The sequence below is a fragment of the Siniperca chuatsi genome, linkage group LG13, assembly GCF_020085105.1.
Source record: "Siniperca chuatsi isolate FFG_IHB_CAS linkage group LG13, ASM2008510v1, whole genome shotgun sequence".
NCBI lineage: Eukaryota > Metazoa > Chordata > Actinopteri > Centrarchiformes > Sinipercidae > Siniperca > Siniperca chuatsi.
The window spans coordinates 2,211,251-2,352,506 of record NC_058054.1 but is presented as its reverse complement, the minus strand read 5'-3'; the positions used below and the strand labels follow the sequence as shown (position 1 = coordinate 2,352,506).

Here is a 141,256-nt window from a genome sequence, read left to right as displayed (position 1 = left end):
GTCCACCTGAAGTCTAATATTGATCTCCTTTTAGCTCTGGTTGTTTCTTCACCAACTCTTGAGTAAAAATGCGTCTCTCTTTAGCTGCTAGCTGTTCCACTTTCTTCACCAGCTACAGTCTCTTAACTTTGTCTGTTGGAAACGTCTCCCACAGTTTTATACAGTGGAGTTGGATGGACTCAACCAAACAGTCTGGATGCTATAAGAGGTCAGAGGTCACGTAGAGCTGCGGAGGTGGCGTTCATTCTCGGTGGGTTCTGAACTACGAGAGAGACTTAAATATTAATTAAATGGAGCCTTAAAGCTCACATCTGCGTGAGCGTCTGTTTGCAGCCCAAAATTTATGACGATAATTATTTAAATCTATGAATGTGTATACAAGGACAAAACAGGCTGCAGTGTCTGAATGTGAGTCTTAGGTAATAGTATTGAGGCTGGAAGCTAATAACTAATAGTGTACAACATTTAATACTGTAGCTAAATCTCATCTCAAGATTATTTCTTTTAGCTAACATTTGCTACGCTAACATGCAAAACCACCGATATGGTCCTTCAGTAGAATAAGGGATGAATCCTTGCAAAGTCAGTTGTAAGAACCATTTTTGTGTTGTTTTTTTTTTTTCCATTAACGCAGGTAATTTCTGACTCTTAACTGCAATTTTAGATCTGAAGTAACTTGAGACAACAACACTAGTCATCTGTTCATTTTCTACAATCGGAGAACAAGTGGATTGTGTGATGCCGGAGAACTATATTTGAATTATATTTGAATATTGTGAAGATCTGACAAAATTGCAAGCTCTCATAAATAATATGGGAATGAGTTTCCTGCTGGGCGCGGCTCCGGAGGAAATGATCAGACTGATGTGACTTGTCGGTCGTGTCGCTCACTGTAAAACTGCCGCTAATGTGTTCAGATTTACTGTAGCAACATTTATGTAGAAGACTAAATTTTAATTTCCTAATTAAAGGAGATGTGATGCTCTGTGCGACCATGCAGTTTCAACTCTGTGACATTAAAAGCTGATTGATTTATTCGTGCTTTAGCTCTTTCTTGGTGTAATGCAGTTTCTCAGGCTCGAGGTCCCGGCTCCATGTTTGGGTCACTTGATGTTCATGGGACATTTTTTACAACTGATTTACTGATATTTCTGTTATATTAAAAATATAGATTTATAAAGCATAACTCGAATGTTATTCTATATTCTTTTTGTCAACAAACCCCATGTGCAAACCCAAACGTGTTAGTCCGTCTCACAATACTGTCCGACTTCCTGTCTGGCTCTCAGCGCCAAGCCCATTGGCTCCTACTGAAGACGCACGTCTTTAAAAACACCTTACAAATATGTAGTTTCATTTAAAATAAAAAAAGGTTCCTCAAACAGCTGCTCGCTGTAGTTTTTATCCAACAAATAGGAGGAAACAGTGCATTTGTTGGGGACTATTTCCAGCGGCGGATGAATCCACATGTGGTGCTGTAGTGAGTGTTTGGGGCAGCAGGACGGTGTGTGTGGGGCTGAGTCAGAATAAACTACAGTGTGTGTGTTCATGGTGAGGAAGGAACATGTCGCCCAGTGCAACAGAGTGGCTCATTATAATCATAAAAGGATTATAATCATTATAATTATCATAAAAGGAGTTCTGGGGTCCCAGAATACGCTGATCTGATATAGTATGAATTATGCAAAAAAAAAAGAAAGAAAACTGCTGAAGAAACAGTCGAACACGAGCCTCGGGAGAAAGTTAACTTTTAATTTCAGACAAAAACCACAAAGCACAGATCACAGCAAACTGAGGCACAGACAGATGTGACACACAGCGACGTGATCACCGAAAACATCTCAGAGAGGCTGAAGATGATGTTTTATCCGAGTTATGCCGCGTTTCTTCAGACTCTGATCACTGTCTGTGTCGTCCAATCACGTCCCGAAATCACCTGAAGGTGTCCTATAGATTGATTAGGTTTTGATTTGTTTTTTAAATCACCACAAGGAGTTTTATAAATGATTGTGTGTTGTGCAAATTCAGGCATTTTTATTGAATTTATTGAAAAGCTCCCCTTAAGCATCTTAACAAATGTGACTTCGTGTTGCCCCTTCAAGACTAAATTTTCGTCAAAATTAAGAAAATATAAATACAATAATTCCTCTTCCCTGTGCAGTCTTGCTCAGTATCTGCACTGGTATCTAAAATTCTTGAAACAAGTTAATTTTTATTAGAAACAGGTGAAATGCTCTCACTCCACTCATTTCTTCATGTTTGTTTCACGAAACAAGGATGGAGATGGAGGAATTTTGCATTTAGCTAAACCTTCATTTTCTGTCTTTTTCGTTTCTCATCCATCTTGTTTCCTTCACAGCCGCCTCCATTCGTTTCAGCCTCTTCAACTAATCAAACCCTTTGTCTCGACAAAACCTCTAACACACAGTGCTGATTGACATATTTACATTTTCTATCAAAAAATAAAATTTATTACAATCTCTGCTGCGTAATCAGCGATTTGATTGAAAGCAGGTACTTTTGCAGATTTATTTTGAGCACAAATTACTTATCTAGACTAAAGCGCTTGAGTGTATGGTGTGCCTGGCTTGCATTTAAAATCTCACAATTCTTAAAAAATTCAGTTTTACATAAGTGTTATTCATAGTTTTGGCTAGTATATCTATAACCCAGGTAACCAGCTGAGGTGGTTCAATTGTGGCTGAGTGTCTGCACAGTTGGCGGTGTTCTGGCACCGAAAAAGATTTAATGTGAGCCAGATATGGCTGTCAGACTTTGCTAGGTATTGGGTGTAAGGCCTTGGACCAATTTAGGGCCAGTGTCGGCATCATATCGGCCCACAATGCCGCTAATTCTGTAACGTTATTCATCAAGATTGACCTGCATGTTGAACTCAGAAGTAGCTCCTACAGTGAAAAACTCCAAAGTCTTCCAAATGTCATCATCACCCAATTTCAAATCATTCTTATAGTAAGATTCAGCTTTCACTGTTTTAAGTATTTCCTTGGCCTATTTTGACTTTAAAGCTGTTTCTAGCAGAGCTAACCTAAAGATTTATTAGCCAAAACTACACTGATCCAGGATGTGAAAATCTTCTTTCCATCCACACAGGACGAGACGTTTCTTTTTTCGTTACTTTACAAGTATGTCCAGTGAGAAGGCTGTAGATAGTCTGAATCTGCTGTAAAGTTTGTCAAACTCTACTCCAGATACTGTCGCTTTTGTCTGAAATAAAATGTCGGAGGACTTGGTGATCGAAGCAGCCGCTTTGGTTGCAGTTTAAAATAATAAAAAATGTTCTCAAGCATCAAACTTCATCCATCATCAAAATTTGATACGGTGAAATGATTAAGGCTCTAAAACTAAGCTGCAGCAAGCTGATCTCAAGGATTAAAAATACTTTTACTCTGAGGATGCAAAGTGCTTTTAAAACATTTACCATTAGAGCAGATTTGAACCTCTACAGTCAACCGAAAAACATCTGCAGCCAGCTCGGCGATCTAGCCATTTATTATGTGTGTCAAGCGCATGATCAAATGCATTTGTCAAGCTGGCACGTGTAAGACTACATGCATTTTCATATTTCAGTGAGTGTTGAATCATAAGAGTGAATTTATCTCCACATTTAAAGGGAGGGTATTTTCCTGCTTAATTTCTTCAAATATCTTCTAGTTTCTCCAAGTTGTTTGGTTTCTAGGACTCCCAATACAACAAAACAATTAAACGTAAAAATAAAAATATAAATTCATTCTGACCTGATGGTGGCGGTAGATGAAAAGTCAGAGGATCACCAAAGTTATTACAATTCATCCCGAGGGGAACGTGAACGTCTGAACCAAATTTCATGGCAATCCATAACAATTGTCAATCTCAAGTCATTGGGATTCAGTCGGTCACTAGCATGGCTACTAAAACAGGACTTGATATGGAGGAAATTCTTTTGTTTTTATTAATTGATTTAAAAATATGTTGCAGTGTAATAACAGCACTTATTGGCTGTTAGTTCTGCTGGCCCCGCCCCTTACCTCCTACGATACTCAACTACCAGAGACCATGTCTAGAATGACACAGATTCAGTCCTCGAATGGAAGTGCCACAGTAACTTCTCTGACAGAAAATGTAAAAAATGGACAATTCTGCTTTTCTAGAATACCCCTCCTTTAAAACTTGCAGTTATAAATACACTGAGTGTTTGATTGGGTGTGTGTGGATGCTTTGTCTATAACTTGTGTGACTGACTGATGGACTGGAGCCTATTATTGCTGAGGTGTGGGGGTGGTGGGGCCTGGAGGACCATCCCAGCTGAAGCCTCTCTGAGAAAATTGCACTGGGGACAAGTGATGTCGGCCCACAGGCATTTCGCAGGAGTCGGGGTGCAGCAGATACCCGGAGAATGTGCTGCTGCTCTCAGAGTCGGTGTACATGCCGTTGGTGAATGCGCTCTTCACCTGCATCCACACCCGGTCTCCTAAGTTGAGGTGGAGGACAATAGTTTGACTGGTGGTGGCCTGGTTGGTTGCTTCTGTCATTCTGACTACAGGGTAGAAGTTAAGGAACAGGCCGACCTTAAGAGGTTTTTCGGCGACCGCTAGGTGGAAGCTGAAGACGTAGGTACCGTTGATGGGGGCCGTGTACATGCCCATGATTGGGTTGAAGTGCCCCTGCTGGTTGGTAAGGACGTGTGGGAAAGGAATAGGGAAGTCTTGAACAGGAAACGACTGGTTGATACATGCAGAGAATGCCGATTGGATGGCTGGGGAGCAGGGACCGGGCGGCCCCATGAGACCCATGCTACCCTCGTGGCCTTTTAGCCCTATGGGGCCCTGTACCCCCTGGGCACCAGTGTCACCTTTGTCCCCCTTAGTCCCCTTTTCTCCTGGTCTCCCATCATGGCCGTTTGCCCCATCTGTGCAGTTGCACATCCCCTTCTCACCAAGATCACCCTTCTGGCCGTTCATCCCGGGATTGCCGGGTCTACCCATGTCACCCTTATCACCCATAGAACCTTTGGGTCCCATAGGTCCCTGGACCCCAGGCAGACCCCGGGCTCCGGCTGGTCCAGGGGTGCCTTGTAGACCCGGTGGACCCTGGACACTGTCGCAAGAGGCAGGGCATATGCCAGTTTCTCCCTGGGGGCCCTGTGCACCTGCAGGGCCTACCAATCCGCGGTCCCCTTTTTCTCCTGGTAACACAAATCAAGAATATTTGCATTACATTTTGACATAAAGTCAAGTACGAAACCACTTAACATCTTAACCTCTACATTTTCTTTTGAATTGCCCCATTTGCAAATATTACAAAATTAGGGTTGTGTTGCTTTCTGTCTTTGCAAGGATCCCCACATTGTTCTTCATTTTCTGTGTGGAGGTTTATGGAGGCTGCAGTTCAGGAGGCATCTGCCTGTCTCTACCCAGAATATCTTTTGGTCCTCTCAAGAAAAACAACAGCAGCAGTCATTTCTGCAAATACCCGAAAACAGAATATGTTTACATTCAAGTGACAAAGCCCTCTAGTGGACGTAGGAATTATGACTCTGGTCTGTTGGGAGTAAAGGAGGATATAATGTGACGTAGTTACAGAACCACAATGTTCGCAGAGACAGGAGGCCTGAGTGGATGGATGGGTCAACAAAATGTTAGACATTGAAATGAGAGATCACAGTTCACTTCCTGTTTCCTACCAACAGTCAGCGTTGATTTCTTTTAACCATGATCATCCCTTAACATTAAGATAGTAGCTCTCTTACTATCTTATTATTAATTCATAATCTTTCCACAATGTCATTTTTGTGCCTATGCCCAACCAATCCTTAGTCATTGCGATGTCAGATCATGAAAATATTAATGATGGTGGTGTCATGGCATCCAAGTAACTAATGGCCCTTTACATAGCGTGATCTTTTATATATAGAATGATCTCAGCAGACCTTTGAAGCCTTGCTCGCCCTTCATCCCGGTGAAACCGGAAACACCAGGCTGCCCTTTATCTCCCAGGTCTCCCTTCTGACCTGTAACAACAAAGACAGAAATTATTACCAAAAAAAAAAGAAAAGTAAGACAAGGTGACCTCTATTAAGACACGCAATTAATGTTTTATTGAGTGAAAAGCAATGATTTCTAGGTCAAGTCTGTTGGCCTGTTTTGAAGATCAATTTGAAGACGGATCCATTGTCAGCAAAATGAGAGACGAATTGGAAAAAAATTAGACTTGGTTGGTGTCCGAAGATAGATTTTCAACTGTAGTCCCTGGGCAGGTTGATTTTGAAAAATGTATAAATGCAAAACAAAGATAAGATCGAACCCCCTTCTACTCCCCCATGGAACCTGGACAGCTACACTGAGGTGAATGGGCTGAAAGCAATCACATATAACGCAAAACTTTTCCCCACGATTATTTAATTTTTCTTACTTACTCATCAGAAAAATTTGAAAGATGCTATAATCTATAATAATATAATTCTGCACAAAGTGGTTTTTAAAGAGCAGTTCAACACAGTTTTTCTGTCTTATCCATTTTGGAGTTGTTGGAAGGTAGATTTATTCTTTTCTTTCTTTTTTGCTGGACCTAGGCTAGCAGTTTCCCCCTGCTTCCAGTCTTTGTGCTAAGCTAGGCTAAACAAGCCCTGGACCTTTCTCTGTGCTGGACGCACAGAGATGAAACTGATATCCATCTTCTCATCTATCATTGTCATGTTGTTACTTATTGGACATTAAGTGACGTGTCCTTGTTATTTTGTCCACCCTCATCACTAGACCCTCTACAGTGACAGTGGTGAGTTCAAGCTAGTCTATAGGTGTACAGGCCAAAACTGCAACAAGACTGAGTTTTGTTTTATATTTGTTGTCATTACCAGTGCAGTGAAAGAGTTGTTGATGTGTTACTCACCCTTTATCCCCTGAGAGCCTGTGAATCCTGGACGACCTTTGAACCCCATCATTCCTCTTGTCCCAGGACTCCCAGGTGCACCTGATCAAATATTAGGTCAGTTTTTACAAAAACGTCTGGCAACACCATAATTTTTTGTTCTGTAATTTTAGAAAATAAAGGTTATATTGATGACATTTTTATGTAGACGAATATTTTTCATATACAGTATATATACATCCACAGAGCTTTTAGAAAAGTGCAGAATAAAAGTATCACTTTTCCTAAAACAATTCTGATTGTAAATTACCAAAATTGATGTTTCGTTTATCTCTGTGTGAGATGTCTGACGTTTGGCTCCTGCTTCTTACAGGAGCCAATAGTATAACGACGTTGGTAACATGTGGTATAGCTTGTGTGGAAAAACTGACACTGACGTTAGCACATGTTAGCGATCTTAGCTTAATCGTCCAAACAACAATAACCCATAAAATTACAGTTCTGCATGACAGTTAGATCGTCAAAATTAGAAAAATAACAGCTTCAGTCCCCGAGGAGCTACGTTAGCAGTAGTGACGGTTGCGTCCAGTTACCTAACGTTATAGTTCCCTCAAACATTGTAACGTTATGACGAAGATGCGTATCAGAGGGGATTTAGAAGTGGGCCAGGGTCCGACATTACCGATGGCCTCGGGGCCAGTACAAGTTTATGCAGGGCAACTTGATTGACCAGTCACTGGTCCGCTTATGAAAAGACGGCAGTTCTTCTTTAAGAACGGAGTGGACGTGGGATCCCAATATATTATCATTGTGTCATGTCGAAGGTAAAGTTCAGAACTACTGTAAATCTGCTCATTATAGTGTTTAGAGTATATTATAGTGTCATCTCATATAGCAGTCTAACGTTAGCCCTATTATCAGACACTTTGCTGAGGTACTTGTGGCTAGCTCGCCATGTAGCCAGCTGCGTTTTATTGCTTATATTACAGTCCTCACTTTCCTGCAGAAACCAGTGGTTCTCAAACGTTTTTTTGTCATGACCTCCTTTAATTCCCCCCATGTTAACTGATTAAATTTTTATCAAACATTAACATTATTGGACTATCTAGTTACCTTGAAACAAGTTTAATAATCTATGGCAAACTGTGCCTGACAAGATTTATCTTTGATAATAAACATAAGATTTAATCTTTCTGTAAAAAGTGCAGTTTTTGTCGTGTATTATCAAGAATGAGTATTAAATGGCAGAAGTGGCTGCTTCACTTCAGAAGCTTCGGGGCTAGTTACTACGCACCTCGGACATGACAAACACAAGCTGTTACCTGGCACTGATCGCAACAGTTTAATATCTCGATGTAAGAGGAGTCAGACAAACATAGAAACCCACAGCTGCTGTCAGCTTTCAAATGCACCAAAACTCAAACAGGTCATTTAAAGTGATCTACATACCTGGAGGGCCCCTGTCTCCACGGTCTCCTTTGGGCCCCTTGGTGCCCTTACAGTGCGAGCAGAGGCAGAAAAAAGGAATCTGGTCGATAGGCGGCGGAACCGGTGCGTTCAACAGCATGTCACAGATCACTGTATCAGGCAGGGGGGGCATTGCCGGGTCGGTGGCCCCGAGCATCCGGCGATTGTCAGAGAAGTCAGTTATGTTGCCAATGGGTGGCCACTGTCCTGTTGGGGGCATCTGCAGGGGGCCGCTGCGGGAAATGGGTAACCAGGGGGGGCTGTTCTCCGATGACTCGGACGACGTTGACGAATTTGACGACTTAGACGACTCCCCCTCATTTGAGTCGGGCCAGTGGTAGGTGTTGGGGTCCATGGTGGAGCCGTCCTCTTCGCTGGACTCCGTGGAGTTGTTGTTTGGTAGCAGCATGGCTGAGCAGATGGAGGAGAGCACGAGAACGCCCAGCAGCCTTGACAACATCTGGAGGAAGAGGAGGATGAGCCCAGAGGAAGGGGCTAAGATAATTACACTGCATCTTTACACATCATTTGGTCGAGTGTTTGTCCGTATTTCCTGAAAATGTTTTTTTTTTTTTTAAACTTCCAGTTGAGTGAAATCACTTCGGCCTGTTTCCAATATAAATTATTTCAGGAAGTTTTTTTTTGTTTTTTCCACTGCCAAATCTTTCTGACTTGTTACAGCATACTGGCACTCATCTCTGGAAATGTTTTTTAATCAAATTAATTTGGATTGGAAACGGGTAAATTGATCTCACCTGACCAGCTGATGTGTGGTTCTAAGTGTAAATGAACGAGCATTAGAGGCTCATCTGGATACGAGACACTTGAAGTGCAAAGTGTAACTGGGGCCTAAAGTGCAATTCTGACTTTCATCTTCATACAGATGTAATCGTGAACTTCTGTCAATGCTGCACCTTTATCCTATTTGGGGATAAAACACAGTGGCGACAGTTCACCCAAAGGCTCCGCCCACTGCCACGGCTAACCTTCATGCCTCTACACCCTGAGCTCCAAAACCTTCAGCCCGAAGAAAAACCGAACCCCAGCCTCCCATCTAGGCTCCCTTTATGATCTTTGTGTGCTGAGTGTAACGCAGGAGTCGGATTTGGCTTTTAAAGGTAGATAAAAACTCTGTAGCCACAAATGTACTTGTTGGGGCTGAAGGGACAGCCAACACATCATCCACTAATGTAATACATATCTAAAATATCAATTCATTTTCCAGGTTGTTCTTCATCTGATTACTAAACTCAATACTAAGGCAAAAAATGTTAAAACTGAAATACTTGAATATTTTAAAGAGCTGTGGATTGACATTATGGTCGGAAAAGAAGAACTTTGTGTCTAAATTATACGAAGGATTTTCAAAACGTTTGAAAATATTTTGTTGAATTTGTTTTCTGCTCTTTCACTGATTTTGCTTTTGCAGAAAGTGCTCAAACACCCAGTTGAACCTGGCTTTAAAAAACTAGACTAGATCCTATTCTAGCCAACGGGAACTGCTCCCAGACTTGGAAAATAAAATCCGCTGAGGCGTTTTGGGAAAGACTCACCGCGCCGTCTGAGTCGAGCAGCATCGTCTGGAGATTTGTGGAAGATGAGCAGGATCGAGGAGGCTTTGATCCATTTATAAACCTCGCCCGAAACAAAACTTTCAGGCTCCCTCTCACCTGCTGCGTCCACAGACAAAGGCTGAGGACTGGGGGGAGGAGGGGGAGGCCCGTCTTCATTGTTCTGCCGAAGAAGAACTGGGCCTTCTGCCTGCGACGTGACCTCCTTCACCATGAAACAGCAAAAATATATTCAGAGCAGAAAGAAGAGACGTCTCTGTTTATCTCTCCATCGTTCTCCACCCTCCTTTCTCTCTCCCTTTCATAACTCTTCTTTGTGCGTCGTCCCTCTGCAATGTCTGGAGTACTCTGTCTGGTACAATTAATCGTTTGATTTGACCAGATTGGATTGAAAAGTCCAAGATACAATTTTCCTTTTCCAACAGATTTCCAGTTTTGTTTCCCTGCAGAGTTTTGTTCTTATCGTGGAGGAAAAGCCTCTGAAACAACATTTAAACCATCTGAGACAATAAAACCTAAACCAAACTCCACTTTAAAGGATTATGCAGGTGATATTCCCTGTTTTTTCTCATTATCAACAAATCCCATATGAAAACCCAAAACCAACAACATGTCGGTCCGTCTCTCAGTACTGTCTGACTTCCTGTCTGCGGCTCTCAGCTGCGAGCCCATTGGTTCCCACTGAAGATGTAAATCTTTAAAAACAGATATATAGTTTCCTGTTTAAAAAGGCTCAGTAGTTTCCTCAAACTGCTGCTCGCTGTAGTTTTTATCAGACAAACAGGAGGAAATAGAGCATTTGTTGGGGACTATTTCCAGCGGCGGATGAATCCACATGCGGTGCTGTAGTGAGTGTTTGGGGCAGCAGGACGGTGTGTGTGTGGGACTGAGTCAGAATAAACTACAGTGTGTGTGTTCATGGTGATGAAGGAACATGTCACCCAGTGCAGCAGAGCGGCTCGCTGATGAGTTTATACAGTTTCTGGACGACGATGGAGGAAGAAGATCCATCAGGCTGTGATTCACACACACACACCTGTTAGCAGATACGTTCACTGTTAGTTTGAGTCTGAACATGAGATTTATTGAGAAGAAGAAAAATATAGAATATCACCAGATCTATACTTTAACCAGATTAATTACATTCTGTCAGTGTTCAGCAGCTCTGAATCAACAGATGTGTTCAATGAGACTTCAGCCTCTAAGTGAAAATGAATTTCAGTCCAGTTTAGAGATTTTGGTTCTTTCCTTGAATATTTCCTTTTTATTTATCTATGTATCAGATGGATGAGTTTCTTTGGAGAGTCACACGTTAGATTCAGCATGACATAAATATGGCTGTTGATGGGTAGAAGTCTTCAGACATTAACCTACTTCCTCATTATTTTTCTTCTTTCCAATGTTCCTTGATCTTCTTTGTTTAATTTCAGTGCATTACATTTAATTTAAATCCATCCACTGATCCATTGCAGGAGGACACACGTGACTGGGGAGGAAAGCACACGTATAAAATTAAGTGAATCTGATTCATGAAGGAACAATAAACAAGCAGGAGAGCTCTAATGCTAGCAAGGTGATAAAGATTCAGGTTAGCAAGATCTATTCAGAAAACAACAACATGTAATAAGATGGGCAGATGTTTGCTTCCGGGTAGGGGACAACAACTGGCTTAGACTTCCCTCCTCACCTTTGTTGTATGTTTATTTCCTTTCTCTTGTCATTCCTTAAATCAGCCATGCTAATAATTAGTTAGTAGGGAGGGTTTTTTTGTTTCTTTTATAATCCTTGCCAAGTGAACCAGAAAGCAGTCAAATATCGACCCAGATATCAGTTTGGGATGAGTGATCTGATTTTTCTGATTCTGATTTTCAAATCAAGGGTGTTTTGTGTTGTGCACATAATAAAGCCCTCAGAGGCAAAGTTGTGGCTTTAGGCTTTATGACTAAAAACGACTTGACTTCACACTGCAAAGAATTGCCATCCTCACAAGTTATTTTGTTGTTGTTGTTGATTCCTAAGCAGTGGTGTGAAAATAACTGCTCGCTTCGAAGCAACAACATTAATTTCATTAAATCACATGTGAAACAGGACACTGCGTCTTGTGTGTGTGTGTGTGTGTGTGTGTGTAACCTGTCAGTTAATTATTCTGTCCCAAAGTGCAACACAGAACTCACAACTGTTTTTGCAAAATGACTTTTACAATAACATTTACTGCTGTAACGCTGGTAGCACTCACATAATCTCTCTAAACAGAAATCTGCATATGAATGCAAGAATCTGTAGGCAGGGGACAAGATTTCGGTATCAGAAGCATTCTGGTTTCCGTTTGTAGTCCGAGTTGTATTGACCAATCACGTTTGAGCGGGCTTCGGTTGCAGGTAACCAGTCCGTGTGGAGAGCGAAAGAGGCGGGACACATTGGCCGAAATGCAAACTTGGAACCCATTGGCTATCGTCTGATGACGATTTAGCTTGTTATCAATCTCTGAACCCTAGAGATTAGCTTTTTTATCTATTTATCGGCATTCAAATCGTCGTCAGAAGATTGATGGGTTCTGAGATTGGCACTCACATTTCGAGAAAAATGAAAACAATCTGCCGTCAGACAATCCTAAAACAGCTTTATAATCAGTTTTCTTCTACAAACAGAAATATTGAAGGCATGCGGGCGTCTCCGCCACACCTGTAAAACTACGCTGGCAGAAGAAGCGAAACAATCAGCCAGTGCGATTCGATGATTCCACCAGTTTCAGACAAGTCAACATGATCCAAGACTTTTCTATGAACACGTGTATTTTTTCTTGATAATTGTTCCGTGACCCGCCTTGTTCTGTCTCGTTGGTGACACTCGCCTCCAAAAAATACATAAAAATTGGTTTGTGATGGAAACAAGCTGAAATAACAGAAAGCAAAATATGTATGAGTCCATAATGGACAAAAGGACTTGGTCTCTTGGCAGAATGGGTTTTTTTCATCCTCTAAACAAACAGCGGGCACAAGAAGCAGCAGTCTAACACTAAACACCCACTCTTCACAATGAGAAGCCTACTTTTATTTTATTTTTTCAGCACATTTAACAACAGAGGACAAAGACTTCATTCTGCAACAACACCTTAGGGATCATCTGGATACCTGATAACAAACATGAGAAAAAAAAACGAATGGACACAGCTCAACGCTTGCTGTTTAAAACTGGACTTGTGTAAGACATAACCTGTGACAAGTGTAAAATGATACTCGTCACCCTAATCTCCCGTCAAACAAGTTTACATTTTTGGCACTTGATAAATATCTGTTCTGATATTTCTGTACTTCTGTAAATTCCCTGAATGAATGCAGTTTTATTGCTGAAGTGCAGGATTTGGGTACTTTGTTCCCTCTCTTCAGCTCCATTTCACAATCTCCCTTTCCCTCCTTCCTCCTTTCTTCTCTGCTTCTGTCTTTTATTTGGCACTTTTGGCGTCTGTGCGATAAGAAGCTCAGACTGTAAACAGATCTCCTTCAAAAGACTTGCTGCTGCTGTAGCTGTGACTGACGCTGCACCAAAGAAACTATTTTCAACAGTTCAACTACTGAGAAACTTAAAGTGGACTAAAGACAAGTTTATCAGTTCACTTCTAATTTGGAGAAGTCACTATGTCAGGACATTGTTCCCCCTAAAACCAGCTTCTCCAATGCGAGGGTTTTCTGTGTTTTATATCAACTGAATATCTTCAGGTTCTGGACTGCTGGTTGGACAAAACAAACAATTTTTCACAGTTTTGGGACATTTTATAGACTAAATGATTAATAATTTTATCGAGAAAATAATCCTACTGGAAACAATCATTAGTTGCAGCCCTAAAGCGGAGCTATCTTCATGCTCTTGAAAGTAAAATGCGCACACAAATGCTACTCGAACACTTTAAAGGTGGAGTCAGCGATTCTAATTTCAAAACACGTCTTTTTGTCAGATTCAGGGAATATCTCCTCGCGGCCCGCTAGCTGTCCGTTCAGTGTGTGCGCTGGTGTTCGTACACAGCCCTGGCTCTGTGAACGGGAAACACACAAAGTGGCCACACAACACTACTCCAGCCATGATTTGTGTGTCAGGTGACGTTAAACGACTTGCCCACGGACATTCAGCGGACTTTCTAGTTTGCCAAGATCTGCTGCTGTTGTGATGTTAGCTGTAGCAGCAGGAGAGTTGAGCATTGCTGTCTAAGCTAACCCACAACATATTTAACATCAGTTACGTTACTTGCTGTGTCGTCGTTTGCTGTGTGTCGTGGTATTTGTCATAGTATTGGATTTCTCCAGAATCGCGTTCCCCACCTTTTAATTGTTGGGTCCGTAAGGATTTTTGGACCTAAAACTGAAAAGATTGAGAAACTGTGTTGTTTTAAGGTCAGACAGTGTTTTGTTAGTTTCTAATCAAGTCATTTTTTTTGCTTGATGAAAGTACATTTTATCTGGATCAGAATATTTTGCTTGACTGTAAAGGGAGATTTTTTGCAGTTCAGGTTGTAAAAGAAACTGGAGTTTATCATAAACACGAATTATTGGCTATCGGCGCCTTCAACCCGAAACATCGACCGTACAACAACACCTGTATCTGTCAAACTGCACTGTGCAGACAAAGAGCCAAAAACATGAATCCCGTCTTTAAAACAGTTTGTGGGAAGTGAAGGGAACAAACAGGAAGCTGGTCCGAACACAAAGCTGCATGCTCCCTCGGCCCCTTTTCAAAACGCTGTTAGTCACCCCATCGCCGAGTCGCCCGTGGAACCAGAGCCGGCTCCTTTTCGTCCCCAGGCCAGCTTTTATTCTGAAAAATAAAAACATCCGAGGACACAAAGGTAAACCGAGCCAAGGGAACAAGGCTGAGGCACAAAAGAAGAAAAGGAGATGAATAGTTAACCTTAATAAGTGTCCTGGTTTCCACAGCCGGCAGGGCTCAGCGACACCCCCGAGGCCGGTCTGGGTTTCACACCTGTACCTGCTCACAGTAAACAACAAGACCTGCGTCCCTGTTTGAAGGGTTTTACTGCGTATTGAGGGGCAGTGACAGGCAACCTGAGGTCAGCTGAGGCTCCGCCGGACTGAAATACATCTGTGTTACCTGAGGGAGAGAGGTCACGTTTTTAGAGGGTCATGTGACCACTGTGACGCATATGATATACATATAATCATTGACATTGATTGTGTTCACGGCTGAACATTAAGAGGTAAACTGTAAAAAAAAAAAAATAATAATAATATTTTCATGGTTCTGCCCGGTTCCTTGTATCCATGACCGAGTAACCAATTTGTCAGCCCAGTATTTTAGGAATTACATCGATATCGGACGATTTCACACCTCCTTATTTATGCCCAGAGCCAATGTTCAGTGCCAACGCAATGCAGACGACATAGTGCGTTCTTTACGTTGCAGGGCGGAGAGGTCGGGGTGGTGGATTAACACGTAGCACATCGGACTTTCATGTAGGAGACCAGAGTTTGCGTACAGATTTTGGAGAAAGCTAGAATTTTAAAACCGGATTTGTAAAAGAATCATCCTGTTGACAGGTTGAATATCTCCCTCTCAGATTCTAGAGATAGAGAGATAAGTAGGTAGGTATGGAGGCACATAGATGGAAAGATAAACTGCTTGATGTCCCAGCAATCGCAAGGTATCATAAATCAATTCATCTGCTGTGAAAGGTCGCCGACAAAGCCAGAGTTCGGTCAGGAGGGACTCCTCTTACTCTGTCAGCTCGCTGAGAGCTTGTCCTTGGTCCACTTCAACCAATCAGATTTCGCCACGACCTTTTTGTTATCCAGTCATCTTGTTGCTGTCAGAATTTAAAACTGGGCTTCAGTGTCTGCCTGATACAGCCCCACCGCCTCCAGTGTTTATCAGAGCCAGCCCTACAGTGTGTCACAGGTTTGAATCCATCCAATGAGCTCCTCGGGAATCCTGCTGCAGGTCTCCATCGGGAGATATATTTATGTTATTTCATTGCATTACTACCCCCAAGAAATCGGATCTTAAAATCACCACAGACTCTTCATTTCTCTTTAGCTTTTACTAGATTTTATTTGCACCATATAAAAATGTGGCAGTTAGTCTCTCTTGATTGGAATCAAGGTGATTTCTGAACTGATTTCTCTGTAAAATCCAGAGAAACCGTACTTGTTTTTTGGTTTTTCCCTTCTGATTTGTGTCTGAATCTGTCGTGACTGAATCAGATCAAACAGGAAAAATCGACTGGTTCATTCCCTTCAGGTAAAGCATCACTGATTGTATGTGCGTTCTTGTATTAATCACATTGTGGGGACATAAATGTGTTGACACAGCCACATTATGGGGACTTGCCTCCCCGTTTGGGGACATAAAGCTGGTCCCCACAAGGCAAACCATTATATTTTAGGGTTAAGGTTAGGGTTGGGGTAGCGGGTGGAGTTGGGCATGTATGGTTATGGTTAGATTAAGTCTCCAGGGAATAAATGTTGTCAATGTAACATCCTCCTAAGTGACAAAAACAGGTTTTTATGGGCTGGTGAGGAAGTGTTATTTTCCTCTTTGTCTGATATCTTTCTGATCTCAGAAGTTTTACAAGTTATTTGATGCTTCTCTCTTTATACTTTGTCTGTGTGTGTGTGTGTGTGTGTGATATGTAATTCAAATTGAAAAACAAGATGTTTCATGGTCCCAGACGCCTCTTTATGTCTTTATTATCAGCTTTTTTTTCTAACACTGTCAACTTTTTGTTACAGGTGTGTTTTCACACTTTCTCTACTGACTGGTTGTCGGTTGTTGCCTCTGATTGAATCTGCTGTCTGTCGTCACCTGCAGCTCGGACACTTTGAACATGTAGATCACGTGTTCCTTCAGCTCTGGATTGCCTTTAAAACAAACTTTAACCAGTTTATATGAATGCTTTTCATATGTAACTAATGTGCAACAGTTACATTCAGTTCAGTGTAGTGGAGGTTTGTCTTCACATCTCTTTTCATTCTGGTGGTCAGTGTTTTCATTGAAGAAGTATTCAGATCCTTAACTCAAGTAAAAGTACTGATACCACACTGTGAAAATACTCCACCACAAGTAAAAGTTCTGAATTCAAAACCTTACCTGAGTGTTTAAGAAAAACTTGTACTGAAGAGATGATCCTCAGCTGAGTAAAAGAACTACTCAAATGACATAAACACACAGCCTTAACGCCTCCCTTGTAGAAACCATTTGTCAGACCCAAGTACCGTAAACTCTATTGCACCCATAAACCCTTTAGTCACCCCAAAATAAGTAAAAGTATGTAAGTATTATCAAGCAAATTTTACCTAAAGTAAAAGTCGTCCCTGTGCAGTTAAACGCTCCTGTCAGTGTTTTATTATATCTGATGTTTCTGGATTCATATTCCTGCTGCATTCATGTGTCTCTTTGAAATGTGTCTTTACTGATGTCGCTCGAAGCTGCCAAAGGCTCAGTGAAGTTTTTACACGTCTTCCTGCGGTGAACATCACAGCAGCTTAACAGCTGAAATGTGAAAACTGACGCACAACACAAGAGGGCGCCTTCATCCTGCTAACCAGAGATGTAGAGGAGGTTAAAGCTCCTCAACTCACTTTGCCTACAGTTTTAGTTCAGAGCGTGTTTTTAGGCTGATAAAACCCTTTACAGTAAAAGTGCACTGTGTCATGCATCGTGGTAAATGGTGTCAAACCACTGAAAGTGCAGATACAACCTGTTTGTTTTCTTAAAATATAGTCAGTTCTGTCTGTGAAGTTAAGGTGGCCATCAGTCACAGTTCCAAGAGATTTCAAACTACTGACAGTTTCTACAGGGGATCCAGTGAAGGTCAAAGGTTGAAATGTATCAGGAGTGTCTTGTGTGTTGCTGGATAAGAAAAGTTCTTTGGTTTCACCTACATTTACTAAACACACTCTCCTCACACCACTGCTGCAGGAAAACTGCATGATTAAAATATGCGCCATCTTTTGCAGAGTCCCCCTCACACAGAAGGCCAACCAGTGCCATATCGTCAGCACACTGTAGGAAGTTAAAGTGTGAGTCTTGGATTTTAAACTCATTGGTTTACACAGAAAATAACAACGGTGATAAAATGGCAATTCATATGAATCAACAAATGAACTTCAGATCTGGTTCAGTCGTGTCCTTCTGGATTCACAGCTGCAACAAATAACTTGTTCGATGATATTTGTTTAAACCCATCTGAAGCTTGAAATGCTGGTTTGGCTCCGGATGATCTTCTGAAATTCAACTGTTTTGTCACAAATGCTTCAAAGCTGATCATTAAATACGTGAGAAAATGATTATACAGCAGTTTAAGTATTTTCTGACAGTTTCCTTTGATTATTGTCAGTCAGCAGGTTTTTAAACCAGTTAAAGAAAACCGAACCGAAATTGAGGAAGAGTTGGAGAAACATGGAGCCATCACCGAAGCCTGAGGAGAAGAAGGATTTTACAGCTAAAAACTGAAATGTTTTCAAACGGGGAGCAGGTTTGAACCGAGGCTTCAGTGGAAATGAGGAAAAAAGTTCAGATTCACAGCGCTGCTCCTCTTCCTGGAATGAGTCAAAGCTTGATGACCCCTCCCTCTTCTTCCTGCTCTCAAACACAGCGAGCGCCACTCTGCACACATATTTGCTTGTTCCCTCCCCTTCAGATCTACAGTTTGAAGATGGGTGTAGCCAACATGTGGGGAAGTGCAGGAGCTGACAGACCCCATTCACTGCACAAACACATGTTGTTTAGATCAGAGCTCAAACTCCTTTCCGCTCTTAGAAAGTGAAACTCAGACAGCCGTTGCCACTGAGAGGTGAAATGGCGCAGAAAGGAGTTCAGCTAGACCGGGAAATCTTCTCTTGTTCAATCTGTCTGGATCTACTGAAGGATCCGGTGACTATTCCCTGTGGACACAGCTACTGCATGAACTGTATTAAAAGCTTCTGGGATGAAGAGGATGAGAAGAACATCCACAGCTGCCCTCAGTGCAGGCAGACCTTTATACCGAGGCCTGTCCTGCTGAAAAGCACAGTGTTAGCAGCTTTAGTGGAGGAACTGAAGAAGACCGGACTCCAAGCTGCTCCTGCTGATCACTGCTATGCTGGACCTGAAGATGTGGCCTGTGATTTCTGCACTGGGAGAAAACTGAAAGCCCTCAAGTCCTGCCTGGTCTGTCTGGTCTCTTACTGTGACAAACACCTCCAGCCTCATTACGATGTGGCTCCATTAAAGAAACACAAGCTGGTGGACCCCTCCAAGAAGCTCCAGGAGAACATCTGCTCTCGTCATGATGAGGTGATGAAGATGTTCTGCCGTACTGACCAGCAGTGTATCTGTTATCTCTGCCCTGTGGAGGAACATAAAGGCCACGACACAGTCTCAGCTGCAGCAGAAAGGACTGAGAGGCAGAGAGAGCTCGAGGTGAGGCGACAAAACATCCAGCAGAGAATCCAGGACAGACAGAAAGATGTGAAGCTGCTTCAGCAGGAGGTGGAGGCGATCAATCGCTCTGCTGATAAAGCAGTGGAGGACAGTGAGAAGATCTTCACTGAGCTGATCCGTCTCATGGAGAAAAGAAGCTCTGATGTGAAGCAGCAGGTCAGATCCCAGCAGGAAACTGAAGTGAGTCGAGTCAAAGAGTTTCAGGAGAAGCTGGAGCAGGAGATCACTGAGCTGAAGAGGAAAGACGCTGAGCTGGAGCAGCTCTCACGCACAGAGGATCACAACCAGTTTCTACACAGCTACCCCTCACTGTCACGACTCAGGGAGTCTACAGACTCATCCAGCATCGATATCCGTCCTCTGAGCTACTTTGAGGATGTGACAGCGGCTGTGTCAGAGGTCAGAGATAAACTACAGGACGTTCTGAGTGAGAAATGGACAAACATCTCACTGACGGTGACTGAAGTGGATGTTTTACTGTCACAAGCAGAGCCCAAGACCAGAGCTGGAGTCTTAAAATATTCACATGAAATCACACTGGATCCAAACACAGCAAACACACGTCTGTTATTATCTGAAGGGAACAGAAAAGCAACAGTAATGAGAGAAGTTCAGTCTTATTCTAGTCACCCAGACAGATTCACTGGATGTTGTCAGGTCCTGAGTAGAGAGAGTCTGACTGGACGTTGTTACTGGGAGGTGGAGTTGGGAGGGGGAGGAGTTTATGTAGCAGTCGCATACAAGAATATCAGCAGAGCAGGGAGGTTGAATGAATGTGTATTTGGATTCAATGACAAATCTTGGATGTTATATTGTGACAACAACAGTTATAACTTTTGGTACAACGATGTCGAAACTCCCGTCTCAGGTCCTCAGTCCTCCAGAGTAGGAGTGTACCTGGATCACAGGGCAGGTATTCTGTCCTTCTACAGCATCTCTGAAACCATGACTCTCCTCCACAGAGTCCAGACCACATTCACTCAGCCTCTCTATGCTGGACTTCGGTTTTTCTCTTCTGGAGACACTGCTGAGTTCTGTAAACTGAAATAGTCAGAAGTCATTTAAGGGACAGTGGGTTAAATTCTGTGTTTTAACTCTTAAACTTATTTTGTCTTCATGTTTGCTGCTGAGCGCTGATTGTTGTGGCATTTCTTCACTGCACAGAGATCAGCTGTCAATCAAACATTATGGGTGGTCCTGTGACACCTTCTCATTAGCGGTTCTGTAAATGTTTGAGTTTCTTTAGGTGGCGCTCCTTCCTGTCTGTTTAGCCATGGAGGCTGTCACTGCTCAGGATGACTTTGGCTGAGCTGAACTGACATTTCTCTGCATGAAGATGGAAACTTCTGTGCTCTAAATGTTGGCTGAATATTTGTATTGATGTGTTTGTCTGTTGTTGTTTCTCTTCCACTGCATGGGTCTAAAGAGAGAAAGCACCAGACCTTCCTTTATCGGAGATATTTTGTTTTCATCCATTTGTAAAGAAATCTATAATTACATTTACATTTGTTTGTTTGGCAGACCAGATGTTGTTGTTGTCCAAAGTGACATACAAATGAGGTACTATGAGGTATTATAAACCTGTAACTGATGGGATGTGTGAACGAACTGAAGGTTTACATGATGAATAAACAAACGTGAACAAAGTGTTTTCTTCTTGTCTTCATTCCAGGGTCTCATTCAAAGCTGATGGAGAAAATGTGACACTAATATGAGTCGAACTGAGGCAGTTTCCCTCCTGAAACACCACAAAGTGCAGTGTTCATGTTTAGAGCAGAAGAGCGTTTGTCAGTCGGTCTCTGTGCTTTCAGCTTTCCTCACTGAAACAGCTTCGTCACAGAGAAATTAGCAGAGTTTTCTATCACTTGTTGCTTTTTACAGCCAACATTGTGTTTGTGCACTTAGTCAGTAAAGAGGATTTATTACACAGACTTAAAAAAGTGGAAAAATAGTCTGAATTCATTTGGTGGAGTTTGGGTGTGAAGAAGTTTAGTGGCGTCCTGACACACACGAGACAACAGATGGACTTGAGGTCATTTCAGTGATTTTCATGGAGATGAAACTTCAGAATAAGGCTGTCGTGTTGGTTCAGTGTTCAGCTCTGTCGCCTCACAGCCAGACGATCCTGGGTTGGAAAGTCTGAATCCAGACTAGATTCAAACTTGTTGCGACTCATTTTGCCAATCCACAAAACAGCTGCTGTGCTCAAGAGCTTCTGCTATTGATCCTCAATCGGCAACAAAGAAATGCATCTAAAACAGTCAGGATTAGGATTCCTGACAGCTGTGATTGTTTTATTGCACCATCACAGGTAAAGTTACTCCACCTTTTCCAGCACAGAAGTATTAAGCATCAACGGCAAAGTTAGACTTCAGGTATCAAACTATTTTAAACACAGTCTCCTGTATTACTGTAAATAAATATAATAAATAAAACTTTATTTATAGAGCACTTATCAAAACAAAGTACAAAGTGCTTCACAACAAGAGAAATAAAATACCACAGTGAATAATAAAATATAAAATAAATAAAATACATGAAAACAACAAAATGAACAGACAGCTCAAGTAAGATCAGGATCTGCTTTCAGATAAAAATGTGTTTTGAGAAGAGACGTAAACGAAGACTCTAACTCAGACAGCCTAATGTCTTCGGGCAGGTTGTTTTCTAGAGCCTCGGGGCCCTGATGGCAAAAGCTCTGTCCCCCTTAGTTTCCATCCTGGACTCAGGAACAGACAGAAGACAGATCTCAAACTATGTGAAGGTTCATAAGGGATTACAAGGTCTAAAATATAATCTGGAGCCAGGCCATGAAGAGCCTTAAAAGTAATCAATAGTATCTTAAAATCAATCCTAATACAAACAGGGAGCTAATGTAAAGAGGTTAAAACAGGTGTGATGTGGTCGCACCTCTCGGTCCTGGTTTACAGCTGAGCAGCTGAGTTCTGTACAGTCTGCAGTCTTTTCAGAGTTTTTAGATTAAGACAAGTGAACAGGCTGTTACAATAATCAAGGCGTGAGGAGATAAAAGCATGTACAACAGTTTCTGCGTCCATGATTGGACAAGCTTAGTGATATGTTGCTCAAAACATAAATTGCTATCAAACAGGACACCAAGATTTCTTGCAACAGGCTTGATATGTTGTGACAGGTTACCAGTAGATGGCAGTATTTGTTTAGTGATGTTTTGGGGCCCAATAACAAGGATTTCAGTTTTATTTGAGTTGAGCTGAAGAAAATTCAAAAACATCCAGTGTTTTATGTCAGACAGGCAGTCCTGCAGAGAATTCAGCGTACTAAGGTCAGTGGGCTTGACAGGGAGGTACAACTGTGTGTCATCCGCATAACAATGAAAAGAAATACCATGTCTGCGGTTTACATCACCCAAAGGAAGCATGTATAAGGAGAACAGTATTGGTCCCAGAATTGAACCTTGAGGCACACCGTACTTGATATGGGAAAAGGATGACATGAAGTTATTAATGTTGACACAGAATTTCCTATTGGACAGATAAGATGAGAACCAGTCTAGTGCAGTGCTAGATATGCCCACCCAGTGCCTCAGTCTATCTAAAAGAATGCCATGATCAATTGTGTCAAAGGCAGCACTGAAGTCCAGCAGTACAAGAACTGAACACATGCCTGCATCTGCATTCATTAAAAGGTCATTGGTGACTTTGAGAAGGGCTGTCTCAGTGCTGTGGTGCTGACGAAAGCCAGATTGGAACTTTTCAAAGGTATTATTGTTTTCCACAGCAGCAAGAAGCTGCTTAGATACAAGTTTTTCGAGAATCTTTAAAATAAAAGGCAGTTTGGAGATTGGGCGATAGTTATCCAGGAGGGTGGGATCAAGCCCAGGTTTTTTTAGGACTGGCTGGACACAAGCTGTTTTAAAGTAAACAGGGATGCAGCCGGTAGACAGCGAGCTGTTAAAAATAATTTGTAAAAGGGGCACAATACAATCCATAACTTCCAATAGAAACCTAGTTGGGATTTTGTCCAGAGGGCTGGAGGACACTCTAATAAGAGACATGATGTCCCAGACTAAAGACTAGGTCTAAGGTGAGTTTGGCCAGACACATGTTGTTGAAAGTTGTAAGAGTTAGTAATGTTTAAAAAATCAGCAGCGAGAGCATTAGAAGAGTCATCAACGTGAATATTAAAATCACCACAAAGAACAATTCTGTCATAATTTAACACAAGACTGGATAAAAACTCTGAGCCAGCTGGTTGGGGGGGGATAAATAATGGAAAAAATGTTATAAAATTACCACAGGAATGTTAAAAGTGGCACTAGAGGGATCCGGGCTCCAGATAGCAGCACTATGACCAGTCCACAAGGGGGAGGTAGTGGCAGCAGAGGGTGCGTGGCTGTTTTTGGTGAGAAGAGGAAGAGGAAGAGGAAGAGCGAGGGGAAACAGGTGATGTAAATAGTCAACCACGTGAGTCCCATTAGCAGTCCCTGGGATAGTCGTGGCCGGGGACTGCTGCGGCGAGGGGGCGGCGTCCTCTGCCGTCTCAGGACGAATGAGACCCCCCAGAGCTTCTCCTGATCACGGCCTCTTTCAGTAACTTGCGGCGAGAGGAGGCTGGAAGAAGGAAGCGTCCCTCCAGTGGAGGAAAGTCCTCCGTATCCAGGATGTCAAACCTGTTGGCCAGCGGGAGGCCCGATGTGAAGGTGGAGGAGGCGGGCGCTTTGCACCATGTCTGTCCTTACAGGCTACGGTCCAGCGCTCCGGTTGGCGTGGAGTCGAACTCACGGGGCCTTCTCACCACCCCGCCGGCGAGTGACGGTGCATCCACCGGGGCTCGGCACGGAGTAGAAATGGCAACCGCTTTGGGCTTCGCACCCATGAGGAGCCACGGATCTTCAGGCTGTGGTGATGGAGCCGAGCCGCGGAAGACTGGGATCTTTGTCCAGTGCTGGAGTGGAGCAGTCCGGGGAGCGAGAGGGGGCGGTGGCAGTCCGGCTGCCGCAGCCAGAGGAGCTGAGGGCCGCCAGGTGTTTTACCTGGGCCGGGGCGACAGTGGAGAGCTCCAGGACCAGCTGGTCTTTTTCTCTGAGCTCGGCTTCCAGACGGGCGACACTTTTCCTCAGCTTTGAGACGGTAAGGTGACAAGATCCACACTCAGCCATCACGCTTACAGTTAGTCTATAAAAGTGCTAAAAGCTTAAAGTCCTTAGTAAAAGCCACCGGCTAGCATAGCCGCCGGGCTAAAGACAAACCTAGCTAAGCTAGCAGCAGTGGAGGTACGTCGAGTTGACAGCTAGCTTAAAATCACTTTAGATCCACACGTCCGATGACTGACTGAAAACTTTGACCAAGTTAAAACATATATAGGTAAAGAAATGGCCAGGAAACCAGTGTAGCGTAGAAAACTTGGCTTAAAAACTCGATAAAATATTAATTTCTGATGGTTTAAGACGAAGCTTCTGGCGGGCTCAGGTCTGCGGTTCCGCCTTCAGTTGTGTGTTTCAGTTTCTGCAGCTTCAGTTGCTTCAGTTACTGTTGCTTCAGTTACTGCAGCTTCAGTTGCTTCAGTTACTGCAGCTTCAGTTGCTTCAGTTACTGCAGCTTCAGTTACTGCAGCTTCAGTTACTGCAGCTTTCAGTTACTGCAGCTTTCAGTTTCTGCAGCTTCAGTTGCTTCAGTTACTGCAGCTTCAGTTGCTTCAGTTACTGCAGCTTCAGTTGCTTCAGTTACTGCAGCTTCAGTTACTGCAGCTTTCAGTTACTGCAGCTTCAGTTACTGCAGCTTCAGTTACTGCAGCTTCAGTTGCTTCAGTTTCTGCAGCTTCAGTTGCTTCAGTTACTGCAGCTTCAGTTACTGCAGCTTTCAGTTACTGCAGCTTCAGTTACTGCAGCTTCAGTTGCTTCAGTTTCTGCAGCTTCAGTTGCTTCAGTTACTGCAGCTTTCAGTTACTGCAGCTTTCAGTTACTGCAGCTTCAGTTTCTGCAGCTTCAGTTACTGCAGCTTTCAGTTTCTGCAGCTTCAGTTGCTTCAGTTACTGCAGCTTCAGTTACTGCAGCTTCAGTAGCTTCAGTTACTGCAGCTTCAGTTACTGCAGCTTCAGTTACTGCAGCTTCAGTTACTGCAGCTTTCAGTTTCTGCAGCTTCAGTAGCTTCAGTTACTGCAGCTTCAGTTACTGCAGCTTCAGTTACTGCAGCTTCAGTAGCTTCAGTTACTGCAGCTTTAATTACTGCAGCTTTCAGTTACTGCAGCTTCGGTTACTGCGGTGAGTAACAAGCGAAGCACTCCACATTCACACTCGGCACAGAGGAGCTCCATGAAAAAAAGTCCATTTCAGTTAAAAGTCTGAGCAGGTGTGAGGTGGAAGAAGTGCTTTTCACTTTAATGTCTCAGTGGTCCTTGAAGGCAGCAGTCTGACATCTGTCTGTTGATTCTGTCACAAAATAAAATGCTGTCTTATAGACAGAGGTGGACAAAGGACACAACTCCTGGTCAAATATTACTCCAGTACAAGTGAAAGTTGTTCATTAGATTCTTAAATATATTTATTCATCTGTAACCTGTGATTTGCAAAGTCATAATCCGACCCAGTAATAATGATTTTGGTGATTTTTGCAGTTGAATAGTTTTTAGATGTCTATTTTATATTTAAAAAATCTTGCTCAACTGCATATAATGACTAGCTATATTTCAACGTGTGTAAATATTTCAGCACAGTCACTAAAATGCTGTCAAAACACATTAAAGGAGAGATTTGGTACTTTTATTTGGATGTCCAGTCGGTGTTTGTGGTAAATGTCAACTGAAGCAGTAAATTCCTCAGTGAGCGCCACACTGACCGAGAAAGCGAGAAAGTTCTCCTCAGCCGAGCCGCTGGCAGTGCCTACATGTACCAGGATGCATTGCGCTCGAGCTCCTGACGCCCACACTCGCCCGGCGGGCTTCTGTAGAACAACAAAGCTAACCTTTCTTGACTTTGCAAAATGTTCTTTTTAAATTGACAAACATCATATGTGTAATTCATGGCTCAATTCAAACGGGATCAAAAAATGATCTGTCTCTCGCCGCTGACTACAGTACATATTGGTTCCGAAATAAGGTCCCATGGTGGACACCGGAAGGGGAGGGACTTCGCCTCTCTGCTGGTGAAATTTAGTTCTTGACTGACAGTGGATTGTAAGCCTCTGATTAGCAAATGACGCTGGATGCAGGAAGCTCTACGTGGCGAACTCGGCTTTCTCCGTCAATATAGTGCTCACTGATGAATTTCCTGCTTCAGTTGGCTACATTTACCATCAACACTGACGGACATGCGCATAGAAAATGCTGACTTTTCCATTGAAGACTACAAGCAGCCAATATTCAAAAACTCACTTAGTTTCAAACTACATTTATTCTAGTTTTAGAATCTTGAAGTCGTTTCAGCTGCACCACAATCATCCTCACTCAGAAATATTCCCATAATCTCCAATATGATATGATAGGAATGTTCCATCAGTGCGACCAATCACAACATGACAAATGATTGTTCATTGATCACTGTCTTGTGCAGCTTCGTACGGATTTGTTTCATTTAAACGGCGGTTACTACAGTAATGCACGGTACGTGTTTCAGTGCAGGGGAACTGTTGACAGCCTGGCAGCTTAACGTCCACCGAGTCACAGTGTTAAAAAGATTTTATTCAGAGCGGAGGACGAATCCACGATGTCCAGAGATCGCCGTCTCTGTCCTTACATCGATGGCAGATTGATCATGAAGGCGGTCATGTGTTAAAGATAGTCCTTGGGTAACGAAGACGGTGTCGTCCCTCATTCGTCCAGGAGTGTTCTATCGTAGAAAAGGTTTCAGTCGTAGTCATCTGGACACAGTTTTCAGAATCAAGACGTTTCGGCTCCCATCCGGAAGTCATTCGAAGTCATTCACATTTTCTACGCTTGTGTAACAAACTAATATCTCATTAAATACTGCCATCTACTGGCTACCTGTCACAACATATCAAGCCTGTTGCAAGAAATCTTGGTGGTTTGATAGCAATTTATGTTTTGAGCAACACATCACTGAGCTCGGCTGTTAACCAGGACCCAGAGGTTCGATCACATCACACCTGGTTCAGCCTCTTTACATCGGCTCCCTGTTGGTTTCAGGATTGATTTTAAGATCTTGATGATTACTTTTAAGGCTCTTCATGGCTCCAGACTATATGTTAGACCTTGTAATCCCTTATGAACCTTTACGTAGTCTGAGATCTTCGAGCAGGGGTCTCCTGTCTGTTCCTGAGTCCAGGATGGAAACTAAGGGGGGCAGAGCTTTTGCCATCAGGGCCCGAGGCTCTGGAACAACTTGCCCGAAGACATTAGGCTGTCTGAGTCAGAGTCTTCGTTTAAGTCTCGTCTCAAAACAAATATTTATCTGAAAGCAGATCCTGATTTTACCTGAACTGGCTGTTTATTTTATCGGTTTTTATATATTTTATCATTCACTGTGGTATTTTATCTCTGTGAAGCACTTTGTACTTTGTTTTGATAAAACTTTATTAATAGAGCACTTATTATTATTTGTTATTATCTAATTATCTAAAGACGTAAACATCTGCAATTATACATCAAGCACTAACGCCCAAGCAATCTGATTGGTGAAGTAGACATTTAGAAGGTACTCGATCAGCATGACGGCACACCTGCTCCTCACTACAACATTACTCCGCCAGCTGCTGCAGTGAGCCACAGAGCAAACGGTTTGACCGCACTGAAAGTGTTGTTTTTGAAAGGCTAAACGCCAACGAACATGGATTGAAGCAGAATATTTCATTAGATAAAAACATGTTGGGAATTTAGGAAATGATTACATCTATCTTTTTTCAATACATTTTGACTTTTGGACTCGACAACGCTCTGGAGTTACTGGAAATGTTTGGATCACGTGGAGACTGTTCGGCCTTGATGTTCTGGCATCCTCCATCGGCTGTGCCGGTGGGTCGGCGACATGGCGCTACTAGCTTAAAAACACATGTGAAGTTCGCGGACGAAGTAGTTAAACCTGTCCACCTGTTCAGCAGATATCTTAGTTGCAGCACGATTGAGCTAGCAAGGCAGTTTTGTGTTTTTTATGTGTGGTATTAAGTTTTCTCTAGAAAGCGTTAGCTCAAGCTGGCTGGCCGACTCAACAGGGACTAGAAATCTTCTCTGTTGCTAGGTCGTTGCTAAACCCTTTACAGTAAAAGTGCACTGTGTCATGCATCGTAGTTAATGGTGTCAAACCACTGAAAGTGCAGATACAACCTGTTTGTTTCCTTAAAATATAGTCAGTTCTGTCTGTGAAGTTAAGGTGGCCATCAGTCACAGTTCCAAGATATTTCAAACTACTGACAGTTTCTACAGGGGATCCAGTGAAGGTCAAAGGTTGAAATGTATCAGGAGTGTCTTGTGTGTTGCTGGATAAGAAAAGTTCTTTGGTTTCACCTACATTTACTAAACACACTCTCCTCACACCACTGCTGCAGGAAAACTACATGATTAAAATAAGCGCCATCTTTTGCAGAGTCGCCCTCACACAGAAGGCCAACCAGTGCCATATCGTCAGCACACTGTAGGAAGTTAAAGCGTGAGTCTTGGATTTTAAACTCATTGGTTTACACAGAAAATAACAAAGGTGATAAAATGGCACCTTGTGATGCAGCTGAGGTTCGAGTCCTCATCTCTGACTCCTCAGCTTTTACACACATTCTAGGATGCATCATTTCAAATAAAAAAGCTGAAATTATTGCCTTTATTATTGGCCGTTTGGCTTCTGATTCTCACTGACTGCAGCTTTTACTTCAGTTGGCCCTCCTTTATTTCCACTTCAAATCAGCCATGTTTTACAAAAGTCTTCTGGTTTCTTTAAAGTAATGATGAAAGTGAAAAGTTGGAGTGTAATCTCAGAAGTTTTACAAGTTATTTGATGCCTCTCTCTTTATACTTTGTCTGTGTGTGTGTGTGTGTGATATGTAATTCAAATTGAAAAACAAGATGTTTCAAGGTCCCAGACGCCTCTTTATGTCTTTATTATCTGCTTTTTTTTCTAACACTGTCAACTTTTTGTTACAGGTGTTTTTTCACACTTTTTCTACTGACTGGTTGTCGGTTGTTGCCTCTGATTGAATCTGCTGTCTGTCGTCATCTGCAGCTCGGACACTTTGAACATGTAGATCACGTGTTCCTTCAGCTCTGGATTGCCTTTAAAATGAACTTTAACCAGATTATATGAATGCGTTTCATATGTAACTAATGTGCAACAGTTACATTCAGTTCAGTGTAGTGGAGGTTTGTCTTCACATCTCTTTTCATTCTGGTGGTCAATGTTTTCATTGAAGAAGTATTCAGATCCTTAACTCAAGTAAAAGTACTGATAAGTACTGAGAGTTTTCTCAGCACATAAAGGAAACTCTTCATCCTTCAGCTCATCACAAACATCTGGAGATACGAGGTTTTCACTGGACAGGAAGGAGAGTTGGAGAAACATGGAGCCATCACCGAAGCCTGAGGAGAAGAAGGATTTTACAGCTAAAAACTGAAATGTTTTCAAACGGGGAACAGGTTTTAACCGAGGCTTTAGTGGAAATGAGGAAACAAAGTTCAGATTCACAGCGCTGCTCCTCTTCCTGGAATGAGTCAACGCTTGATGACCCCTCCCTCTTCTTCCTGCTCCAGAACACAGCGAGCTCCACTCTGCACACATATTCGCTTGTTCCCTCCCCTTCAGATCTACAGTTTGAAGATGGGTGTAGCCAACATGTGGTGAAGTGCAGGAGCTGACAGACCCCATTCACTGCACAAACACATGTTGTTTAGATCAGCGCTCAAACTCCTTTCAGTTCTCAGAAAGTGAAACTCAGACAGGCGTTGCCACTGAGAGGTGAAATGGCGCAGAAAGGAGTTCAGCTGGACCGGGAAATCTTCTCTTGTTCAATCTGTCTGGATCTACTGAAGGATCCGGTGACTATTCCCTGTGGACACAGCTACTGCATGAACTGTATTAAAAGCTTCTGGGATGAAGAGGATGAGAAGAACATCCACAGCTGCCCTCAGTGCAGGCAGACCTTTATACCAAGGCCTGTCCTGCTGAAAAGCACCATGTTAGCAGCTTTAGTGGAGGAACTGAAGAAGACCGGACTCCAAGCTGCTCCTGCTGATCCCTGCTATGCTGGACCTGAAGATGTGTCCTGTGATGTCTGCACTGGGAGAAAACTGAGAGCCCTCAAGTCCTGCCTGGTCTGTCTGGCCTCTTACTGTGACAACCACCTCCAGCCTCATTACGATGTGGCTCCATTAAAGAAACACAAGCTGGTAGACCCCTCCAAGAAGCTCCAGGAGAACATCTGCTCTCGTCATGATGAGGTGATGAAGATGTTCTGCCGTACTGACCAGCAGTGTATCTGTTATCTCTGCTCTGTGGAGGAACATAAAGGCCACGACACAGTCTCAGCTGCAGCAGAAAGGACTGAGAGGCAGAGAGAGCTCGAGGTGAGTCGACAAAACATCCAGCAGAGAATCCAGGACAGACAGGAAGATGTGAAGCTGCTTCAGCAGGAGGTGGAGGCGATCAATCGCTCTGCTGATAAAGCAGTGGAGGACAGTGAGAAGATCTTCACTGAGCTGATCCGTCTCATGGAGAAAAGAAGCTCTGATGTGAAGCAGCAGGTCAGATCCCAGCAGGAAGCTGAAGTGAGTCGAGCCAAAGAGTTTCAGGAGAAGCTGGAGCAGGAGATCACTGAGCTGAAGAGGAAAGACGCTGAGCTGGAGCAGCTCTCACGCACAGAGGATCACACCCAGTTTCTACTCAGCTACCCGTCACTGTCACGACTCAGGGAGTCCACAGACTCATCCAGCATCGATATCCGTCCTCTGAGCTACTTTGAGGATGTGACAGCGGCTGTGTCAGAGGTCAGAGATAAACTACAGGACGTTCTGAGTGAGAAATGGACAAACATCTCACTGACGGTGACTGAAGTGGATGTTTTACTGCCACAAGCAGAGCCCAAGACCAGATCTGGAGTTTTTATTAAATATTCACGTGAAATCACACTGGATCCAAACACAGCTCACGCATATCTGTTATTATCTGAAGGGAACAGAAAAGCAACAGTAATGAGAGAAGATCAGTCTTATTCTAGTCACCCAGACAGATTCACTGTATGTTGTCAGGTCCTGAGTAGACAGAGTCTGACTGGACGTTGTTACTGGGAGGTGGAGTGGAGAGGGAGAGTTTCTGTAGCAGTCGCATACAAGAATATCAGCAGAGCAGGGAGGCTGAATGAATGTGGATTTGGATTCAATGACAAATCTTGGGCGTTATATTGTGACAACAACAGTTATAACTTTTGGTACAACAATGTCAAAACTCCCGTCTCAGGTCCTCGGTCCTCCAGAGTAGGAGTGTACCTGGATCACAGTGCAGGTATTCTGTCCTTCTACAGCATCTCTGAAACCATGACTCTCCTCCACAGAGTCCAGACCACATTCACTCAGCCTCTCTATGCTGGACTTCAACTTTTCTCTTCTGGAGCCACTGCTGAGTTCTGTAAACTGAAATAGTCAGAAGTCATTTAAGGGACAGTGGGTTAAATTCTGTTTTAACTCTTAAACTTATTTTGTCTTCATGTTTGCTGCTGAGCGCTGATTGTTGTGGCATTTCTTCATTGCACAGAGATCAACTGTCAATCAAACATTATGGGTGGTCCTGTGACACCTTCTCATTAGCGGTTCTGTAAATGTTTGAGTTTCTTTAGGTGGCGCTCCTTCCTGTCTGTTTAGCCATGGAGGCTGTCACTGCTCAGGATGGCTTTGGCTGAGCTGAACTGACATTTCTCTGCATGAAGATGGAAACTTCTCCGTGCTCTAAATGTTGGCTGAATATTTGTATTGATGTGTTTGTCTGTTGTTGTTTCTCTTCCACTGCATGGGTCTAAAGAGAGAAAGCACCAGACCTTCCTTTATCGGAGAAATTTTGTTTTCATCCATTTGTAAAAAAATCTATAATTACATTTACATTTGTTTGTTTGGCAGACCAGATGTTGTTGTTGTCCAAAGTGACATACAAATGAGGTACTATGAGGTATTATAAACCTGTAATGATCATAATCAATAAGCAGATAATTGATTATCTTCTTCTACACAGCTGAGATTCTGGTCAAACATAGTGATTGTGTGGATGAAGTGAATCTGTACATGAAATCACTGAACAAGAGTCAGTGAACTGACTTTACTGATGGGATGTGTGAACGAACTGAAGGTTTACATGATGAATAAACAAACGTGAACAAAGTGTTTTCTTCTTGTCTTCATTCCAGGGTCTCATTCAAAGCTGATGGAGAAAATGTGACACTAATATGAGTCGAACTGAGGCAGTTTCCCTCCTGAAACACCACAAAGTGCAGTGTTCATGTTTAGAGCAGAAGAGCGTTTGTCAGTCGGTCTCTGTGCTTTCAGCTTTCCTCACTGAAACAGCTTCGTCACAGAGAAATGAGCAGAGTTTTCTATCACTTGTTGCTTTTTACAGCCAACATTGTGTTTGTGCACTTAGTCAGTAAAGAGGATTTATTACACAGACTTAAAAAAGTGGAAAAATAGTCTGAATTCATTTGGTGGAGTTCGGGTGTGAAGAAGTTTAGTGGCGTCCTGACACACACGAGACAACAGATGGACTTGAGGTCATTTCATTGATTTTCATGGAGATGAAACTTCAGAATGAGGCTGTCGTGTTGGTTCAGTGTTCAGCTCTGTCGCCTCACAGCCGGACGATCCTGGGTTGGAAAGTCTGAATCCAGACTAGATTCAAACTTGTTGCGACTCATTTTGCCAATCCACAAAACAGCTGCTGTGCTCAAGAGCTTCTGCTATTGATCCTCAATCGGCAACAAAGAAATGCATCTAAAACAGTCAGGATTAGGATTCCTGACAGCTGTGATTGTTTTATTGCACCATCACAGGTAAAGTTACTCCACCTTTTCCAGCACAGAAGTATTAAGCATCAACGGCAAAGTTAGACTTCAGGTATCAAACTATTTTAAACACAGTCTCCTGTATTACTGTAAATAAATATAATAAATAAAACTTTATTTATAGAGCACTTATCAAAACAAAGTACAAAGTGCTTCACAACAAGAGAAATAAAATACCACAGTGAATAATAAAATATAAAATAAATAAAATACATGAAAACAACAAAATGAACAGACAGCTCAAGTAAGATCAGGATCTGCTTTCAGATAAAAATGTGTTTTGAGAAGAGACGTAAACGAAGACTCTGACTCAGACAGCCTAATGTCTTCGGGCAGGTTGTTTTCTAGAGCCTCGGGGCCCTGATGGCAAAAGCTCTGTCCCCTTAGTTTCCATCCTGGACTCAGGAACAGACAGAAGACAGATCTCAAACTATGTGAAGGTTCATAAGGGATTACAAGGTCTAAAATATAATCTGGAGCCAGGCCATGAAGAGCCTTAAAAGTAATCAATAGTATCTTAAAATCAATCCTAATACAAACAGGAGCTAATGTAAAGAGGTTAAAACAGGTGTGATGTGGTCGCACCTCTCGGTCCTGGTTTACAGCTGAGCAGCTGAGTTCTGTACAGTCTGCAGTCTTTTCAGAGTTTTTAGATGAAGACAAGTGAACAGGCTGTTACAATAATCAAGGCGTGAGGAGATAAAAGCATGTACAACAGTTTCTGCGTCCATGATTGGACAAGCTTAGTGATATGTTGCTCAAAACATAAATTGCTATCAAACAGGACACCAAGATTTCTTGCAACAGGCTTGATATGTTGTGACAGGTTACCAGTAGATGGCAGTATTTGTTTAGTGATGTTTTGGGGCCCAATAACAAGGATTTCAGTTTTATTTGAGTTGAGCTGAAGAAAATTCAAAAACATCCAGTGTTTTATGTCAGACAGGCAGTCCTGCAGAGAATTCAGCGTACTAAGGTTAGTGGGCTTGACAGGGAGGTACAACTGTGTGTCATCCGCATAACAATGAAAAGAAATACCATGTCTGCGGATGACATCACCCAAAGGAAGCATGTATAAGGAGAACAGTATTGGTCCCAGAATTGAACCTTGAGGCACACCGTACTTGATATGGGAAAAGGATGACATGAAGTTATTAATGTTGACACAGAATTTCCTATTGGACAGATAAGATGAGAACCAGTCTAGTGCAGTGCTAGATATGCCCACCCAGTGCCTCAGTCTATCTAAAAGAATGCCATGATCAATTGTGTCAAAGGCAGCACTGAAGTCCAGCAGTACAAGAACTGAACACATGCCTGCATCTGCATTCATTAAAAGGTCATTGGTGACTTTGAGAAGGGCTGTCTCAGTGCTGTGGTGCTGACGAAAGCCAGATTGGAACTTTTCAAAGGTATTATTGTTTTCCACAGCAGCAAGAAGCTGCTTAGATACAAGTTTTTCGAGAATCTTTAAAATAAAAGGCAGTTTGGAGATTGGGCGATAGTTATCCAGGAGGGTGGGATCAAGCCCAGGTTTTTTTAGGACTGGCTGGACACAAGCTGTTTTAAAGTAAACAGGGATGCAGCCGGTAGACAGCGAGCTGTTAAAAATAATTTGTAAAAGGGGCACAATACAATCCATAACTTCCAATAGAAACCTAGTTGGGATTTTGTCCAGAGGGCTGGAGGACACTCTAATAAGAGACATGATGTCCCAGACTAAAGACTAGGTCTAAGGTGAGTTTGGCCAGACACATGTTGTTGAAAGTTGCAAGAGTTAGTAATGTTTAAAAAATCAGCAGCGAGAGCATTAGAAGAGTCATCAACATGAATATTAAAATCACCACAAAGAACAATTCTGTCATAATTTAACACAAGACTGGATAAAAACTCTGAGCCAGCTGGTTTGGGGGGGGGGGGGCGATAAATAATGGAAAAAAATGTTATAAAATTACCACAGGAATGTTAAAAGTGGCACTAGAGGGATCCGGGCTCCAGATAGCAGCACTATGACCAGTCCACAAGGGGGAGGTAGTGGCAGCAGAGGGTGCGTGGCTGTTTTTGGTGAGAAGAGGAAGAGGAAGAGGAAGAGCGAGGGGAAACAGGTGATGTAAATAGTCAACCACGTGAGTCCCATTAGCAGTCCCTGGGATAGTCGTGGCCGGGGACTGCTGCGGCGAGGGGGCGGCGTCCTTTGCCGTCTCAGGACGAATGAGACCCCCCAGAGCTTCTCCTGATCACGGCCTCTTTCAGTAACTTGCGGCGAGAGGAGGCTGGAAGAAGGAAGCGTCCCTCCAGTGGAGGAAAGTCCTCCGTATCCAGGATGTCAAACCTGTTGGCCAGCGGGAGGCCCCGATGTGAAGGTGGAGGAGGCGGGCGCTTTGCACCATGTCTGTCCTTACAGGCTACGGTCCAGCGCTCCGGTTGGCGTGGAGTCGAACTCACCGGGGCCTTCTCACCACCCCCGCCGGCGAGTGACGGTGCATCCACCGGGGCTCGGCACGGAGTAGAAATGGCAACCGCTTTGGGCTTCGCACCCATGAGGAGCCACGGATCTTCAGGCTGTGGTGATGGAGCCGAGCCGCGGAAGACTGGGATCTTTGTCCAGTGCTGGAGTGGAGCAGTCCGGGGAGCGAGAGGGGGCGGTGGCAGTCCGGCTGCCGCAGCCAGAGGAGCTGAGGGCCGCCAGGTGTTTTACCTGGGCCGGGCGACAGTGGAGAGCTCCAGGACCAGCTGGTCTTTTTCTCTGAGCTCGGCTTCCAGACGGGCGACACTTTTCCTCAGCTTTGAGACGGTAAGGTGACAAGATCCACACTCAGCCATCACGCTTACAGTTAGTCTATAAAAGTGCTAAAAGCTTAAAGTCCTTAGTAAAAGCTACCGGCTAGCATAGCCGCCGGGCTAAAGACAAACCTAGCTAAGCTAGCAGCAGTGGAGGTACGTCGAGTTGACAGCTAGCTTAAAATCACTTTAGATCCACACGTCCGATGACTGACTGAAAACTTTGACCAAGTTAAAACATATATAGGTAAAGAAATGGCCAGGAAACCAGTGTAGCATAGAAAACTTGGCTTAAAAACTCGATAAAATGTTAATTTCTGATGGTTTAAGACGAAGCTTCTGGCGGGCTCAGGTCTGCGGTTCCGCCTTCAGTTGTGTGTTTCAGTTTCTGTAGCTTCAGTTACTGCAGCTTTAGTTACTGCAGCTTTCAGTTACTGCAGCTTCAGTTACTGCAGCTTTCAGTTTCTGCAGCTTCAGTTACTGCAGCTTCAGTTACTGCAGCTTTCAGTTACTGCAGCTTTCAGTTACTGCAGCTTTCAGTTACTGCAGCTTCAGTTACTGCAGCTTTAGTTACTGCAGCTTTCAGTTACTGCAGCTTCAGTTACTGCAGCTTCAGTTACTGCAGCTTTAGTTACTGCAGCTTTCAGTTACTGCAGCTTCAGTTACTGCAGCTTTCAGTTACTGCAGCTTTCAGTTACTGCAGCTTCAGTTACTGCAGCTTCAGTTACTGCAGCTTCAGTTACTGCAGCTTCAGTAGCTTCAGTTACTGCAGCTTCAGTTACTGCAGCTTCAGTAGCTTCAGTTACTGCAGCTTTCAGTTACTGCAGCTTTCAGTTACTGCAGCTTCAGTTACTGCAGCTTCAGTTACTGCAGCTTCAGTAGCTTCAGTTACTGCAGCTTTCAGTTACTGCAGCTTTCAGTTACTGCAGCTTTCAGTTACTGCAGCTTCAGTTACTGCAGCTTCAGTTACTGCAGCTTCAGTAGCTTCAGTTACTGCAGCTTCAGTTACTGCAGCTTTCAGTTACTGCAGCTTCGGTTACTGCGGTGAGTAACAAGCGAAGCACTCCACATTCACACTCGGCACAGAGGAGCTCCATGAAAAAAAGTCCATTTCAGTTAAAAGTCTGAGCAGGTGTGAGGTGGAAGAAGTGCTTTTCACTTTAATGTCTCAGTGGTCCCTGAAGGCAGCAGTCTGACATCTGTCTGTTGATTCTGTCACAAAATAAAATGCTGTCTTAAAGACAGAGGTGGACAAAGGACACAACTCCTGGTCAAATATTACTCCAGTACAAGTGAAAGTTGTTCATTCGATTCTTAAATATATTTATTCAGCTGTAACCTGACCTGTGATTTGCAAAGTCATAACCCGACCCAGTAATAATGATTTTGGTTGATTTTTGCAGTTGAAAAGTTTTTAGATGTCTATTTTACATTTAAAAAATCTTGCTCAACTGCATGTAATGACTAGCTATAGCTCGCCCGGCGGGCTTCTGTAGAACAACAAAGCTAACCTTTCTTGACTTTGCAATATGTTCTTTTTAAATTGACAAACATCATATGTGTAATTCATGGCGCAATTCAAACGGGATCAAAAAATGATCTGTCTCTCGCCGCTGACTACAGTACATATTGGTTCCGAAATAAGGTCCCATGGTGGACACCGGAAGGGGAGGGACTTCGCCTCTCTGCTGGTGAAATTTAGTTCTTGAGTGACAGTGGATTGTAAGCCTCTGATTGGCAAATGACGCTGGATGCAGGAAGCTCTACGTGGCGAACTCGGCTTTCTCCGTCAATATAGCGCTCACTGATGAATTTCCTGCTTCAGTTGACTACATTTACCATCAACACTGAGCGGACATGCGCATAGAAAATGCTGACTTTTCCATTGAAGACTACAAGCAGCCAATATTCAAAAACTCACTTAGTTTCAAACTACATTTATTCTAGTTTTAGAATCTTGAAGTCGTTTCAGCTGCACCACAATCATCCTCACTCAGAAATATTCCCATAATCTCCAATATGATATGATAGGAATGTTCCATCAGTGCGACCAATCACAACATGACAAATGATTGTTCATTGATCACTGTCTTGTGCAGCTTCGTACGGATTTGTTTCATTTAAACGGCGGTTACTACAGTAATGCACGGTACGTGTTTCAGTGCAGGGGAACTGTTGACAGCCTGGCAGCTTAACGTCCACCGAGTCACAGTGTTAAAAAGTTTTTATTCAGAGCGGAGGACGAATCCACGATGTCCAGAGATCGCCGTCTCTGTCCTTACATCGATGGCAGATTGATCATGAAGGCGGTCATGTGTTAAAGATAGTCCTTGGGTAACGAAGACGGTGTAGTCCCTCATTCGTCCAGGAGTGTTCTATCGTAGAAAAGGTTTCAGTCGTAGTCATCTGGACACAGTTTTCAGAATCAAGACGTTTCGGCTCCCATCCGGAAGTCATTCGAAGTCATTCACATTTTCTACGCTTGTGTAACGAACTAATATCTCATTAAATACTGCCATCTACTGGCTACCTGTCACAACATATCAAGCCTGTTGCAAGAAATCTTGGTGGTTTGATAGCAATTTATGTTTTGAGCAACACATCACTGAGCTCGGCTGTTAACCAGGACCCAGAGGTTCGATCACATCACACCTGGTTCAGCCTCTTTACATCGGCTCCCTGTTGGTTTCAGGATTGATTTTAAGATCTTGTTGATTACTTTTAAGGCTCTTCATGGCTCCAGACTATATGTTAGACCTTGTAATCCCTTATGAACCTTTACGTAGTCTGAGATCTTCGAGCAGGGGTCTCCTGTCTGTTCCTGAGTCCAGGATGGAAACTAAGGGGGGCAGAGCTTTTGCCATCAGGGCCCCGAGGCTCTGGAACAACTTGCCCGAAGACATTAGGCTGTCTGAGTCAGTGTCTTCGTTTAAGTCTCGTCTCAAAACAAATATTTATCTGAAAGCAGATCCTGATTTTACCTGAACTGGCTGTTTATTTTATCGGTTTTTATATATTTTATCATTCACTGTGGTATTTTATCTCTGTGAAGCACTTTGTACTTTGTTTTGATAAAACTTTATTAATAGAGCACTTATTATTATTTATTATCTAATTATCTAAAGACGTAAACATCTGCAATTATACATCAAGCACTAACGCCCAAGCAATCTGATTGGTGAAGTAGACATTTAGAAGGTACTCGATCAGCATGACGGCACACCTGCTCCTCACTACAACATTACTCCGCCAGCTGCTGCGGTGAGCCGCAGAGCAAACGGTTTGACCGCACTGAAAGTGTTGTTTTTGAAAGGCTAAACGCCAACGAACATGGATTGAAGCAGAATATTTCATTAGATAAAAACATGTTGGGAATTTAGGAAATGATTACATCTATCTTTTTTCAATACATTTTGACTTTTGGACTCGACAACGCTCTGGAGTTACTGGAAATGTTTGGATCACGTGGAGACTGTTCGGCCTTGATGTTCTGGCATCCTCCATCGGCTGTGCCGGTGGGTCGGCGACATGGCGCTACTAGCTTAAAAACACATGTGAAGTTCGCGGACGAAGTAGTTAAACCTGTCCACCTGTTCAGCAGATATCTTAGTTGCAGCACGATTGAGCTAGCAAGGCAGTTTTGTGTTTTTTATGTGTGGTATTAAGTTTTCTCTAGAAAGCGTTAGCTCAAGCTGGCTGGCCGACTCAACAGGGACTAGAAATCTTCTCTGTTGCTAGGTCGTTGCTAAACCCTTTACAGTAAAAGTGCACTGTGTCATGCATCGTGGTTAATGGTGTCAAACCACTGAAAGTGCAGATACAACCTGTTTGTTTCCTTAAAATATAGTCAGTTCTGTCTGTGAAGTTAAGGTGGCCATCAGTCACAGTTCCAAGAGATTTCAAACTACTGACAGTTTCTACAGGGGATCCAGTGAAGGTCAAAGGTTGAAATGTATCAGGAGTGTCTTGTGTGTTGCTGGATAAGAAAAGTTCTTTGGTTTCACCTACATTTACTAAACACACTCTCCTCACACCACTGCTGCAGGAAAACTACATGATTAAAATATGCGTCATCTTTTGCAGAGTCCCCCTCACACAGAAGGCCAACCAGTGCCATATCGTCAGCACACTGTAGGAAGTTAAAGCGTGAGTCTTGGATTTTAAACTCATTGGTTTACACAGAAAATAACAAAGGTGATAAAATGGCACCTTGTCATGCAGCTGAGGTTCGAGTCCTCATCTCTGACTCCTCAGCTTTTACACACATTCTAGGATAGCATCATTTCAAATAAAAAAGCTGAAATTATTGCCTTTATTAGTGGTCGTTTGGCTTCTGATTCTCACTGACTGCAGCTTTTACTTTAGTTGGCCCTCCTTTATTTCCACTTCAAATCAGCCATGTTTTACAAAAGTCTTCTGGTTTCTTTAAAGTAATGATGAAAGTGAAAAGTTGGAGTGTGATCTCAGAAGTTTTACAAGTTATTTGATGCCTCTCTTTATACTTTGTCTGTGTGTGTGTGTGTGTGTGTGTGAGATATGTAATTCAAATTGAAAAACAAGATGTTTCAAGGTCCCAGATGCCTCTTTATGTCTTTATTATCAGTTCTTTTTTTCAAACACTGTCAACTTTTTGTTACAGGTGTGTTTTCACACTTTTTCTACTGACTGGTTGTCGGTTGTTGCCTCTGATTGAATCTGCTGTCTGTCGTCACCTGCAGCTCGGACACTTTGAACATGTAGATCACGTGTTCCTTCAGCTCTGGATTGCCTTTAAAACGAACTTTAACCAGTTTATATGAATGCGTTTCATATGTAACTAATGTGCAACAGTTACATTCAGTTCAGTGTAGTGGAGGTTTGTCTTTACATCTCTTTTCATTCTGGTGGTCAATGTTTTCATTGAAGAAGTATTCAGATCCTTAACTCAAGTAAAAGTACTGATAAGTACTGAGAGTTTTCTCAGCACATAAAGGAAACTCTTCATCCTTCAGCTCATCACAAACATCTGGAGATACGAGGTTTTCACTGGACAGGAAGGAGTGTTGGAGAAACATGGAGCCATCACCGAAGCCTGAGGAGAAGAAGGATTTTACAGCTACAAACTGAAATGTTTTCAAACGGGGAGCAGGTTTTAACCGAGGCTTCAGTGGAAATGAGGAAACAAAGTTCAGATTCACAGCGCTGCTCTTCTTCCTGGAATGAGTCAACGCTTGATGACCCCTCCCTCTTCTTCCTGCTCTCAAACACAGCGAGCTCCACTCTGCACACATATTTGCTTGTTCCCTCCCCTTCAGATCTACAGTTTGAAGATGGGTGTAGCCAACATGTGGTGAAGTGCAGGAGCTGACAGACCCCATTCACTGCACAAACACATGTTGTTTAGATCAGAGCTCAAACTCCTTTCCGCTCAAAGAAAGTGAAACTCAGACAGTCGTTGCCACTGAGAGGTGAAATGGCACAGAAAGGAGTTCAGCTGGACCGGGAAACCTTCTCTTGTTCGATCTGTCTGGATCTACTGAAGGATCCGGTGACTATTCCCTGTGGACACAGCTACTGCATGAACTGTATTAAAAGCTTCTGGGATGAAGAGGATCAGAAGAAAATCCACAGCTGCCCTCAGTGCAGGCAGACCTTTATACCGAGGCCTGTCCTGCTGAAAAGCACAGTGTTAGCAGCTTTAGTGGAGGAACTGAAGAAGACCGGACTCCAAGCCGCTCCTGCTGATCACTGCTATGCTGGACCTGAAGATGTGGCCTGTGATGTCTGCACTGGGAGAAAACTGAAAGCCCTCAAGTCTTGCCTGTTCTGTCTGGCCTCTTACTGTGACAAACACCTCCAGCCTCATTATGAATCACCTGCCTTTAAGAAACACAAGCTGGTGGACCCCTCCAAGAAGCTCCAGGACAACATCTGCTCTCGTCATGATGAGGTGATGAAGATGTTCTGCCGTACTGACCAGCAGTGTATCTGTTATCTCTGCCCTGTGGATGAACATAAAGGCCACGACACAGTCTCGGCTGCAGCAGAAAGGACTGAGAGGCAGAGAGAGCTCGAGGTGAGTCGACAAAACATCCAGCAGAGAATCCAGGACAGACAGAAAGATGTGAAGCTGCTTCAGCAGGAGGTGGAGGCGATCAATCGCTCTGCTGATAAAGCAGTGGAGGACAGTGAGAAGATCTTCACTGAGCTGATCCGTCTCATGGAGAAAAGAAGCTCTGATGTGAAGCAGCAGGTCAGATCCCAGCAGGAAGCTGAAGTGAGTCGAGCCAAAGAGCTGCAGGAGAAGCTGGAGCAGGAGATCACTGAGCTGAAGAGGAAAGACGCTGAGCTGGAGCAGCTCTCACGCACAGAGGATCACACCCAGCTTCTACACAGCTACCCGTCACTGTCACGACTCAGGGAGTCTACAGACTCATCCAGCATCGATATCCGTCCTCTGAGCTACTTTGAGGATGTGACAGCGGCTGTGTCAGAGGTCAGAGATAAACTACAGGACGTTTTGAGTGAGAAATGGACAAACATCTCACTGATGGTGACTGAAGTGGATGTTTTACTGCCACAAGCAGAGCCCAAGACCAGAGCTGGAGTCTTAAAATATTCACATGAAATCACACTGGATCCAAACACAGCAAACACATATCTGTTATTATCTGAAGGGAACAGAAAAGCAACAGTAATGAGAGAAGATCAGTCTTATTCTAGTCACCCAGACAGATTCACTGTATGGTGTCAGGTCCTGAGTAGAGAGAGTCTGACTGGACGTTGTTACTGGGAGGTGGAGTGGAGAGGGGGGGGAGTTTCTGTTGCAGTTGCATACAAGAATATCAGCGGAGCAGGGAGCTTGACTGAATGTGTATTTGGTTTCAATGACAAATCTTGGGCGTTATATGGTGACAACAACAGTTATAACTTTTGGTACAACAATGTCAAAACTCCCGTCTCAGGTCCTCGGTCCTCCAGAGTAGGAGTCTACCTGGATCACAGGGCAGGTATTCTGTCCTTCTACAGCATCTCTGAAACCATCACTCTCCTCCACAGAGTCCAGACCACATTCACTCAGCCTCTCTATGCTGGACTTAGGTTTTTTGGTTCAATTTTCTCTTCAGGAGACACTGCTGAGTTCTGTAAACTCAAATAGTCAGAAGTCATTTAAGGGACAGTGGGTTAAATTCTGTGTTTTAACTCTTAAACTTATTTTGTCTTCACGTTTGTTGCTGAGCGCTGATTGTTGTGGCATTTCTTCACTGCACAGAGATCAGTTGTCAATCAAACATTATGGGTGGTCCTGTGACACCTTCTCATTAGCGGTTCTGTAAATGTTTGAGTTTCTTTAGGTAGCGCTCCTTCCTGTCTGTTTAGCCATGGAGGCTGTCGGTGCTCAGGATGACTTTGGTTGAGCTGAACTGACATTTCTCTGCATGAAGATGGAAACTTCTCCGTGCTCTAAATGTTGGCTGAATATTTGTATTGATGTGTTTGTCTGTTGTTGTTTCTCTTCCACTGCATGGGTCTAAAGAGAGAAAGCACCAGACCTTCCTTTATCAGAGATATTTTGTTTTCATCCATTTGTAAAGAAATCTATAATTACATTTACATTTGTTTGTTTGGCAGACCAGATGTTGTTGTTGTCCAAAGTGACATACAAATGAGGTACTATGAGGTATTATAAACCTGTAACTGATGGGATGTGTGAACGAACTGAAGGTTTACATGATGAATAAACAAACGTGAACAAAGTGTTTTCTTCTTGTCTTCATTCCAGGGTCTCATTCAAAGCTGATGGAGAAAATGTGACACTAATATGAGTCGAACTGAGGCAGTTTCCTCCTGAAACACCACAAAGTGCAGTGTTCATGTTTAGAGCAGAAGAGCGTTTGTCAGTCGGTCTCTGTGCTTTCAGCTTTCCTCACTGAAACAGCTTCGTCACAGAGAAATGAGCAGAGTTTTCTATCACTTGTTGCTTTTTACAGCCAACATTGTGTTTGTGCACTTAGTCAGTAAAGAGGATTTATTACACAGACTTAAAAAAGTGGAAAAATTGTCTGAATTCATTTGGTGGAGTTTGGGTGTGAAGAAGTTTAGTCACGTCCTGACACACACGAGACAACAGATGGACTTGAGGTCATTTCAGTGATTTTCATGGAGATGAAACTTCAGAATGAGGCTGTCGTGTTGGTTCAGTGTTCAGCTCTGTCGCCTCACAGCCGGACGATCCTGGGTTGGAAAGTCTGAATCCAGACTAGATTCAAACTTGTTGTGACTCATTTTGTTAATACACAAAACAGCTGCTGTGCTCAAGAGCTTCTGCTATTGATCCTCAGTCGGCAACAAAGAAATGCATCTAAAACAGTCAGGATTAGGATTCCTGACAGCTGTGATTGTTTTATTGCACCATCACAGGTAAAGTTACTCCACCTTTTCCAGCACAGAAGTATTAAGCATCAACGGCAAAGTTAGACTTCAGGTATCAAACTATTTTAAACACAGTCTCCTGTATTACTGCAGCTTCAGTTTCTATGGTGAGTAAAAAGCAAAGCACTCTGGGTCGTCGCTCCACATTTACACTCTTCACCGAGGAGCTCGCTCCATGAAAAAAGTCCATTTCAGTTAAACGTCTGAGCAGGTGTGAGGTGGAAGAAGTGCTTTTCACTTTAATGTCTCAGTGGTCCCTGAAGGCAGCAGTCTGACATCTGTCTGTTGATTCTGTCACAAAATAAAATGTTGTCTTTAAATCAGCTGTGATTATGAAACATGAGAGTGTTGCTGTAGTTTCCCAGCATGCTCTCTATTGTGTTGCTGCTTGTTTCAGTTGTGTTTGACCGATCTCTGGTCTGTGTGCTGGTCTGCAGGACTGGAGGATCCACGTGGACCAGATGCATCAACACAGAGACGGGATCAAGTCCTCGCTCAAAGAGGCCAAGGTGCGTTCACTGACCTGGTTCAATAATAACAGCAGTGATGGTGTTTAACTGCTGTGTGTGTGTGTGTGTGTGTGTGTGTGTGTGTGTGTGTGTGTCTGGCTCCACCTGCTGTTTCTTATTTTAACGACAGAGGACAGTCTACACTCAATAACTTCTGCTCACTTTTTAATATTTACCTTCACTACAATGAGCCTCTGCTGCGTGAAACCTTCGTTACAACATACAGAACTGACATGGCAACATACTGCAGTACTACTTCTTGTGAAACACCATCAGTACACTCAGCGAGTATTAATGTTTTCATTGCACACGTGCTCTACATGAACTCCCTGCATTAAGCCTGTTTTTGCGTCGTTCCGTGAGAATCGACATTTCATTGAGCTGCATTCTTTGGGCTGAAATGACAAATGAAGTTGAGCTTGAATGGAAGGTAACTGACAGTGAGGAAGAAAAACAGAGCAAGTTTATGAACATAAAATACATTTTGATGCAGATAATAATTTCTGTATTCAGAAATCATTAAAGTGACATTTGTTATTTAAATAATTACTTGGTTTGAGCAAAATGGCATCTAGATGTCGCCAGCAGAGAATTTCCTGGTGAATGTTTAATTTTAAACATATTTAATATTTTTATATGACATTTATATCAATGTGTAAAATGTTCTAAGCAGGCAGCACTTAACAGAGACACTACAAAACCAAAAACATTTGAAACTCCCACAGGGATAGAGAGTGCCACAGTGAGTGACTCAGCTTTTACAACAAGTGAAATATTTTAACTCCAGCAACAGGTGGAAAATGTGCCGCCTTTATCAGGCCCAGTCATGAAATCAGGAAATGAATATATGATTCTTTACATTTGGTTCCCAAATACCATTTACAACCTGAGAGCTGATGGGAATAATATTTGGAAAGTGGAAACTCTTTCCCATGTTACCTGAATGCAGCATCATTGTTACAGGGTGTGACATAGTGTGATATCACACGTATTGAAATGTCTCTTTACTGATGTCGCTCGAAGCTGCCAAAGGCTCAGTGAAGTATTTACACGTCTTCCTGCGGTGAACATCACAGCAGGTTAACAGCTGAAATGTGAAAACTGACGCACAACACAAGAGGGCGCCTTCATCCTGCTAACCAGGGATGTAGAGGAGGTTAAAGCTCCTCAACTCACTTTGCCTACAGTTTTAGTTCAGAGCGTGTTTTTAGGCTGATAAAACCCTTTACAGTAAAAGTGCACTGTGTCATGCATCGTGGTAAATGGTGTCAAACCACTGAAAGTGCAGATACAACCTGTTTGTTTCCTTAAAATATAGTCAGTTCTGTCTGTGAAGTTAAGGTGGCCATCAGTCACAGTTCCAAGAGATTTCAAACTACTGACAGTTTCTACAGGGGATCCAGTGAAGGTCAAAGGTTGAAATGTATCAGGAGTGTCTTGTGTGTTGCTGGATAAGAAAAGTTCTTTGGTTTCACCTACATTTACTAAACACACTCTCCTCACACCACTGGTGCAGGAAAACTACATGATTAAAATATGCACCATCTTTTGCAGAGTCCCCCTCACACAGAAGGCCAACCAGTGCCATATCGTCAGCACACTGCAGGAAGTTAAAGCGAGAGTCTTGGATTTTAAACTCATTGGTTTACACAGAAAATAACAAAGGTGATAAAATGGCACCTTGTGATGCAGCTGAGGTTCGAGTCCTCATCTCTGACTCCTCAGCTTTTACACACATTCTAGGATAGCATCATTTCAAATAAAAAAGCTGAAATTATTGCCTTTATTAGTGGTCGTTTGGCTTCTGATTCTCACTGACTGCAGCTTTTACTTTAGTTGGCCCTCCTTTATTTCCACTTCAAATCAGCCATGTTTTACAAAAGTCTTCTGGTTTCTTTAAAGTAATGATGAAAATAAAAAGTTAGAGTGTGATCTCTGTTGATTAGCTGTGAAAAGACTAAAAATATTCATCAAATGCAAACAAACAAAAGTCCATCAACTCTACAGATTCATCAGTTCATATGAATCAACAAATGAACTGCAGAAGCAGCTGATCTGGTTCAGTCGTGTCCTTCTGGATTCACAGCTGCAACAAATAACTTGTTTGATATTTGTTTAAACCCATCTGAAGCTTGAAATGCTGGTTTGGCTCCGGATGATCTTCTGAAATTCAACTGTTTTGTCACAAATGCTTCAAAGCCGATCATTAAATATGTGAGAAAATTATTATCCAGCAGTTTAAGTATTTTCTGACAGTTTCCTTTGATTATTGTCAGTCAGCTGGTTTTTAACCAGTAAAAGAAAACTGAAAAGAATTTGAGGAAGAGTTGGAGAAACATGGAGCCATCACCGAAGCCTGAGGAGAAGAAGGATTTCACAGCTAAAAACTGAAATGTTTTCAAACGGGGAGCAGGTTTTAACCGAGGCTTCAGTGGAAATGAAGAAACGAAGTTCAGATTCACAGTCCTGCAAGTCACAAAGCTTGATGACCCCTCCCTCTTCTTCCTGCTCCAGAACACAGCGAGCTCCACTCGGCACACATATTTGCTTGTTCCCTCCCCTTCAGATCTACAGTTTGAAGATGGGTGTAGCCAACATGTGGTGAAGGGCAGGAGCTGACAGACCCCATTCACTGCACAAACACATGTTGTTTAGATCAGAGCTCAAACTCCTTTCCGCTCCAAGAAAGTGAAACTCAGACCACCATTTCCACTGAGAGGTGAAATGGCGCAGAAAGGAGTTCAGCTGGACCGGGAAACCTTCTCTTGTTCGATCTGTCTGGATCTACTGAAGGATCCGGTGACTATTCCCTGTGGACACAGCTACTGCATGAACTGTATTAAAAGCTTCTGGGATGAAGAGGATCAGAAGAAAATCCACAGCTGCCCTCAGTGCAGGCAGACCTTTATACCGAGGCCTGTCCTGCTGAAAAACACCATGTTAGCAGCTTTAGTGGAGGAACTGAAGAAGACCGGACTCCAAGCTGCTCCTGCTGATCCCTGCTATGCTGGACCTGAAGATGTGTCCTGTGATGTCTGCACTGGGAGAAAACTGAGAGCCCTCAAGTCCTGCCTGGTCTGTCTGGCCTCTTACTGTGACAACCACCTCCAGCCTCATTACGATGTGGCTCCATTAAAGAAACACAAGCTGGTGGACCCCTCCAAGAAGCTCCAGGAGAACATCTGCTCTCGTCATGATGAGGCGATGAAGATGTTCTGCCGTACTGACCAGCAGTGTATCTGTTATCTCTGCCCTGTGGAGGAACATAAAGGCCACGACACAGTCTCAGCTGCAGCAGAAAGGACTGAGAGGCAGAGAGAGCTCGAGGTGAGTCGACAAAACATCCAGCAGAGAATCCAGGACAGACAGGAAGATGTGAAGCTGCTTCAGCAGGAGGTGGAGGCGATCAATCGCTCTGCTGATAAAGCAGTGGAGGACAGTGAGAAGATCTTCACTGAGCTGATCCGTCTCATGGAGAAAAGAAGCTCTGATGTGAAGCAGCAGGTCAGATCCCAGCAGGAAACTGAAGTGAGTCGAGTCAAAGAGCTTCAGGAGAAGCTGGAGCAGGAGATCACTGAGCTGAAGAGGAAAGATGCTGAGCTGGAGCAGCTCTCACGCACAGAGGATCACAACCAGTTTCTACACAGCTACCCGTTACTGTCACGACTCAGTGAGTCTACAGACTCATCCAGCATCGATATCCGTCCTCTGAGCTACTTTGAGGATGTGACAGCGGCTGTGTCAGAGGTCAGAGATAAACTACAGGACGTTCTGAGTGAGAAATGGACCAACATCTCACTGACGGTGACTAAAGTGGATGTTTTACTGCCACAAGCAGAGCCCAAGACCAGAGCTGGAGTCTTAAAACATTCACGTGAAATCACACTGGATCCAAACACAGCAAACACACTTCTGTTATTATCTGAAGGGAACAGAAAAGCATCATTAATGAGTGAACAACAGTCTTATTCTAGTCACCCAGACAGATTCACTGGATGTTTGCAGGTCCTGAGTAGAGAGAGTCTGACTGAATGTTGTTACTGGGAGGTGGAGTGGAGAGGGGGAGGAGTTTCTGTAGCAGTTGCATACAAGAATATCAGCAGAGCAGGGAGTTCGACTGAATGTGTATTTGGTTTCAATGACAAATCTTGGGCGTTATATTGTGACAACAACAGTTATAACTTTTGGTACAACAATGTCAAAACTCCCGTCTCAGGTCCTCGGTCCTCCAGAGTAGGAGTGTACCTGGATCACAGTGCAGGTATTCTGTCCTTCTACAGCATCTCTGAAACCATCACTCTCCTCCACAGAGTCCAGACCACATTCACTCAGCCTCTCTATGCTGGACTTAGGTTTTTTGGTTCAATTTTCTCTTCAGGAGACACTGCTGAGTTCTGTAAACTCAAATAGTCAGAAGTCATTTAAGGGACAGTGGGTTAAATTCTGAGTTTTAACTCTTAAACTTATTTTGTCTTCATGTTTGCTGCTGAGCGCTGATTGTTGTGGCGTTTCGTCACTGCACAGCGATCAGCTGTCAATCAAACATTATGGGTGGTCCTGTGACACCTTCTCATTAGCGGTTCTGTAAATGTTTGAGTTTCTTTAGGTGGCGCTCCTTCCTGTCTGTTTAGCCATGGAGGCTGTCACTGCTCAGGATGGCTTTGGCTGAGCTGAACTGACATTTCTCTGCATGAAGATGGAAACTTCTCTGTGCTCTAAATGTTGGCTGAATATTTGTATTGATGTGTTTGTCTGTTGTTGTTTCTCTTCCACTGCATGGGTCGAAAGAGAGAAAGCACCAGACCTTCCTTTATCAGAGATATTTTGTTTTCATCCATATGTAAAGAAATCTATAATTACATTTACTTTTGTTTGTTTGGCAGATATTCTAGAAAAGGTTTCAGTCGTAGTCATCTGGACACTGTTTTCAGAATCAAGACATTTCGGCTCCCATCCGGAAGTCATTCTCAATTGACATCCCAAATGTTGTTGATCAAAGCGACGTACAAACTATGAGGTATTATAAACCTGTAATGATCATAATCAATAAGCAGATCATTGATTATCTTCTTCTACACAGCTGATATTCTGGTCAAACAGAGTGATTGTGTGGATGAAGTGAATCTGTACATGAAATCATTGAACAAGAGTCACTGAACAGACTTTACTGATGGGATGTGTGAACGAACTGAAGGTTTACATGATGAATAAACAAACGTGAACAAAGTGTTTTCTTCTTGTCTTCATTCCAGGGTCTCATTCAAAGCTGATGGAGAAAATGTGACACTAATATGAGTCGAACTGAGGCAGTTTCCCTCCTGAAACACCACAAAGTGCAGTGTTCATGTTTAGAGCAGAAGAGCGTTTGTCAGTCGGTCTCTGTGCTTTCAGCTTTCCTCACTGAAACAGCTTCGTCACAGAGAAATGAGCAGAGTTTTCTATCACTTGTTGCTTTTTACAACCAACATTTTGTTTGCGCTCTCTTGTAAATAAACAATGTTTACATTCAGTGTTTCTCATTAAAACTCCTTTTTACAACATTTTGAAACCTGCAAGACAAGACTTTGTCGGTCTATTCCAACATGGGTGCATCCCAAGTCTCTTATTTGATTCCTCGCTTGAACTGGAAGTCTTTCTGGTCCACCATCTTGCACATCGTCCCAAAGTTCTTATCTGTATTTGTGCTCCAAGGAGCAAAGCGGGATCTCTGAGGAGCCATGAGCGAGGACACACTAGAGCAGCCTTCATGGAAGTCTTTTTTTCTGGCCCTTTTTGAATATCAGTTATTGATTGGATGCTGCAGCTGATCGGACTGATCTGATACATCACAACATCACTGGAGTTTCATACCGGAGTGAAGACAGATAACAGATTAAACTCAAGTGTATCACTCAGTGTTCAGAAGACACCATAGTCATAATCTAGGTTATTCAATAATGAATTCACAGTCAGAATATCAATAAATACAGATGCAAAATATGAATAAATAAAATAAAGCCAGTAGAAATGATTCCTGTGCCTCTGAGCAGGACACAGTATAAATACAGAATGCAGCTTGTTATTCATGTGCAGGTGTTTGGATCCACCCTTTTTTGGGAATTTTCGCCTATTTGGCATACCCAAATGGAAAAGGTGATAGAAGAACTGTAAGCCAAAATGCATGTATATGGGTTCATTTGAAAAGTAACATATTCTAGTGTCTGAAAATGTGCTTGTTTAGCTGTGGCTGAAACATGAGTTCAAACATGGCTCAAAAAAGTGTTTTTGGTCCTTGTCTATAATTGTGGTCATGTTTGAATAACTGAATAATTATGACATGCTTGATGCCAGAACTATGCAAATCACCACCTACCTTCTACATCTCGTCAACCACACCTGTGTATGAAGTCCCTGTCTTGTTATTTGCACTGCGTGAGTTGGCGGCGTAAAAACAGGGATTTTGCAGCGTGACGCGTTGAAGTAGCTCGGCTCCCATTCAACCAAACTACCCAATGCATACACCGTTGGAAAGGGAAAATTATTGGCTACAATCGTGAATGATTGGCTTGTTGATAGCCAATAACAGCTTGTTCTACCATGGCAGCAAAGATACATGACAGAAGCCCATTGGCCTTCCAAGGTGGGAGCGCTTGCTGTACTATAGGGGCTGTCCTAGGGTGAAAACTAACTAGAAAAGGGTGGGGACCATTTCAATTTGTAGGCAGCAACCTAGAAAAAATAAGCATACCCAACAACACTGTGCAGGAAGAGGGGAAAAGGTCTTTCCTGTCAGAATAAGTGCCAGTTTTTGTTTGACTAACAAAGTTAGCAGACAGTTAGCAAACTTCATAGGATAATATTCACAACTTGGATTAACTATGAAAAACCCTTTTGATTAATTTGATCGGTGGACCCTTACGTTACCATTGTGCTTTTCACGTAGAGCCGCAAGCTGCACCTCTGAATTTTCGCCACCATACTGGAAAAAGATAAGTCATTTTGTATTAACGTGGGGAAAAGTACGAGGGATCGGCATGTTGGATAATGACATTCTTCCGGTAACACCTTGACTTCTTGCTTATTCACGATATTTTGTCTGTACGCCCCCTGGCGTGTCGGAGAATATTGCAACGGACAGCGCGTTGAGCACAAACGCCTCTGTGCATGCTGGCAGCTCTGCGGAGGCCCCACGCCACCGTGTCTCGTGTGAGTAGAAACAAAGCTCAAGATGCAAGGAAAAGACGCAAGTGAGGGAAACGTGGATACCCATGGATGTAAACTCGTAAAAAGAAATGGCTCCATAGCGCTACTAGTGGTCAGAAATTCGACATGGTACCTTTTAGGTACCTGCACACCAACACATTTAGTTACAATCGCAATGTGTACTTCAAAATCATACTTGATCTCAACAAACAAGTGGATATTTTTTGGAATGTTCCAGATATGGCAGTTACCAAATTTGGCGATTATGTGACACAAATTTTAGGATGAGTGGCAAAACATAAAGAGCAACAGTGGGGAGGGTCAATGAAAACAATGGCCTTTTCTTATTGTGTTGTCCTTATGGAGGATACTCAAACTATTTTTGTCCAGTTACTTCCTGGCATCAGTCAGCTTGGCGAAGGCAGTTCGTCCAGCCGCTGTGTGCTGCTGACCGGACCGCCGGTCGGACGCAGACGCTGCAGTGGAGGTCGTGTAAGAAGGTTTGACAGAAGTCAGTAAGAACTTCTTGTGAAATGGGGCTCTGATGTGTCGCAGAGGTGAGTGGGTGGAGGTTAAACGGGGGGTTTGTGTTTGTGTGTGTGTGTGTGTTGACAGTGTTGGCAGACAGTGTCCAGCTGCAGACTGTGGACTCTCAGTAAACACTGGGAGTTAGTCATTAACACAGAAGAAACAGAGCGAACCATAGTCTCTGTCCACGGCTTCGACTCTTCACGCGTAAGTACAATAACGCTCCTCAGTCTCCGAAATCCACTTATTCTTTTGTATCTTGGTTTCGTGATGTTGTAACGGTTTTAGGACGTAGTATCTGCTTCGCTCTCGACTCTGTAGCCCCCATTGTTCTTGTCTTAGCGTCAAAGGTCGTAAGGGTTAAAACAGGGATCGTCTCCTGCTGTGTGCGTGTTTGGAGGCCTCTGTGTTTTCAGCTGAAAATGATCAATATTGAAGAAATGTTTCACTGAAGCTGCTGTTATTATTTTAAACATTTAATAAGAACAAAATTTGCACATGATGTGGTTGAGATATTTTCTTCCTGTCTCGTCTCCAGCTCATTTTTTTAACCTGCTTTAATTTGGTAAGTAACATCAACCCTCCATACAATCATTTAGATGTGGATTATGACTATAAATGTTTGTATGTTTGTATTAATGTTTCTGCTTGACTGGACACAGTGGGTAAATATAAACACTGAGGAGATGAGATGATTGGCTCATGTCTGTCTCGTCTCATTGGCTGCAGGTTTGACTGACATCATGTCCCGCCTCGTCCTCTGTGTCTCCGTCATCGTCGCTCTGTGGTCGGTGTCAGTGCTCAGTCTGTCAGGTGGGTGAGCATGGATGGATTACAGACACAACCTCTGAAGTGATTTTTAAAGTCACAGAGCTCAGTTAAAAGATGTCCTGATTGTGTGTGGGGTTTTCTTTTGCAGCAGCTCTTCATAAATCCTTCATTAAGTTTGAACGTGAAGTTCTCAGTAACATCTAGCTAGTTTCAAACTAGTGATTTACCAAATCGGGTTTCACCATTAAAATTAAGGAATGTCTTAGCTAAAACTTTAGGAATGTAAATCTGTTGGTAGGAACCATCTGTAGTGCTGTCCAATCGAGAGCAATCAACTATGTAAACAGGAAGTCACTGTATTACAGGCACAAAAGATATAAGTTTTGTAACCCTAACCCGTCTGCATACATGGAGAAATCTGTGTTTCAGAGCTATTTACTCATTTAATCAGATATTATCGGCATAACGTTCGGTAATTTGAGGTCTGTTCACATTGACGTCATTATTAAACAGCGTTTATAAAGTTTAAGACATGTCGACCGTACTCCTCTTTCACTCTAAACGGCTCAGATGTTAGCATGCTAACGTTGTCAGTTGCCATAAAGCCTTCAGTGTCTCCAGAGGGAGCTGCGTGGGGTCTGATAAACGTCCTCAGGTGATGTCACTTGAGTCAGCGTCGGTCAGGGCCGAAGACTACAAGTTTGAAAATGAAATAAATCTGTAGGTGTGGAGTTAGAAGGCAGCGAGCTCACCTGACCTCTGTAGCTGCTGCTCATCTCTGCTTGAAGCTAGTGGCTTGAGGTTATGTTAGCTGCTACTAGCATAACGCAAACAAATCTTCGACAGAACTGTCAGCGGTCGAGTTGCATTGTGGGTAATGTAGGCGGCAGTTTTTTTTAAATTTTTTTATTTTTTTTACAAGAAGTGAAGAATGTGTGGAATACAAAATACGAAATCTCTGGTTCTGCTGCATCGATTTTGATCCTTTCTTTATTGTCCATTGTGAGTCCGACAGCGTTATAGAAAACTATTTCACCACAATGTCCATTTAGTAGCTGTTCTGGAGATTTTGATCATATCACATGATCATCAGCAGATGGAGTTTGGCTAGTTGTAAATTTCTTTTTTTTCCTGAGCACTTTAAGGACTTCTCATCCATGTCACCTTAAAAGTTGAGTTTCAGTTTATTCTCCATCTTGGAAACAGCTGACAGAACAATTTCCCCACAGACTTTTAAGCCAATATGGACAAGAAGTCCTTAAAATGCTCAGAACATTTTTTTAAACTAATAAAATCTACAAATCAATGACCACTTAGCAAAATCCATACTGCATATGTGAAAAGAAGTTGTATAAAGCCCTTTGTGGCTCCAGAAGTGCAATAGAATATGTTGTAGAAGTGCAACCAGCATCTCAGGCTTTCTCTGGTGGACCGCAACAGGCTGTTATAGCCTCTCAGGCCTCTGCGTCAAAAAACTTTCACTTTAAACTAAACTCGTAGAAAAGGTTTCAGTCGTAGTCATCTGGACGCTGTTTTCAGAATCAAGACGTTTCGGCTCCCATCCGGAAGTCATTCTCAATTGTGAAAATGGTCTGAGAACTCAGAAATTTAAGCTACTCTGTAAAATTTCTGAGTGAAAACAGTGTCCAGATGACTACGACTGAAACCTTTTCTACGATGCAACACTCCTGGACGAATGAGGGACTACACCGTCTTTAAACTAAACTGTCATAGCGTAATGCATCTCTTTGTTTTTGCTTCTGTTCGTTCAGTGTTCTCGGACCCTCCGAAGGCTCACATGCTGCTCCGCTCTCGGCGGGCGAACTCCTTCCTGGAGGAGCTGAAACCTGCTTCGATGGAGCGCGAATGTGTGGAGGAAAAGTGTAGCTTTGAAGAAGCCAGAGAGATTTTCCAAACCAGAGAAGCTACAGTAAGAAGTCCTGTTTGTGTGTAAATGTTTCAAATGTTTGTTGCTTTTGTGTTTCAGCTGCTCGAGCTAAAAGTTTCTCTCATTCTCTAAAACATTTGATACAAATTATTCATATATTTTACATTATTGCTGACCGTTTTCCAAAGCATTTTAAATGTATTTCTTTGCAGGTTGGGTTTAATTAATTTTTCTCTCCTCCTAATTTCTCTCTTTGGTGATGCGTTCAAAGATGCAGCAACACAGTAGAATCGACCGCTGCACTGATAATCTGCGTTGCCAGAAAAATCAAACTGGGAAGACAAACAAGCAAACATGGATGTTGTGAAAATGTGATTTGGCAAATGATCAGCAGTGATGTGAAATATCTGCAGTTTGGTCTTTTAGTAATCCCTTAGCATCCTGGTGGCAGGAGGATTTAAGGCGCTCACCATGAATCCCAAACCTGAAAAATTACTGAACTCAACCAATCACAGCCAATTCACTTCTACTGACCAACAGACTTCTGCTATCATTCATATTGTTACTCCTGTGTTAAAGTTTGTGTTAAAAAGTCTTTGTCTGATTTGCTGCGGTTTTGAATGACGTAATCAGCTTGTGCGGCAGCTTTGCATCTGTTGGTAAAAGTCTAACATTTCACTGGCGTTGACATCTGGCTGCGGGCTTGTTGCAAACTGTTACAGCTCCTCCTCCTGCTGCAGTAGAGTAATATTTGCTAGTGTGATCTCTGATTCTCGAGGTAAAGTCTGCCAGTTTATACAGACGAGTTTCATCACTGACTTTTTGTTTTGTGTGCTTACAGCTGGAGTTCTGGACGGTGTACACAGGTAAGACGAGTTTGTACATCAGAAAGTCTGAGTTTCTACTCACCTGGTTTTGTGCCTTTTGAAGCGGAGCGTGAAAAACATGAATGGAAACAGCAGAAATTTGAAAACCTCTCAAGGCCGAAACAGATTTTTCCTAATTACGATGTTGTTGGACCTACATCTTCTTCTGGTCTTATTTCAGCAGAGTAGACCCAGCCTCGGAGCCTTGCTGTATGACCGAAATATAAATGTGTGGACACAGAAAACAATTAAAGTCGGAGGCTGGCATGAACGCCTTTTCCCCACTCAGCTCCTTGTAATTATGCTTGTATGATGTGAACACGGCAGAAACACTAAAAACTAGAATCTGAGCCTCCCAACACACGGGGCTTTAGCTGGTGTGACTGTGAGCCATCTCATTGGTGGACACAGCTGCTGTCAGCCTCCACCAATGCGATCAAACTGGTTCGTACGGCAGGTTTCTCCTGTGTGGAGTTTGTCTCCGAGCAGCACCTGCTGAGCATCGTGGGAAATGTATTCATGTTGACCTGACTGTGTTTCAGATGGGAACCAGTGTCAATCCAACATGTGTGTTCATGGAGTCTGCGAGGATATGCACCAAGCCTACGCCTGCCACTGTCACCGTGGATACGAGGGCAAATACTGCGACCAACGTGAGTCTGGACAAAAAAAATTATTTTCAACAACACTAACATATGTGATAATCTGTGTTCCTTAAACTATTTAAGGGTCAGTTTACCTATATATGTATAGGTGTGTATATGCATGCAGACTTAAAGACAAACATACAGTACGTCATCTTAAACAAATCCCTTAAATTTTTACTTTCATACTGAAAGGAAAGTTTGGGAAGACAGAAATGTAAAGTTAAAAAATTACTTTGTTTTTAAAATAACATCTACTGTATTTCACGGTGAGGAAGAAGATGATGATGATGCTACGTTTCAGCTGTTTTTCTCTTTTTCTCGGTGTGACACTTTGAGCATTTTCAGGTTTATCTGCGTCAGTGGACATAACACAGACCTGCTCAACCTCAATACTTAAGTTTTTATAGCATTGGACTTATGATAAAAGTGTTTTCTATGTAATTAAAGAAAAGTTTTCAGATGATGATGATGATGATAATATCCTTTATTTATATAACACTTTTCAAAAACAAGTTTACAAACATTTTCAGACATAAAAACTGAAACTATACTGAATAAATACAGTGCAATCAAGACGTCGAATAAAAATAAATAATATTAAAAAAAAAGGAATACAGATAAGAATAAAAACTAATTAAAAGACAGTTTATAAAAATGAGTGAGGACACTGAGGCTGCGTGTCTGGTTCATAATGGAGAGAATCATTGATGAACTCATTTCTCTTTTGGGGCACCACCAGTTACACCACAGCAACTTTGCTCCTAGTAGATCTGCAACTAATAATTATTTTCATTACAGATTAATGGTTTTGACTACAAAATGTCAGAAAATAGTTTTTAAAAAAGTCTGTTGTCCGGTGACGTCTTCAAATGTCTTGTATGACTAACAGTCCAAAACCCAAAGACATTCAGTTTACTGTAATGGTATAAGAAAAGCAGCAAATCGGCAGACATGATCAAACAATTATTAAAACAGTTTCCAATACATTTTCTGTCGATGGACTAATAGATCGATTCCGCTCTAGCTCCTACTAGAACTTTGAATGTATAAATGTAAATGTGTAACAGTTGAGGTAACCTTGTCGCCTGGCGTCGTTCAGCTCTAACTGCCACTAACTGCTCGGTGGATAACGGCGGATGTGACCACAACTGTTTGGAGAGCGAGGACGGCCTGACGAGGAGCTGCAGCTGTGTGAGCGGATACAAACTGCACGACAACTCCAGGAAATGTGAACCAAAAGGTGAGAAAATACATGACACACGCAGACGTCAGGTAAGCTGCTGGATGGAGGGATTAGTTTCTTAATCAAAACCTTGTATCTACCTGAATGATTTACTCAACTCAGCAAATCATGCTCTCAAATCTCTTAATTTATGTGCACAAGAATTACCTACTGTGGTGTGCAAAAGTGTTTGCCCTCTTCCTGAAGAAGAACCAAATGAAGACTTTGGAGTGGCCTAGTCAAAGTCCTGACCTGAATCCTACTGAGATGCTGTGGCATGACCTTAAAAAGGCAGTTCATGCTCGAAAACCCTCCAATGTGGCTGAATTACAACAATTCTGCAAAGATGAGTGGGCCAAAACTCCTCCACAGCGCTGTAAAAGACTCACTGCAAGTTATCGCAAACGCTTGGTTGCAGTTGTTGCTGCTAAGGGTGGAGCAACCAGTTATTAGGTTTAGGGGGCAATCACTTTTTTTTTTTTTTTGCATGTTTGTCACACTTAAATGTTTCAGATCATCAAACAAATTTAAATATTAGTCAAAGATAACACAAGTAAACACACAATGCAGTTTTTAAATGAAGGTTGTTATTATTAAGGGAAAACTAAATCCAAACCTGCATGGCCCTGTGTGAAATAGTGATTGCCCCCTAAACCTAATAACTGGTTGCTCCACCCTTAGCAGCAACAACTGCAATCAAGCGTTTGCGATAACTTGCAGTGAGTCTTTTACAGCGCTGTGGAGGAGTTTTGGCCCGCTCATCTTTGCAGAATTGTTGTAATTCAGCCACATTGGAGGGTTTTCGAGCATGAACTGCCCTTTTCAGGTCATGCCACAGCATCTCAATAGGATTCAGGTCAGGACTTTGACTAGGCCACTCCAAAGTCTTCATTTTAAAAACTGCATTTTGTGTTTACTTGTGTGATCTTTGACTAATATTTAAATTTGTTTGATGATCTGAAACATTTAAGTGTGACAAACATGCAAAAAAAAAAAAGAAATCACGAAGGGGGCAAACACTTTTTCACACCACTGTGTATATATATTATTATTTTTTTAAGAATCACTGGGCTCTGCATCAACACCAGAGAGCTGAATGAACCAAATACGACCTCTCTCTCTCTCTGTGTTTACCCGGCAGGTCCCTCGTCCTGCGGTCAGCTGCTGATCAGCAGGTCGTCGTACACCAAACCAAAGGACGGCCTGCTGCCCTGGATGGTGGGAGGGGAGGTGGGGAAGAAGGGGGAGAGTCCCTGGCAGGTAACTGACTGTAGCACACACTAGCACGAACAGTCAGGGATCAGTAATGTGCCGATCAGGTCAGCGAATGTGATCAATGTGTTGCTTTTCTAGATCAGTAACACACGTCGACACTGTGTGAACTTCCATAGAGAGCAATAGCTGCAGGTGTTTTCATTTGCCATCGTGTGTTGTCCTTCATACCCAAACGAAAAAAACTTGACGGTGCTGGTTTCTGCTGAAAAACAAAAGAAGAAACTGGGGAAAAACAAAAACGTTGATGTAACCTTCAACAGGTTGAAGGCAGCAAACACGACGGGTTTGATGAAACTCCTAAATTATTTCAAATCCAACGATAGCTGTATCTTTGGAAATTCCCCTTTATGGTGCTATCGAAAGGCGGTCAGCAGGTAACTGTTTTGGTTAATTCACGAGAAATTTCTGTTGTTTGTGTTTTTGTCTGCGCTGTTCTCACGAGTTAGAAGTTGGGAAAAGGTGATGTCACGTACTTCTGTGCACCAATCAGCTGTGATCCCTTGGTAGATTTACCTAAGGACCCCAGCTTTGATTTTTGATTATTTAGTCATGGATGTTATAGAGAAAGACTTGATGTTTGAAACTGGAGTGTTATTGTGTGCAGGTGTTGTTACTGAACGCCAAGGGGAGTTTTCACTGCGGAGGCGTCCTCATCGATGACAGCTGGGTCCTGACCGCCGCGCACTGCCTCGACAACAACCTGAGATTCAGAGTACGACTGGGTGAGCTTTCACTCTGCAGACGCAAAACACTGAGCCCAAGAACTCATGACACTATAATCAAAACGTTTACCACTGTTATTAAATGTTGTTAAATTAAGAATGAATGAAGTGGTGCTGAGGCCCACTGACCCATTTAAGTGACATGTACAAGTGATTTTAAGAGAATTTGTGGAATTCACCAATTTTCTCATGTTTGGAGTTAAAGTCGCGACCTGTCGTACGAGTCGTACAGATACTCTCGTTTGACTTAAAACACCTTAATAGGAATGAATCTGGAGTTTAAATGTGATACTGAAATCGGCTAAAAACAAATACACCTTTCACAAATGAAATGGTTTTCTAGGTTTAGGAACAAAAAAACATCACGGTCAGGGTTTGTTCATGAAATGTCACATATTGATAATCTGTTAAACATCAACAAAGCAAAACAGTTGTCTGTAGGCGCAGTAAGTGTTACCGAAACACTTCCTGCCTCCGCTAACCGGATATCCCGGGGGAACCCTGTGATCTGTGTCTTCAGGTGACTACGAGCGTCACAGAGCTGAAGGCACCGAGGTGACCCTGAGGGTCATTAACACCTTCAAGCACCCGGACTACAACAGGAGGACGGCGGACAACGACATCGCCATGCTGCGTCTGGAGAGCCCCGCCCCCCACACCAAGTATATCGTCCCCATCTGTCTGCCGGGACGGGAGATGGCAGAGCGGGTGCTCCACCTGAACGGCACCCTCACCGTGGTAACCGGCTGGGGCAAAGACAGCATGGACAGCACCCGGTTCAGCTCGGCACTCAACGTCATCAAAATCCCGCTGGTCGACCGCAGCATCTGCGCCCAGCAGATGTTCTACAACATCTCCAACAACGTCATCTGCGCCGGGATCCTCGGACAGAGGTTGGACGCTTGCGAGGGGGACAGCGGCGGACCGATGGTCACTCTGTACCGAGACACCTGGTTCCTGATCGGCCTGGTATCCTGGGGCGAGGGCTGCGGCAGGGAGGACAAGCTGGGCATCTACACCAAGGTGTCCAACTATAACGAGTGGATCAGCAGAGTGCGTGAAGAATGGGACACAAGTCCAAATCCCGCAACTGTCTGAACCTCCTCAGCCCCCAACAGTTGATCCAGTCTGGTCTGTTCAACCCACGTTAAGGCCTCAGTACAGTAGAGATGTAACACACTTCATAAATAAACTGATTCTGTCTCAAGACGCTTTGGTTTCCTTTTTCACCTCAGCGATGTGACTAAAAATAATGACGGCGTCAGTTAGAAACTTCGGTCCAGAGTGAAATATTTCAACTTTTCGATTGATTGGAATGAAATGAAATTTGATTCAGACATTCATGTTCCCCCGGCGGATTGACCCCAGTGACTTTTCCCCTGACACTGCCTACTACTTCCCCACAACAGCACTTTTGCAGGGGGGGGGGTGCGCGCGCGTCCGATGATTTCTGTACGTGTTGCAAGCAAAGTTCAGCCCTTCTTATACGAGAGAATCGCCTCTCAAAGCATTATGGGACAGCAGGCGATGCAGGACTTAAGAGCGCTTATTGTTATACACACACACAGGCAACAAGTGGTGTCATGCAAGGTGTTCGCGCCTTCATTTATAATTTCTCTCCTACAATGACCCTAATACGCAGCCGTACGAGTGGCTGCAAACTCGTGGAAGGCGACGCAAAATAAGGTGAAGATGCATCTGCGAGTTGAAAAGGTTTCCGCTTGACGCCGGTCTGGAGGGCGTCGGCCTTCGCTCGCCCACTTTGTACACACACAAACCTGATGACTGAATGGTGAACACATAACTTTATTTCATTTTTCAAGGATTAAAACAGACATTAGTACAGCAGCAGCGTCATGTTCACATGTGCTTGTTTTAACTCTTTTTAGCTCTTATTTTAAAATAGAGATGGAACCGAGCTGCACGCCGTTCACACAGCAGGTACGTTTCATCACCACAGACTCACTGAAACACTCATTTTGAGGTGTGACGTGGTTTACAGTGACATCAGTCTAGTTACAATTATTGCTTCTGATTCAGTTCTAAATGGCAGCACCACAGAATGAAGAAGACACACCTGAGATTCCTAAACACTCCTCAAAAGCAGCGAGTTCTTGTATCAACATCCAGTCACAATATCTGTTCCAAACCGAATCATCGTTTTTCACAGCATCAATAGAAAACACTGAATAATTAACCATCAGCAGCTTTAAAATCACAGCTGACTGTGTGAAGCGCCGTGTTTGACCACTGAACATTTCAAACTTTCACTTTGCACAATCAGGAGCTAAATATCGTCGTGATATCAGTCTCCAAAGCTGTTTGAATACATTTTATCCCGCTGCTCATTAAATTACTACACATACACTTAAGAATAATGTGTTTCTTACTATTTTAACCTGGGCTGTTTTAAGTCCAGGACAGTTTAAGACATCTGACGACTTGTTAGAGTATTAATCAAAAGTTAACTTCTAAAACTAGACACCGTACAAGCGTTAAAAAACATGAACTGGAACTCATAACTGATTAAAGCCAGATGTTTTCTGGTCTTTTAATGTGAACCGAAGGCTTAAAGGATCACAAAGGATCCCCCCCCCCCCCCCCGAGTTTCTTTGTCGAGACTTTGTTCATGGTTCAGATCGTTCCAGTTCATGCCTGCAGAGACTCGTTATGTGTTTATATGTAGTAATATACTGCATTAATTTCTATAGAAATGCTTCCAGCTAGAGGTAGAAGGTCGAACTGCAATCACAATGTTTTAAACAGAGATGCAGCACAGTGCATGCCACTGAAACACAGACTGAAGGTTTTTAGTCCAGAAAAGAACTAAATTCTGTGGCTTTACAAAGACAAGTTGATAGACATCAGAAAAGTAACTCCTACTCAGATTATTTAAGCTCTGACACTGATGAATCTCTTCTCAAACCTCGTATCTGTCCTCAGTCTTTATATTTGCAAAGATGAACAAAACACGTTCAGGCAGCAGCTTCTCATTTTACGCCGCCTGGCGCTGGTTAAACTGCAGCAGCAGCAGATTGGATCAGCTGTGGATGATATTCTTTCAGTAAAATGGAAAGTTAGTGTGCTCTCTGCAGCTGCCGTCTGTATTCAGACAAAGATTGTTTGTGAGTAAAGACACATCACTCGTGTTTCAGTTTTACAGCTGATCACCTCACGCCAGTTTAACGTTCTCGCAGCTAAATTTTGATTCAGCTTCAGTATTTGGGAGTAGCAGCAGGTGAAGTTCAGGAGGCCGCAGCTGCTTCAGGTACATTTAAAAAAAACAACAACATTTCATATCTTCTGCTGCTCAAATCGTTTTCAGGTCGTAACATTACTCAAGCTGCTGTCGCGTTTCTACAGAAGTGCACGCACCAAAGAAAAACACCTCATCTCGTAATTATGACTTCTGTACCTCAGATATCAGGTGTGTTCTGTGACCTGATTAAAAATGTTTTTTTCCCCAACTTTATTTTGACAGCTGTTACCATAGTGTTTGTTTAGGGCCCCACATTTTGATAGTTTGGATGCATTTCTGTCGTATGACTTGAATTTCCGCCCGAACAATCCCAACGGCTTCAGAGACCTGCTAATGCTAACGTATGCTAACTGCCCAGCTCATTGTATCGTCAAGTGTCCGACACAGAAACTCCGACCACGGACGCCACTGCTTCGTTACCTCACGTACTTAAAGCGCTGCATCGTCAGCTAATTAAAACCAGGTACAGCCTTGATGATCGATTACCACGTTAACCTTTTTTCATAATTATGACATCAGGACAATTGCGAGAAAACTTAATTGTGATATAGTAAAGTCATAATTATGACGTAAGGCCTCCAGTTGTTTTTCTTGAGTGAATGCGATGCACGTCTGAATGTTTCTTTGTTCTCCGCCAACAGAAGCTGATCAAACATCCGAGTTTGAGTTATTTTAGCCTTTAGTTACTCGTTAATGTTGATGAGTGAATTCAGATTCTGGATTTTAATTCAACAGATTGCAATAAATATTACGTGTGCGGAGAGTATAAGGTGTTAAATAGTTGTATTTCTGACCTACTGAGCACTTACGGAAAAAGAGAAAAAGCTCTTGTCACAGTTCTTAAGTCTACATGTTGCATTTACTGTCATGGCACCTAAACTGTAGAATAAACTACCGTTTATATTATTTTTTTCTAAATATCACATACACACACACATTTTTAAACTAACTCACTTTATACTATTTTATCTGCTTTTTATTTATGTACACTGACTTTTTTTTTGTTTAAGCACTTACAAATAAAGTTATTTATATTACTGTCTTGCACTTACTCAGCACACATTAGAGCTAACGTTATAGTCTCTATTCTCAGTTTTCTTTTTATACTGATATTTATTTGACATAATTTGGCCTTTTAATTGTACTCGTTTATGTGAAGTAGCTGCTGCAACACTGAAACTCCCCTTCAGGATCAATAAAGGATCTATTATATAATGTGTCATTTTGGACGCAATGTTAAATATTCTTATCTTCAAACTCTCCCCATTAAAATAAGAGAATTTAAGTACTCGGAGCTTCACGTCCGTTGGGGTTTTCCTGTTCACATCAACATTAGAAGCTGACAGAAAAGATAACTAAGAGAGTGTGAAGGAGGACGGAGAGGAAGTCGTTCACCTGCTGGCTGTTTTCACATCGAGACCTTCAGGTTTTTGTCTGAGGACGATCAGACAGACGTCCAGCCGTCTCTCCTCGTCTCTTCTTCAGCTCCTGTTCGTATCTCTGCAGCTGAGACAGGAAGCCGGAGTTCGGATCGATCACGTGACGAGCCGTCTTCACCTTCTGGGGAAGGAAACAGCAGCAAGTGATAAATGTTAGTCAAATCTGTAATAGACAATAAATAGTAATAAAAATGTTCATTTTCAAGGACAAAAAGATTTATGGTTTTCAAACACTGCCTGGTGAATTTTAGATGACATTGTATGTATGTACACTGCTTTTATTTACTGTTTTATTCAACAGGAACAGTGCATATTAATAAATGTTGCTGTAAAAGCTCCAGAGTTTTTCATCTGTAGTCCTGGACAGACGTTACAGACACTCTAAAAACTGAATATAAGCTTAAAATTATTGTTATCGAGATCATTTATAAAGCATGCAGAACAATAGTTAATATAAAACACTACAGGACATTATACTTCACTGTCAGGTACTAATTAAAACATGCAACACAGAGGCTCATAACTCAAGACATGCAAGGGAATGAAATATGGACTAAATAAGAAAACGTGCTACGTTATCAGACACTAACTGAAACATGCAGAAGCTCAGACGTAAACAGCACAGACAGAATATAAAACGCATGAAACACGAGCTCAGGCTGCTCATTTTAAGTGCAAGTCAACTATAAAAATATTACAACTAACAAAAGTCGAAGTTTCGTCTTTTTTTTACTGGCTGATTTGTTGCATTTGGTCATTTTGAGCATGAAGACAGTGACGCTCACCGAGCAGCTCCTCTGTCAGCGTGCTGCTCAAGGGCACCTTGGCAATAGATACCCGACTTCCACACAAGCTTCGGTTTCAGCAGACTAAAGCCTGGCTAACGCTCCACGCAGCGTCCCCGCAGCGAGGGTCAAAAACGACGTCACTGTACGGGCGAACCTGCTCGTCTACCTTTGGCGTCCTGGGTGCAAACACCTCCGCCGCCCTTTTTTAAAGAGACCACGGGGAGAGCCACGGGACTCGGAGAGATCGCCACCACGCTGGCAAAAGACGAGTCATTCTGTAAGAAAGTGTGGAAAAGAATGAGGGATCGCCATGTTGGATAATGACATTCTTCCGGTAACACTCGTTGACTTCTTGCTTCTTCGCATGATATTTCGTCTGTGCGCCCCGCCCCCGGCGTGTGGGGGAAACCATGGCGACGGACAGCGCGTTGAGCACAAACGCCTGTGTGCATGCTCGCAGCTCTGCGGAGGCCCCCACGCCACCGTGTCCCGCCTGAGTAGAAACAAAGCTTGATTGCTGAGCCGCAGCATAAACGCTGACATTTCTGACCTTTGAACAGCAGATCAGAGAACAGCGACGATCAGAGAACTGCTCTCGCTATCCTGCAGAATAAAGCTAATTCGATCAGAAACAGCAGGTTTCACGTGTAGGTTTACGCAGGTTGTTTCTTCACCTGCAGCTCCCAACATTTACGGCCCGAGTGCTGACGCGTGTTGTGATGGTTTTTCCTTCTCTGATCTTCTCTGGTTGAAAGTATCCAGTATTTCACAAGAAAAACAGCGAAAAAGGTGCAGAAAAAACCATTTGAGATGTTCTGCGTCGATCATAACAGTCCGTCTCTGGACCGATCCGGACATATTTTAAAAGGATCTGTATCGGCTAAAACGAAGCTGATCAACGTCTGATCCTGTCTTTACTGAACTCTGTTGTGGTTTCTCACCTCAGCCTGCTGCTATTGCAGCGCTGCGCTCCTTTACCACAGCTGGTCTGCAGCATTTCACTGCATATCAGAGTGTGTGAACGTGAAATATTAGTGATCGACTGTTCTGACACCCGGTTTCAAAAATACACGGATTCGCCGAACTCTGACACTAATTATCATCAGCAAAGTTCAGCGTACAACACATTCAGGAAGCGGCTTCTAATTTCCGTCACTTTCACCCGTTAAAATGAAGTTAACAGTGTGCGTTCACACTCAACCAAAGATCTTTTGTGAGGGAAGAAGCTCCACTCTGTAACACTCTTTAGATCGCGTTGAGTCAATTTCAGGAGTCACATTCTCCAGTTAAGGTTTCATTCATATCAGATCAATAATGTAAGCTGATCAGCTTACTCAATAGTTTTGAATCAGGACCTTCAGGAGTATTTGGATCAAGAATCCCATGAAAAATAATAAAGTGTGTCAGATTAAGTATCTACAGCTGTTGTTTCAACGTGTCAGATCCAGATCCATATAGAAGTATCAGATCGGACTCTGTATCAGCAGATAATCAATATACTTGGATCAGGATCGGGACGCCGCCGGAAAAGAGGATTTGAACTCCCAGGCGTCGTCATAGAGACGATAATGAGACAGTAACGGAGGAAACGCCACCTCAAACGCCCCGTGGAGCATCACCAGTTGCAGTTGGTGTGATTTGCGGCTAACGTCCGTCTCCCCCACCTGTACTGCGTCCGGCAGCGCCAGTTTGCGGTGTTTCATCAGGTAGGCGATGCAGACGGTGGCGGAGCGGCTGCGTCCGTTCTTGCAGTAGACGACGCTGCGTCCTCCGCGGTTCGCCTCCTTCTGGATGGCGTCGGCGCAGCGGTCGAAGTGGCTGTACAGGTCCTCGCCGGGGTCGTCGTAGACGGGGATCTGCAACTTCTTGACGTCGGCGGAGGGAAACGGCTGCTGCTTGGACACGTTGATGCAGAGCGTCACCGCCTCCTGCTGGATGAGCTCGTCGCTGCAGGCTGAACGGGCGTTACTGATGAACAGGGCCTTGGTGACTTTACACAGCTGCAGCATCCTGGAGAACTGACCCTCACAGGCTTCCTTATTCAGACACGGACGTTCACAGGTATCTGCCACCTGGTCAGAGAGGACACAAACAGGGATTATACATTAATCATATGTATTTCAGCACCATTTGCACTACTTCTCCTACTGTTTACAAATGTTAGTGTTGTTGTTTTTGTACTTTTTAAAAAATATCTATATGCACATAATAGCTTAATGTTTGTTGAGCTTGTTTTTAGCTGTATTTCTGTGTATGTACGTGGAGAGCAACGACAAACCGGAGTCAAATTCCTTGTATGTGTACACACACCTGGCCAATAAAGCCGATTCTGATACGCTGTTGTTCGGATGGCTCCGTAACCGTTTTATTATTGAATATAGTCTGATGTTGTTTTTATCTGTGGTTTCATTTTGTGGGTATTTATTTCCTGTGTTTTGGTCGCCAGCGTTGTACTATTACACATCACTTTAGGTAACATCTGATGGGTTTCTGCCATTATTTTTTGACGTTTCGTGGACTTAATTAAAGCGGAGGTCAGACTGACATTCGCAACGCAGTGTGACATCATCCAGCAAGTTGCTGCGGTAGCCAATCCCGTAAGCGTTCACGTTCCTGGTAGATTATTTTTGTAACATGAATGAGTTTCTTCCGTTTACCTTCCAATCGTTGTGATGAAAGACAAAATAAATACATTTCTGGAGTTGTAAAATCTTCTCTCGTAGTATTGATAAACCAAACTCATGGATCTGTTTCTCAAACTGGACTTCCTGGATCATATTTCAACTTCTCACCTGTACCTGAAGCAACTATTGCTACTTAGTAACAAAACTGACAAATCTCTTGGTCACTATTCTTTGAAAAATATATTTAATGGGTCCCAATCAAAGATACGTGTTTGTAAAAAAATAAATAAATAAATAAAAATCTATTTTTCCTCAAATCTCGAAATCAGTATTAATCTCAAAAATCCAAATGATCTGGACTCCGGCTCCAATTTGCTAGATTCATCAAAAAAAAAAAACATAATTTCGATGAATGGATACAAAAGAAGCACCAGGTCTTACTAACGAGTTGTTAGATTACTTGTTTAGGCTTCTATCCTCTCAACAAACACACAAACAGAAATAAACAAAACAACAGAATGAAAAGACATAAAGACACAAATGTACAGCGAACCCACAGAGGCGGAGGTCAGTGAACGCCTCACCCCCTCACAAGGACAGACGGACTCACATTCGGCTGTCAGCTGATCTTCAGCCCTCTTCAGACAAACTCTCTCTCTGGGTTTTTAGAGGAAAGCCTTTCCCGTTTGGTCCTGCAGACGGAGCGGTCAGTTTGATCCGGTCTGTTCAGGTCTCCTCATGACCCCCCCAACTGCTCCTTTTCCCCCCACACGCCTCTGCTGCTATATTTACTGCACAGGACTCCGACAGCTGCTCTGCTCTGGGTCCCAGTGCTGATCGGATTCACGACTGACGGACGAAACGTGGACTGGAAGTGGAAACTGGGAAGAGAAAAATCCTGATATTAAGTCCAGATTATGGCGCCGTATCTAATTACGACTCACAAAGTCAAATCTTGGACGCAGTACGATGTAATGATGGCAAGGAAAATCAGCTCTGTAATCTAACAGAGACTTAAACTTCTTAATGTTTTACCCTCAGTGTTACAGCGCCCTCCAGAGGAGGACATCAGCAAACTCACACAGTTACACACAAGTCTGGTTATATTCTCTATTTTTCTTCTTTTTAAAACAAACCTCACGTTCAAAAACACATCTGGAGAGGATCTTTAAGGGACGCTAATGTTGACTTTTAACAGCAACTCAATTCTTCTTTTTTTTTTTTTTCATTCAAGAGTTATTTTAAATACTACTACCACCCTTTAAAAAAGTAGGTTGTTTAAGTCTCGTCTTAAAACTCATTTTTATCTGAAAGCAGATCCTGATTTTACCTGAACTGGCTGTTTATTTTATTGCTTTTGTGTATTTTATTTATATTTCATCATTCACTGTGGTATTTTATTTCCCTTGTTGTGAAGCACTTTGTACTTTGTTTTGCTAAATGCTCTATAAATAAAGTTTTATTATTATTATTATTATAAATCATGATTTTATTAAGTGTAATTCCAAACTGTACGACATTTAAGGCTGCAGCTAATTATTATTTTCATTGTCGACTGTTTTCAATCACTTGTTTAGTCTATAAAATGTCAGTAAATAGTGAAAAATGCCCATCACGACCAACAGTTCCAAAATTAAAACATTTAATTATCACAACTGTTGTCGGCTAACTGTTTTTTAGCACTAATAATAATTAAAAACGAATACCTGGAAATTAATTTTGCAGCAGATGGTTGAGGTGTCTGGTCAACAGGTAGGTTAGCATCGTTAGCATCGTTAGCGGAACTAGCCGCAGCAGGTGACGTTTCTGTCAGTTGATGCCGTTTCCTCCACAGGTTGTTGTTGTTGTTGTTGTTGTTAAATACTCGCGTTCCTTCATATCATCAGTACAGTTTTACAAAGTTAAAGCGCGCAGATGTTTCATTAACTCGTTCAGCTTCTGTAAAAGGAGAAACGCGGCCACACTTCGGACTCCACAGTCGGAGGATCGTTGAAGGTCTCCCGCTAGCTCTTTTTGTCCGCCATGTTTGTTCGTGAGAAGCCCGCGTCGTGGTTCAGGTGTTCCACTGTATTCCGTGACCCGTTAGATTCTGTGACCTGATTGGCATTTCCGCCTGAACCGGAAAAGACTTAAATTACATTAAATTACAATGACCTACCGGTATTAAAAATTAATCAAAACTATGAGATTCCATAGAAATGTATTTAAATTAATCCTCTTTTCCACACCTTTACCAAAATTTCATGTGCTGTCATTTATTTATTTTTTACTTTATTATGTTTATTTCTATTTATTGCGGAAGTCCGCCATTTTGTATCTGCAACTAGGTACTCTTGATTTATTGTAACCATTTTTTTTTTTTTTTTTCCCCTACTTATGGCAGTCATTATATTCAGTTGCGTTGTAAAAATCTAACGTGGTTTTGTGATTATTTTATATAGGCTATATATAAAAACAAGCAAAAAACAAACGAAATGAAAGAAGAAAAATAAAGTTTCATCATGTACGGTAACATCTGGAAGAAACACACCTGACTGCGACTACTGAGCTGCATTTAAGAATTTTTTTTAAAAGAAAGAATTGCAATTAACTTTCAAGAAAGTTCTTTTCAATATTCAAAAATTCAACTTGCAGAGGTTTGAGTTTGACTGCGGTCGTTTAGGTAGCTACAGTTAGCATTAGCAGCACGGCACAATAATATAACTTTGACCTAGAGCCGGGCGATATCATTGAAATCATTATCACGATATTAATAAGGATACTTCACAATATTGACATACATCTTGATGAGGCAAATATATGCAAAATCACATATAAAATAATCCAATATTCAAAGCATTGAACTGTATTTCACTGTTTTAAATTACACATGAACAAATTCTTTCTGTGTCAAACAAAAACTTCTGTGATTACTTTTCTCAGTTTTTAATGACAGCTTCCTGTGAACAACAGAATTGTTTGTCATGTGATTTTTCTGAACTTCGATTAACGCTAATTTAACATTATTGCCCGGCAATACTTTGACACATACAATAGCACACAGGTGGTTTAGATTTTCTCTGCAGGTTGATTTTTGTAGAAATAAACTGAAACCAACGTCACTCAAACATTCACAAACACTGTTCAGAAAATGGACAACACTGATGTAAAGTACAAACATAAACAAACACTGTATATATATATATATATATATTTTTTCCTCTTTTATAAACAGACAAACAGAAAAATCTGTCAGTGACGACAAAATACAAAAACAAGTGAAGGAAGTGATTTTATTGTTGGGGTTGAAAATTCATCACACATGCAAACAGCGATGTCGAAGCCGTGTATCATCAATATTTTATTAGCAAACCAGAGAGAAGTTAACAAAAAAAAAAACTGAAGGAACTGAACAATCTGTGTTTCTGTAGTTTCTGTACAGGTCCAAATATACTACAATATATACTATTATACAACTGGATTACAATTCATGTCATTAGTACAGCAGTCACAAAATAAAACTTCAAGTCTGTTACAGCAATGGCGTCTGAGCAAACTTCCTTTTGATTCGTCCGAGCGACCGACCGCTTTCCTCTCTGACAGCTAATATGAGCATGCTACGCTAACATTCCCTCTTTTTCTCAAATAACGTGCCGAGTCTTACATTTGTTCACTTCAACGGCAAAATAAACCTCAGAGAGCCGAAAACAAAAAGACTCTGATTTACATTTTGAGACTGACGATTTGTTCTCGCCAAAAACCAGAAAAAAAAAAAAAAAAAAAGAGGTCAAAAGGTCAAACTAAGAGATTTTTAAGGTCAAACGTGAAGATTTAGGTTAAAATAAATGGAGGTTGAGGTAAAACCAACACAGTTAAAAGTAAAACAAAAAAGAACCTCAATGTAAAACTAATTGATTTTGTGTAAAAGGCCTGACGATCAGTTCCTTCAACACCACGTCGTCCGTCCATCAGCAACACGGAGATGCGAAAAGCGTAAACTGACTTTCAGGCTTGTCATTTTAAAGGAACAGTTCAACATTCTGGGAAATACTCTTATTTGTGATTGATACCACATGTGTGTACAGTAAACGTGAAGCTACTGCTAGCCGTTGATTAGCTTAGCATAAATTCTACAGTCCAGCACATAACCCCGTGTAAAACCACAACGTGTTGTTCTCACACTTTGGTTTTTGTACGGATTAAACAAATGAGATATAACGTGTTGATGAGTGAGCTTTGGAGCTGCTGGGAGGTGGACTTTGTTACCTTTGGACAGAGCGAGGCTAGCTGTTTCCCCCTGGTTCCAGTCTTTATGCTAAGCTAAGCTAACCTGAGAGCAGTACCGATCTGAACATCTAACTCTCAGCAAGAAGGAGAATAAGCGTGTATTTCCCAAAATGTCAAACTGTTCCTTTAAACTAGTTTTACAGTTCAGGCGTCTGACGCTGAACACTGAACCTTCTGTGGTTCAAATGAAACTCTGCTCTTAATCGAGACCTAAAAGGGATCATTGTAGTGAGAAAAGCCACAAAGGATGCTGGGAAAACAGTTGCAGAGGTCTTTAAAAGCATCGAACCACAACTTCAGACGGTACTTAAGGTATCGTGGATTCCTCGTCAATCATCCGCAGCTGATTTCTTGCTGAAGCGGCATCAAACTGATCAGCCTCTTACGTCATCTCGTTTGGACATTTGGGACTTTTGGTTTTAAAGAATCGTGGCTATAAGCTGCCGTTTCCATCAAAAACAAAATCAGCGCACAAAACACACGCACATGTGCGGAGTCCAAAACACTTTCTGTGATTAATGCCTCACAAAATGTCTATTTTATTACGTCAGAAAAAGTCAAAAAATGTCAAGCCCAAATTCCTCATAGAAAACAGACATTTTAAAGGGAGTGTTTTGGTCATTGGCAGGCATAAATCAAGCTACAATAAGTGTATTAAGGAAGACAAAGACTCTTTTATCCTTAAGAAACATTTTTCCTGCAAGAATTTTGACCTCAACGCAGGAGGAAACTGCCCCCCCCCCCCGAAGAATTAGGACACACCACGCAAATCACCGAGCACCTGAGGTATCGTACACTACATGGCCAAAAGTATGTGAAAACCCCCAAATCTCAGCCTCATGCGATTGTAACATCACGTTCATTAATGTGCTGCTGTCACTGTTGTCTGAAATATCAGCATTAAGATTTCCCGTCACTGGAACCGAGACAAAACTAGGAAAACCAGAATAAAACTAAAGGTTTTGGGACCAGGCTGGAAATACGTATTCTCGCTTTAACGTGTTATTCCTCGGACTGGAGTGTTCTGCAGATCTATAAATAAATCTAATCAAAAAAGTACTCTAAAAGTATGAGGACAGGGCTGTCCACATACTTTTGGCCGTACGGTGTAGTTTGTAGCTGCAGGATAAAAAAAAAAAAAAAAGTCTTCGAGGACATTTGTTCTGCTGTGTGTCCCTGCGTTCACACTCCCATGTAGTTCTGACAAAAAACAGCTCATTCATGTGACTCGCCTATGATGAGAGTAAATGTAAACAATAACAGCAACGAGTCTGAAATCTACTGATTATGAGAAGAGGCCACAAACTGCGGCAACGTGCTGTAAAAATGTAACCTGACTTTGAAACTGTGATTAGATGCTTCTAAAGACGTCTGCAGCTGCTCGTCAGCAGCCTCTCTGCTGTGAAACTGCACGGTTAAACAGATCAATATGACTTTCACATGTATATATTTAGGGTTTTTTTGGAAGTTCAGTGAAACATTTTTGCATAGGAGAGGAGCTGGCAGGCCTGTTAATGATATTTGGATTTCTCTTTTCCAAATATCAGATCCACATTTTAAAAACTCAAACTCAAAACTTGAACTTTTTTTATCTTTGGCCACTTTTTAAATGGGAGGTTTCAAACATGAAGCCAGTGCACCAATCAGAGTAAAGGTACGGTCACATGACACCTGCAAATATTCACTCTACGTCTCACGTTTGAGCTTGAACGACGGACAAATTTAAACGCATTTCCTGTTTCAGAGCAAACTCTTGACTGCGGTCAGCCAATAGAAACACCGACGTGTTTGGAAATATAGAAGTTATTATTCTAGTTTCGTCATCACGTTCAGGACAATCTCACACTGACTAACAGTGTGTGATCATCCCTCGGTTCAGTTTTGTTGAACCTTTGTTGGCAATGTGACCGCACCTTCAGAGCAGAGGAGGAGGAGAAGAAACCTCATGAAGCCTTAACGGGTGTTTTCACACTTAATCATTCGCTAACTTTCCACTGGCCAACTTCAACTGCTTTTTAAACTGCGGTAAAACTAGATGTCATATTAGGAAAAACAAATAGGAAAATAAAAGATGGGTTATCCTCGACTAAAGAAACTCTTAGCATTTTGATATTTGGGCTTTTAGTGAGCCAGTCGTTTGATCCACTAATGTTTTTTTTTGGTTTTTAGACGTGAAGCACCTCGTGGATCGCGGCTCGTTCTCAGACCAGTTCGACACACCTGCAACACCTTCGCACAGCTGGAGCCACTTTTGTACCTTCAGCTTTACTTGCTTAGAAACTAGATATATTTTTTTCCCAGTTTCTTATACGATGTTTCCTGAAACAATACTGGAGCTTCCTCTCCAAATTATAAAATACACTTAAAGACAAAACGCAGATTGTTTTGTTGGCATTCAACAACAGCTCCCTTATAGCTTCGAAGGTGCATCCATGGCCAAGATAATAGTTGCTTTCTTTCGTTAAAAATGATAAGCTGTTTAAATGTTACTGTCCATTTCAGTATATACTCTGTTATTTTGCAGTGTTTCAGTTTTTCAGACAAACTTGGAAGAAAGAAAACCAGGTGGAGCAGAAGCAGGAAACAGCAACACCTGCTGCACTTTTATAATTGTGCCACCTGCAGGCAGCGAGTGTTTCAACTGCAGGTTTGTTTTTTTTGTTTTTTTAAAGTTTAGGTTTTCGTTGTGTGTGTTTTTATACAACATCACTGTGTCACACTGACCTGAAACATAATTCAGCTCATGGCTTTATAAATTAACATATTTATTTCCCTCTAAACATGTATGAAGTGGGCGACACATGAAGCTTTTTCAGGCACTTGACCATCAGACAAATGTGTCTTAATAGTATTAATTATCTGTACAAGTAGTCTGCTGTCTAACTGTACCAATCGACATTCAACCTGTAAAGGATTTTACTAAGTTTACAGTTCAAATATTCAGAAAGACAGAATTAAGTCAACCTACATAGATAATTTGCCTTTTATACCAGCTAGAGCCCGATTAATACTGTCTTCTCAAGGATCAGATAATGATATATCAGCCAATATTCCTTTTTTTATACATAAAATACATAAAACTATACAATCAAATATTTTACCGATATTGATATATCTGCCACAATCTGTGGACACGTGATGTCACACTGCGGTAAACAAAACGAACATTTCAGAGGTTTAATATGTAAAAAATTAAACCGGTAACACTCTTTACCTGCAGGTGGCACAAGTGGCAAAGTGACAGCAGCTGTTGCTCTCCTCGCCTGCAGGTGGCACAGGTTGGTCTGAAGCTGGATTCAGGTGCTTCACATTGATCACACCGTGTTTTGGAAAACAAGAACGTTAAATGTCAACTATAAGTGGTGACCGTTTGGGGAGGGGGGGTGAAGCAAACGCAGATCCAGAGTTCTCCCTGCGGTCATCAGACAGACAGACGGACGGTGGAAAAGCAGATTTTGGCAACGAAGGCGTCGACGCGTACAGAGGCCGGTGCACTTTTCAGAGCGTGCACTTTGACGGAAGCATGTTTGCAGGACATTACGCTGCCGGCGACCAGCAGCTCTCCCCCCGGTGGCAGGTTAAGACTCAGAAGAATCCTCTATCTACAGGAATGCGTCTCACACATGAATCCGAGCGGTTTTTCAGCCTCGGATTTCGGTGCGTTTATAGCGAGAGGATTAGACGTCTGCAGGTGGGAATCACAGGGACAGAGATACAATCCTGTCACCACACAGGCGACTCTGCGATATATTGCAAGACAGTCGTTTACGATACATCATCAACGGGAAAGAAAAACTTATCCTAACGAGGCAAAATAATTTCTCTCGAAAGCAGGAATCAATCATTTGTTTATTATTTACTGCACTGTGAAGTTTAACAGAGTCGTGTGGACAGCTGAGATGAGAGAGTGTGTACCAAAGTGCATAGAGTTTAAACACACACACACAGCAAGAGCCTCAGTATTGCAACAGAAGTGGGATATTGTTGTGAGAGTATCGATGATGTATCGCAGAGAACGTTTCACAATATATCGCCTTTTGGATTATCATCCCACCTCAAGTCTGCAGAGAGGTGAGGACGGTCGGCTCGCTCTTTAGTCATGCAGTAAAGACAACGAAACACGATGAAGACCAAAGCTTTAGGATCCGACCTGAGGCGTTAGGACCCAAAGGTGCCGGCGAGGCAGGGCGGGGCGGGGGGCGGTGCTGGGGGTCAGGAGTGATCAGGAGTGATCCATGGGTTCGATGGCGTTGCTCTGTTCGGCATCCTGACTCTCCATCTCCTCCAGTTCCTCCGCCTTCCTGTCAGGTTTGCTGGCCGCCGTAGCGCCTGCAGCAGATGGAGGTTCGTGGTCGACTGTAGATGTCGGTTCGCCCGTCTTAGTCCCGCCTGTCCGCTCCTGGCTGGCCCCGCCCCCTGCAGCAGCAGCACTCTGCTGCTCTCTCAGGTGGCGCTCCATGGACGCCTGGATGGTGGAGACCATCTCTTGCAGCTTCTTCCGCTGCTGCTCCATCAGGCTGGGGTCCAGACCACGACCATCCTTCATGGTGACGAAGCCCGGAGCCATGCGGACCAGCTCTCTGGTGGCGTCCTCGGGGATGTCCGACAGGTCTGGGGGGCCTCGGGACACGCTGGCACTCAGGTCCACACCGCTGCTGTGTTGGCGCGTGATAGGCCGGTGTTCTGGAGGGGAGGAGCCCCCGGCGCTGCCCAGAGAGTGGCCTTTACCCTGGAAGGCGGTGACGCTCTGCAGCTGCTCCTTCTTACGGACAACGCCGCCGCTGCCCAGCCGCAGCACGCCATGGGATGGACTCCCCTCTCTGCTGCCCCTGGTGGCCGCCTCCGAGCGCAGCTGGACCAGAGCCTCCTTCACCAGCTCCTCCACATCAGGGCCGACGGGGAAGTGACCGGCAGCGTCCACGCAGAGCTCCAGACGCTCCTCTGCTGCGTTATAAACAAACGTTTTCCCCGTCAGATGAGGCAGCGTGCAGTGCTTCCCGTCCATCAGGCCTGAAAGACAGGACGATCAAAGACTCAGGATATTAAGACACAAGTTCAATTATAATTTATATCCAGCTGATCTAATATTGCAGAAATTAATCGCACAAATATAATGAGGGAGGTTAGGTGTACCAAATACAGCGATAGATACAGGGTACGCTTTAAATTTTTCTATATTGGTGCCAATACAAAACCTGAGTTTCTGAACTATTAAACTTATTTTCAATATCTTTCCTTCTTTGCACAAAAACTTAAATGTTAAAAGTGAAATGCTGTCTTAAACTAAGAGCCACAGAAGACCTTAAGTTACAGGAGTTACAGTATGAAATGAACCAAATCTTGATTAAAGTCAGTAAATATCCGATCAAGAGAAGAAGTGAACAGGACTAAGAGCCTAACGAAGTATCAACTGCCAACTTTCAGTGATGTTACGCTCAAAGCAGACTACTCGGCACATGTGTCTAAGCCTCGCTTCAACGTGCCAAAAATCACCTGACCACCACAAACCAATCAGCCGAGTGTAGATCAGATAAACACTCCAAAGTTAATATGAAGTTTCTGCAGTCTTAGTTAGTCAAGTGGAGATCTTCCAAAGTTACAGTCTCCTTTAGTTTCCCAGACAGTGTTTCCACGCTGCGCTGCAGTGCAGCGACAGTAACACAAAAAGAGGATTTTCTACTAAAAAGACTGGAAGATATCCACTTGATTTGATTAAGAAGGGATCTTTTAATGGTCTGTATGAACAGGAAGAATGATTACAGGAAGCAAAACCTGTTTCAGTGTTCATATGCGCACCTGACTATTGTTTTAAGCCAGACATGAAAAATGTGCGAACCTGTCCTTTAAAAAGTGTTTGTTCTTATCATATTACCTCTATTTATGTTCACTTATATTTTCTCTGCTTCAGCATGAGGTCTAGCAATTCATTCTTCCATAAATGCAATACCAGGAAGCACATGTCACCATTCTGAAATGTTCACATGCACTGTAGAAACCTGGCCTCTGTTCTTCAAACGCAGATCACCGAGTTATCCAGATTATATTGTTTATGATCGGACATGAGTTTGGATTTTTTGGTTCTTCGAAGCTGCTTTAAAATTAATCTGGAACTGTTGTTACAGCAGCAAGTCCTTAAACCCAAACCTGCAAAAGTGCAGCTTATCGACAGCTGGATTATGACGTTTTACGGTGAACCACAAACACGAACTCCTTTCCAGATGTTTCTCGCTTTCTGAGGTTTATAACGAAATGTGTTGACATAATTAGGATTTTAGAAGAGAACATGCTGTTGGTGTAATTATCACGATTAAATGTTCATACTTAGTAGTATGAAAAGAAGAACTTTTCCTTTAAGACACATACATACACACACACACACACACATAAAAATATATAGTTTGAGAAACTGTTAACAAAAAGACACAAACTCAACTAAAAGATTCTGACTGTTAAAAGATCAATGGAGCCAGAACATGTGGCATTTAATTTGTCATTTGAACACTAAAACTTAGTAAATGATTAACTGCAGAATGCACTTTGTTGAAAACTGTTCATGAAATTAAAGCTGCTTCTGAATAGACTTTAGTGAGATCTCCCTTCGTAGCAGGCATCACTCGAAGTCTGAGCACATTCACTGCTCACGGCTCAGGTTTAACAGTGTGGAAACACTGTAGAGCACAATGTTGAGAACAAAACCAGTAACAACGCAGGAACACATAAAATGAGATTGGCCCAATCCCAGTCTCCACCCTAAAACCTAAACCCTGAACCCTCACAGACTTAGCCGACGTCACCTGGTAAGTGCTTGAATGCGAGAGGCTGCGAGGGCCCGAAATAATGGGACAGCACGTATCACGCTATCTTGACGACGCCAAAACATGTTATGTACAGTTGTGGGTTTTTATTTTACTTTTTTCACGGCCAAGGAGACGAGAGGTCATTTCCAAATAATCAATTTACTCGTTTTTTATCAAAACAGCATCATACGCTTACATGTAAACTTCTTTCTTCTCTTTCTCCATGTTCGTTTACCTTTTTTCAAACGCCTCAGGGCTTCTCCTGGTAGCCCTGCGTTTAACGCCACAACGCTATGAACTGTGGGTTATTCCCTCAGTGTGCATAGAGGGCTCAAAAAGTCTGCGAGAGGGCCATCGTGCACCTGACGATTTGACGTTGGGACAGCCCAAAGCCCTCGCGGACCGGGAACGCACTTCAAAGTCCGTGAGTGTGGAGATTGGGATTGGGCCACTTATGTCCGTGAGTCTATTGCCCCACTGCATGCTGGGAGGGTTCCCAACACACCTAACCTCATGTAACTGCAATCACATGATCTGCACTCAGCCAATCACATGAGTGCTGATCATCTCTACTCATGTTGCCTTTATTTCAAAATAAGAGAGCTCTGTTATTCACGATAACTTCATCCAGAATTAACAAATCAGTCCTCAAACTGCTTTCAAAGAACCAAATGAGCAGGACGAGAAGAAACAGGATTATTTTAGCCCGATAACAGCATGTTAGCCTGAATTAGTTAAGCTACATTTCAAGAACAGGGTCCTGGTTACAGAAGAAATGTGTATATATGTGTTGTTTACATAAAGAATTGGATTACTGCAAAAAAGCCGACTGTAACCTGCATGTTAACGCACTGCATCAAGTGTAAACAAACGTACCCATGTCTTTCTTGACGATGTTGTAGAAGACACCACCCTGCTGGAATAAGTGCGGCAGCTTCTTTGCGTACGACCAAACGTCCTCACCTGGAACAGACAAGAGAGAAACCGTTCACATGAAAGATTCAAGGAAGCAGCTGGAACTCGAAACACACCGCAGGGTTCGCGTGTGCTCCGACCACAGTAAAAGCAGAAGTGACAGCTGATTTTCAAAGCATATTAAAATGTAATGAAACCAACATTTGCTTGTAAGGAGGCTGAATGTATAATTGCTGTCTTAAAAAGGAAAAGTTCCAGGCAGACAAGTTTAAAAGGAACCTTTGACACAGTTAAACCACCGATTTGGAATCAAAAAAGAAAGTGAACACGCGTCTAAAATGTCCGTTTCAAACATCCACATTGTAAAACTGCTCGCACACGCAGCCATGGTGAGTAAGCGGCTCTGCGTGTGGCCTAATGTTGGGTTTCCCAACCTGAAGGTCAGCGACCCCTCGATGGGACGCAAGATCAATCCGAAGGGTCCGAAGACGGGAAAGAAAAGACGACTTCTCTCTAATCTTTGCTTTTTTGAAAAGTTACAGCTAACTTATCAATTAACGTTTGAGGGGAAAGTAACTCTTTGAACTTGTTAAACTAATCACACCTCGTAGACAGATGCAACCTGTGACGAGGTTGACATAGAAACTGCTTTGTTTTAAGGGGTTTAAAAGCCAAAAAAGTTGGGAACCACTCAAATTTTTTGACAACTTACAGTTTGGATATCAATCTAAAAGAATCAATCTCGATGATCAGTCGTGGTTGAGCAATATTAAGTAGTGAAACGATGTGTTGATTAAATGATTAGTTGATCGATTCACCGCCAACTGTTTAATATCATTGTAATCTGGACATCTTAACTGAACTGAATAGTGATAAACGTCCAAGGTGACGTCTTCAGATGTCTTGTTTTGTCCGACCAACAGGTATTCAGCTAAGAATCATACAAGTTTTTTAAACAAAACCAGCATATTTCTCACAATTCAGCAGCATATTTTTTGCATTTTTGCCTGAAAATTAACTTAAATGATTAATATATTTAATGTAATCAACACATTGTTTCATTCACCGTTAGTTGCAACCCTACTTATTATTTACCTTTACCTTTTCCTCTTCTAACTTGGTCTGGAGTTCAACTTGTCTTTTCTAAAACTGTCTGACTGCTCGCGTGTCTTCCTCCGACACTATATACTGTTGTCAATGCGTGTCTGCTGGTGTCACCACATCTCCGAGTCTCTGAAATGAAGCTGCAGAGTAAAACAACACGACTCGCAGTCAAAAATAAGATCCAGGGGTAAAGAAACCGTGACGGTAAAACTGCTGCTGTGGTTTTTTTACAGCGATTGTGATCAAGTATTTTTGCGGCACACACCCTTTTCACAGTCACTACAACCACACCTGAACTAAATATTCCAGGTGTTTTCTAGGGATGAACAATACACTAACTTATTTTATCAAGCTAAAGTCATTTTAAATGCTTTGCCTGTCAAAGCACTTTGTAAACTCTGTATTTAAAAGGTGTTATATAAATATAGTTATTATTATTATTATTAAAATGTTTAGTCAGTAATGTTGTGATATCAAAATGTAATTTTTATAGGATTCATTTTTTAAATTCCACATGCATGACTTTGCATTTTCACTCATGTTTTCGAATTTTAAATAGAAAAACGCTGTACATCGTATGTTTTTCAATAAAATATCTGGGTAGTCTTAATATATAAAAAGTATGGTGTTGTTCCGGTATGATTAACTAAAAGCAAATAGGATATTAGCATCTGAACATCTCTACTGATACTGAGCCGTAGAAAGTCTCAGTGTGAAGACACTGAGCTCCGGTTCAGAAACACTGTCTGCTGAGCGGATGTTTTAACCAGACGGGAGGATTATTGAATATGAGCTCTTGCTAACAGGAAGTGCAGCGTCAGGCCTGCGGAGCATTCAGAGTGCAGATGAAACCTTCCTGAATATCGACAGACGCTGACTGTTGGCCGGCCGATCTGTTTATCTGAACGCAGCCGCGACCTTTGACCCTGTTGGCAGGTGAGACGGGGAGGGGTCGAGATGCCTGAGTCAGCACATTGAGGTCACACACACACACACACACACACACACACACACACACAGACTTTCTGGTAGCATTCGGGGCAGCTGATCAGAAACAGACGCTCTGACGGGCGTCACCTGCAACCTGTGAGCTCAACCAGACGCTCAGCTGATACCTGCGGTTTGTTATTCACCCGCCTGCCGTGACCAATCAGAACCCAGCGTGCACGTGTGCTGTGTACACCTGGACAAGAGCATGCGAGCAGCGTGAAACAGCAACGGTTTTCCCCTCAGCCGCTCCGCCAGATCAGTCCATAAGTGCGGTTGCATTCAGCTGCATTAAACAACGTGGGGTGAAATTTAGGAGGCAGCGTGAACACATTCAATGTCAAACAGATGCAGATTCACTCCAGATGTTGCAAACTGAAATGAAGACACACCTGCCCTCCATCACTTGAAGTACATTAGGAGGGGATCTGCTAACGTCCAGTATAACAGGAGGAACGATTACAGCAAGCAAAAACCTGTTTCAGTGTTCATATGGGCACCTGACTACTGTCTTAGGACGGACTTGAATGAACCATGACACGAACATACACAACTCTGCGAACTACGGCTTCAAATATGACCGCTGAACTGAATCGACTTGAATATTTCAAGCTTCAACAAACAGCTATTTACTGTAGAGTAAATACAGACCAGTTATTGATTCAACAGTTTTTAATCAGCTGCTGTTTGACTTCAGCCGGTGAATGGGTTTCTGTGATTTACAGCCAATTTACCACCCAGATATAAACACAGTTGGTCCAGGACATCACTTTTTCTTAAACGTCTTTCATGTTGCTGAAACATTTACGTTTTCACCGAACATGAGAAGACTGTCTTCTTTACAGATGAATTATGCTTTTACTGATCGATCAATTCATTCGTCAAAACCCCCCCAAAAAATGTCACGTATCGATCACAAGCGATGTCTTCAAACTGCCAATTCAGTCTCAGTCTAGTCGTGTTATTCTCCCGTCACGCCGTAAAAACTGCAACAAGATAATGTTTGGGATTTTTACAATTAACCAACTATATAACCTGCGATTAATTTTCTGTGTATCAACTAATTGATTAATTAGTTAATCATTTCCGCTCCATAAGGAACAGCCGTCTGGGAGATCTTAGCACCCGGATGTCCTACATGATGCCTGATCTACAACAGGTCCAACTGGGGACCATAAACACAAACTAGTCAGAATGACGAGTGAAGGTTTCTCCAAAATAAAATGACTCATCAAAACGCTTTTTCAGACGCGTGTTAAAAGTACAAGACTATAACTCAGATCTTGACATTGGCATTATTAATTAAAGATATTTAACCGGTCAGGACTGGACAGAACTAAAGTGGAGCTTAGAATTTGAGGTATGATTTAAAGTTAAATTTAATTATAATTTAAATGGAGACATCTGCAATTCTTGTAGTCAAAAAGTGACTGTGGATGTCTTTAAACGGAGGTTTCATACAGCAGTAATGGCAAAACTAACTTTAGTCTCTAATCAAACTGTCAAGTCAATGACAAATTAAACTAATTACGCAGATCTGTAATATATATATAAATTTCAATTTTAAATATTCCAGCCGACGTTCAAACTGTTTTCAGGTTTCGTATCACCTGACTGAATCCTCTGGACTGTTTACTCTAAATGTTTCGCCGATTAGCTCAAACATAATCAACAGAATAATCAATAATGAAAATAATCACTAGTTGCCGCCTAACTTCAGCTGATGAAGTGACGTGCCACACGCGACCTGGATAACGAGTTTATCTCTGCCTTACAATCTGCTCTCAGAACTGTGGAAGAAGTTTCATTAGGAGGCGGGGGAGACCTCGGGGGAGGCGGCCTACATGTCACACTCTTTGATTCTTACCCATCAGGGTTGCTAGGAGACAGAGGGAGGACATCTCAAGGTCAATGTTGTCCTGTAGTTCCCGGCTGCTCGTCCTGCCGGACGTCACGGCGTCCTCGCTCTTCGCAGAGTGCAGGGCGGAGTGCGAGCTGGAGGCTCGCGGTATGGAGGCCGCGGGGCCCTTGTCCTCGGGGCCCCTCAGTATCTCCACTGTCACCCTGTCGCCGTGCTGCAGCGCCACCGGCTCATTCTCCTCGCCGTCCTTCGGGGGGACCAGCTCTTTGGGCGGAAAGCCGTAGCGGATGCACTGCTGCGGCGGCGGCACGCCGAACTGGTTGGCGATGCTCCTCTGAAGCTCTGGGAAGGTGGTGTGGGCCTGCAGGGTCAGCATGGCCTGCCTGCCGTCACTAGTGGTCACACGGATCTTCTTCTCCTTATTGGACGAGGAGTGGGAGGAGGATTTGGTGGGCGTGACCGGAGCTGAAGAGGAGGATGCTTCCGGAGAGCCACCTGGGGAAGTCGTCCGGACGTGGCCCTTCTGCTCCTGCTTCAGCTTGTCAGTCCGTCTCTTCTGAGTGACGAAGGCCTGCTCGCTGATGCTCTGCTGGATGCTGCGCTCCGCTCGGCTCATCGTCAGCTCCTCTTTGTGGAGCGTCTTTGCTTTCTGACCAGTCAGGATGATCTTTGTGGGCGGCTGGGGGTCCGTCACCTGCTGAGTCTCCGTGGCGTCGGTGAGACGCTGGACATGAGCCCCGTCTATGGACACCGGGTTGTATTCGTCCGGGTTCTTCTTGGCGGTGTGATGCAGGATGGTGTTTACTACTTTTTGCACCAGGATCTCGCTGCCAAACTCACCTGGGAAGTGCTTGGTGACCAGCTTCATGGCCACGTCATACACGTTGCTGTTTAAAGTCGGGTCAGTCTCATACTGGAACCAGTATACTGTCTCTCTCACCACCCGACCCCCCCACTCCAGCGTGATGGGGAAGGCCTCGGGGAGGTTGTCATACTCCTTCCCCTCCCAGAAATGCTTGAAGCCACACCCACATTTCCCGCCCTGGGAGTGGGTGTTGGTTCGGTCCCCGTCCAGGTAAACCACCGACCCGTTGCCGTGGATGTGGCGGACCGATGTGCCATGACACCAGTTGCAGGTGTTGAGGGAGCTCAGTTTATAATCCGGGGTGAGGACGTCTCTCTGGGAGTCATAAGAGCAAACCACGTTGTTGAGGGGGAAGCTGTAGTTCTTGTCCGGCCGCAGCTGGCCGTGAGTGGTTTTGGCCAAGTTGTAGAGCTTCCCACCAGGAACCAGCCACTCCGGCGGGACATGGAGCTCAGAGAGGGCGCCGCAGATCAGGCAGCGGTGCAGCCGGTTCTCCATCACCGACTTCTTAGCTGCCTCGGTCACCTCCTCAGGCTGGATGCCGATCACGCCGGTCCGTCTGTACACATACTGGTGCACATCAGCCACCAGCGACGGGTGGATGCTGTGCTTCTCCATGAACACCTCCTCCATGGCGTTGACCAGCCGCATCAGATATTTATCCTGCAAGCTGCGATCGCCGCCGATCACACAGCTCCCGTCCGGTTCCAGCTTGATGTACTTCCTGATGAGCTCCTGAGGGACTCCCCAGGCCTTCGGGAGCAGGCGGGCCGGCAGCTTGGGCAGCACCGTGTTCTTGATTCCCACCAAAGGGATGTAGTGGTTCCGGCCAGAGCTGCTCCAGGCGATGCAGATGGGTTTGTTGAGCTTCCCGTCTTTACCCCTGCACTGCTCCTCGGCCACCAGCCCAGGCAGGAAGGTGGCAGAATAATCGCCAGAGCTCCTCATTCCACTCAGGGAGTCCAGCAGGATTATGGGTCGGTGGAGGACGTTGGCCAAGCCGAATATATGGATGTTGCGTAGTCCGAGCGGGACGCCTTCGGGCGGGATGAACAGGGGGTCGCACTCATTGATGATGTCCTCCCACTCTGCAGCATCAATAAAATCCTGGAAGAGAGCCTTATAGCGGTCCAGGTTCTGCTTGAAGTTCTGTTTCAGGTTTTCTCTCAGGGCGTGCCAGAACAGTTCTCTACCCACCAGCGCTCTGGACACGGCATGGACCAGGCAGTGCCCGTCTCCATCCACGTGGACGGGGATGAGACATTCCCTGTTGCTGTTGGCTTTCTTGACCTCCTCCAGAGTGTCATGGAGGTAAATGAGGCTTCCTGACCTGTCCTTGCCGTAGCCCATGGTGGAAACATGGTCCAGCTCAATCAGAAAAGCTCTGTCTCCCAGGAGCGAGCAGTCAAACATCTCACCTTGGTTCATTTCCCTCAGCAGCTTGGCTTTGCCGGTTTGTTTATCCATGCCATACCTGGTGAGGACCGGAGACAGGAGCTTGCAGTGATAATTAGAAAGCCCCATTACTTTCACCAGCTCCGTCCCTTTCTTTGGGGCCCCGGTGACGCCGAGCAGGGCGTTTCTGAGCAGATTGTGAAGCACAACATCTGGATCAGTCACTTCTTCGACATTTAACAGGTTCTTCTGTTCGTGGCGTTGACCACACTCCGTGCACTCGATGCTAATGGAGCCGTAAGCAGGGAAGAATAGCCTCGCCTGACATTTCGGGTCTGGGCAGGTACCAGACAAAATACGCTTGTCTTTTTTCTTTGAGCTCTGCAGCAGCGACATTTCCGGTGAAAAAAGCTGAAACTGTCTGTCAGCTTCACAAAACCATGATAGTCACACTCCGGCGAGGCTGTCAGACGAGCTTTGACTCTGCTAACGGTAGTTATTTGCCAGAATAACACAAGAACAACACGGAAGCGGCTGTTTTTTTTCTTTAGCAACTGACCGTTGCTAAACGTAATACGTCATGACGTGAGATTGTGGGACTTGTAGTTGTGCTATGTAATTACTTTTAAATATTTACACATGAGAAAAAGAATGACAACCTTTTCACTTACACTTGTGCCAATATCACTCGAAAATGAGAGCAGATCTATTTATTTTTTTACGGGCATCCATTATTAAATTATTCAAATTAGCAGCGTTAACGTTCAATAGACTATATTTACCAGAATGCAACGCGCCGCAGCGACGTCTTGTTGTGTCAGGAAGTGGATAAGGCAGAATCATGGCAGCTTGGACAGAGTGGATGGATTGTTTCCCAAAGTATCTTATAAAAATTGGTCACCAAACTGTATTAAAAACCATTTTTGGCTGCAGGTGCTTGTACAGTTTTGTGGTTCAGTGTGGTTTGTATGATTCGGTACTGACAACAGGAGTTAACTGGCTAGCTTAGTTACTAGCCTGCTAGATAGCTGTTAGCCGAGTGTTGCTAAAACTGAATATAGAGCGTTCGTATTGTAAAAAAAAAAAAAAAAAAAAGGAAAAAGATACCGTCGCCGAACTCCATTTAGAAATATGTCAATTTAATACTTTGCTCACAGGCCGGCCATTACAGACAACTCAAATAACTGACTAAATGCATCATAAACGTTGAGTGACTTTAGGTCAATACGTAATATTTGATCCAGCAATTTGCACTTATTTCTATCAGGTTTGAGGGAAATCTGGTTCACACTGCTTGCTCCTTCCATCTGGTGTGATTTGATTTGCAGATTATTGAGAGAATAATTAAAGATAGTTTAACACTACTAATGGGTTTTGGTTTTGAGATCTACAGCTAAAGGAGGAAATGGGTTTCAACTCGTTCTACATGTAAAGATTTTAACCGCTATGCCATGTAGTCTTAAAATGACAGATTTTTTTAATGAAGTCTGGTCTGTGAATATGTCTCAAACGTCACTAGTGCCTGCATGAATCTGCCAAGTGATGTAGTTCATGTTAAATGTAGCGAAGTGGCCGAATGAAAAATAAATAAGAATTTCACCCAAAACAACTGGTGTAACCCCTATTCATGTAGCCTACAGTCACTTTTCTAAAGCGAATACAATAGCTATTGCAGATGTAATGTGTTGTAGTTATCCCAATATAAGTATTATTTTAAAAACAACAACAATAACAGTAATAAGAGTATATTATACTAGGTCTAGCCTATTAAAAGTATTTGCAACAGCAGTGACTGGTTTGACCTGATGCCTGTTGTAGGAGTGGTAGTATTCTAGCAGGAGCAACCGTATATGTAGTATTTGTCAAGTCAGTTCAGCTGTATTTATACAACGCTTTAGACACAACGCAACTGGCCCAAAGTGTTTTAAAGGACAAAATAAAACGCATGAATCCGAACACAAGTAACAGCTGTACTCCCACAATCACATACGCACACAGTCAAAACGAGCTAAAAGTGACTGATGGACTGAAGAGAAGGAAGTAAGGTCACAAGATAAAACTGACAAAAGGCTCAGTCTCTGAGAACCTCAGGTTTCTGGAGAGGTAATAGGCTAGAAGTATTAATAATACAATTTGTTGTAGTAGAATTTACTGTATTGTAAGTTGCAGTAGAAATAGTATTTGAATTACTTTCAGAAGGAGTTTCCACTAGATGTCACTGTGGGGTTTTTTGCCACCAGGATAAGAGTTAAGAGCATCATCGTGTCGTCATGGCGACCAGCATTAGCATCATCTGGATGTCCCTGCACTTCCTCTGACTAACCACAGGATGGTGGTGTTTCTCTGTGATGTTTAATGTCAGCACCAGCAGCAGACGCAGGCATCCACCATATGATGAACTTTAATTTGAAATCTATCACACAGCCGTGGTGGAAGAGCTGATTTACTGGTGTGGCACCTTTCTAACACCGTAAAGAGACTTGTAATGTCAGACATGTCTTGTCTGGTGATACAGCTGCAATATGTTGTCATTCTTCCGACAGTTTTTCATGCTGAAGATGATCAAACTCTTCAGGGTTATATCATACATAATAGAACAAACATCCCTTAAAATAATATTGAATGTATCCTTAAGCGTCTTAAAGGAACAGACTGATGTTGGTCTGGTTTGGTTTAACAGTGTTATTCCATTTAAAGGGGATTTGAGAAAACATTTTCAGGAAACATTAAATAAACTAGAAAGCTGCTGAACTTCAGTTCAAACATTCATATTGTACCAAAACTAAAATATTTAGATTGTACACTAGCTTTAAACTGTTTAAAATATGTAATTATACCAAAAATATAGCAAAAAATCAGATTGTAGTAAAATTACTTATACAGTGTATAAAAATGGTGACAATAAACAATTGTCACTATAATAGGCCTTTTTCACGGAAGACATTTTGACATGTCACAGGTGTAAATAAAAAATAATGATGGCTGAATTCCATTTAGCTGCTTCAGTGTCAGGTGCTGGTATTGTTCCTGTTTGCTTACTGTTACACCGTCATGGCTTACTGGGACATTTGAATAGAGCCATCGTTCATGTTATTAGTGACACCTTTGCTTTTCTTACTATGACAAGTCAAAATGTCTGCTGTGAAAAAAGGTCTTTTGTCAGACAGCGGCCTTATCTGTCCGCCGCAGGGGCTGATGGGAGGTCTGAGGACCTGTTAGAAACCACGTGGCCCTCGTCTGATCTCGCAGCTCGTCCTTGTTTGGCCTCGGCTGCATCAGAGCGCCACTTCTCCCCAGGTTCACCAGAGGAAACGCCACTGCACACAATGCTTTCCCTCCCAGCTGCTGCTCTGTGCTGTCTGTGTTCAGGTGAGTGTTTCCAGCCAATCAGGAGCCAGCAAACTCAACCTGTAACAAACACTGTCACACTGACCTTCATCCATCTGTCTGTTTCTCTACAGCGCTGGTTGCCATGGCAGCAGAGCTGATTCAGGATGATTTAACATTGACCAGGAGAGTTGGTGAAGCTGTCGCCATCAGCTGTGGAGGATCTGACCAGTGTTCTACTAATTATGTATACTGGTACCAGAAGAAAGACAGAGAAGCATTCACACGGATTCTTAGAATTACCAGGAGTGATGGTCAAGTTTATTCAGGCTACAATCATCCTCAGATAAATGATTTCTCAGCTGTGAATAAACAGAACGGCTGTGAGTTGAAGATCCAGAAAGCTAACGTCTATCATTCAGCCTCCTACTACTGCTCCTGTTGGAAGAGAGTTACCCACAGTGAGAAATGATCCCTGCAGCCTGAACAAAAACCAACAGATGTCAAACAGTGTTTGTGACAGGAAGAGAGCAGCAAACCACAGCCCAGGTTCACATATTTCACCTCCATCTCAGCCAGAGTCACAAACATACTGAACTGAGGGATTTATTTCATATTAGATTTATTTATATTTCCATCAGATATTCCAGCAGCTTCATTGTTGTTCCACACAGTGAGGACAAACTAGCAACACAGAAGCACAATGATGAAACAAGGCCAAGAGAAAACAAGAAAAGTGCAAACTGAACACAAACATGATCCAGATGAAATAACAAACATGTTTTATTTTTTAAAGTAATACTTAAAACAAACTTTTGTATAATGTAACAACAAATTTCCAGTCAAATGTTCCAGATGAAGATTAAAATCGTCCTCTTTGTTCTGCTGCTGGAATAAAGTCCGTTCCTCGCTCACAATACTAATCTGCTCTTAATGAAAACTCTTCCAGCAGCACTTGTTGTTTAACACCTTTCAGCAGATTTCACCAGATCATTTCACTTTTTTACATTTTAAGAGACAAATCTTGGACACACGTCAGGTCAGGATGTTGTCCTAGCAGCGGGTTATTAGGACGCTGGTTTCGTTGCCAGATTTCCAGAAATGTCCTGTGGATGTTTCTGGTTCCCAGAGGATGAATCCTAACATTTATGGTGACCTCCTGACCTTTCCTCTAGCGCCACCATCAGGACAAAAGTTTCTCTAGACCAACACTTCAGCATCTTGAAAGTTAATGTCTTGACTTTTAACAAACTTACTGAAAACTTTAAGGCTCCACGGAGAATGAAACACTTTGTGACATTTAAAGCTGCACAAATCAATATTTTCATATGAAACCACTCCCTCTGCGCCCCCCGCCTGCAGGAATCTCTGTACGCCCCCTGGGACTCTGCGCTGTGTTTCAGATGTGTGGTGGGGTGTCGTGGGGAGAGAAGGAAGCATCGGACGCAGGATTCTGGATTGGGGTTGAGACCTGAGGGCTGTAGCTACTACAACGCTAGATTAATGGGTTAGCGAGGTACGCTGAGCCTAAAGCTTTTTCCCGTTTGCATCTGTATATATTAACACTTTAACTTTTACACAGCATCACTCACACACTGAATGAATGTTTAAATCTGCTATAGGCCTATCAAGTTTAAAGTTTAAGAGCTCTAATGTGCAGCTGCCATGTTAGAAATAAACGGGAGGCACTGAGAGTGCATCGAGCCGATCAGCAGTGTTCTGCCAGCATTCCTCTCTTGCCTTATTTGCAGCAGCAGTGTTGCTTTTTGCATATTCCTCATAGCTCTCCATTATAACGACCTGTTCCTCTCGACTGAAGTAGGCGGTACGCGATCGCTCCATTCGGTGTGGATGAAAAGTGAAATGACGCGTCAAACGTCCCCTTTTAGGGAAGCGCGCACAGAGCCCGATGAAGAAAACCTGGTTAACAAAGAAAGATGGTCTCCACCTTCGTGAAAGCTGTTATCTCTGATCTGTTATCCTGCCTCAAGGGACTTTACAGTCTGAGCAGCATACGACACCCTCTATTCTTAGAGCCTCGATTCAGATCAGGAAAAACTCCCCAAAAAACCCTTTAACTGGGAAAATCATAAATCATAAATACTTTATTGATCCCTGAGGGGAAACTCTTTTGTTACAGCTGCTCAATCACGTCAGAGAATATTGCACAATTATTTCAAGTATTGCAGAGATGTTAATGGTCCAATGTCCAGTTTAATGACTTAGGGTCATACAGACTGACACTTAGAGGGAGGAGTTAAAGAGTTTGATGGCCACAGGCAGGAATGACTTCCTGTGGCGCTCTGTGGTGCATTTTGGGGGGATGAGTCTTCCGCTGAAAGTACTCGTTTGTTTGACCAGCACATCATGGAGTGGGTGGGAGACACTGTCCAAGATGGCATGTAGTTTGGCCAGCATCCTCCTCTCTGACACCACCGCCAGAGAGTCCAGCTCCACCCCCACAATGTCAATGGCCTTACGGATCAGTTTGTTGAGCCTGTTAGCGTCCGCTACCCTCAGCCTGCTGCCCCAGCATGCAACAGCATACAGGATAGCACTGGCCACCACAGACTCATAAAACATCCTCAGCATTGTCCGGCAGATGTTGAAGGACCTCAGCATCCTCAGAAAATAGAGGCGGCTTTGGCCTTGCCTATAAACAGCTTGAGTTTTCTTAGCCCAGTCCAGTTTATTGTCCATGTGTACTCCCAGGTACTTGTAGTCCTCAACAATGTCCACACTGACCCTCTGGATGGAAACCAGGGTCACTGGTGCCTTGGCCCTCAGTAGATCCACAACCAGCTCCTTAGACTTTGTCGCATTGACTGCAGATGGTTCTGCTCACACCATGAGACAAAGTTCCCCACCACAGCCCTGAACTCAGTCTCATCACCACCGCTGATACATCCCACCACAGCAGAGTCATCAGAAAACTTCTGAAGGTGGCAGGACTCTGTGTGGTGGCTGAAGTCTGTGGTGTAGATGGTGAAGAGGAAGAGAGAGAGGACAGTCCCCACACAGTGCTGCAGCCGCACGTGCTGTGGTCTGCCAGTCAGGTAGTCCACAATCCAGGACACGAGGGAGGCATCCACCTGCATCACTGTCAGCTTCTCACCCAGCAGGGCTGGCCGGATGGTGTTGAAAGCACAGGAGAAGTCAAAAAACATGATCCTCACCGTGCTTGCCGGCTTGTCCAGGTGGGTGTAGATGCGGTTCAGCAGGAAGATTATGGCGTCCTCAACTTCCAGCCGGGGCTGGTAGGCCAACTGAAGGGGGTCCAGGAGGGGTCTGACCATGGGCCGCAGCTGTTCCAGTACCAGTCTCTCCAGGATCTTCATTATGTGGGAGGTCAGTGCCACCGGTCTGTAGTCCTTGGAGCCACTGGGGCGTGGTGTCTTCGGCACAGGAACGAGGCAAGATGTCTTCCACAGAACAAGGACCCTTTGAAGACTCAGGCTCAGATTGAAGACATGTTGAAGGACTCCACATAGCTGGGGGGCACAGGCTTTTAGCACCCCGGGGCAAACGCCATCGGGGCCTGCAGCTTCGTTTGAGTGGAGTTTCATCAGCTGTCCTCTCACCTGGTCAGCAGTCACACAGCAGAGGTTACAGGCAGGGGGAGGGGGGGAGTCGTCGGTCTGGAGAGGGCCTGAAAGCCAGTTGAGGGGGGAGCAGTGGACTCAGAGGAGCTTGAAGGCTGACAGCAGCTGAGTTAGAGGGGGGATGAGCAGCAGCCGGTGTGTCGAATCTGTTGAAGAACAGATTAAGTTCGTTGGCCCTGTCCAAGCTGCCTTCAACTCCTCCGCTGCCAGTCGGTCTAAAGCCAGTGATGCTCTTCATGCCGCTCCAGACCTCTCTCATGTTGTTCTGCTGGAGATTCCACTCCAGCTTCCTCCTGTACTTCTCCTTGGCCTCCCTGGTCTTCACCTTCAGGTCAGCCTGGGTTGCCCTCCCTGTTACCATCAGTAAAGGCCCTCCTCTTGGCTCAGTGACTCAGTGAGCCCATCAATGTCCTCTCCATGAGGCTCATAGAGTACATCCACACATACATACCACAACCTCTATCCTCAGAGCCTCAATTCAGATCCGAATAACTCCCCAAAAAACCCTTTAACGGGGAAAAATGAAGGAAGAAACCTCAGGAAGAGCAACAGAGGAGGGATCCCTCTTCCAGGACGAGACATGCAATAAATGTCGTGTGTGCAGAAAAGACCAAAACAGCAAAATAACAATATGTAAAATCAGGACGACTATATGCACCAAAGTACTAGACAGATAAAAGTTTGACCTGCTGGTGGCGCTAGATGAAAAGTCAGAGGGTCACCAAAGTTATTACAGTTTATCCTGAGGGGAACATGAACGTCTGAACCAAATTAAATGGTAATCCATCCAGTAGCTGAGATATTTCAGTCTGAACCTAAAACATCGACCTGCTGGTGGCGCTAGATAAAGAGTCAGAATCAACAAAGTGAATTAATGAAGTTAATCCTCTGGGGACCAAGAATGTCTGAACAAAATTTCATGTCAATCCATCCATCCATCCTTTGCTCCAGGTCCAGTCCATCTGGACTAAAGCAGTGGACCGGCAGACATTAGCATCCATAGAGCAGCACTGCTAGTGTGTCTAAAGAGACAATAAAAGAAGAGACAGTCATGTTGATATGAACATCAGAGAAACACATCATGGAGCTGAAATATGATCCTGGCTCATAATTTGGACTCGTTCACCTCAGCTGACACATTCAGCAGCAGACAGGTTTTTGTATCAGTCTGTTTCACTGTGGGAGGATACTACTACTACATCTTTGGCTCTGGAACTAAACTGTATGTAACAGGTAAGAATAAACATTCATTTTCCTTCAGTTGTTTTATTGAACAAGTTGAAAAACGAGTTTCTGCTGCTTCAGGCTTTACATGTTAGTTTTTTCATAATTTCACGATTCCTGAAAAGATGTTGAAATCTCACTGCACAGCTGAAGTTTTTTCTTTATTTCTGCATGAGAAAAACTGATATATATAGAAAAAGTATGATAAATATACAGATATACAGTATTGATCCTCTCAGTAATTCAGCACCATCTCTTGTTTTTATAAAACAACATAATATATGATGTTAAACCATAACTTAATATTTGCTTGTTAAGTGTATTTTAAAAAGCATATAACTTTAAATATGTTTTATATAATAATAAATAAATAGTGTTTAAATTTCAAAATTTACATCATGACGTTAATATTTTTTATGATGCTGCATGTGTCTTTTAGAAGAAGATATATTTATACATGAAGGAAAACACACTGAATGTATTACAATAAATTAAATGTATGAATAGTAACTTATATATTTCTATATACGATATAGAATCATATACAATGGCACACATATTTGTTTATATACGTTTATTATAAATGTAAATAGTAAATGATGCTTAACGTAATTTAAAATACACAACAGTAAATATATTTAGGAAAGTATATGGTGTCATATAGGGCACATATTATCATTTTCACAACACATTATTATATATATTATTCTATTATTGTTTTATAATTTATTAAATTATATGTGAATTTCCCATCAGGGATAATTAAAGTCTTGGTTTTTTTTGCATTTGAACACTCACAACATGTCACTGTAGTTGTGTATAAAAGTTACAATTTTTACCTAAAAAGTTACGAAATTATTAATGTATTGATTTGTTTCGTTAGTAAATGGTGGCAATATATAATTATATAATATACTTTGCATATTGTAATCATTAAAATGACTATTCTATTTTATGTACAGGTAAATATGTAACTTCTAATAATATTTCCGCCGCAGCCTGAAGTAATGTTGGCAAGTTGAACAGCGAGTGGGATGTGAGTTGATCGCTTATGTTGTACAAAGTATCAGTGAGTTCACAGGGGCAGTGTCGGTTACTTCTTGCAGCTCGTAATACTGTGAAAGTCTTGATATTGCTTTGGAAACAATGACATGGCTGGACAGCTAGCTAGTCTTGTTGTTAAACATACCGTCAAATTATATTTACTGCTGGAAGCTGCTGCTGACTGTGTGAATGTGTGTCTGTGCTGCTTGTTGCTGCTGTCAAACTTCAGATGAGCAGATGGTGAAGCCCGTGGTGAGCGTGTACCCAGCAGCATCCAGAGCCCACCTGGAGGGGAAGAGCTCCCTGCTGTGTCTGGCCTCAGCCATGTTTCCTCCTCTGGTCCAGTTCTCCTGGAAAAGACAAAAGGAGAATGGTCCTCTGGAGGATCTGCCCTCTGCTGAGGGAGAGCAGCTGGAGTTCAGAGAGTTGGGATGCACCGCCGCCATCAGAGTTATTGATCGTGACGCTCTCAACACATATAAATACCGCTGCTATGTCCAGCACGAGGGGGGCACAGTGGAGGCCCAAACAGAACAAGGTAATGAAGGCTTGGTGACTGTGTTTAGCAGTGATTCAGCTTCATGTGGAGACGCTGTCAAAGAGAGCAGAGGACTGACATTTGTTTTTCTGTTTCAGGGGTTTCTGCACCAACATCACCTCCAACATCACTTCAAACATCACTTCCAACATCACCTTCAACATCACCTCCACCATCAACTCCACCATCAATTCCAACATCACCTCCACCAGCAGCCTCAGTCCAGTATCAGTGCAGGGTGAAGCTGCTCTGTCTGCTGTACACAGTGCTGATAGTGAAGAGTCTGGTATACTGCTGTGGACTCTCTTTGCTGATGATCCTCAGAAACAAGGGACCGTCCACCAACTGCACACAAGCTGACTGACTGTTTTCTGCTCGCCTTTTCTCACCATCAAATCTCATCAATTCATCTCATTTATCACTTTGATCAGCTGTCGGAAATGTCAATTATGACGTGTTGTGGTTGGTTGTAAAATCTATCTTTTTATGCATAGGTTAGATACAGTCATGCTAAAAATAAATATACAAATATATTTACAGTAACTAAGTATACATTCTGTGGTATAGTGATATTTCAATAGTTTATTTCCACTTTTTGTGACTCATATAATAATAAAAAATGAAGCTGAATCATTTGCTGTCTTGTAGATATTTTATTGTTTATAGTATTTTTCTGTTCTATTTTTTCTATATAATACATTATGCAGAGTGTGGCAGGTTTGTCAAAGTCTTTCAGTGTAACATTCTCAATAAACTGAAAAATCACACAGTGTGTTTAATAAACATCCTTGTTTTTATGGATTTCAGTTTCATAGCAAATAATCAGAACCAGAATCAACTTCATTCATGTTGACACCTACAAGTAATGTGTCTCTGGTTGTAAGTAGCTCTCAATATACTGTCACACAGCGCCAAGAACAAATGTACAGGAAGATATGAATATAAGCATACAGCTAAACAAGGACAACAAAGCTAAACAAAAATAAGCAAACACAAACATACAGCTATTATATACAAGTCAGTAGGTATGGGTGTTCCACCAGGTTCAGTGCTGACCCCCTTTTATAATTGTGTCAGTGTGGATGTAAAACTCTACGCTGATGACACAGTTGTTTCCACACATGAACAAACAGCAGAGCGAGCTACTGTGAAGCTACAACTGTTGTAAAATGATCACACAGCGGCTTCATCAGTTGGGCTGAAGTCTGAATGTTGGCAACATGACGGCTGTGTTTATTTTTTCTAAACCAATAAATAAATAAATCGGATTGGATTGGTATAGTTACTGATTATACGTAAACTAAGATTTATATTCCACATAAATTAATATTTATGTAACACATTTCAAGACAGAATGACAAAATGCTTCACAAAGAAATACAAATGTTATACTTTTTATTTTCATAAAGTTATATATGACATAATTTACACTCAAATTCTGATTCGAAACCTGTTAAAAATTCATGAAATGAACAGATAAATTAGAACTTGTCTTTGTATTGAAGTTGTATAAAATGTGTGCACGCTATGATCCTTTCCCACATGTCCTAATATATTGTATTATGTTACAAGTTGGGGTCAGGCTGGAGAAATTGTCATTAAACTTTAAAGAATCAATAAAAAGTCTGGATAAGATGTCATTATTGCGTAATCTCTATAAAGCTGTGCACGCGTGTTTTGACAGCATGAACAGATCATTACACAATACATCAGTGTAGTTATGTTTGTAAGTCAGAGGAAAATAGACATGAAGCTTAAAAACATGCTTCATGCCACAGTGATGTGACGCTGGTGTGAGTGAAGCACAGACAGCTACACTGATAAAAAGTGAAGCTAGAACGTAACTGGCAGGAGATCAGTGGGTCAGTGGGGTTAACGAGGTGAACTATTTTAAACTGAGCACCGATTGAGATGGACAGACGACTCTGACGGGTCTGACAGCAGGTTTCTCATCAACTGTAACCTAATTATAAGCTTTGAGGTGAACCAACATGGACGCTCTAGTTCTGCTTCAAAAAGAGATGCAGCTGTTTTTTTGAGGGGGTGAAACAACAAGACGACTTGTTTGTCTCCGTGGTTTGTGTTTCCGTCTGAGTGGTTTGTGTTCTGTTGGTCTGATCAATGATAACAGATGGACGACATATTTTTGTAAATGTTGCAGCCGAGGAGTCGCTGCTTAAAATCCTCTCATGGTCATTTAAGCACTTTGAGGACAGAAACTTCAAATTTCTCTAAAACTGTATTTTTTAAAGAGGAGAAATTTATGAGAGGATGGAAGATTTCAGAAACACCAACATTTAAGAATTGTTTTTTATTTAGTTGCAAAAATTAATTCAGATGAGAAATTGACAATAAAAGAATTAAAAACAAGAAAGTAATAAAAATATAATTCATAATATAAAATAATGATATATTTCTAAACGTTATTGTATATGATATCAGCAGTGTTATTCATTTGGGTTTTAGTAGTTAATTAATAATTATTTAGGATTAAAGTGGAATATGTGAGAAAATAAACTTGAAGCACACTGGTAAATATATATGTGCACTTTTGTTTTATATTTCTCTTATTTTTGCTGAAAAAGAAACAACATTTCTTTGCTCTATTCTTACAAATAATCAGAAGGACGTTTTATGTACATTGGATGTTTGTGTTGTGTTGTTTTGTTTATATAGCACCTGGTTGTTTGTGTTTGTTATTGTCTTCACTAAATATTTAACAACTGTGATTTAAGTTGGTATTCAATTTTTATTTCTGTATTACACTTTTGTGCCTTGTTTTTAACATGTTTGTTTTTTGCATCTGCCTTTTCTGTGTATAATTAATTGATAATTATTATTATTATTAATATTAACTCCACCAACACCTCACTCAAATATCCAACAGTTTGATTTTGCCTGCTGCCGTTTTGACGCTTTGTCTTGTTATTATTCCCATGTGAACACTCTGCTGACTGACGGCACTGTTAGAATCAGTGTGAGGTAATAATGTGGGATCAGAGCAGACTGCAGGAGGTTGAACATCTCTCCTTTTATTTCAGTTTCTCAGCTCTGAGTTCAGGATTCGAGCTGTTTCTCTCACAGATTAATAACACAGATGGAAGCTGAGGCAGTGAGTACTGAGCGCTGAAATCAAACTGAACTTCCTGGAACGATTCTTGAACCAGAGTCGACAGTTGAAACTGTCATTGTTTTATTAATGTGAAAAGGCGCAGCTAACGGTGAGGACGCTGCAGAGCAGAAACCCACACAGCCCGTCTGCTGCAGGAAAGGAAGTGTTGATTCGCTGGCAACAGTTTTTATGAGTCCTAATAACCACTGAGAACAGATTCATATCTGCTGCTGTACATACTCATCAACTCCTCTCCCTCTCTGTAGCTGTTTGTCTTCTCTCTTGTTGTCTGTAAGGCTTTTTTCCACTGAGCCCTCCACCCACACAGAGTTGAACTGAGCCCAGAGACCAACAATGACGACCCACCTGGAGGTCACGTCCATGGAGTTTATTTATGGGGTTTTTAGCGATCAAAGGTGCACTTTACAGTTTACACTTGGTGTTGATAACAGCCAACAAGTCCTCATACAAAAATGACAAATGGCTTCTTTGTCAGTGCCGTCCAAAACAACACGAGTGTTTTCTGATCTGATGCCTCAATGGTAAATGTCTGGTTAGGATTTGTCTGTTAAACTATCTCATAGGAGGACCGTGGTCATGCAGATAGATTATTGTTAATGCTCAGAATCTCAAAGTGCTTTTTGATCTAATAGTACAAGAAGTGAGGAGCTCCAGGAGCTTTAGCTCATAGGAGCTTGAGTATGTTCCTGTTAGCTTTTCGCAGAAATAACTGTGAAATATAGGATTTTAATGCAGAAGCTATGTTGTGATGTCATTATTTGCTGTGAATTATTATTGATGCATATTTACAACATCCTCAGTATCAGTTTTCCTGTTATACAGCAAACTGAGAGACGTCAACCTAACAAACCAGAGACAGTAAACTAAAAGAAACGAGACTGACGACTAAAATATATTTTAATGTTAAACTTGTCTTGAGAACAAAATTCATTGTCTCATCTTTAATGTTCTTAAATTTTTTAAGTTAATACTAAAGCAACACGGTCTGACATTGTTTCTATTTCTCAATTTCTTAATGTTTTATATGTAAAGATAAATTATACATTATTATATACAAATTATGCAATTTTACACAAAATAATCTGTAAAAATTAAGAATAATTTGTGTTCACCACCTGTTCAGAATATTACAAAATATTTCTTTTAGTCAGGAAATGACACAACCTTAAATATTTTGTGAGGTTACTCTGCAGACAAGTTTAAAAATGTCTCATGAAAACAACAATATAAATTTTGGGGAGATTTTGAAGGTAAAAATATGTATTTCTTCCCTTTTTAATAACATCAACATCAAGAATATTTAATGAAGTGATTCACAGTTTGTCTTGTCTCGAAAAGAAAAGTCAAAAATAGTCCCACGTTACATGTTTTTGTTTATTTTATTACGACATTGAATCAAAGAATAAGACAAATAGACAATCATAAAGAATAAAAGCACAATTGCTATTACTAATAGAAATAAGAATGAGAAAACTGAACATTACATAGAAAACAGATTTTGCTAGTCAATACAATTTCAGCAAAAACCACAGAACAACACTGGATAAAAAACAGCAACTAAAGCTGGTAACAATAGAAATATTCACTATTATATATAAAATAAGCATTATATAAGAAAAATACTGAAAGTTGTTTTGGGAGTTCTTAGTAAGCCTGTTATCTTCTCATCATATCTCATAAGTAGATTTTTAATGAAGTTATCCTGAGATCACAGTTTTTTTAATATTATCTGTATCATCGACATTTGTTATCTCCAGATAATTAAGATGTCAGAATCAGAAATCAGAAATACTTTATTGATCCCAGAGGGGAAACTATTTTATGTTATCATTCAAAATGGATTAAAGGATGATGCTGCTGTTATTTTATCTTTATAGTTTGTATCAACAAAATCACTGACTACACAAAGCCTGATGGATCTTCTTCCTCTGAGCCACAGAGCTCCACTGTTGTCCAAAAACTATTAAAAACACATCAGCGAGCTGCACTGTTGCACTGGGTGACATGTTGTTTTATTACAATTAACATGAACAGAGACGCTGATTCTGAAACAGCTCAGCTGCATTTCCTGTCTCTAGATAATCGCTCCATGTTGGGTAGACGACACTGAGCATGCTCACAGGCAAGATTGTTTACACCACTGAAAACAATCAACTACAATGAACCATGTTCATCATAATGAAGGAATATTTCACCCAAATGCAACAATATGTGTTATTTTATTGTTGCCGGTCAACGATGGACAGTTATGTGAAGTTCAGGTTTTGGCTACAAAGACAGAACTTGTTAGTCGGATCAATTCATTGTTTTAAAAGAGGAAGATGAGTCTGAGATAATGGGCTTCTCAGATTCTGTACTACAGGGACCAGCTCTGGACTTTATCTTCAGGCTTTCGGACTTTAACAGTCAGTAAGAAGTCAAAGCTGCTGGAGGACAGTCAGTCAGTCTCTTGCTTGCAGTTGGTGGACGGCCCTTTGTTTCTGAGGATCATCAGCAGAGAGAGTCCACAGCAGTACACCAGACTCTTCACTATCAGCACTGTGTACAGCAAACAGAGCAGCTTCACCCTGCACTGAGACTGGACTGAAGCTGCTGGTGGAGGTGATGGTGGAATTGATGGTGGAATTGATGGTGGAATTGATGGTGGAGGTGATGTTGGAAGTGATGGTGGAGGTGATGTTGGAGGTGATGCTGGAAGTGATGGTGGAGGTGATGGTGGAGGTGATGTTGGTGCAGAAACCTCTGAAACAGAAAAGGAGTCAAAAAGAAATGTCAGTCCTCTGCTCTTCTGCTCTCTTTGACAGCGTCTCCACATGAAGCTGAATCACTGCTGAACACAGTCACCAAGCCTTCATTACCTTGTTCTGTTTGGGCCTCCACTGTGCCCCCCTCGTGCTGGACGTAGCAGCGGTATTTATATGTGTGGAGAGCGTCCTGATCAATCACTCTGATGGCGGCGGTGCATCCCAACTCTCTGAACTCCAGCTGCTCTCCCTCAGCAGGGGGCAGATCCTCCAGAGGACCGTTCTCCTTTTGTCTTTTCCAGGAGAACTGGACCAGAGGAGGAAACATGGCTGAGGCCAGACACAGCAGGGAGCTCTTCCCCTCCAGGTGGGCTCTGGATGCTGCTGGGTACACGCTCACCACGGGCTTCACCACCTGCTCACCTGAAGTTTGACAGCAGCAACAAGCAGCACAGACACACATTCACACAGTCAGCAGCAGCTTCCAGCACTGCACTGCATTCAGTCTGATCCTGGAAACTACATGGACTCTGATCACTAAACTACTCATCAATACAGCACAAAGTTCACTACAAGTACTGTATTTAGCTTCATATCAAACAATAATTATGAAATTTACCGTCACATGAAACTCCTATACGTCTATATTGACTCATAACATATGTAAGGGATAATGCCCGACGAGGTGTCCATGATCAGGAATTAATGGACGACGCGGAGGCCAGTTTCTTCTGCGGAGTCCATTAATTCCTGATTTTGGACACCTCGAAGGGCATTAGCCCTTACATACGTTAACTGCTTATACCATGGTCACATGTCAAAGAAAACAAAAAGACCTTTTATTTATATTTTCATGCATTTTGCAATCAAAATATAAAGTTTTTCACGAGCCATAACTCAGGTTTCCCTAGTAACACCTGAGGGTTTGACTAATACCTGGAACAGTCACTACCATCCCATAAGGTTCCTATGCAATGTAAACGTTGTTCGCAACTCCAGTAAAGAGGGAGAACCTTAGATACGACTTGGCAACGAGAGATATTTCTAGTCCGCACAGCTCATAGAACGCTTTGGCTCAGCTATGAGCCAGAAAGCTAACGTTATGCTAGCGAGATTCAAAGTCAGCAACATTGCGTTCGGTTGACAAACAGTAAATATAATTTGACGGTATGTTTAACAACAAGACTAGTTAGCTGTCCAGCCATGTCATTGTCTCCAAATCAATATAAAGACTTTCACAGTATTACGAGCTGCAAGAAGTAGCCGACACTGCCCCTGTGAACTCACTGATACTTTGTACCACATAAGCGATCAACTCACATCCCACTCGCTGTTCAACTCGCCAACATTACTTCAGGCTGCGGCGGAAATATTATTAGAAGTTACATATTTACCTGTACATAAAATAGAAATGTCATTTTAATGATTACAATATGTGAAGTATATTATATAATTACCACCATATACTGAAGAAACAAATCAATACATTAATAATTTCATAACTTTTTAGGTAAAAATCTTAACTTTTATACACAGCTACAGTGATATGTTGTGAGTGTTCAAATGCGAATAAAGACAGCTATGTAATATAATGTAAAAAAAGCCAAGACTTTATTGATCCCTGATGGGAAATTCACATATAATTTAATAAATTATAAAACAATAACAGAATATATATAATAATGTCTTATGAAAATTATAATATGTGCCCTATCTGACACCATATACTTTCCTAAATATATTTGCTGTTATATATTTTTAATTACGTTAAGCATCATATACTATTTACATTTATATTAAACGTGTTAAGAAACAAATATATGTGTGCCATTGTATATGATTCTCTATCGTATATAGAAATATATAAGTTAGTATTCATACATTTAATTTATTGTAATACATTCAGTGTGTTTTCCTTCATTTAAAAATATATTTTCCACTAAAAGACACATGCAGCATCATAAAAAATATTATCGTCATGAGGTAAATTTGAAATTTAAACACTATTTATTCATTATTATATAAAACATATTTAAAGTTATATGCTTTTTAAAATACACTTAAAAGCAAATATTAAGTTGTGGTTTAACATCATATATTATATTGTTTTATAAAAACAAGAGATGGTGCTGAATTACTGAGATGATCAATACTGTATATCTGTATATTTATCATACTTTTTCTATATATATATCAGTTTTTTCTCATGCAGAAATGAAGACTAACTTCAGCTGTGCAGTGAGATTTCAACATCTTTTCGGGAATCATGAACCTTTTTTATGTAACAACAGCTGCATGGCTGCAAGAATTCTCTGCTAATTATGAAAAAACTAACATGTAAAGCCTGAAGCAGCAGAAACTCATTAAAACACATTTTCAACTTGTTCAATAAAACAACTGAAGGAAAATGAATGTTTATTCTTACCTGTTACATACAGTTTAGTTCCAGAGCCAAAGATGAAGTAGTAGCGATATCCTCCCACAGTGAAACAGACTGATACAAAAACCTGTCTGCTGCTGAATGTGTCAGCTGAGGTGAACGAGTCCAAATTATGAGCCAGGATCATATTTCAGCTCCATGATGTGTTTCTCTGATCATTCCCTTTCCCTTCCCTTTCATTGTTCATATCAACATGACTGTCTCTTCTTTTATTGTCTCTTTAGACACACTAGCAGTGCTGCTCTATGGATGCTAATGTCTGTCGGTCCACTGCTTTAGTCCAGATGGACTGGACCTGGACCAAAGGAAGGACGGATGGATTGACATGAAATTTTGTTCAGACATTCTTGGTCCCCAGAGGATTAACTTCATTAATTCACTTTGTTGATTCTGACTCTTTATCTAGCGCCACCAGCAGGTCGATGTTTTAGGTTCAGACTGAAATATCTCAGCTACTGGATGGATTACCATTTAATTTGGTTCAGACATTCATGTTCCCCTCAGGATGAACTGTAATAACTTTGGTGACCCTCTGACTTTTCATCTAGCGCCACCAGCAGGTCAAACTTTAATCCGTCCAGTACTTTGGTTCATGACCAAATACCTGCAGAACTAATGACATTCTGACTTTCTGTCTGTTTGGTGGCACCTGGAAGTTGCTCGACGTCCTCCCTGATTCATATTCTTCATATATGTTTACAGTCTATCTGTAATATAGTCGTCCTGATTTTACATATTGAAATTTTGCTGTTTTGGTCTTTTCTGCACACACGACATTTATTGCATGTCTCGTCCTGGAAGAGGGATCCCTCCTGTGTTGCTCTTCCTGAGGTTTCTTCCTTCAGTTTTCCCTGTTAAAGGATTTTTTGGGGAGTTTTGCCTGATCTGAATCGAGGCTCTAAGGATAGAGGGTGTCGTATGCTGCACAGACTGTAAAGCCCCTTGAGACAAATGTGTGATTTATGACATTCAATTCAAATCAATTCAATTTATATAGTGCCAATTCATAACAGAAGTTATCTCATTGCACTTTTCCTATAGAGCAGGCCTAGACCGAACTCTTTATAATATTAATTACAGAGACCAAACAAATCCCACCATGAGCAAGCACTTGGCGACAGTGGCAAAGGAAAAACTTCCTGTAAGAGTGCAGAAACCTTGGACAGAACCAGAGTCAATGGTGGGCGGCCATCCGCCGCTGCCGTGTTAGGTTTTGATGGGGGGGGGTTGGAGTTGGAGGGGAGGCACAATGCCACATAGAATTTTTTTTTATAGTAGAATAGTAATTGTAGTGTTAATATTAGTAAATTAGTAATAAAAAGATTGGCAGCTATAGGAAGAATAATGTCAGCATCAGTAACAGAGCCAATAACAACAACTATAGTAGCAGTTGTCGAGCAGGAACATGGGGGCAGCAGGTGGCCCACAACCACAGATCCAGACTCTGCAGCTCCGGAGGCAGAAATACCTGCTGAAAGCGACAGAAGGAGAGAGGAGAGAAACGAGAAAGCACAAAACTACGGGAGAGAGAAAATGTCGAGTAAGTAACATGCAGTAATGGGATAACAATGCATACAGATAGAGAGGGAGAGGAGGAGAGAGGTGCATCATGGGAAGTCTCCCGGCAGTCTAGGCCTATAGCAGCATAACTAAGGGATGGTTCAGGACTCACCCGAGCCAGCCCTAACTATAAGCTTTATCAAAGAGGAAAGTCTTAAGCCTACTCTTAAATGTGGAGATGGTGTCTGCCTCCAGAACCCAAACTGGGACCTGATTCCACAAGAGAGGAGCTTGATAACTGAAGTCTCTGGCTCCCGTTCTACTTTTGGAGACTCTAGGAACCACAAGTAACCCTGCATCCTGGGAGCGCAGTGTTCTAGTTGGATAATATGGTATTATGAGATCTTTAAGATACGATGGTGCCTGACCATTAAGAGCTTTGAAGGTGAGGAGAAGGATTTTAAATTCTTTTCTAAATTTTACAGGGAACCAGTGCAGAGAAACTAAAATTGGAGAGATATAACTGGAGAGTCTTAAGGGACTTATTCTGGCAGCCGGATAATAAGGAATTGCAGTAGTCCAGCCTAGAAGTTACAAAGAATGCACTAGTTTTTCGGGCATCATTTTGAGACAGGATGTGCCTGATTTTTGCAATGTTATGTAGGTGAAAGAAGGCAGTCCTTGAAGTTTGTTTCATGTGGAAGTTAAAGGATAAATCCTGATCAAAGATAACTCTGAGGTTCCTTACGGTCGTGCTGGAGGCCAGGGCAATACCATCCAGAATAATTATATCTTCAGAGGTGTTTGGGACCAAGTACAATAACTTCAGTTTTGTCTGAGTTTAACATCAGAAAGTTGGAGGTCATCCAGGTCTTTATGTCCTTAAGGCATGCCTGAAGTTTAGTTAACTAGTTAGTTTCATCTGGCTTGATTGATGGATACAATTGGTTATCATCTGCATAGCAATGAAAGTTTATGGAGTGCTTCCTAATAATACTGCCTAGAGGAAGCATATATAAAGGTGAATAGAATCGGTCCAAGCACAGAACCTTGTGGAAGTCCGTGACTAACTTTGGTGTGCATGGAGGACTCCATGCACACCAAAGTTAACATGTACAAACTGATACATGTACAAACTGATATCGTTTGATATCACCAAAGTTAACATGTACAAACTGATATCGATCTGATAGATAGGATTTAAACCAGCTTAGTGCGGTTCCTTTAATGCCAATTACATGTTCCAGTCTCTGTATTAGGATGTGATGGTCAATGGTGTTGAATGCAGCACTAAGATCTAACAAGACAAGTACAGAGATAAGTCCATTGTCTGATGCAGACAGTCAAGATGCTGAAGTGTTGGTCTAGAGAAACTTTTGTCCTGATGGTGGCGCTAGAGGAAAGGTCAGGAGGTCACCATAAATGTTAGGATTCTTCCTCTGGGAACCAGAAACATCCACAGGACATTTCTGGAAATCTGGCAACGAAACCAGCGTCCTAATAACCCGCTGCTAGAAGAGCAACATCCTGACCTGACGTGTGTCCAAGATTTGTCTCTTAAAATGTAATAAAGTCAAATGATCTGGTGAAATCAAATTCAATTGAAGTATTACTTTAAAAAATAAAACATGTTTGTTTTTTCATCTGGATCATGTTTGTGTTCAGTTTGCACTTTGTTTTCTCTTGACCTTGTTTCATCATTGTGCTTCTGTGCTGCTAGTTTGTCCTCACTGTGTGGAACAACAATGAAGCTGCTGGAATATCTGATGGAAATATAAATAAATCTAATATGAAATAAATCCCTCAGTTCAATATGTTTGTGACTGGCTGAGATGGAGGTGAAATATGTGAACCTGGGCTGTGGTTTGCTGCTCTCTTCCTGTCACAAACACTGTTTGACATCTGTTGGTTTTTGTTCAGGCTGCAGGGATCATTTCTCACTGTGGGTAGCATACTTATAACAGGAGCAGTAGTAGGAGGCTGAATGAGAGAATTTAGCTTTCTTGATCTTCAACTCACAGCCGTTCTGTTTATTCACAGCTGAGAAATCATTTATCTGAGGATGATTGTACCTGTGATCTATGTTACAATTCTTCCTGTTAATATAAAGAATCCTTGTGAATGTTTCTGTTTCTTTCTTCTGGTACCAGTATACATCACTGCTATCACACTGGTCAGTTTCTCCACAGCTGAAGGAGACAGTTTCACCAACTCTCCTGGTCAATGTTAAATCATCCTGAATCAGCTCTGCTGCCATGGCAACCAGCGCTGTAGAGAAACAGACAGATTGATGAAGGTCAGTGTGACAGTGTTTGTTACAGGTTGAGTTTGCTGGCTCCTGATTGGCTGGAAACACTCACCTGAACACAGACAGCACAGAGCAGCAGCTGGGAGGGAAAGCATTGTGTGCAGTGGCGTTTCCTCTGGTGAACCTGGGGAGAAGTGGCGCTCTGATGCAGCCGAGGCCAAACAAGGACGAGCTGCGAGATCAGACGAGGGCCACGTGGTTTCTAACAGGTCCTCAGACCTCCCATCAGCCCCTGCCGATTGACAGCTCAGCTGAAGCTGTCGTGTGGTTTTAAAGGGGAGAGGAGGCGGAGCTGAGGAGCAACAGGCAGCGCACGGTTACCATAGAGATGGAGGACTGCATCCTGTCTGCTGCTGCACATCACCGACACATCACTGTTTGTGCACAGGTGTTAATGTGACAGCAGAGCTCATTCTGCTTTCATCACACTTCATCGCCTCTGCTGAAGTATTTCAAATCACTACAGCTACATTAGAAAGAAGGAAAACGACAAACTCGGCTGATTTTAACAGTGAAAATGATCAATTCAAGGCAGCAACATGTAGTTGTATATCTCTAGTATAAAACGTAGAAAGAGCTTCTTGTTTTTCATTGTGTGGTTCGTCAGACTGAGACCTTCATTCTCCAAAACTCGGTTTGTGTTCAATCTTCAAGTGTCTGTTGTTGAAAGAGAAGATGAAGGTTACTGTCAGCCAGCAGAGGGGATTCATTCATTATTCACACTATTTATCTTTCTTTCATTCTCGTTATTTTAACGTTGTTTCTAAACGATTCTTTTTCCCAGACTTCTCTGCTTCTCTGAACTGATTCAGTGAGAAGTTTCTTCGTCTTGGTTTGAATCTGACAGCAGATCAAAAATCTGGGTCACGATGAAGCAGAAATACAAAACAACATTCATGTCACCACAGACACATTCAGGCTGGTGGTGAATTTAGTAACACAGACTGTTATCTGTTGTTGAACAGCTGTGATGAAAACACAAAACTACAAATCCACCAAACTCCTGAGCTGTGATTTGAACCCTTAAACGTCCCCTTACATTTCTGTCCTTTCATTTCATTTCTATGACACATGAAACCTAAAATATATTTTTCCCGCTCTAAACTACAGTGGCTGACAAAGGCAAACACACTGCAACATAAGAAGACACAAGCAAATCAAGAAAACATCTTCATTCATTTGACAACACGCGCAGCATTTAGAAAACACGCTGCAAATACACACAATGAAAACAGAAGTGTTTACAGAGGACTCTAAGAAAGTGTGTGTAGTTGCAGCGTGTTTTCGAAATGCTGCACGTGTTGTCAAATTAATGAAGATGTTTTTTTAATTTGCTTGTGTTTGCCACCGTAGTAAACTGCAATGAAACTACTGATAAAATACTAATAATCCCACTTCTGCTGCCAGTCTGATTTATCTGTAACTTACACAAGTGCACTGAGAATCAACAACAACAGAAACCCTCTAAATGTTCTTTGAACACTTATTATTTGTCTGATACATTTTAGTTTGACAATATGAGCATTTAAGACATAGAATAAAATCATTTTAACAGTCCAATATGTTTTTACACTTCAAATATTATCAAATAATATATGATTTGGGACCAATCTGAATATTTTGTCACAGTTGCAATATTTTCAGTTTACTGTGAATATTTCTGTATATTAAATATTTTCAATAAAATGTCAGTATTTTCCTGCTGAATGTCTGGGTATAATTTAAACTTCAGGTCCACATGCTTTGATACAGAAAAATAAAATCAAAATGTTTTTAAAAAGTTTGTGTAAGTTTCATTATTATCGATTCTTGCTTGTAATTCAAATATCAAAATTTTAATTTGTATAGGCCTATAATATTCAATTGTATTTCTAATATTACAAAATAAAAACAATCTGCAGCTCATTTGGAAAAAACTGAATATTTATTCATAAATATTCAAAGAAAGGGTTTAACATTTGACTCCTAAGCTGAAATAAACTAAAATATACAATTCACCAGTTATATTTTTCCTTTCATATATATATATATATATATATATTTATATTTCATATATATTTTATATATATTTATATTTCTCCTTCCTATATAGAGCTGATATAAAGATAACCTGTACCTGTATCTACATGTTTTCAGGACACAACCACATGTCCTGACTGAGCGAAACCAAAACTAACTCTCTCCTATTTATTACATAATATTTGATATTATTACAGAACATTTTCCATAATATATTGTTAATGATCTTTATGTTGATCCAAGATGTTTTTTACACTCAAGCCGTCACTTTAAACCTGTAGTTATCACCTCGTACTACAGTTTATATGACAGTACTTCTATCTGTTCTGTGCTGCTGTCAGGATTATAACTGTCACACTGCTGCCCTCTAGTGTCTGCAACAACACACTGCGCCTCCACCTGATACTACTACTACTGCTACTAATACTAATACTGCTCCAACTACTGTACTGCTGTTACTGTGTAGAACAGATCCTTCACACTGCTGCCCTCTAGTGTCTGCAACAACACACTGCGTCTCCACCTGATACTACTACTACTATTGCTACTAATACTAATACTGCTACTATTACCAGGTGGTACTACAACTACTACTGCTACTACTACTACTATTGTGGCTGCTGCTGCTTCTACTGCTCCTAATAATACTAATAGGACTTCTGCTTATGTCCTGCAACTAACTGACTTGACTTTTAGGTTTTAGGCCTTTTACTCCTATTCAGAATCAGAATCAGAAATACTTTATTGATCCCCGAGGGGAAACTCTTTTGCTACAGCAGCTCACTATCACGTCAGTGCACACAGAAATAGAAGTACTAAGCAAAAAATATAATACACTATAATACAGGTAAGATAAATTAAGTACCAAGTGGGTATAAGTATAAATTAAAATAAGTGTGAAGTACAAAGTGGGTTTATTGCTACTACTTCTACTACTACTTGTGTTAGTATTACTACTGTTACCACTCCTAGTACTACTGCTAACCTCTAATGTTGTCATGTTTGTTTTTATATTTTGTGTTTAAATTCTATTCATTTATTCATTTCATTTCAGGCCTCAGTTTGTATATACAGAGTGTATATGAGTGACCTTTAACTGGGACATTTTACATGCACATCTCTGGATTAGTCAGGTGAAATCTTTATTTTGTGTGATTGATTCATTTTTATATTTTTCAGAAAGGATCACAGTGTAATATCCACGATGCATTACATTTAATTTTATCAAAGCGACTTTCAATAAGTGCATTTCAGCCATGTGGATACAACCCAAACATTGCAAAAATCATGCAAGTACATCAAGTTCATCAGATATGCTGAGCTGCTTAAAGTGCTACATTTAGAAACAGGAAGAGAAAGAGATTTTTTATGGGCCAAGGTGCAGTCTGAAAGGGTGTAGGGTACGCACATCCAAAACAACTTTTACAGGTGCTGGATCAAAAAGCAAACTACAGGCAAGAATCAAACAAAAGATCCGCACACTGTACAAGTAGCTCCCATCAATTTTTATCAAGCAGCATGTCGATCTAACAGAGATCTTCGCCAGGCATTGTCAAATCACCATCACAAAGCAGAGCAGACAATATATAGACACAAACACATTCATCACTCAGGTGACTGTGATCAGCATGATTGAGAGTCAATCTACTCAAGCTGGACCAATCAGAGCAGAACTGGACAACACATGGGGGACAAAGCATGCCTCTGTGAATAGGACACGAACAACAAGAAACAACAGGATCAATATTATATAGGCACATACCAAATCCAACACATAAGAAGCTGAGTCCAATATACATCACCAATCACATAAACCATCAAGAAAAAACAGTTAAAGATTATTATAAAGGATAATACATAGAAGAAAGTGATATTACTCGCCCCAAAAATCAATATTATCTTATTGCCAATATTATACTAGGCAGTACTACTATTACTACTACTACTACTGTGGCTGCTGCTGCTTCTACTGCTCCTAATAATACTAATAGTACTTCTACTTATGTGCTGCAACTAACTGAATTGACCATTATTATAAATTCAATTAGTGATTTATCATCAAATATCTTGATGACTCAAAAACCCTAAAATATTCAATTTACTGTCAGACCATGTTCAGAGATGCCGCCACCCAGGAGAACCACATCAATCTTGAGGAATATACATCATCAGTTACATCATACAGCAGCAAATGTGTTGATGATGTGGTGATCACAAAGACAAAAAAATCCTGAATGAATGGAGAGGTGAGGGCTCTACTCAGAGCCAAAAAAGCAGAGCATGACTGAAAGCTGGCATCAGTAAGGCAAAGCAGAGACATCAGGAGAGACTGGAGAGAGACCTCAACACCAACACCATCAAAGGTATGTGGCAGGCGATCACAAACATCACAAGCTACAATAGCAGGAGCGCCCCCATCATGTGTGAGGCCACGTTGTAGATAATTGGCGTATTTTCTGGGGAAGACCTGGTCTGATTAGGAGAGACGGCATTCATCCCACTTTGGATGGAGCAGCTCTCATATCCAGAAATCTGACCGAGTTTATTAGTGGACCTAAACCGTTACAACTCAGAGTTGAGACCAGGAGGCAGAGTAGCAGTCCTGCACGCATCTCTGCAGTTCCAGAGCAGTTACCCACCCAAAACCCCTTAGTGACGGTGTCTGCCCCCCGACCACTTAAATTAATAAAACCAAAACTTAACAGAAGAGGAGCTGTACATAAAAACCTAAACAAAACCGCTGAAATAGCACAACAAAACAGGAGAATTAAATGTGGACTCTTAAACATCAGATCTCTGTCATCTAAAGCTGTACTAGTGGACGATTTAATATCAGATTATCATATTGGCTTATTTTGTCTCACTGAAATCTGGCATATTCATGAAGAATATGTTAGCCTAAATGAATCCACTCCGCCCAGTCATATTAAAACTCATATTCCTCGAGGCACTGGCCGAGGGGGTGGAGTTGCAGCCATCTTCGACTCAAGCCTATTAATCAACCCTAAACCTAAACTAAGTTATAACTCATTCGAAAACCTTGTTCTTAGTCTTTCACACCCAGCCTGGAAAACACGACAGCCAATTCTATTTATTATAGTGTACCACGCTCCTGGTCCTTATTCTGAATTTTTATCTGAATGCTCAGAGCTTTTATCAAGTTTAGTCCTTAAAACAGATAACGTAATTATTGTAGGTGATTTCAATATTCAATGTTCATGTGGACGTTGAAAATGATAGCCTTAGTACTGCATTTATCTCATTATTAGATTCGATTGGCTTTTGTCAGAGTGTACATGAAGCCACTCACTGTTTTAACCACACCCTCGACCTTGTTCTGGTATACAGCATTGAAATTGAACATTTAATAGTCTTTCCACAGAATCCTTCTTTATCGGACCATTATTTAATAACTTTTGAACTGCTATTACTGGACTACACACCATTAGGCAAAAACTCCTACTCTAAATGTCTATCTCATAGTGCTGTAGCTAAATTTAAGGAAGCGTATTTAATTCAATGCTATGTCTCAATATAACAGAGGACTCCTATGCTAATTTTAGTCCCTCCCAAATTGACCATCTTGTTGATAGTGCTGCAGGCTCACTGCGAACGACACTTGATTCTATCGCTCCTCTAAAAAAGAAGATAATAAAATAAAGAAGGTTAGCTCCATGGTATAACCCCCAAACCGGCAAATTAAAGCAAACATCACGAAAACTTGAAAGGAAATGGCGTTCCAACAATCTGGAAGAAACTCGTTTAGCCTGGCCAGATAGTCAGTAATGCCAGAGCAGCCTACTACTCATTAATAGTAGGAAAATAAGAACAAGCCCAGGTTTCTTTTCAGCACTGTAGCCAGGCTCTATTGAGCCATGTATTCCTATAGCCCTCAGTAGTAATGACTTCATGAGCTTCTTTAATGATACAATTTTAACTATTAGACAAAATTCATCACGTCCTGCCATCAACCGGTACCGATTTATCTTCAAACACAGGAACCTTAGAAACAACTGTAAAACCTGATATATATTTTGACTGCATTGCTCCTATCGACCTTCTAACTAACTTCGACGATTAATTCATCTAAGCCATCAACCTGTCTCTTAGACCTCATTCCAACTAGGCTGCTTAAAGATGTTTTACCCTTAATTAGCACTTCTTTACTGGATATGATCAATTTGTCTTTATTAACAGGCTATGTGCCACAGTCCTTTAAAGTAGCTGTAATTAAACCTCTTCTTAAAAAGCCCACTCTTGATCCAGGGGTTTCAGCCAACTATAGACCTATATCTAACCTTCCCTTTCTTTCTAAGACCCTTGAGAAAGCAGTTGCCAATCAGTTGTGTGACTTTCTAAATAACAATAGTCTATTTGAGGATTTTCAGTCAGGATTTAGAGTGCATCATAGCACAGAGACAGCACTGCTGAAAATTACAAATGACCTTTTAATTGCATCAGACAATGGACTTGTCTCTGTACTTGTCTTGTTAGATCTTAGTGATGTATTCGACACCACTGACCATCAAATCCTTTTACTGAGACTGAAGGAACCGCACTAGGCTGGTTTGAATCCTATCAATCAGATCAATCTCACTTTGTACATATTAATGATGAATCCTCCATGCACGCCAAAGTTAGTCATGGAGTTCCACAAGGTTCTGTGCTTGGACCGATTCTGTTGCCACTGTCACCAGATGCTTGCTCTTGGTCGGATTTGTTGGGTCTCTGTAAATAATATTATAAAGAGTACGATCTAGACCTGCTCTATAGGAAAAGTGCAATGAGATAACTTCAGTTATGAATTGCCGCTATTTAAATAAAACTGAACTGAATTGAATTACCAGATGAGCTTAACACATTTTATACATGTTTTTGTTGGAACTCAACAGATGAATTCATTAATTTGTGTGACTTGAAGTGAACTGTCATTAGGAGAGCATTTGAACTCAGCATTCCAAAGCACTTCCCGACAGCCACTGAAAGCATCCTTCCAGCTGTCATTGGCCAGTCTGACCTATGAACCGGATGTCAATAAAAGGGGTCAGCGGCCACTGTTCTGTATCTTTTTTCCACTCTTCTCTCCTTGCCAGGACCTGATGGTTTGCTGAATCTCGTGTGGTCTGCTCGGCGCAGATCCACTGACGAGAGGATAAAGGATTAGGCCGCAACATAGGCGCCTGCCTTCTTCTTAAGATTTCTGGTTAGTTCACCGCTAACCAAGAGAAAGCAAACTCCTCCTGGCTTCGTCTACAGAGCTGCTGCTCGGCAGCTACCACCACCGTGTAATCTGCTCAGAGCAAAAAAACCAAACCGAACTGCAGCGACGCAAGAGCCTGCGTAAGTTTCCTGCAATCAAGTCTAGTTTGCGCCAGCAGTCACCACACAAAGCCTGCCAGCTAACTTCACATGCTAACAGGAGCACGACGCAAGTTAATGCCGAGCTGTTAACTCTGTAGGGACAACAAAAGACGGCGTGACCGGCTTCCTCCGACCTCTACAAGCGGACACTGCACAGCAAAAGACGCTTCCACAACGGAACCACAATTCTTCACCGCCTGGTTAATCCACAAGGGAACCGCCAGCTTACAACGCTGCACGCCAAAGTAACTTCTTCCTATACGGACTGGCAACATACCTGGGCATTAAATAGCTTCACATAGCTTACTTTTAATGACTTCGATTTGACCTTAAACACAACCGCACACATGGCGGAGAGGAACTTTAAAGCTCCCGCCTCACATTGTGACAGTTTGACTTTCTGTGTTCTCTTACATATTTTTTTTTATTTGGTTAGGGGTGCCAGCCAGGTCTCTCTTCTGGCATTTAAGATTGGTCTGTCACATTTTGTAGTACCTCATACCAGATGCACACAATCAAAAATGTACACCCTTCCATTGAATGACCACAACCAACAAGAACACCACAAACACAAGATTTTAGTGCAAAACAAACAAAATATTCATATATTTAAAGACATTCACAAAACAACCCAAAATCTCACAGTCCCAAAGTCCACAAAATAAAGGATAATCCAACTCAAAACTCCACTACGGGTTTTCTTTCACACTTTTTTTTTAGTCCAGATACATTCTGTTGCCCAAAGAGAAAAATAAAGATTAGGTTCAGTTCAGTTCGTGAATGTAAACAAAGTTAATTCAGTTGAGCAACGAAACAAACAAAAGAAAACTTCAAGTAAAAGAAAATAGTTTGTGAATATGAGTGAAGCTGCTGTCATTACTGACATTTTTAACATATCACTGTCACAGGAGAGTGTTCCCACCTGCTTCAAGACAGCCACCATCGTCCCTGTACCAAAAAGGTCTTCAGTGTCTAGTCTAAATGGTTACCGCCCTGTGGCTCTCACCTCCATTCTGATGAAGTGCTTTGAGAAACTGGTTCTGGACCAACATCCCAGCCAGTCTGGACCCTCACCAGTTTGCTTTCAGAGCCAACAGATCCACAGAGGATGCCATCACCACTGCCCTCCACTCAGTCTTCACACACCTTGAGAACAACACCACCTACATCAGGATGCTGTTTGTTGATTTCAGCTCAGCATTCAACACAGTCTCCCCCATGAAACTGATTGGAAAATGCAGCACTCCGGGCTTGAGTACCACACTCTGTAATTGGATATTGGACTTCCTTACAAACAGTCCCCAGACAGTTGGGCTTGGCGGTCACACCTCCTCCACTCTAGTGCTCAACACCAGAGCCCCCCAGGGATGTGTGCTCCGCCCCCTCCTGTTCACGCTGTACACCCACGACTGCAGCACCAGACATGGAGATAACTCTGTGGTGTAGTTTGTGGACGACACAACCATCATTGGCCGAATTATAAACAACGATGAGACTTCACTTTAGGAGGTAATCAACAATCTTGCAGAGTGGTGCACAGAGAACAACCTACTGCTCAAAGTAAGCAAAACCAATGAGCTGATCATTGATTTTAGGAAAAAGAAGGCAAAGACATACTCCTGTCTACATCAGTGGAGTTCAAATGGAGCAGGTTAACAATTTTAGGTTCCTGGGAATCAGCAACACAGAGATCCTGACATGGTCCTCTCACATCTCCAACTGGTAAAGAAAGCTCAGAAACGGCTGCATTTCTAAAGTAAATTGAAGAAGGCTAAATCTCCGTGCCAAGTTCTTCTAAACTTTTACAGAGGAGCAACAGAAAGCATCCTGACTTTAAACACCACAAACTGGCACGGCAGGAGGGGTCTGCAGCGGGGGATTAAAACCACTCAGAAGATCACTGGTACCAGCACTCCACCATGTAAAAAAGCTTTATTTCTATGAATTATTATTTATTTACTAATATACTGTATATAATTTTTGTATGTAATGTTTGTTTTTGTGACTAGCACAAAGGAAACTGCAACCCAAATCTATGTTCACCACCCTGTGTTGTAAAATGATAAATAAATCTTGTATGTTGTAGAAGTAGTGGTAATATTTGTTGTAGCAGTAGCTGTGGGCCTATTTGTTTTTGTAGAATTTACTGTATTGTATTAGTTACAGTAGAAATAGTATTTGGATTATTTTTAGAAGTAACAACAATGCCAGTAATACTAGTAATTTACTGTTAATGACCAGCAAAATAAGAGTTAAGAGCATCTTCATGTCGTCATGGCGACCATCATTAGCATCATCTGGATGTCCCTGCACTTCCTCTGACTAACCACAGGATGGTGGTGTTTCTCTGTGATGTTTAATGCCAGCACCAGCAGCAGACGCAGACATCCACCGTCTGATAAACTTTCATTTGAAATCACACAGCTGTGGTGGAAAAGCTGATTTACTGGTGTGATACCTTTCTAACACCGTAAAGAGACTTGTAATGTCAGACATGTCTTGTCTGGTGATACAGCTGCGATATGTTGTCATTCTTCCAACAGTTTTTCATGCTGAAGATAAACTCTTCAGAGTTATATCATACATAATAGAACAAACATCCCTTAAAATAATATTGAATGTATCCTTAAGCGTCTTAAAGGAACAGACTGATGTTGGTCTGGTTTGGTTTAACAGTGTTATTCCATTTAAAGGGGATTTGAGAAAACATTTTCAGGAAACATTAAATAAGCTAAAAAGCTGCTGAACTTCAGTTCAAGCATTCATATTGTACCAAAACTAAAATATTTAGATTGTACACTAGCTTTAAACTGTTTAAAATATGTAATTATACCGAACATATAGCAAAAAATCAGATCGTAGTAAAATTACTTATACAGTGTATAAAAATGGCGGTGTAAATAAAAATAATAATGGCTGAATTCCATTTAGCTGCTTCAGTTTCAGGGTGCTGATATTGTTCCTGTTGGCTTACTGTTACACCGTCATGGCTTACTGGGACATTTGAATAGAGCCATCGTTAATGTTATTAGTAACACCTTTGCCTTTCTTACTATGACAAGTCAAAATGTCTGCTGTGAAAAAGGTCTTTTGTCAGACCTTTGCCTTATCTGTCCGCCGCAGGGGCTGATGGGAGGTCTGAGGACCTGTTAGAAACCACGTGGCCCTCGTCTGATAACGCAGCTCGTCCTTGTTTGGCCTCGGCTGCATCAGAGCGCCACTTCTCCCCAGGTTCACCAGAGGAAACACCACTGCACATAATGCTTTCCCTCCCAGCTGCTGCTCTGTGCTGTCTGTGTTCAGGTGAGTGTTTCCAGCCAATCAGGAGCCAGCAAACTCAACCTGTAACAAACACTGTCACACTGACCTTCATCCATCTGTCTGTTTCTCTACAGCGCTGGTTGCCATGGCAGCAGAGCTGATTCAGGATGATTTAACATTGACCAGGAGAGTTGGTGAAGCTGTCTCCTTCAGCTGTGGAGGAACTGACCAGTGTGGCTATGATTATGTATTCTGGTACCAGAAGAAAGACACAGAAACATTCACAGTGATTCTTGATATTAATAGGCGTAGTGGTGCCATAGATTCAGACTACAATCATCCTCAGATAACTGATTTCTCAGCTGTGAATAAACAGAACGGCTGTGAGTTGAAGATCAAGAAAGCTAACGTCTATCATTCAGCCTCCTACTACTGCTCCTGTTGGAAGAGAGACGCCCACAGTTAGAAATGATCCCTGCAGCCTGAACAAAAACCAACAGATGTCAAACAGTGTTTGTGACAGGAAGAGAGCAGCAAACCACAGCCCAGGTTCACATATTTCACCTCCATCTCAGCCAGAGTCACAAACATACTGAACTGAAGGATTTATTTCATGTTAGATTTATTTAGATTTCCATCAGATATTCCAGCAGCTTCATTGTTGTTCCACACAGTGAGGACAAACTAGCAGCACAGAAGCACAATGATGAAACAAGGTCAAGAGAAAACAAGAAAAGTGCAAACTGAACACAAACATGATCCAGATGAAATAACAAACATGTTTTATTTTTTAAAGTAATACTTAAACAAACTTTTGTATAATTTAACAACAAATTTCCAGTCAAATGTTCCAGATGAAGATTAAAATCGTCCTCTTTGTTCTGGTGCTGGAATAAAGTCCATTCCTCGCTCACAATATTAATCTGCTCTTAATGAAAACTCTTCCAGCAGCACTTGTTGTTTAACACCTTTCAGCTGATTTCACCAGATCATTTCACTTTATTACATTTTAAGAGACAAATCTTGGACACATGTCAGGTCAGGATGTTGTCCTTCTAGCAGCGGGTTATTAGGACGCTGGTTTCGTTGCCAGATTTCCAGAAATGTCCTGTGGATGTTTCTGGTTCCCAGAGGATGAATCCTAACATTTATGGTGACCTCCTGACCTTTCCTCTAGCGCCACCATCAGGACAAAAGTTTCTCTAGACCAACACTTCAGCATCTTGAAAGTTAATGTCTTGACTTTTAATAAACTTTCTGAAAACTTTAAGGCTTCCGGAGAATGAAACACTTTGTGAAATTTAAAGCTGCACAAATCAATATTTTCATATGAACAAAGGCTGAAATGACTTTGTGGAATGGAGGCGGACTGGTCGTTGGGAGCACCAGGAGGTTTCCCAGCGGCTGTTACACAAACTGATGAAATGAACAAACAAAGGTAACATGTTAATGCAGGTATAGTGTTAACCATGTTCACCATCTTAGTTTAGCGTGTTAGCATGCTAATGTAACCACTCCCTCTGCGCCCCCCGCCTGCAGGAATCTCTCTACGCCCCCTGGGACTCTGCGCTGTGTTTCTGATGTGTGGTGGGGTGTCGTGGGGAGGGAAGGAAGCATCGGACGCAGGGTTCTGGATCGGGGTTGAGACCTGAGGGCTGTAGCTTCTACGAAGTGAGATTAATAAGTTAGCGAGGTACGCTGAGCCTAAAGCTTTTTCCCATTTCCTTCAGGTGATATTAACACTTTAACTTTTCCACAGCATTCCCCACACTCTGAAAGAATGTTTAAATCTGCTGTAGGCCTATCAAGTTTAAAGTTTAAGAGCTCTAATGTGCAGCTGCCATGTTAGAAATAAACGGGAGGCATCGAGACAAGTGTGAAGAGGGCTGTTAGCCTGATGGGTAGGGGGGAGCAGTGGACTCAGAGGAGCACGAGGGCCGACAGCAGCTGAGTTAAAGGGGGGATGAGCAGCAGCCGGTGTGTTGAATCTGTTAAAGAACAGATTAAGTTCGTTGGCCCTGTCCAAGCTGCCTTCAACTCCTCTGCTGCCAGTCGGTCTGAAGCCAGTGATGGTCTTCACGCCGCTCCAGACCTCTCTCATGTTGTTCTGCTGGAGATTCAACTCCAGTTTCCTCCTGTACTTCTCCTTGACCTCCCTGATCTTCACCTTCAGGTTAGCCTGGATTGCCCTCACCTCCTCCCTATTACCATCAGTAAAGGCCCTCCTCTTGGCATTCAGGATGTCCTTGATGTCCTTTATAACCCACGGTTTGTTATTTGGTAGTCCACACAGAAGTTAATGTAACCAGTGATGCACTCAGTGAGCACATCAATGTCCTCTCTATGAGGCTCACAGAATACATCCACACTTACATAACACACTCTCTAGCCTCAGAGCCTCGAGTCAGATCAGGAAAAACTCCCCAAAAAACCTGTTAACGGAGAAAATGAAGGAAGAAACCTCAGGAAGAGCAACAGAGGAGGGATCCCTCTTCCAGGAAGAGACGTGCAATAAATGTCGTGTGTGCAGAAAAGACCAAAACAGCAAAATAACAATATGTAAAATCAGGACGACTATATTATAGATAGACTGTAAACATATATGAAGAATATGAATCAGGGAGGACGTCGAGCAACTTCCAGGTGCCACCAAATAGACAGAAAGTCAGAACGTCATCAGTTCTGCAGGTATTTGGTCATGAACCAAAGTACTGGACAGATTAAAGTTTGACCTGCTGGTGGCGCTAGATGAAAAGTCAGAGGGTCACCAAAGTTATTACAGTTCATCCTGAGGGGAACATGAACGCCTGAACCAAATTAAATGGTAATCCATCCAGTAGCTGAGATATTTCAGTCTGAACCTAAAACATTGACCTGCTGGTGGCGCTAGATAAAAGTCAGAATCAACAAAGTGAATTAATGAAGTTAATCCTCTGGGGACCAAGAATGTCTGAACAAAATTTCATGTCAATCCATCCGTCCATCCTTTGGTCCAGGTCCAGTCCATCTGGACTAAAGCAGTGGACCGACATTAGAATCCATAGAGCAGCACTGCTAGTGTGTCTAAAGAGACAATAAAAGAAGAGACAGTCATGTTGATATGAACATCAGAGAAACACATCATGGAGCTGAAATATGATCCTGGTTCATAATTTGGACTCGTTCACCTCAGCTGACACAATCAGCAGCAGACAGGTTTTTGTATCAGTTTGTTTCACTGTGGGAGGATATAGCTACTTCATCTTTGGCTCTGGAACTAAACTGTATGTAACAGGTAAGAATAAACATTCATTTTCCTTCAGTTGTTTTATTGAACAAGTTGAAAATGTGTTTTAATGAGTTTCTGCTGCTTCAGGCTTTACATGTTAGTTTTTCCATAGTTAGCAGAGAATTCTTGCAGCCATGCAGCTGTTGTTACATAAAAAAGGTTCATGATTCCTGAAAAGATGTTGAAATCTCACTGCACAGCTGAAGTTAGTCTTTATTTCTGCATGAGAAAAAACTGATATATATAGAAAAAGTATGATAAATATACAGATATACAGTATTGATCCTCTCAGTAATTCAGCACCATCTCTTGTTTTTATAAAACAATATAATATATGATGTTAAACCACAACTTAATATTTGCTTTTAAGTGTATTTTAAAAAGCATATAACTTTAAATATGTTTTATATAATAATAAATAAATAGTGTTTAAATATCAAAATTTACATCAAGACGATAATATTTTTTATGATGCTGCATGTGTCTTTTAGAAGAAGATATATTTTTAAATGAAGGAAAACACACTGAATGTATTACAATAAATTAAATGTATGAATACTAACATATATTTCTATATACGATATAGAATCATATACAATGGCACACATATTTGTTTCTTAACACGTTTAATATTAATGTAAATAGTATATGATGCTTAATGTAATTTAAAATATATAACAATAAATATATTTAGGAAAGTATATGGTGTCAGATAGGGCACATATTATAATTTTCACAACACATTATTAAATATATTATTCTATTATTGTTTTATAATTTATTAAATTATATGTGAATTTCCCATCAGGGATAATTAAAGTCTTGGCTTTTTTTACATTATATTACATAGCTGTCTATATTCGCATTTGAACACTCACAACATATCACTGTAGTTGTGTATATAAGTTAAGATTTTAGAAAAAGTTATGAAGAAATTATTAATGTATTGATTTGTTTCTTCAGTATATGGTGGTAATTATATAATATACTTCACATATTGTAATCATTAAAATGACATTTCTATTTTATGTACAGGTAAATATGTAACTTCTAATAATATTTCCGCCGCAGCCTGAAGTAATGTTGGCGAGTTGAACAGCGAGTGGGATGTGAGTTGATTGCTTATGTGGTACAAAGTATCAGTGAGTTCACAGGGGCAGTGTCGGCTACTTCTTGCAGCTCGTAATACTGTGAAAGTCTTGATATTGATTTGGAGACAATGACATGGCTGGACAGCTAGCTAGTCTTGTTGTTAAACATACCGTCAAATTATATTTACTGTTTGTCAACCGAACGCAATGTTGCTGACTTTGAATCTCGCTAGAATAACGTTAGCTTTCTGGCTCATAGCTGAGCCAAAGCGTTCTATGAGCTGAGAGGACTAGAAATATCTCCCGTTGCCAAGTCGTATCTAAAGTTCTTCCTCTTCACTTGCGAACAACGTTTACATTGCAAAGGAACCTTATGGGATGGTAATTACTATGGTATGATGGTAATGAATGTTCCAGGTATTAGTCAAACCCTCAGGTGTTACTAGGGAAACCTGAGTTATAGCTTGTGAAAAACTTTATATTTTTATTACAAAACGCATGAAAATATAAATAAATGGTCTTTTTTTTTTCTTTAACAAGTGACCATGGTACAAGCGGGATAATGCCCTTTGCGATGTCCAAAATCAGGAATTAATGGACGACGCGGAGCCCAGTTTCTTCTGCGGAGTCCATTAATTCCTGATCATGGACACCTCGTCGGGCATTATCCCTTACATACGTTAACCCCAATATAGATGTATAGGAGTTTCATGTGACGCTAAATTTCACAATTATATTTTATTATATTTTTAGGAATGATAATTAATGTGAAGTTATAGTGAATGGACTTCATGACATGCCATGATAACTGTTCGATATGAAGGTGAATACAGTACATGTAGTGAACTTTGTGCTGTGTTGATGAGTAGTTTAGTGATCAGAGTCCATGTAGTTTCCAGGATCAGACTGAATGCAGTGCAGTGCTGGAAGCTGCTGCTGACTGTGTGAATGTGTGTCTGTGCTGCTTGTTGCTGCTGTCAAACTTCAGATGAGCAGGTGGTGAAGCCCGTGGTGAGCGTGTACCCAGCAGCATCCAGAGCCCACCTGGAGGGGAAGAGCTCCCTGCTGTGTCTGGCCTCAGCCATGTTTCCTCCTCTGGTCCAGTTCTCCTGGAAAAGACAAAAGGAGAACGGTCCTCTGGAGGATCTGCCCCCTGCTGAGGGAGAGCAGCTGGAGTTCAAAGAGTTGGGATGCACCGCCGCCATCAGAGTGATTGATCGGGATGCTCTCCCCACATATAAATACCGCTGCTACGTCCAGCACGAGGGGGGCACAGTGGACCAAACAGAACAAGGTAATGAAGGCTTGGTGACTGTGTTCAGCAGTGATTCAGCTTCATGTGGAGACGCTGTCAAAGAGATCATAGGACTGACATTTCTTTTTGACTCCTTTTCTGTTTCAGGGGTTTCTGCACCAACATCACCTCCAACATCACCTCCAACATCACTTCCAGCATCACCTCCACCATCAACTCCACCATCACCTCCACCATCAATTCCAACATCACCTCCACCAGCAGCTTCAGTCCAGTCTCAGTGCAGGGTGAAGCTGCTCTGTCTGCTGTACACAGTGCTGATAGTGAAGAGTCTGGTGTACTGCTGTGGACTCTCTCTGCTGATGATCCTCAGAAACAAGGGACCGTCCACCAACTGCACACAAGCTGACTGACTGTTTTCTGCTCGCCTTTTCTCACCATCAAATATCATCAATTCATCTCATTTATCACTTTGATCAGCTGTCGGAAATGTCAATTATGACGTGTTGTGGTTGGTTGTAAAATCTTTCTTTTTACGAATAGGTTAGATACAGTCATGCTAAAAATAAATACACAAATATATTTGCAGTTACTAAGTACAAATTCTGTGGTATAGTGATATTTTAATAGTTTATTTCCACTTTTTGTGACTCATAATAATAGAAAATGAAGCTGAATCATTAGCTGTCTGGTAGATATTTTGTTGTTTATAGTATTTTTCTGTTCTCTTGTTTCTTTTTAATACATTATGCAGAGTGTGGCAGGTTTGTCAAAGTCTTTCAGTGTAACATTCTCAATAAACTGAAAAATCACACTGTGTTTTATAAACATCCTTGTTTTTATGGATTTCATAGCAAATAATCAGAAACAGAATCAACTTCATTGGCCCTGTATGTTGACACCTACAAGTAATGTGACTCTGGTTGTAAGTAGCTCTCAATGTATTTTCACACAGCGCCAAGAACAAATGTACAGGAAGATATGAATATAAGCATACAGCTAAACAAGGACAACAAAGCTAAACTAAAATAAGCAAACACAAACATACAGCTATTATATACAAGTCAGTAGGTGTGGGTGTGCAACCAGGTTCAGTTCTGACCCACTTTTATAACTGTGTCAGTGTGGATGTAAAACTCTACGCTGATGACACTGTTGTTTCCACACATGAACAAACAGCAGAGCGAGCTGCTGTAGAGCTACAGCTGCTATAAAAAGATCACACAGCGGCTTCATCAGTCGGGCTGAAGTCTGAATGTTGGCAACATGACGGGTGTGTTTATTTTTTGTAAACCAATAAAATGCCACTTTACTCGGATTGGCTTGGTATGGTTACTGATCATACGTAAACTAAGATTTATATTTATGTAACACATTTCAAGACAGAATCACAAAATGCTTCACAAAGAAATACAAATGTCATACTTTTTATTTTCATAAAGTTATATATGACATAATTTACACTCAAATTCTGATGCGAAACCTGTTAAAAATGTATGAAATGAACAGATAAATTAGAACTTGTCTTTGTATTGAAGTTGAATAAAATGTATGCACGCTATGATCCTTTCCCACATGTCCTAATATATTGTATTATGTTACAAGTTGGGGTCAGGCTGGTCATTAAACTTTAAAGAATCAATAAAAACTCTGGATAAGATGTCATTATTGCGGAATCTCTATAAAGCTGTGCATGCGTGTTTTGAAAGCATGAACAGATCACTACACAATACATCAGTGTAGTTATGTTTGTAAGTCAGAGGGAAAATAGACGTGAAGCTTACAAACATGCTTCATGCAACATGATGTGACACATAACGGCCGGTGTGAGTGAAGCACAGACAGCTACACTGATAAAAAGTGAAGCTAGAACGTAACTGGCAGGAGATCAGTGGGTCAGTGGGGTTAACGAGGTGAACTATTTTAAACTGAGCACTGATAGAGACGGACAGACGACTCTGACGGGTCTGACAGCAGGTTTCTTATCAACTGTAACCTAATTATGAGACCAACATGAGGTGAACCAACATGGACGCTCTAGTTCTGCTTCGAAAAAAGATGCAGCTGTTTTTTTGAGGGGGTGAAACAACAAGACGACTTGTTTGTCTCCGTGGTTTGTGTTTCCGTCTGAGTGGTTTGTGTTCTGTTGGTCTGATCAATGATAACAGATGGACGACATATTTTATGTTGCAGTCGAGGAGTTGCTGCTTAAAATCCTCTCATGGTCATTTAAGCACTTTGAGGAGAGAAACTTCAAATTTCTCTAAAACTGTATTTTTTAAAGAGGAGAAATTTATGAGAGGATGGAAGATTTCAGAAACACCAACATTTAAGAATTTTTTTTTTCTTTAGTTGCAAAAACCATTTCAGGTGAGAAATTGACAATTAAAAAATAAAAACAAGAAAGTAATAAAAATATTATTCATGATACATATAAAATGCTTTATTACTAAACGTTATTGTAAGTGATATCAGCAGTGTTATTGATTTGGGTTTCAGTAGTTAATTAATAATTAATTATGATTAAAGTGGAATATATGAGAAAATAAACTGGAAGCACACTAGCAAAAATATATGTGGACTTTTGTTGTTTATTTATTTTTTATTTTTGCTGAAAAAGAAACAACATTTCTTTGCTCTATTCTTACAAATAATCAGAAGGATGTTTTATGTACATCAGGTGTTTGTGTTGTTTTGTTTATATAGCACATGGTTGTTTGTGTTATTGTCTTCACTAAATATTTAACAACTGTGATTTAAGTTGGTATTCAATTTTTATTTCTGTATTACACTTTTGTGCCTTGTTTTTAACATTTTTACTTTTTGCGTCTGCCTTTTCTGTGTATAATTAATCGATGATAATTATTATAATTATTAATATTAACTCCACCAACACCTCACTCAAATATCCAACAGTTTGATTTTGCCTGCTGCCGTTTTGACGCTTTGTGTTGTTATTATTCCCATGTGAACACTCTGCTGACTGACGGCACTGTTAGAATCAGTGTGAGGTAATAAAGTGGGATCAGAGCAGACTGCAGGAGGTTGAACATCTCTCCTTTTATTTCAGTTTCTCAGCTCTGAGTTCAGGATTCGAGCTGTTTCTCTCACAGATTAATAACACAGATGGAAGCTGAGACAGTGAGTACTGAGCGCTGAAATCAAACTGAACTTCCTGGAACGATTCTTGAACCAGAGTCGACGGTTGAAACTGTCATTGTGTTATTAATGTGAAAAGGCGCAGCTAACGGTGAGGAGGCTGCAGAGCAGAAACCCACACAGCCCGTCTGCTGCAGGAAAGGAAGTGTTGATTCGCTGGCAACAGTTTTTATGAGTCCTAATAACCACTGAGAACAGATTCATATCTGCTGCTGTACACACTCATCAACTCCTCTCCCTCTCTGTAGCTGTTTGTCTTCTCTCTTGTTGTCTGTCAGCCTTTTTCCACTGAGCCCTCCACCCACACAGAGTTGAACTGAGCCCAGAGACCAACAATGACGACCCACCTGGAGGTCACGTCCATGGAGTTTATTTATGAGGATTTTAGCGATCAAAGGTGCACTTTACAGTTTACACTTGGTGTTGATGAGCGCCAACAAGTCCTCATACAAAAATGACAAATGGCTTCTTTGTCAGTGCCGTCCAAAACAACACATGAGTGTTTTCTGATCTGATGCCTCAATGGTAAATGTCTGGTTAGGATTTGTCTGTTAAACTATCTCATAGGAGGACCGTGGTCATGCAGATAGATTATTGTTAATGCTCAGAAACTCAAAGTGCTTTTTGATCTAATAGTACAAGAAGTGAGGAGCTCCAGGAGCTTTAGCTCATAGGAGCTTGAGTATGTTCCTGTTAGCTTTTCACAGCAGAAATAACTGTGAAATATAGGATTTTAATGCAGAAGCTATGTTGTGATGTCATTATTTGCTGTGAATTATTATTGATGCATATTTACAACATCCTCAGTATCAGTTTTCCTGTTATACAGCAAACTGAGAGACGTCAACCTAACGAACCAGAGACAGTAAACTAAAAGAAACGAGACTGAGGACTAAAACATATTTTAATGTTAAACTTGTCTTAAGAACAAAATTCATTGTCTCATCTTTAATGTTCTTAAATTTTTAAAGTTAATGCTAAAGCAACACGGTCTGACATTGTTTTTATTTCTCAATTTCTTAATGTTTTATATGTAAAGATAAATTATACATTATTATATACAAATTATGCAATTTTACACAAAATAATCTGTAAAAATGAAGAATAATTTGTGTTCACCACCTGTTCAGAATATTACAAAATATTTCTTTTAGTCAGGAAATGACACAACCTTAAATATTTTGTGAGGTTACTCTGCAGACAAGTTTAAAAATGTCTCATGAAAACAACAATATCAATTTTGGTGTGATTTTGAAGGTAAAAATATGTATTTCTTCCCTTTTTAATAACATCAACATCAAGAATATTTAATGAAGTGATTTACAGTTTGTCTTGTCTCGAAAAGAAAATTCAAAAATAGTCCCACGTTACATGTTTTTGTTTATTTTATTACGACATTGAATCAAAGAATAAGACAAATAGACAATCATAAAGAATAAAAGCACAATTGCTATTACTAATAGAAATAAGAATGAGAAAACTGAACATTACATAGAAAACAGATTTTGCTAGTCAGTACAATTTCAGCAAAAACCACAGAACAACACTGGATAGAAAACAGCAACTAAAGCTGGTAACAATAGAAATATTCACTATTATATATAAAATAAGCATTATATAAGAAAAATACTGAAAGTTGTTTTGGGAGTTCTTAGTAAGCTTGTTATCTTCTCATCATATCTCAAATGTTGATTTTTAATGAAGTTATCCTGAGATCACAGTTTTTTTAATATTATCTGGATCATCAACATTTGTTATCTCCAGATAATGAGATGTCAGAATCAGATATCAGAAATTCTTTATTGATCCCCGAGGGGAAACTCTTTTATGTTATCATTCAAAATGGATTAAAGGATGATGCTGCTGTTATTTTATCTTTATAGTTTGTATCAACAAAATCACTGACTACACAAAGCCTGATGGATCTTCTTCCTCTGAGCCACAGAGCTCCACTGTTGTCCAAAAACTATTAAAAACAGATCAGCGAGCCGCACTGTTGCACTGGGTGACATGTTGTTTTATTACAATTAACATGAACAGAGACGCTGATTCTGAAACAGCTCAGCTGCATTTCCTGTCTCTAGATAATCGCTCCATGTTGGGTAGACGACACTGAGCATGCTCACAGGCAAGATTGTTTACACCACTGAAAACAATCAACTACAATGAACCATGTTCATCATAATGAAGGAATATTTAACCCAAATGCAACAATATGTGTTGTGTTATTGTTGCCGGTCAACGATGGACATTTATGTGAAGTTCAGGTTTTGGCTACAAAGACAGAACTTGTTAGTCGGATCAATTAATTGTTTGTTTTAAAAGAGGAAGATGAGTCTGAGATAATGGGCTTCTCAGATTCTGTACTACAGGGACCAGCTCTGGACTTTATCTTCAGGCTTTCGGACTTTAACAGTCAGTAAGAAGTCAAAGCTGCTGGAAGACAGTCAGTCAGTCTCTTGCTTGCAGTTGGTGGACGGTCCCTTGTTTCTGAGGATCATCAGCAGCGAGAGTCCACAGCAGTACACCAGACTCTTCACTATCAGCACTGTGTACAGCAAACAGAGCAGCTTCACCCTGCACTGAGACTGGACAGAAGCTGCTGGTGGAAGTGATGGTGGAATTGATGGTGGAAGTGATGGTGGAAGTGATGGTGGAGGTGATGTTGGAAGTGATGGTGGAGTTGATGGTGGAGGTGATGTTGGAGGTGATGTTGGAGGTGATGTTGGAGGTGATGTTGGTGCAGAAACCTCTGAAACAGAAAAGGAGTCAAAAAGAAATGTCAGTCCTCTGCTCCTATGCTCTCTTTGACAGCGTCTCCACATGAAGCTGAATCACTGCTGAACAGTCACCAAGCCTTCATTACCTTGTTCTGTTTGGTTCACTGTGCCCCCCTCGTGCTGGACGTAGCAGCTGTATTTATATGTGTGGAGAGCGTCCTGATCAATCACTCTGATGGCGGCGGTGCATCCCAACTCTGTGAACTTCAGCTGCTCTCCCTCAGCAGGGGGCAGATCCTCCAGAGCACCATTCTTCTTTTGTCTTTTCCAGGAGAACTGGACCAGAGGAGGAAACATGGCTGAGGCCAGACACAGCAGGAAGCTCTTCCCCTCCAGGTGGGCTCTGGATGCTGCTGGGTACACGCTGACCACAGGCTTCACCACCTGCTCATCTGAAGTTTGACAGCAGCAGCAAGCAGCACAGACACACATTCACACGGTCAGCAGCAGCTTCCAGCACTGCACTGCATTCAGTCTGATCCTGGAAACTACATGGACTCTGATCACTAAACTACTCATCAATACAGCACAAAGTTCACTACATGTACTGTATTCACCGTCATATCAAACAGTTATCATGGCATGTCATGAAGTCCATTCACTATAATTTCACATTAATTTTCATTACTAAAAATATTATATAATATAATTGTGAAATTTACCGTCACATGAAACTCCTATACGTCTATATTGGGGTTAACATATGTAAGGGATAATGCCTGACGAGGTGTCCATGATCAGGAATTAATGGACGACGCAGAGTCCAGTTTCTTCTGCGGACTCCATTAATTCCTGATTTTGGACACCTCGAAGGGCATTATCCCGCTTATACTATGGTCACTTGTCAAAGAAATAAAAAAGACCATTTATTTATATTTTATTTTCATGCGTTTTGTAATAAAAATATAAAGTTTTTCAAGAGCCATAACTCAGGTTTCCCTAGTAACACCTAAGGGTTTGACTAATACCTGAAACAGTCACTACCATCCCATAAGGTTCCTATGCAATGTAAACGTTGTTCGCAAGTAAAGAGGTCGAACCTTAGATACGACTTGGCAACGGGAGATATTTCTAGTCCGCTCAGCTCATAGAACGCTTTGGCTCAGCTATGAGCCAGAAAGCTAACGTTATTCTAGCAAGATTCAAAGTCAACAACATTGCGCTCGGTTGACAAACCGAAACAAATTAAATATAATTTGACAGTATGTTTAACAACAAGACTAGTTAGCTGTCCAGCCATGTCATTGTCTCCAAATCAATATCAAGACTTTCACAGTATTACGAGCTGCAAGAAGTAGCCGACTGCCCCTGTGATCTCACTGATTCTTTGTACCACATAAGCGATCACATCCCACTCGATGTTCAACTCGCCAACATTACTTCAGGCTGCGGCGTAAATATTATTAGAAGTTACATATTTACCTGTACATAAAATAGAAATGTCATTTTAATGATTACATTATGCGAAGTATATTATATAATTACCACCATATACTAAAGAAACAAATCAATACATTAATAATTTCTTCATAACTTTTTCTAAAATTTTAACTTTTATACACAACTACAGTGATGTTGTGAGTGTTCAAATGCGAATAAAGACAGCTATGTAATATAATGTAAAAAAGCCAAGACTTTGTTGATCCCTGATGGGAAATTCACATATAATTTAATAAATTATAAAACAATAATAGAATAATATATATAATAATGTCTTGTGAAAATTATAATATGTGCCCTATCTGACACCATATACTTTCCTAAATATATTTACTGTTGTATATTTTAAATTACGTTAAGCATCATATACTATTTACATATATATTAAATGTGTTAACAAATATATGTGTGCCATTGTATATGATTCTATATCATATATATAAATATATATGTTATGATTCATACATTTATTGTAATACATTCAGTGTGTTTTCCTTCATGTATAAATATATCTTCCACTAAAAGACACATGCAGCATCATAATAAATATTATCATCATGAGGTAAATTTTGAAATTTAAACACTGTTTATTCATTATTATATAAAACATATTTAAAGTTATATGCTTTTTAAAATACGTTGACAAGCAAATATTAAGTTATGGTTTAAAATCATATTATATTGTTATATAAAAACGAGATGATGCTGAATTACTGAGAGGATCAATACTGTATATCTGTAACTTTGCCAATATCATACTTTTTCTTTATATATCAGTTTTTTCTCATGCAGAAATAAAGACTAACTTCAGCTGTGCAGTGAGATTTCAACATCTTTTCAGGAATCGTGAACCTTTTTTATGTAACAACAGCTGCATGGCTGCAAGAATTCTCTGCTAATTATGAAAAAACTAACATGTAAAGCCTGAAGCAGCAGAAACTCATTAAAACACATTTTCAACTTGTTCAATAAAACATCTGAAGGAAAATGAATATTTATTCTTACCTGTTACAAACAGTTTAGTTCCAGAGCCAAAGATGAGGTAGTCACAGTGAAACAGACTGATACAAAAACCTGTCTGCTGCTGAATGTGTCAGCTGAGGTGAACAAGTCCAAATTATGAACCAGGATCATATTTCAGCTCCATGATGTGTTTCTCTGATGTTCATATCAACATGACTGTCTCTTCTTTTATTGTCTCTTTAGACACACTAGCAGTGCTGCTCTATGGATGCTAATGTCTGTCCACTGCTTTAGTCCAGATGGACTGGACCTGGACCAAAGGATGGACGGATGGATTGACATGAAATTTTGTTCAGACATTCTTGGTCCCCAGAGGATTAACTTCATTAATTCACTTTGTTGATTCTGACTCTTTATCTAGCGCCACCAGCAAGTTGATGTTTTAGGTTCAGATTAAAATATCTCAGCTACTGGATGGATTACCATTTAATTTGGTTCAGACATTCCCCTCAGGATGAACTGTAGAATTAATTTTTTTTATAATAGAATAGTAATTGTAGTGTTAATATTAATAAATTAGTAATAATAAGAATGACAGCTATAGGAAGAATAATGTCAGCATCAGTAACAGAGCCAATAACAACAATTGTAGTAGCAGTTGTCGAGCAGGAACACGGGGGCAGCAGGTGGCCCACAACCACAGATCCAGACTCTGCAGCTCTGGAGGCAGAAATACCTGCTGAAAGCGACAGAAGGAAAGAGGAGGGAAACGAGAAAGCACAGAACGACGGGAGAGAGAAGATGTCGAGTTAGTAACATGCTGTAATGGGATAACAATGCATACAGATGGAGAGGGAGAGAAGGAGAGAGGAAAGAGGCGCATAATGAGAAGTCTCCCAGCAGTCTGGGCCTGTAGCAGCATAACTAAGGGATGGTTCAGGACTCACCCAAGCCAGCCCTAACTATAAGCTTTATCAAAGCGGAAAGTCTTAAGCCTACTCTTAAATGTGGAGATGGTGTCTGCCTCCCGAACCCAAACTGGGATCTGATTCCACAGGAGAGGAGCTTGACAACTGAAGGCTCTGGCTCCCATTCTACTTTTGGAGACTCTAGGAACCACAAGTAACCCTGCATTCTGGGAGCGCAGTGTTCTAGTCAGATAATATGGTATTATGAGATCTTTAAGATACGATGGTGCCTGACCATCAAGAGCTTTGAAGGTGAGGAGAAGGATTTTAAATTATTTTCTAAATTTTACAGGGAGCCAGTGCAGAGAAGCTAGAATTGGAGAGATATGATCTCTTTTCCTAGTTTTTGTCAGTACACGTGCCGCAGCATTCTGGATCAACTGGAGAGTCTTGAGGGACTTATTCGGGCAGCCGGATAATAAGGAATTGCAGTAGTCCAGCCTTGAAGTTACAAAGCATGCACAAATTTTTCGGCATCATTATTAGACAGGATGTGCCTGATTTTTGCAATATTATGTAGGTGAAAAAAGGCAGTCCTTGAAGTTTGTTTAATGTGGAAGGTAAAGGATAAATCCTGATCAATGATAACTCAGAGGTTCCTTACGGTGCAGCTGGAGGCCAGGGCAATACCATCTAGAGTAACTATATCTTTAGATAATGTGTCTAGGAGGTGTTTGGGACCAAGTACAATAACTTCAGTTTTGCCAGAGTTTAACATCAGAAAGTTGCAGGTCATCCAGGACTTTATGTCCTTAAGTCATGCCTGAAGTTTAGTTAACTGGTTAGTTTCATCTGGCTAGATCAATCGATATAATTGGGTATCATCTGCATAGCAATGAAAGTTTATGGAGTGCTTCCTAATAATACTGCCTAGAGGAAGCATATATAAGGTGAACAGAATCTGTCCAAGCACAGAACCTTGTGGAACTCTGTGACTAACTTTGGCGTGCACAGAGGACTCACTGTTAACATGAGATTGATCTGATTGATAGGATTTAAACCAGCTTAGTGCGGTTCCTTTAATGTCAATTACATGTTCCAGTCTCTGTATTAGGATATGATGGTCAATGGTGTCGAACGCAGCACTAAGATCTAACAAGAGAAGTACAGAGACAAGTCCATTGTCTGATGCAATTAAAAGGTCACTTGTAAGTTTCACCAGTGCTGTCTCTGTGCTATGATGCACTCTACATCCTGACTGAAAATCCTCTAATAAACTATTGTATATTATTATTATATTGGACTATATAAATAAAATTGACTTGACTTTCACATCAGCCTCAGGTGTAATTTGTTAGTGCTAATCACCAAATGTTAGTGTACGGCAGTAGCCTGAATGAACCACTAAGTGACGCTGTTGTGAGTTTGATCCTTGCAGGACACCGTATTTCTGTGTTTTAAAGTTGACTTTGCACTATTTCACGGCGGCTTACATCATCATGAAATATCAGAACTAAAACCACCCATCCAGTTCATCTGTTCATTCATTGTGTTTATTAAGATATGAAGCTGCACTTTGGCGTGGGTTTGAGTAATAAGCACTCGTGTTTTGTTCGGGAATATTGGCTGCTTGCTGTGTACCGGTTGAGCATTTATTCTGTGGAAATAGTGCAGGATGAAGCTTCAGCTCTTTTGTTTACCAAATATTTCATTTGAGTATTTATTTTTATGCTCATAATTTTTTTCGCTGTAAATTTTATGCTAAGAGTTTAATTTACATTTACAGAAGTCAAAAGTTGCCTTTGCACTATCCTGTAAGGTTATGGAGCCAGGAGCCACTGTGGTGAACAGCACCAGAGACAAGAGTTGTTATTGTTAGCCAATAAAGTGCTACCTGACAGGTGTACTACGAATCAAGTTCGACAGAGCCAGGCGTCCTTTGCGACAAAACCTAAAACCCCAATCAGAGATAACGGCGATCACGACGGTGGAGACCATCTTTCGTTGTTAACCAGGTTTTCTTCATCAGGCTCTGTGTGTGTTTCCATGAAAGGGGGCGTTTGACGCGTCATTTCACTTTTTGTCCGCACCAAATGGAGCGATCGCGTGCCGCCTACTTCAGTCGAGAGGAACAGGTCATTATAATGGAGAGCTATTAGGTATATGAAAAATGATTACAAGTGAAAAATGAACACTGCTACTGCAAATAAGGCAAGAGAGGAATGCTGGCAGAACACTGCTGATCGACTCGATGCACTCTCACTGCCTCCCGTTTATTTCTAACATGGCAGCTGCACATTAAACTTGATAGGCCTACAGCAGATTTAAACATTCTTTCAGTGTGTTGGTGATGCTGTGTAAAAGCTAAAGTGTTAATATCAACAGAAGCAAACGGGAAAAAGCTTTAGGCTCAGCGTACCTCGCTAATCTATTAATCTCGCTTCGTAGTAGCTACAGCCCTCAGGTCTCAACCCCGATCCAGAACCCTGCGTCCGATGCTCCTTCTCTGCCCACGACACCCCACCACGCATCAGAAACACAGCGCAGAGTCCCAGGGGGCGTAGAGAGATTCCTGCAGGCGCTAACACGCTAAACTAAGATGGTGAACATGGTTAACACTATACCTGCATTAACATGTTACCTTTGTTTGTTCATTGCATCAGTTTGTGTAACAGCCACTGGGAAACCTCCTGGTCCTCCCAACGACCAGTCTGCCTCCATTCCACAAAGTCATTTCAGCCATTGTTCATATGAAAATATTGATTTGTGCAGCTTTAAATGTCACAAAGTGTTTCATTTAAAGTTTTCAGTAAGTTTATTAAAAGTCAAGACATTAACTTTCAAGACGCTGAAGTGTTGGTCTAGAGAAACTTTTGTCCTGATGGTGGCGCTAGAGGAAAGGTCAGGAGGTCACCATAAATGTTAGGATTCTTCCTCTGGGAACCAGAAACATCCACAGGACATTTCTGGAAATCTGGCAGCGAAACCAGCGTCCTAATAACCCGCTGCTAGAAGGACAACATCCTGACCTGACATGTGTCCAAGATTTGTCTCTTAAAATGTAATAAAGTGAAATGATCTGGTGAAATCTGCTGAAAGGTGTTAAACAACAAGTGCTGCTGGAAGAGTTTTCATTAAGAGCAGATTAGTATTGTGAGCGAGGAATGGACTTTATTCCAGCAGCAGAACAAAGAGGACGATTTTAATCTTCATCTGGAACATTTGACTGGAAATTTGTTGTTACATTATACAAAAGTTTGTTTGAGTATTATTTTAAAAATAAAACATGTTTGTTTTTTCATCTGGATCATGTTTGTGTTCAGTTTGCACTTTGCTTGTTTTCTCTTGGCCTAGTTTCATCATTGTGCTTCTGTGCTGCTAGTTTGTCCTCACTATGTGGAACAACACTGAAGCTGCTGGAATATCTGATGGAAATATAAATAAATCTAATATGAAATAAATCCCTCAGTTCAGTATGTTTGTGACTCTGGCTGAGATGGAGGTGAAATATGTGAACCTGGGCTGTGGTTTGCTGCTCTCTTCCTGTCACAAACACTGTTTGACATCTGTTGGTTTTTGTTCAGGCTGCAGGGATCATTTCTCACTGTGGGCGTCTCTCTTCAGACAGGAGCAGTAGTAGGAGGCTGAATGAGAGAGTTTAACTTTCTTGATCTCCAACTCACAGCCGTTCTGTTTATTCACAGCTGAGAAATCATCTTTCTGAGGATGATTGTAGCCTGAATGTACATCACAGTTTTTCTTATTGATTTCCAGAATCTTTGTAAATGTTTCTGTGTCTTTCTTCTGGTACCAATGTACAAAATTAGTAGGACACTGGTCAGTTCCTCCACAGCTGAAGGAGACAGCTTCACCAACTCTCCTGGTCAATGTTAAATCATCCTGAATCAGCTCTGCTGCCATGGCAACCAGCGCTGTAGAGAAATAGACAGATGGATGAAGGTCAGTGTGACAGTGTTTGTTACAGGTTGAGTTTGCTGGCTCCTGATTGGCTGGAAACACTCACCTGAACACAGACAGCACAGAGCAGCAGCTGGGAGGGAAAGCATTGTGTGCAGTGGCGTTTCCTCTGGTGAACCTGGGGAGAAGTGGCGCTCTGATGCAGCCGAGGCCAAACAAGGACGAGCTGCGAGATCAGACGAGGGCCACGTGGTTTCTAACAGGTCCTCAGACCTCCCATCAGCCCCTGCGGCGGACAGATAAGGCCGCTGCTGCCGATTGACAGCTCAGCTGAAGCTGTCGTGTGGTTTCAAAGGGGAGAGGAGGCGGAGCCGAGGAGCAACAGGCAGCGCACGGTTACCATAGAGATGGAGGACTGCATCCTGTCTGCTGCTGCACATCACCGACACATCACTGTTTGTACACAGGTGTTGATGTGACAGCAGAGCTCATTCTGCTTTCATCACACTTCATCGCCTCTGCTGAAGTATTCCAAATCACTACAGCTACATTAGAAATAAAAAGACAAACTCGGCTGATTTTAACAGTGAAAATGATCAATTCAAGGCAGCAACATGTAGTTGTATATCTCTAGTATAAACCGTAGAAAGAGCTTCTTGTTTTTCCTTGTGTGGTTCGTCAGACTGAGACCTTCATTCTCCAAAACTCGGTTTGTGTTCAATCTTCAAGTGTCTGTTGTTGAAAGAGAAGATGAAGGTTACTGTCAGCCAGCAGAGGGGATTCATTTATTATTCACACTATTTATCTTTCTTTCATTCTCGTTATTTTAACGTTGTTTCTAAACGATTCTTTTTCCCAGACTTCTCTGCTTCTCTGAACTGATTCAGTGAGAAGTTTCTTCGTCTTGGTTTGAATCTGACAGCAGATCAAAAATCTGGGTCACGATGAAGCAGAAATACAAAACAACATTCATGTCACCACAGACACATTCAGGCTGGTGGTGAATTTAGTAACACAGACTGTTATCTGTTGTTGAACAGCTGTGATGAAAACACAAAACTACAAATCCACCAAACTCCTGAGCTGTGATTTGAACCCTTAAACGTCCCCTTACATTTCTGTCCTTTCATTTCATCATTTCATTTCTGTGACACATAAAACCTAAAATATAGTTTTCCCACTCTTAACTACAGTGGCTGACAAAAGCAAACGCACTGCAACATAAGAAGACACAAGCAAATCAAGAAAACATCTTCATTCATTTGACAACACGTGCAGCATTTAGAAAACACGCTGCAAATACACACAACGAAAACAGAAGTGTGTACAGAGGACACTAAGAAAGTGTGTGTAGTTGCAGCGTGTTTTCAAAATGCTGCACGTGTTGTCAAATGAATGAAGATGTTTTCTTGATTTGCTTGTGTTTGCCACCGTAGTAAACTGCAATGAAACTATGAGGATTTAAGACATAGAATAAAATCATTTGAAGAGTCCGATATGTTTTTACACTTCAAATATTATCAAATAATATATGATTTGGGACCAATCTGAATATTTTGTCACAGTTACAATATTTTCAGTTTACTGTGAATATTTCTGTATATTAAATATTTTCAATAAAATGTCAGTATTTTCCTGCTGAATGTCTGGGTATAATTTAAAGTTCGAGTGTAAAGTTTGAGTGTAAGTTCAGTTTCATTATTATCAATACTTGCTTGTAATTCAAATATCAACATTTTAATTTGTATAGACCTATAATATTCAATTGTAATTCTAATATTACAAAATAAAAACAATCTGCAGCTCATTTGGAAAAAACTGAATATTTATTCATAAATATTCAAAGAAAGGGTTTAACATTTGACTCCTAAGCTGAAATAAACTAAAATATACAAGTCACAAGTTTTATTTTTTATTCTATATATATATTTGATATGTATTTACAATTCATATATATTTTATATATATTTCTCTCTCCTATATAGAGCTGATATAAAGATAACCTGTACCTGTATCTACATGTTTTCAGGACACAACCACATGTCCTGACTGAGCGAAACCAAAACTAACTCTCTCCTATTTATTACATAATATTTGATATTATTACAGAACATTTTCCATAATATATTGTGAATGATCTTTATGTTGATCCAAGATGTTTTTTACACTCAAGCCGTCACTTTAAAGCTGTAGTTATCACCTCGTACTACAGTTTATATGACAGTACTTCTATCTGTTCTGTGCTGCTGCTGTCAGGATTATAACTGTTACACTGCTGCCCTCTAGTGTCTGCAACAACACACTGCGTCTCCACCTGATACTACTACTACTGCTACTAATACTACTCCAACTACTGTACTGCTGTTACTGTGTAGAACAGATCCTTCACACTGCTGCCCTCTAGTGTCTGCAGGTACACACTGACTCACACACAAGGCCTCTTCTACTGCTACTACTACTACTATATTATTGCCAATATTATACTAGGCAGTACTACTACTACTACTACTACTGTGGCTGCTGCTGCTTCTACTGCTCCTAATAATACTAATAGTACTTCCACTTATGTGCTGCAACTAACTGACTTGATTTTAAATGTCAGTTAATCTTTTTCGATTAAGAATCAAACAAAAGATCCGCACACTGTACTAGTAGCTCCCGTCAATTTTTATCAAGTGGCATTTCGATCTAACAGAGATCTTCACCAGGCAATGTCAAATAAATCATCACGAAGCAGAGCGGACAATATATAGACACAAACACATTCATCACTCAGGTGACTGTGATCAGCATGATTGAGAGTCAATCTACTCAAGCTGGACCAATCAGAGCAGAGCTGGACAACACATGGGGGACAAAGCATGCCTCTGTGAAGAGTGCACGAACAACTAGAAACAACAGGATCAATATTATACAGGCACATACCAAATCCAACACATCAGAGTCCAATATATTTCATAAATCACATAAACCATCCCGAAAAAACAGTTATCATAAAGTTTACTATAAAGGATAATACATAGAAGAAAGTGATATTACTCGCCCCAAAAATCAATATTATATTATTGCCAATATTATACAGGCACAAACTGAATCCAACACATTAGAAGTTGAGCCAAATATATTTCATAAATCACATAAATCTGGGAAAAATACATAAAAACTGCAAATAGAGCACCGGTAGCCAGTGCAGGGTGTGGAGGAGCGGTGTAGTGTGGGAGAACTTGGGGAGGCTGAAGACCAGCCAGCCTGCTGCATTCTCTGGATGAGCTGCAGAGGTCGGATGGCACATGCAGGCACACCAGCCAGGAGCAAGTTGCAGTAGTCTGGGCGCGAGATGACAAGAGTCTGGTCCAGTACCTGCACCGCCTCCTGGGTGAGGAACGGACGTATCCTCCTGTTGTTGTGGAGGATAAATGTGAAGGAGCGAGTCATCGCAGCGATGTTGGCAGCGAAGGACAGCTGGTCATCCAGTGTCACACCCAGGTTCCTTGCAGTACGAGCCGAGGACACCTCAATGGTCATAGCAGGCAGATGCCTTCCCTGGAAGGAGGAGCAGCTCAGTCTTGTCGAGGTTGAGCTTCAGG

At 41.7% G+C, this 141,256-nt stretch overlaps 12 protein-coding genes across 16 annotated transcripts; 7 read left to right on the top strand and 5 right to left on the bottom strand.

Moving 5' to 3' along the window:
* Window positions 1-1,734: 1,734 nt before the first annotated feature.
* Window positions 1,735-10,578, bottom strand: LOC122886953 (otolin-1-like). The gene is made up of 5 exons (XM_044219726.1): window positions 9,885-10,578; window positions 8,314-8,791; window positions 6,886-6,966; window positions 5,927-6,007; window positions 1,735-5,182 (listed from the first exon to the last, which is right to left on the bottom strand). Exons 1-5 carry the CDS (start codon window positions 10,059-10,061, stop codon window positions 4,257-4,259), a joined length of 1,743 nt encoding a protein of 580 aa, XP_044075661.1. The 5' UTR covers window positions 10,062-10,578; the 3' UTR covers window positions 1,735-4,256.
* Window positions 10,579-17,656: 7,078 nt separating this feature from the next.
* Window positions 17,657-20,978, top strand: LOC122886961 (tripartite motif-containing protein 16-like). Its single transcript, XM_044219736.1, has one exon. The coding sequence runs from the start codon at window positions 18,708-18,710 to the stop codon at window positions 20,379-20,381; it is 1,674 nt and encodes a 557-aa protein (XP_044075671.1). The 5' UTR covers window positions 17,657-18,707; the 3' UTR covers window positions 20,382-20,978.
* An 8,638-nt stretch (window positions 20,979-29,616) lies between these two features.
* Window positions 29,617-50,212, top strand: LOC122886955 (tripartite motif-containing protein 16-like). 2 transcript variants are annotated; one of them, XM_044219729.1, is made up of 2 exons: window positions 29,617-30,198; window positions 47,705-50,212. In XM_044219729.1, exon 2 carries the CDS (start codon window positions 47,710-47,712, stop codon window positions 49,393-49,395), a length of 1,686 nt encoding a protein of 561 aa, XP_044075664.1. In that variant the 5' UTR covers window positions 29,617-30,198; window positions 47,705-47,709; the 3' UTR covers window positions 49,396-50,212. The 2 variants fall into 2 exon arrangements, with proteins under 2 accessions (XP_044075664.1, XP_044075665.1); XM_044219730.1 differs by lacking the exon at window positions 29,617-30,198 and adding an exon at window positions 41,493-41,511.
* Window positions 30,198-32,609, top strand: LOC122886960 (tripartite motif-containing protein 16-like). The gene is made up of 2 exons (XM_044219735.1): window positions 30,198-32,071; window positions 32,120-32,609. Exon 1 carries the CDS (start codon window positions 30,204-30,206, stop codon window positions 31,875-31,877), a length of 1,674 nt encoding a protein of 557 aa, XP_044075670.1. The 5' UTR covers window positions 30,198-30,203; the 3' UTR covers window positions 31,878-32,071; window positions 32,120-32,609.
* On the top strand, window positions 40,622-50,212 carry LOC122886954 (tripartite motif-containing protein 16-like). Of its 2 annotated transcripts, none has more exons than XM_044219727.1 (2): window positions 40,622-43,724; window positions 50,003-50,212. In XM_044219727.1, exon 1 carries the CDS (start codon window positions 41,517-41,519, stop codon window positions 43,200-43,202), a length of 1,686 nt encoding a protein of 561 aa, XP_044075662.1. In that variant the 5' UTR covers window positions 40,622-41,516; the 3' UTR covers window positions 43,203-43,724; window positions 50,003-50,212. The 2 variants fall into 2 exon arrangements, with proteins under 2 accessions (XP_044075662.1, XP_044075663.1); XM_044219728.1 differs by lacking the exon at window positions 50,003-50,212 and having other exon boundaries at window positions 40,622-43,398; window positions 43,447-43,801.
* A 2,564-nt stretch (window positions 50,213-52,776) lies between these two features.
* On the top strand, window positions 52,777-61,293 carry proca (protein C (inactivator of coagulation factors Va and VIIIa), a). Its single transcript, XM_044219741.1, has 10 exons — window positions 52,777-52,902; window positions 53,234-53,260; window positions 53,425-53,508; window positions 55,239-55,396; window positions 56,196-56,220; window positions 56,763-56,873; window positions 57,967-58,107; window positions 59,231-59,349; window positions 59,969-60,086; window positions 60,607-61,293. Exons 3-10 carry the CDS (start codon window positions 53,439-53,441, stop codon window positions 61,182-61,184), a joined length of 1,320 nt encoding a protein of 439 aa, XP_044075676.1. The 5' UTR covers window positions 52,777-52,902; window positions 53,234-53,260; window positions 53,425-53,438; the 3' UTR covers window positions 61,185-61,293.
* A 583-nt stretch (window positions 61,294-61,876) lies between these two features.
* Window positions 61,877-70,753, bottom strand: dusp28 (dual specificity phosphatase 28). Of its 3 annotated transcripts, XM_044219774.1 has the most exons (5): window positions 69,903-70,747; window positions 68,807-69,077; window positions 67,237-67,644; window positions 64,741-64,905; window positions 61,877-63,130 (listed from the first exon to the last, which is right to left on the bottom strand). In XM_044219774.1, exons 3-4 carry the CDS (start codon window positions 67,579-67,581, stop codon window positions 64,768-64,770), a joined length of 483 nt encoding a protein of 160 aa, XP_044075709.1. In that variant the 5' UTR covers window positions 67,582-67,644; window positions 68,807-69,077; window positions 69,903-70,747; the 3' UTR covers window positions 61,877-63,130; window positions 64,741-64,767. The 3 variants fall into 3 exon arrangements, with proteins under 3 accessions (XP_044075709.1, XP_044075708.1, XP_044075711.1); XM_044219773.1 differs by having other exon boundaries at window positions 61,877-64,905; window positions 69,903-70,740; XM_044219776.1 differs by lacking the exon at window positions 68,807-69,077 and having other exon boundaries at window positions 61,877-64,905; window positions 69,903-70,753.
* Window positions 70,754-71,454: 701 nt separating this feature from the next.
* vcpip1 (valosin containing protein (p97)/p47 complex interacting protein 1) lies at window positions 71,455-86,990 on the bottom strand. Its single transcript, XM_044219695.1, has 3 exons — window positions 84,133-86,990; window positions 80,136-80,222; window positions 71,455-77,472 (listed from the first exon to the last, which is right to left on the bottom strand). Exons 1-3 carry the CDS (start codon window positions 86,780-86,782, stop codon window positions 76,685-76,687), a joined length of 3,525 nt encoding a protein of 1,174 aa, XP_044075630.1. The 5' UTR covers window positions 86,783-86,990; the 3' UTR covers window positions 71,455-76,684.
* A 2,585-nt stretch (window positions 86,991-89,575) lies between these two features.
* On the top strand, window positions 89,576-96,888 carry LOC122886985 (immunoglobulin lambda-1 light chain-like). The gene is made up of 5 exons (XM_044219778.1): window positions 89,576-89,755; window positions 89,848-90,174; window positions 94,501-94,548; window positions 95,813-96,121; window positions 96,220-96,888. Exons 1-5 carry the CDS (start codon window positions 89,713-89,715, stop codon window positions 96,483-96,485), a joined length of 993 nt encoding a protein of 330 aa, XP_044075713.1. The 5' UTR covers window positions 89,576-89,712; the 3' UTR covers window positions 96,486-96,888.
* Window positions 96,889-100,607: 3,719 nt separating this feature from the next.
* Window positions 100,608-108,496, bottom strand: LOC122886972 (immunoglobulin lambda-1 light chain-like). Its single transcript, XM_044219756.1, has 5 exons — window positions 108,299-108,496; window positions 107,884-108,206; window positions 104,424-104,478; window positions 102,113-102,421; window positions 100,608-101,996 (listed from the first exon to the last, which is right to left on the bottom strand). Exons 1-5 carry the CDS (start codon window positions 108,339-108,341, stop codon window positions 101,692-101,694), a joined length of 1,035 nt encoding a protein of 344 aa, XP_044075691.1. The 5' UTR covers window positions 108,342-108,496; the 3' UTR covers window positions 100,608-101,691.
* A 13,391-nt stretch (window positions 108,497-121,887) lies between these two features.
* On the top strand, window positions 121,888-125,315 carry LOC122886979 (immunoglobulin lambda-1 light chain-like). Its single transcript, XM_044219768.1, has 3 exons — window positions 121,888-122,161; window positions 124,235-124,540; window positions 124,649-125,315. Exons 1-3 carry the CDS (start codon window positions 122,023-122,025, stop codon window positions 124,912-124,914), a joined length of 711 nt encoding a protein of 236 aa, XP_044075703.1. The 5' UTR covers window positions 121,888-122,022; the 3' UTR covers window positions 124,915-125,315.
* A 3,705-nt stretch (window positions 125,316-129,020) lies between these two features.
* Window positions 129,021-138,117, bottom strand: LOC122886986 (immunoglobulin lambda-1 light chain-like). Its single transcript, XM_044219779.1, has 5 exons — window positions 137,776-138,117; window positions 137,369-137,683; window positions 132,886-132,930; window positions 130,527-130,832; window positions 129,021-130,412 (listed from the first exon to the last, which is right to left on the bottom strand). Exons 1-5 carry the CDS (start codon window positions 137,816-137,818, stop codon window positions 130,108-130,110), a joined length of 1,014 nt encoding a protein of 337 aa, XP_044075714.1. The 5' UTR covers window positions 137,819-138,117; the 3' UTR covers window positions 129,021-130,107.
* Window positions 138,118-141,256: the final 3,139 nt, after the last annotated feature.

Bases quoted from the DNA above. Each gene is read 5' to 3' on its own strand.
- LOC122886953 (XM_044219726.1), bottom strand. From the start codon at position 10,061: ATGAAGACGGGCCTCCCCCTCCTCCCCCCAGTCCTCAGCCTTTGTCTG. The intron at 6,967-8,313 runs GTATGTAGATCA...ATATTTGATCAG, and splicing joins TGGAGACAGGGGCCCTCCAG to GTGCACCTGGGAGTCCTGGG. The intron at 6,008-6,885 runs GTGAGTAACACA...TTGTTGTTACAG, and splicing joins AGGCTCTCAGGGGATAAAGG to GTCAGAAGGGAGACCTGGGA.
- LOC122886961 (XM_044219736.1), top strand. From the start codon at position 18,708: ATGGCGCAGAAAGGAGTTCAGCTAGACCGGGAAATCTTCTCTTGTTCA.
- LOC122886960 (XM_044219735.1), top strand. From the start codon at position 30,204: ATGGCGCAGAAAGGAGTTCAGCTGGACCGGGAAATCTTCTCTTGTTCA.
- LOC122886954 (XM_044219727.1), top strand. From the start codon at position 41,517: ATGGCACAGAAAGGAGTTCAGCTGGACCGGGAAACCTTCTCTTGTTCG.
- LOC122886955 (XM_044219729.1), top strand. From the start codon at position 47,710: ATGGCGCAGAAAGGAGTTCAGCTGGACCGGGAAACCTTCTCTTGTTCG.
- proca (XM_044219741.1), top strand. From the start codon at position 53,439: ATGTCCCGCCTCGTCCTCTGTGTCTCCGTCATCGTCGCTCTGTGGTCG. The intron at 53,509-55,238 runs GTGGGTGAGCAT...CTGTTCGTTCAG, and splicing joins GTCAGTGCTCAGTCTGTCAG to TGTTCTCGGACCCTCCGAAG. The intron at 60,087-60,606 runs GTGAGCTTTCAC...CTGTGTCTTCAG, and splicing joins GAGATTCAGAGTACGACTGG to GTGACTACGAGCGTCACAGA.
- dusp28 (XM_044219776.1), bottom strand. From the start codon at position 67,581: ATGCTGCAGCTGTGTAAAGTCACCAAGGCCCTGTTCATCAGTAACGCC. The intron at 64,906-67,236 runs GTGGGGGAGACG...TTCCTTCCCCAG, and splicing joins CGCTGCCGGACGCAGTACAG to AAGGTGAAGACGGCTCGTCA.
- vcpip1 (XM_044219695.1), bottom strand. From the start codon at position 86,782: ATGTCGCTGCTGCAGAGCTCAAAGAAAAAAGACAAGCGTATTTTGTCT. The intron at 80,223-84,132 runs GTAAGAATCAAA...TGTCTGTTCCAG, and splicing joins TCTCCTAGCAACCCTGATGG to GTGAGGACGTTTGGTCGTAC. The intron at 77,473-80,135 runs GTACGTTTGTTT...CCTGTCTTTCAG, and splicing joins CATCGTCAAGAAAGACATGG to GCCTGATGGACGGGAAGCAC.
- LOC122886985 (XM_044219778.1), top strand. From the start codon at position 89,713: ATGCTTTCCCTCCCAGCTGCTGCTCTGTGCTGTCTGTGTTCAG. The intron at 90,175-94,500 runs GTGAGAAATGAT...TCACTGTGGGAG, and splicing joins TTGGAAGAGAGTTACCCACA to GATACTACTACTACATCTTT. The intron at 96,122-96,219 runs GTAATGAAGGCT...TTTCTGTTTCAG, and splicing joins GGAGGCCCAAACAGAACAAG to GGGTTTCTGCACCAACATCA.
- LOC122886972 (XM_044219756.1), bottom strand. From the start codon at position 108,341: ATGCTTTCCCTCCCAGCTGCTGCTCTGTGCTGTCTGTGTTCAG. The intron at 102,422-104,423 runs GTAAGAATAAAC...GTCAAACTTCAG, and splicing joins AACTAAACTGTATGTAACAG to GTGAGCAGGTGGTGAAGCCC. The intron at 101,997-102,112 runs GTAATGAAGGCT...TTTCTGTTTCAG, and splicing joins GGAGGCCCAAACAGAACAAG to AGGTTTCTGCACCAACATCA.
- LOC122886979 (XM_044219768.1), top strand. From the start codon at position 122,023: ATGATCCTGGTTCATAATTTGGACTCGTTCACCTCAGCTGACACAATC. The intron at 122,162-124,234 runs GTAAGAATAAAC...GTCAAACTTCAG, and splicing joins AACTAAACTGTATGTAACAG to ATGAGCAGGTGGTGAAGCCC. The intron at 124,541-124,648 runs GTAATGAAGGCT...TTTCTGTTTCAG, and splicing joins AGTGGACCAAACAGAACAAG to GGGTTTCTGCACCAACATCA.
- LOC122886986 (XM_044219779.1), bottom strand. From the start codon at position 137,818: ATGCTTTCCCTCCCAGCTGCTGCTCTGTGCTGTCTGTGTTCAG. The intron at 137,684-137,775 runs GTGAGTGTTTCC...ATTTCTCTACAG, and splicing joins TCTGTGCTGTCTGTGTTCAG to CGCTGGTTGCCATGGCAGCA. The intron at 130,833-132,885 runs GTAAGAATAAAT...GTCAAACTTCAG, and splicing joins AACTAAACTGTTTGTAACAG to ATGAGCAGGTGGTGAAGCCT.